The sequence below is a fragment of the Phyllopteryx taeniolatus genome, chromosome 1 (assembly GCF_024500385.1).
Source record: "Phyllopteryx taeniolatus isolate TA_2022b chromosome 1, UOR_Ptae_1.2, whole genome shotgun sequence".
Classification (NCBI taxonomy): domain Eukaryota; kingdom Metazoa; phylum Chordata; class Actinopteri; order Syngnathiformes; family Syngnathidae; genus Phyllopteryx; species Phyllopteryx taeniolatus.
Window position 1 is genome coordinate 32,671,443 of NC_084502.1, and position 140,709 is coordinate 32,812,151.

Below are 140,709 nucleotides of genomic sequence, written 5' to 3' on the forward strand. Positions count from 1 at the left end.
AATAGATAAACATATTTCAAATCATTTTTATTTTTAGTATTTCATTTGTATTAAATTTTTTCAAGCCTTCTTATTCAAGGTAATGTCGTGAGTGGTGAGTGCACTCTCTTTTGGCCAGCCGCCACTGTTAACACCCCTTATTGAAGCTGCTCCTTCTTTCAGAATATCCATCCATCCATTTTCTGAGCCGCTTCTCCTCACTAGGGTCGCGGGCGTGCTGGAGCCTATCCCAGCTGTCATCGGGCAGGAGGCGGGGTACACCCTGAACTGGTTGCCAGCCAATCGCAGGGCACATAGAAACTAACAACCATTCGCACTCACAGTCATGCCAACGGGCAATTTAGAGTCTCCAATTAATGCATGTTTTTGGGATGTGGGAGGAAACCGGAGTGCCCGGAGAAAACCCACGCAGGCACGGGGAGAACATGCAAACTCCACACAGGCGGGGACGGGGATTGAACCCCGCACCTCAGAACTGTGAGGCTGACGCTCTAACCAGTCGGCCACCATGCCGCCTCTTTCAGAATATGTCACAAAAAAAAGAGAGGGAAAAGCATATTTTTTGCAACTTTAGAGATGCATTTTTCCCTAGAAATGTTGTTCAAATTCCAAATTGTATAACCTCAGGGGTGTACCATTTTAGAGGTTCCAATGTATTTGTTTTTGTAAGAACGTTTTCTACAAAACCTTACCCTATACATCTTTATTTCCTCTTCTGTGTAATGCAAGTATTTGCTTCTTAGCTTTAAATCAAGTTGCATAACGAGCCAACATGTTGCCACCATGTGAAAGAAAATTCTTCGTGCCCTTGAGGCTAACTCTTCATGACCAATCAGAGGAAGGTCGTCTGTAGCAACCCTCCTCACAAATCACACTGCCTTGGGAAATTATCTTTCCACCATATAGTAGAGGACAGAGGAACAGCTTGTAAAAAAAAAAAAAACAAGGCAAAAACTTTGGAAACTGATGGACACGCTGAAGATTCTCACGAGGTCTCCCACGGTGAGTCATTGACTGTCTTGTACTTTGATTGACAGATGGTTTGATGAGTGATGTTCGCTACAAGTTAGTCTGTAACTTTAGATCATATGCCATATGAGCCTATTTGAAAACAATATTTTCCAGCTGATTATTACATACGACCAGTAGCACTGTTCACGCATATGTTCATTGTACTTTGTGCAAACTTTGGACTGTATAGCTTTTCTATCTAAATTACTTAGTTGAACTCAATTGTAGGCAAACTTTTTTTTATTCTCATATTGTGTTAAAATGAATAGTTTATAAATTTAAGTGTGTGTAAAAGTTTAGAGTATATTCTGGATGATTTGATGACTTTTACTCATCAAATGTCTCCAATGAGAGAGCTTGACAAATGTTTGTCCGTGTGTTTGTGTGTCACAAGACAGATCCACCAAAGACAGTTGGCAAAGTACACATTGCATGGGCGTAGATCTGTCGCAGGAAATCCCACTCCCTTCCCCAAAGGATACGAATAGAAACACAAGTGGATGTAATGAATAAATAAACATGTACAAAAAAGACAAGACACAAAAATACACCAAATTACATAATGACCTTACATATCTAAATAAATAAATATCTAACCACACAACCCACCCTTGTTTAATGCAATTATAAACATAATTTCAACATGAACATTTGTTATGTTAAGAGCTGGCAAAAGTACACACATATTACACTTAAGTAGATGTATTGATAATTGTGTAAAAAAAAAAAAAAAAAAAAGACTTTAACTCTTGTATTTAAGTAAAAGTAAAAAAGTACAAGCTCGAAAATTTACCGAAGTACATTACAAATGTAAAAGGTCATACATTTTTACTGTCACTTACAGTGGGTACGGAAAGTATTCAGATCCCCTTAAATCTTTCACTCTTTGTTATATTGCAGCCATTTGCTAAAATCATTTAAGTTCATTTTTTTCCTCATTAATGTACACACAGCACCCCATATTGACAGAACAAAAACAGAATTGCTGACATTTTTGTAGATTTATTAAAAAAGAAAAACTGAAATATCACAAAGCCATAAGTATTCAGACATTTTGCTGTGACACTCATATATTTAACTCAGGTGCTGGCCATTTCTTCTGATCATCCTTGAGATGGTTCTACACCTTCATTGGACTCCAGCTGTGTTTGATTATACTGATTGCACTTGATTAGAAAAGCCACATACCTGTCTATATAAGACCTTACAGCTCACAGTGCATGTCAGAGCAAATGACAATCATGAGGTCAAAGGATCTGCCTGAAGAGCTCAGAGACAAAATGGTGGCAAGGCACAGATCTGGCCAAGGTTACAAAAAAAATTCTGCCGCACTTAAGGTTCCAAAGACCACAGTGGCCTCCATAATCCTTAAATGGAAGAGGTTTGGGACGGGCAGAACCTTTCCTAGAGCTGGCCGTCCGGCCAAACTGAGCAATCGGGGGAGAAGAGCCTTGGTGAAAGAAGTAAAGAAGAACCCAAAGATCACTGTGGCTGAGCTCCAGAGATGCAGTCAGGAGATGGGAGAAAGTTCTGCAAAGTCAACCATCACTGCAGCCCTCCACCAGTCGGGGCTTTATGGCAGAGTGGCCTGACGAAAGCCTCCCCTCAGTGCAAGACACATGAAAGCCCGCATGGAGTTTGTTAAAAAAAATAAAATAAAAATACCTGAAGGACTCCAAAATGGTGAGAAATAAGATTCTCTGGTCTGATGAGACCAAGATAGAACATTTTGGCCCTAAGCGGTATATGTGGAGAAAACCAGGCACCACCTATCCAATACAGTCCCAACAGTGAAGCATGGTGGTGGCAGCATCATGATGTGGGGGTGTTTTTTTTCAGCTTCAGGGACAGGACGACTGGTTACAATCGAAGGAAAGATGAATGCGGCCAAGTACAGGAATATCCTGGACGAAAAGCATCTCCAGAGTGCTCAGGACCTCAGACTGGGCCGAAGGTTCACCTTCCAACAAGACAATGACCCTAAGCATACAGCTAAAATAACAAAGGAGTGGCTTCAGAACAACTCTCTGACTGTTCTTGAATAGCCCAGCCAGAGCCCTGACTTAAACCCAATTGAGAATCTCTGGAGAGACCTGAAAATGGTTGTCCACCAACATTCACCATCCAACCTGATAGAAGTGGAAAGGATCTGCAAGGAGGAATGGCAGATCCCCAAATCCAGGTGTGAAAAACTGCATCATTCCCAAAAAGACTCATGGCTGTATTAGCTCAAAAGGGTGTTTTTACTATATATTGAGCAAAGGGTGTGAATACTTATGGCTGTCTGATATTTCAGTTTTTCTTTTTTAATAAATCTGCAAACATTTCAATAATCCGTTTTCTGTCAATATGGGGTGCTGTGTGTACGTACATTAACGAGGGGGAAAAAAACTTTTAGCAAATGGCCACTGTATATACAATACCATTTTTATAACACAACGGGGAAAAAACTCAGCACACAAAGTAGTTTCGCTCTTTTATTAAGTTGCAGTACATAGCACTCGTACTAAGAAGAATCATAAAATCTCATTAGCGTAACTTTTACGCTATCAAAACGTTTTCTTATAGCTTTGCCAACGTTGTGAACTGAGTAACATAAAAATGCTTTTTTTTTTTAAGATTAGACTTGTTTTGGTGTTTTAACACCAAAGTTGGTTGCTTATAAGATGTCATAAACAACACCATACCCACGAATAATTGTTGTAGTTTAAATAAGGATGGATGGGGGATATCTTGCTTTTGTTGCATCATCGTCGTTAATCCTACGTGGTTCATGTTCCTCCATGTTGCTGCTTTTTCTTTCTGTTTCTGCTGAGCTACAACTTCACAGTCGAGGGCACCAATTGTTTACACGTGAAATATTAAGTGTTTGTAAGTGCACAGCAAACTGCAACTTGTGTAGTGAAAACAAGAAGGCAAAACTAAAATATTACGACGTCATGATCTGATCGCTTTACTCTCTTTGACCTCAGGCCTTGGTGTGCTTTTTGAAATGTAAACCCATATAAAGTGGTACCGTGAAGCTTTTAAAAATATGTCATAAATGTTCAAATTTTGGACATCAAACTAAACGTGTGGCATCGATGCACCTCAGTAGACCTCATGTCAAAGGATTTACTTTTTCTTTTGTTTTTTTTACCCTTTTCAGGCCGAAAGATGGAAGAATATGCACCGTGAAAGGGGAACATGTTATTGAAAATTTCAAATGGTAGTGATTAGCCTGCCTGCCGCACAGTTCAGAGTTTGTAAATGTTTTTAATTGATTGATTGACTCAATCAATGTGGCACGGTGGACGACTGCTTAGCACATCTGCCTCACAGTTCTGAGGACCCGGGTTCAAATCTGCCCTTGCCTGTGTGGAGTTTGCATGTTTTCTCCGGGTACAAAACAAATAAATAAAATTAATACAATGTAAATATTATTCCATTCTGACACACCCTGTTTTCGGAAGAAGTGAACTTTAAACCTATGTTTGTCTCGGTTTTCTCCGGGTAATCAACCTTCCTCCCACATAACAAAAGCATGCATATTAAGTTCATTGAAGACTAAAATTACATGTGAATGTGAATCTAAATATATGTACCCTGCGATCAAGTGGCGACCAGTCCAGCTCTCACCCCAAGTCAACTATGATAGTATTCACTTCACCCATGACTCTAATGAGGCCACATGCTATAGAAAATGAATGGATGGATTTATTGTTGTTTGTATGTATTTAGTTGAATCTCTGTAGTGCCTGCCAACCCAAGTAGTTATCTGATTATTTTGAAATATGTGTCCATAAGCGAGCCGTTCTGCACTTCTGCCCCACTGTTCTGTAATATTGCTTTAGAGGGACTAGAGAAACTGATGTACTGTAAATACCTGTATAGGTGTGAAAGTACCCTAAACAACACTTTTCAGCGATTACTCAGAAAACAGTCATGGTGTGGTTTTCTGAAACTTCACGTTTTAGACCAGTTTCCAAATGTTTGTATTTTCACTCTCCAAAACTGAACTAAAACTAAATAAACAGCATTTTTGTGTTTTTGCTTGTGTTGTGTATCAGAGCAGAATTCATGCTAGCAGCCCATTTTGAAGGCTCTGTAGTCGTTCAGTAGCCACACATTGATTCATAAGGAATGGGATCTTCTTGTCATGCAGCTGTTTTGACAAGAGACACATTGACTCCTCAACATTCTTGACCTTGTAGACACCAAATTGGATTAGTACTGAGTACTAGTATTCATTTAGGCCTATACCGAAATATTCCATTGATTTTTTTTTTTTTTTTATTCCTTCTGTGTTTTAAACAGACTTGGCCAATAAAGATAATTCTGATTCTGATATGAATTCTGAATGCAACGTTAAGCTGCAACAACTTAACATAGGTCAAAATTAAAAACGTTTTATTGTCTTACCTTCTGCATGTGCCTCTTCCTCAGAAAAATAATCTGTTAATTTCATTAGAAAGTCCTATTTTTTTTCTTTGAGTTTGAAGCACTGATATTTATGGCTTCAAGTCTTTCCTAACTAGTTAGGTATTTGCGTAGAAGAATGGCACCAACGTGAACCTGTGTGGCTGCCAAAGACATTCTAAAAAAGGCTGTTTCCGCATCGTGGAGGCAAAATACTGTCTGCCTCACTGTGCACTTTTTTTTTTGCAGTTTTATGTTATTAACATACCTAAATACAGTATGTAACACACACATTTTAAACCGTATGTAGCCTAAGTATGGAAAGTCAGCATGCATATTACAAGTTTCTGAAAACATTATATTGGATTCGTGAAGAGAGACAGAAGACTTGCCAATAGACCGCCCTTGTGTTGTACAGTAATTTTACTAATAGATGGTGCTATTGCTCTGTACTATCTCTCCTTTTGTGAGTGATTGTGCATGCTGAGTCACTGATGGTGTAGTGGTACACTCCCTGACTGGTGCAGTCAGCGTGGATTCAGTTCCCACTCAGTGATGGTGTGAATGAGAGTGCGAATGAATGGTTGTCCGTGTCTATATGTGCCCGGTGACTGACTGGCGACCAGTTCAGGATGTAGTCCGCCTTTCGCCTGAAGTCAGCTGGGATAGGCTCCAGCGCCGGCGACCCTAACCAGCATAAGCGGTGTTGAAAATGGATGGATGGATGTACATACTGAGATGAGGCTGGCTGCTGCCTTACTTCACGTCTCGCGAAAAGGAAATATGCTAATTCTTCAATTTTAATGATTAAATCATGGACATTATTGGATTCAAAATGAAAATCAATAGAAAGCATAGACCATAGCACGGAAATAGAAAAGAGTTTTATTCTTCAGGCATTTAATCGATCGCAACTGGTCTTTTCTGGTAACCTTTCATTGCTCAGTGACTCTCTGTACTGCGTTTTTATGTCGCAAATGGATTTTCTGTCAAATGGCTGTCTGTTGATGTACTAAATTCCTTGTGTGTTTTGACATACTTATACTTGGCAAATAAAGATGATTCTGATTGTCTTAGAAGACGTTTTGCCTTTCATCTGAGCAGGCTTCGTCATTTCATGCAACAAGGCTTAGTTAAGACAGAGCTAGCCTGTGTTGGTGTGGAAAAAACCCTCAACTATTTAAACTCCAAGTTAGAGCAACGTCCCAAACCACGAACAGTATCATTCTTTTGGAATGCAAAATGACAGTCGTGAGGCAGCTCCACTACTATTTTAGAACTGAATGGAATATTATTGAGGGAATTTCCACCTAACGATGCTTGTGGACGGACAATGGACTCTCTGCAAGGCATTCTAACGAGTGACGATTTACACATGCAGGTGAGGCTGTGCCTGCTCTGACCGCACGTCCCTGTGAGGATTCCAACAGTAAATGGTTGGCCTGGACTGTAAGAGTACAATAGCTGTGATAGTCGACCACCATGTTCACTATAAACTAATGTAGAACACATGTAATTAATCTTTAATTTTGTTCTGATCGATGCAAAACCTCGCTAGCCTAGCAACAATGTGCCCCGTCACTCGCCTCTGTGCAGAGAATACATTTTAGGTAGCACACTCGGAGTGCTTGTGCTGGCACAACAGGTAGCTTTATGAATTCATAAAGCTGAAGTGTCAGTTTAATGGCGGTGCAAAGTGCAGACAACGGTGAGAGAAATTGAACAAAACTTCTGAGGTGAGACATTCAGGCACTGTCGTTTATCCGTAACGCTGCCACCTCCACCCCCTACAAAACGTTTATCTGACCCAAAGCTGGGACAACCTGATAAGCATGCAGAGTTAGGCTGACATCAGTTACATCAGGCAACATTCAGAATCAACAGGGTACTTCATTTATAAAGGAAGAATTCCCCTAATCTGTCCGGACAAGTGTTAACACATCTGCCTCACAGTTCTGATGCTGGGGGTTGAAATCTAGGCTCTGGCCTTCCTGTGTGAAGTTTGCATGCTACGCCTGTGCTTGTGTCGGTTTTTTTCTGGGTTCTGTGGCTTCCTCCTACATTCCCAAAAACATGCTTAGGTTAATTGCAGACTCTAAATCAGATATACTCAAATGCATCTTCAGGCTAACAAATATTTTTTTCAATGAGTCATAGGTTGATTTATTGACATTGTTCAGGTCATATGTGACAATACTGTAATATTGAAAACAAAAGAAAAAATACCACCTAAAATAAAATGTAATATTAATTTTCGCATCAATGAAAATAAATAGTTGAAAAAAACGAAACCACGGGAAAAAAGGAAAATATAATGTTTGTGCTATTAAGCCATAGAGACCTGACAGAGCATCACCGGGAATGAAATCCAGCATCTGGTGATGTCCATGCGTTCCAGACTTCAGGCTGTAATTGACTGCAAATAATTTTCAACCAAGTATTCAAAAGTGAAAGTTTGATTTATTATTGTTAATTTGTCCAATTACTTTTTGTTCCTTAAAAAGTGGGAGGCATACCTACAAACTTTTAATTTCTACACTGTTAACCTGATTTCTATGTAAATACCCTCAAATTAAAGCTGAAAGTCTGCAGTAAAGAACATCTTGCTTCCACTGACTGAGTCACACCCTCTGCTCCTTTACTGTCCATGCACAAGCCACGTAAAATGGACCACTCTATTAACAAAATACCAATTAACAATAGAGTAAAAAATACTTATGATGCCTAAATTATAGAGGTGAACATATTTTCCCTGAAAATGAATAACTTAGGCACCTTTTCTAAATGCTGTTTGTGACTCATTGGCATGGAGACAAGTCAGTATATAAGTGCTGACCAATACAGAACACAGCGAAGGAATGACAGCTCAGTGGTCACAAATAGGTGGGCGGAGGGGCGGGTGCACCCTGGAGCCTACCTATTGAAGGCCAAGGCTCTAAATTGTCTTTAGCTGTGAAGATAGGTGTGCCTCGGTTGTTTGTCTATATGGACCCTGGGATTGGCTGACGACCAAAGTCAGCTGGGATATGCTTGAGGATAAGCGATATAGAAAAGGGATGCATGGATTCTCTTAGTCTGTTGATTTGCATTATTCAAATGCATATGTATTACAATGCAACTTTTTTGTCATCCCTTTTACGACTTTTTGTAATATTACCATACATTATCCTATTTCTCGTCATGGTAATCTTATTCTCATAGTAGTACGACTTTATTCTCTCATTGTTTCAACCTTTTTCTTGCAATGTTATGACTTTGTCTTTTTTCGTAACATTCCAACCTCCTACATCTTAATCATATTTATAGAATTACAACTTTTCTTGTAATGCTACTTTTTTTTTGCCTTATTCTTGTAACATTGCAAATATATTATTGTAATACTCCACCTTTATTCTTGTAATATTACAAATGTATTTTCATGGCATTCCAACTTAATTTTTTTTTGTGGGAAACAGAAAATACATTCCGAATGCATATAAGACAGGATGAGTTCAGGGATTCCTCGGTTTAAGACTGAGTTCACTTCCTACGGCGGTGATGTATTTGTATGCGAGTCGGGTGCTGATGTCTATTACTAATTAGTAAAGTCATAATTTAATTATAGTAAACATTTGAATGAAAAACACTCCTAGGGCTTAATATCAAGCAATCAAAAGGGGGGGGGGGGAATAACTAGGCGGTAATTGAGTATGCCTTCTTTTACCGTTCGTAACCTCGAAAGGTCGTAAACCGAGGACCGCCCTGTAAATGTGACGTAACACTTTTGGAGCGCTCAGCACTTGACTCTTCCAAACTGATCGGACTTAAAATGACCAGTTACGTTATTACGTCAGTAGTGAGGTAGTACACGGCCAGGGGAGGTCACGTGTGTCCCAAAGCGTGCACTCCGCGTGCGCACGCGCATGCATGCATGCCATTCCTGTGCATGATTGTCTCAAAGTGACGCAGTTTCTAGCCAGATTTACGTGGATGCAGGAGCATATGAGGTCCGGTAGCAGTACCAGGGTTCCGTTTTTGTCCGCATGACGGTCTAACGAGAGTGTGTGCGCCCCGTGCGCAGGTTGTGTGCCTGGGGAACATTCCCGATTTTTTTGTAGTCGACTGTGCGCATGTGAAACAAGATGCATCTGTTCAGGAGTTACAATTATCAAGTGTTCCCGGACCGAGGCTCAGTGGACACGCCGACCATACGCGGCATCAGCTGGGTATGTACACATCTAACTTGCACTCTTGAATGGACTGAATTGACTGGAATCTATAGTGCATGCAAATTAAATAGAACCCCCCGTCTGATGATACTAACACATGACTCACATCTTTCTGTATTTTTATTTATTTTTGTTTTTTAAAGTTATCACAGAACCCGAATGACTCATGTCTAGTCATCTAGATCAGGGGTTTCAAACTCACTGTAGTTATGTGGTCACATAAAGCCTAATTTGATGTCAAAGGGGAAGAACCACTCAAATCTTACCATACCTGATATAATAATAAATAACAATAAGTTTAAATTCAAATAAATCAAACGCATTAAGAAAATATTTATATTTAATGATTAAAAAAATCAATTTACAAAACAACCTCAGGCTTCTTGAGAATATTTTGCTTCTGTTTGTCATATACAATGCGTACATAATAACACAGTGTTTGTATTTTAAGGCACAAAACTTATAGTGACAAGTAGTTGGGACTGAAAAACACAGTATTGCACTTTAAAAATGTAATCCACTTATGAAAACCGAAGAATTATCACCATTCAATTTTTTTACAGAAGCATAATAATTCTCAAAATAGTCTTAGTCTCTACCGCAACAATGTCTTTTGTGTTTTTTCACTTTCAAATTCACCCTGCGGGCCGGATTGTATCCCCTGGTGAGCTGGTTTTGGCCTGCGGCCCGTATGTTTGACACCACTGATTTACATACAAGGATAACAAATAGATAATGTATCATGTTAAATGAAAATTATTATGACTTTAATTGCATCTCAGTTAAATTATGTTAACACTGACTATGTGTCCTTTATGCAGTTATGATAACATAAATGTAACTTGTATTGTATGCAATAATTAGGACCTAGAAAGACTTAATCTTCTTTTTATTGCTAACTATGGTATCCCAAAGACCACGTAGTTTAGATTTTATGACTTTTAAAAACTTAAGCCAAAATTGCACCTAAATGGGATAGTTCTTGTCCGAAAGTATTCCCAGACATATCTGAAAGCAGATTTGTGCGGCCCTTTGTGGTGGAGTCGGGTGGATCCAGGAAAGCAACCAAAGCAAAGTATTTGATTGAATTCCTGTTATAAATAGCGCATTGTTTATTGTTCACCTTCACCACACCCCGCTTTCTCGGAAGAGCCTGTAGAAGGGTGTACAGAAGGAAGATTGTCGTTTCTTGGTGACATGAAGACACAGCATGGGGATCGTAGCCTTCAGATGCGCGACTTGTTCTACTGTTAGACAGTTAATACAAGTGTCCGTATTGGAGTTTACGTCAAGCAATCTGTTTTCAGCAACGACTTTTATGTAACACAATTTGTTGCAAGCAGCGGTGATCTGAAGACACTCATGTTTTGTATCTTCAAGTTATCTTACATAATAAATTACACAAGTACACTTGACAGCATGGAGGATGTTCACTGTCTGCCCACTGTTTGAAACAGGGCAAAAGTCCAGCCTGAGAAAGCAACATGAGATGTGATAGAAATAAAAAGCTGTGAAAAAGAGACATAAAACACAAGTCGCAAAAGTGTCATTTAACAATCCGGGTGCAGAATGAGCTAGTAAAACTGCTCTAAACTGCTTGAAGACGGCTACATTTGCACAGCTGCCATTATATTAGTATCACCACACTAGTCGTTACACTTTCATTGCTCAATGAATCACTCGTGTTTTTTATGTCCTAAATGTATATTTCTTCATAGTGGCTGTTTGTTGTTATCCGAGAGTGTACCGGAGACAAATTTCTTGTGTGTCTTGGCCATAGTTGGCCAATAAAGCTGATTCTGTTTCTGATTCTAAAAGCAGACTATGCATGCATGCTCATGTGAGTGTTTCATGTTGATATCATGAATACTCACAACGAACCTGCAGTGTGTAAAAACCTTGTCTTAGACCCTTATTCCCTCATTCTTCGGACAGTTTCTTTCTCTGGTGGAACCTCAAAGGCCGGTCACAATCTATTTCAGGACACTGGTTGATCTGCTCCATCGTAAGCCTTCATTGACTGTAAGGATAATGTTTTAAAGGAACTGTATGAATTTCTTCACGCTAACAGTTCCCAGGTGCACTTGTGCATTGAACAATCTTGTGCCGTTTCTCAGAAGCTAGCGCTTTTTTAAAGCTAATCTGTGCATTTATCAACACTCAATGCAACTTTGCTCACTTCAGTCTTTGCTGCAACTATGATTGCCTCCCAAATGCGCTGATGCGCCATTCAGCTTGTTTAGCAGTGACTCAACAAGTATAATTTTTGAGCCAAAAATTTGAGCCTTTCCATCACTTTGGTAAATGTTAATTCTTCTCTCATGAGTCCATAATAAAACTTTGTTACAATTACTTTGACTTGTCTCTGTACTTTTTGGCAAATTCCTGTTTAGTTTACTTATTCTTGCTAATGAGTCGTTTGCATCTTCTGCTTCCATTCCCACCCTCTGGTGACTGCAACTGATGTCCAGTGTTGGGTCTTTTTTTTTTTCTTCTCTCGAAATGTTTCTCTCATCAACTGCTGTTCTTTTCCTTGGTCTCCCCGTTCAACATCTGTAACTTAATACCCCGGTGGTTTGTTCTTCAGGACCTTCCAAATGTTAATATTGACATGGTCCACGTTTGTACAATTGCTTTGATTGATTTTCATCTTCACTCAGTTTCACAATTGCTTGTTTTTCACCCATTGACAACTCTCTGGTTTTCATTTTGGCTGCACAACTAACTATTTTAAATTAATTATTCAAAGGCAAAACACAAAAATGAAACTCAACGTAGACATTTCATCCTATTTATTGTTTGAATAATCAGTGTAATAGAACACACATGAGCAACAAAATACGCTTGTATGTCACATGCTCCAATACTTAAGTTCACATGAACAATTGATGCATTCAAAGAAAAGTTGTCATTTTCTAAGTTGTGTATCAGATCCACATGTAAAATACAGTGAAGCCCCATTTATCACGGGGATACAATCCACACCCACCTGATAGGTGAAAATACGCAATATAGAGAGACCATTATGAAAAATAATGGTCTCTATATTGAAAAACATGTTTAAATAGTTTTATCTCGACCACACACTTTAAACACATTTATACTTATTAAAACACACTTAAACCAACTAAAACACAATTTCTAAAGTCTTCCTTAGAAGACGATTCGCCTCTCATCCGAGCAGGCTTCATCAGTTCATGCAACAAGGATTTTGTTATCTTTTAGATGAAGTGATATTCTACAGCAATATCTGAATTTGCACATTTATATTTTATTTAGTTATTTTTATTTTATTTGAAGTTCATGCTCTGATTAAAAAAAAAACCTCACCAGTTACTCAGTACTTGAGTAGTTTTTTTTGGACTGATTACTCTTTTACTCTTACTCAAGTAATTATTTGGAACACTCATTACTTTTCATATTATTATTATATGATATTATTCCAAAGTAACAGTACTCTTACTTGAGTACGTTTGGCTACTCGTCCCACCTCTGATAGTCACTCGCAAATGCTGATATATTTTATGTCAAACCCAAGATTTTTCAATCGACTGCAGAAATAAAGCAATTGACCGTGTTGTTTGAATGCTTTTGGAGTGCACTGTATAAAGTATTTGTTGGATGACATCATTATTCCTACTACCTTAGTTTCCTTCCTGTGGTCACATATATATATACAGGACGAAATACTTAACATTCCCCGGTCTCCTGATCACGACTCTGTGTCCATGGGGTCAAACTGGTTTTTCCACATTACCTGCATATGCCTTATGCATCATTTGACCTAGGTTATAACTAAGAAGACAATGTCCTATATACGGTTCTCGCCCTTAAATGAAAGTGTGCATTACCAGTAACTCTCTTTTCACCACCTTGTCAGACGAAGCAGCTAACAAGCCTACATGTTTTCCAAGTGCAAACAATGTGGACCATTAGTCGGCTGTCTCCACTGCAATGTGACTTTGGCACGACTGATGAGGAAATACAAAACGTGTGTGTATCCAGGAGGTAACATTGAACAGATGCATATCAGACATCACATGAAGGGTGTCTCATCAATCAACTTGGTGTTGATGTGTGCATCACGTGAAAGACGTAGTCAGTGACGTGCACTCTAAGGAAGGGCCTTAAAAATCTCCTGATTTTTTTTTTTTTTTCCTCTTTACAAAAATCTGATTTCTGATTTTAATGGATTTATTTCCCCTTCCCTTATATAAAAAGCTAATGACAATGGCATGATGTAAAGTTTAGCTCAGTTTTTTTTTCCGTATGGCATTTGCTTAATTTCTTCTGATTTCAAAGAAGCTTTGAGATTATTTTTCTTTTCTGCATTTTTCCCCACAAGGATATACTTGCCTCAACTTCCACAGAAATAATAATTTTTAAAAAAATCTAATGAGAAAATATATTTTTCCTCTTGGAAAAAAAATCCCTTTGTTCAAAACATGGATGTCAACACAATCCTTAATAAGTAAACTTTCTAAATGTCAACAATTTAACATCATAAAACGAGCTGCAAAGCTGCATGGCTCAGGTGGTTAATGTCGTTTGTAAAGTAAAGAGTGTAGCGGCACGCCTCCACCACGCTCATGTGTGATTGCAGCGATCCGTGCGTGACTGGAGCATTGTCACTGTTCTTGGCCAGTGTGACAACAGACAATGTAATGTAAGCGGGTACCCTTATTAAATAGAGAATGAGCTGGTAATAACCACTGGTGACTTAAATATGTCCGCGGACCTCAGTATCAGTCTTAACTTTAATAAAGAAGGACAAGATGTTAACCACTGTGAAGAATAAAATGAATACTACAAATACAATAGGGACCTCCTCGCAGGTCACCTGCTCGGGCCCTAATAAAAGTCTAGCTTAACCTTGATAACAAGTGATGGTACATATGGTGATGCAGGAGTCTAATTGCTTCAAATTTAACTTCCGCTGTGTAATCTTTTTCTACAGTTTATACCCCTTCTTTTGGAATAAGTGTCACTAAAAAAAGCCAAGAAAAAGCACACTTACAGAGTTCGGAGTCATTAGATTCTCTACAATCCACACATTTCACAGTTAATATTAAGTGTTACACATCTATAAAATAAACTCAACCACTAATGAAATGTAACTCATTGAAAAATAACACATAACATCGCACCTTTGGCCACAAGTAACAAACATGGCGGCTAGCTTGCGTTCCTCCCCCTACCATTATGATACAGAAGCACTCGTGAATGCTGGACATTAGACTATATTATATATAGTATTATATAACGTATAGTAAGCATCACCAGAGTGTTATCGGTTAGGATGGGAGTCTGCTTACTTCACAGTAACTTCCTGTGGATTGTCTTTTCTCCTTTGTTAATCTTTTTTTAAGATGGCTGAAATGAGGTCCAGTGAAGCTCTTTTTTGGTTGTCCTTTCTGAAGATAAGACTGCCGTTTCAGTTTTGACTGCATCAATAAAAAATCCAAAAGACATGCTTAAGGTGATATACTGCAGGTGTGCTTATCCTGAATTCGCATTGTTTGGTCTTGGTTAAGCTCTGTGATTTTAACATGCAGACATAGCTCATTGATGATGAAATCCTCCTCTTTCTCATTCTCATAGACTCCGCTTCCAGAGGCGCTGGACTCAAAGGACACAATGAAGCAGGTCTGTATATATGGCCCACGATGTAATTATATTTGGCCTGCAAGACCATATCAAATGTGTATTAGAGCTGGCCCGCCAGTATATAGCACATCCACCACATTACAAATCCCAGAATGCTTTGCTAGTGTGTTGGCCCATCAGTCTCGACCGGCCAGCGCCCCTTCCCTTTCTGTTGCAGTCGTTAGCAACTATGCTACCAGTCTCCTCGGGCAAATTTACACTTCCCCTTCCCAAAAATGGCCAAACGAAAGATGGAAAACGGTTAACTTCCAAGACAGGTGGGAGGCAGATTGTCTGTTCACTAAAGTAAAAGACAGACCTGTTTGTCGTGTGCGGAGCAACTTGGCTGTAACAAAGAATATAACATCATTGAATTGTTTTTTTTAATGCCCTTTATCAACTCCTAGGCAGTGACTGTTAATAGTTTGGATTTTTATCGAAGGACTTTCTTATTTTTATGGGTTGTTTTGTTGTTGGCCTTTGATAAAAGATTTACATAAAAAAGAAAGGTAGTTGGAGAGAGATAAATAGAAGATGGAGAGACTTCATGTTATCTGTTTAAGTACAAAACAACAAACAAGTACCACTGATGTCTTTTATCGCAAATTTGATTTCTCGTGTTTATAATATTAAAGTTTGTTTATTCCAGATTCAGTGTTTAAGCAAAATTTAAGTTTGTTGTCATATGATAAACTTTAACGCTACATTTCTGCAGAGAAGGGAAACATGCAGATCGCAGTGATTTTTCATTAAATATTGAGTTTGGCCGCCAACGTTGTCCCAATTTTTAATTTTGGCCCACTGTGAATTTGAGTTCGACACCCCTGTTGTACCTGAACAAGTTCAATGAGCAGAAGTTCATGAACTAGTTCATATTTTGTGCAAACGTGAACTGAACTTATTTCATGTCTCCCTTTTGAACGCAATTGAGAACGCCCTCATTCTGGTGTCAAAGAATGGTTTTCATACAAAAGTTCATTTTCATTCGAGTGTCAGGTGTTGTTAGAGACTTCCAGGACAAACCCGCCTGAACACACTATATATGAGCCTTCATATGTCAGCAGATAAACGCTGTATTTGGCAACTGATACAGTTCGGCCACAGCCGCCATTCATGGCAGGCACGTTGCAGCTGCGTGAGAAAGTGAGGTGCGTTCAGGGACACTGCGTAAATTAATAGGTTCTTCGGTGGTTCTTTTGGAATGCAGTACATAATTGTAAAAAGTGATTACTAGGATCATTATTATTTGTATCAGAATGCTTTAGCTGAAACTCATGTCACTCATGTAACTCATGTACTCAACTCATGTAACACTGTCATGATATGGAATTTATTTTGTATAATCTTCTTATAAGAATAGATAAAATAAAATATTTTGTTGATACAGTATAGTCAGCCAGAGCTGCGAGGAACGCAAAGTTATCAATGTCCTTTCACCATCGTTCCTGACATACTTTGTTGCGTGTTTTTGTTTGCACATTAAATACAATAGTTCTGTTTTTGTTTTAATTCCTCATTTTAAAAAAGACCATTCAAGCAACACATTTTTCATGTTTTTGAGATTGGAGAGTGAAAGCTGCAGCTGGTTACTAGGTGGACTGAATACGCGGCAGCAATGGGGAAATGATTTGCCAGTATTTTGAGGGGAATAGCCAGTCAGCAACATATTGAGAGAAAACCAAAAACTATGAACTAGTTCATTTTTGGAATGGTGAACTTAATGCAAAATTTTACATTATGAACTATGAACTGAACTGGTTCACTTTTGGAACGGTGAGTTGAACTGTGAAGTAGTTCACGTAGAAAATGAACTTTCCCAACAATGGTGCTGAACTTGTTCTTCTGTTGTGTATAATATCCTGTGCCACCGGTCATGCGAGTCTTAAAAAGCACATTCCCGGTGAGGCAGGCAGTCACAAGGAGTCTAAAGGGCACTTGAGCACTCACAGCTAATTGACCCCGCTCCTCAACTTGGCCTGGGCCTCTCACTCCGCTCTTTATCTCAGCTGGCCACCACAAAGTGGTAAGATGAGAAGAAGCAGTGACACAATGCTAAACCCCTGTTTAGCATTGTGTGAGAATACTGTTTGGAGTGAAGACCCTGACCTTGAATGAAAGCAGAATTCAAGTCTAATCTTTGTTAGCTGGGCATTGTACCAAAATGGGCTGCTCAACTTTACATATTTACAATTTACTCACAAATTCATCTATTCGCGGATTTATTTCTTTGGAACGTCCTCTGTTATTCACTGAAAAACTTGCATACTTACTGTTTTGTAAAAATAGGGCTTTGGCGCCATTTTTGGCATCTTGGTGTCAAGGACCTATGTTAAGGTGAGGGGAGGCGCCAACAGGTTAATGTCCTGTGTAAGACCTTATGGAAAAAGAAACTAGTAAATAAAATTTCTCATAGTTGCGGTAACTCAATAATGCGGTAAGAAACCGATTTATCGCAGTTAGTATTCCCCTACTCTGAATCTGAACCAGACCTGTTAGTGTCAATAAAATTGTTCCTCATAGATGAATGTACTCATCTGGATAATGCAATAAGAAACCGATTTATTGCGGCATGTCATCGGCTAATTTGAATCAGAACCAGAGTGGGTATCCCCATCTGCTTTCACTGGGAACTAATTTGTAGTTCAGGGCCGCTCCTCGTCGGCTATGTTGAGGTATGGCTGAAAAGAATATAGTTATTTAGGCAATAGGGATGCCAGCAAGCGTGACAAGGACTGACCTATTTCACCAGGCACTAGCAATGTATCCAGTCCAAAAAAAAAAAAATTGTTAATTGATAATGATTGGGTCGACGATGACTGTTTGTCAAAGAAAAGCAGATGATGACAATGTTTTTCTTTGAGCCAAATTTATCCCCTATTAATGTACTACATTATTATATGACTCTAATAAAATGATTCTAAAAATGTTGACATATGATGGCAGTAGATGAAGACCATATGGTGGGATCACCCTCCTGTAGTTGGAATCTTATTTGATGACCAACAATATGTTGAAACATCTTTTCACCAGTCCAGCACGTCACGTTCGAAGCAGCTACTCGGAAAAGTCTGCCATTCCTGTTTACAAAGGTTACATACAGTGCCTTCAAATCGCCCTGTAAAATCACACAGTGTTGACATGGTGGGCGGAGTCATTCCTCCCTAAAATACTAATGACTCTAGGAATGCACAAAGGAAATATGCTGGTGTAGAAGTGAAGCCAGTTGCAGCCTGGGTCTGAATTGCTTTCAAGGATGTGCGATAATAAACATCTCCTTGCATGATAGTGTTGACATGGCAAACCAATTCATGTTATGTACTTGTAGGATGGTTTAGGAATGTCTTTTCACTTGTTGGCTAATGTCTGTATACCTCTGAAATGTGAAGTGGCAATATGTTCCCCTTATCATTGATCAAAGAAATGTTAAATACCCAACCCGAGTTGGACTTTTTGCTTTTCTCTGGTGTCTTGTAAACATACTGAGGGACTAAATGACTTTGTTACCGTCACTTATGATTCAGTTTGATAGTCAATCTGAGCATGCCCATCTTTTGAAAAAAAAAAAAAAAAGACTTTTGATAGTGTTTTTGTAATAACTTGCTTTGGTAATGGAAAAAAAATAATATATGCCTGAGAATGTCCCAGTGGGGGTCAAAAAGGGAAATGGGCCCCTGGGAAACACGAATGTACCTTGTGCTCATGACTTCGTCATTGCTGTCCGGCAGAAGAGGCCTCAGGGTGGATTTATTTGGGGGAAGGCAGGTCTGGGAACAGGCTGGTTGAAATGCGTGGAACAGATGTACAGTATGTCACGATCCCTGGTCCAATCACAGAGCAAAGGCTTAATGTTATTTTTGTGTCAACCAATGTTGCAGGCTGTTTTCTTTATGCCCCTTGTAAGGCACACACTCTTGGACGAGAATGTTAAATGGACTTTCATTTTGTATCGCATTTTTCAAAGTACCCAAAGCGCTTTTACACTGTCTTCTGATTCACCTACTGATGACCCAGCATCAGTGCCAAAAGACACTTCGACATGGTAATGAGCGAGCACACAGTCTTCTGATTGAGAGACGGAAACTCTACCAATTCAGCCTCGGGTCAAACCAGTTTCTCCTAAAGCTCCACTATTACACCACCGTAATAATAACAGGATGTGTGAATTTAGACTGCACTTTATATTAGATGAGGTTGTCATTCACACAGATAATAGTTAACTTATTGTATGCCCATTTCCATTCTACTGGCATATGAATTTTGGCTTTTGATATGAATAAGCATGTTCAAAAACCTCTATGTTGCGTCTCAAGTTGCAAAATAGTTTTGTTTGTGATTTGTTTTGTTTTACAAACAAAATTGTAAGGTTTTAGCGAAGACTAAATTATCTTCAGTGTTATGAAAACGATAGGGATTACGGCAACAAAAGACTCAAAAGAGTTGTTGGCGTTAACAAAAACCTGTACATCTGGTTTATTGAAGACTTTAAATTTTCTTCTGGGTTATGAAAACAAAACTTCAAGGTGATGGAAGACTCGATAAAGTTGTTGGTGTTAACAAAAACCTGGACATCAGGTCCATTGCAGACTAAATAATGTGTTTACAAAAAAAACTGTACAGTAGTTTCACTAAAATGTATTTGTGATTCAGAAAACACGTACACCTTGATTCATTGACAAGTCTTGGGTGTTTACACACACGCATACTTTATCTCAAGTTCCAGTCTTAAGAAAACACGTAGCCCTGAGTCAGCTTTATAGAGGATTCTTGACAAAAACTAATGTTATGTTCATTGATGAGTCTAATGATGACTAGAAAGTACACTGGTTGAAGTGATACAATTCAGAATGTTTCGCTCTCATTTGGCACAGTTAGGATATGTGTCATGGGAGTGAAATAAAAAAAAAATGAAAACCGAGATCTTCATATTGGAATTAGGCTTCTTCCAAATGTGGACAAAAATGTAAAATTGTCCGTAGGTGTGAGAATGTGAGTGTGACTTGTTGTTTGTCTATATGCCCTGCGATTGGCTGATGGCTAGTCAAGGGTGTACCCGACTATCACCCAGAATCAGCTGGTATAGGCTACGTCTCACCTGCAACCCTCACGAGGATAAGCGTGATAAAAATCGATGAATATACTACAATAGAGGTTTGTTACTAATAAATAAGGAAATAATTGTTAACTTTACCACATGGTTTGGTCAAGAAAACGTTTTTGTCACAATATCCATCAGGTTAGCAATTCTTAAGCATCATCCAAAAATACTGTATGCACTTGCTTTGAGCAAGGATTTTCTTGATACTGTTACCACCTTGGGCAAACAGCAGTGCCTGATGTGAAAATCTGCAACACAAACCCAACCGTCTAAGGCCCTTTTAGAATCACAGGGTTGAGCACAGGGCTGAAGTAAAATTACCATTTCATTTTGTTGGTGTGTAAACAAGTGTAAAGCATAAAAACAGGGCAGCCACGTTGACGCACATTCTTGTTACATAAGACTTGTTTCTGCACCAGTGGCTAACAGGGTTTCAACCATTCAAGGGCTTTTCAGGTCTTGAACTAGTTTGGGCTGCGTGCATGCGAGGGGGAGTGAGGAGGAATTAAATGGCGAGTTGAAGGGGAACTGACTAATGCCTCAATGTGACAGACACAGGGTTATGAGGCAATTTTCAACGCAATCACACCTCCATATTACAAAGATCTTCACACGTGCTCTCATCATGTTGACTGACTGCCTCACACATACGTATGCTCTGACATTGAGTACACAAAAACATGTGTGTCCCAGCTTTTTCCCCACACCATAAAACACAACCAAATGTCATATTTATGTCCCTGATATAAATATAGTAGTGTATTTAATGACTCAATGGTCTCCTCTGTGTGTTTAAGTTCCTCTCAGATCGCGTGGTGAAGGCCGCAAGGTCGGTGTACAGCGTCATGGTCCTGAGAAACCCTGGGTTGATCCGGGATAGAAAATATCACCTCAAAACTCTCAGGTAACATGTAGTAGGTTTCTTCCATTTTATAATGTATGACAACTAGGCATGGGAATTAGACATTTCTAAGATTGACGTGTTTTTTTTAATTATTAATTTTATATGACAGTGCCAACATCTGTCTCGCCATTCACATACACGCATAATGTAAACATACACACATCTATCCATTCACCCATCCAAGTCCTAAACCTCATTCCATTCACCAGGCTGTCTTGTAACGATGTACAAATACTATATTGCAATATGTCTGTGTAGCTTCTCAATCATCCAGGTCACAGTAATCCGCAAAGGTTGAATCAAGGCTACTGGACTGTTCTTGTTTGTTGAAGACGCTTTACCTTTAATTCAAAAAGCTTCTTCAGTTCTAAATTTTAAGTGTGGAGTCCCTCTAGTTATGCCTCGGTGGGTGTGTCCCCTGGGGATGGTCAACAGTAGGGTGTTATTGTTGTTGCCTGCATGGTGAAACGGCCGTCCTGCATACCAGTCAGTCCTTTACTTGTCTTGTGGCAAAACAGCTCGTTAGGGCCATTCTTCCCGTTGAATATGGCGATCTTTGGGTGGAGAGATGTCAGGATATTGTTATAGGCAGACAATTGGTGATGCCTTAAAGCTCCTCCTCTGTTTGGAGATGGCTTCTCTAGTTTGTACACAGATGGCTTCTTTTATACTGTACGTCTTTCAAACCAGCGGTCCTCCCTATCCAGAATTTGGATGTTGTTGTCCTCGAAGGAATGTCCCTTCTTCTTGAGATGCACATGACCTGCTGATTCTGGACAAGAAGAAGCCACCCACCGATGCCGAGCCATGCGCCTGTGCAACGGCTGCATAGTCTCTCCATCACAGAGGTCATTGCACTCCATCTACTTCGTCTTCCTCCTAGATTCGCCCCAAAAATTCTTTATTTAAAGGTCCCGTATTTTGCCAAACCAACCTTTTCTTGGATATGGGATGTAATATTGTCTCAACGGTGCCTCAATAAACATGAAATATGTAGTGTTGTGCTCAAGACCACACTATCCGAGACCAAGACTTGCCCGAGACCAAGACTTTTGGGGGTCGAGACCAAGTCAAGACCAAGACGGAGACGAGCCAAGACCGAGACAAGACCAAAACCATCAAAATCTATTTAAAAAGCTATGACAAGGTTGAAGACTTAAAGTGCGTTCACTTTTTTAATTAAAAATTTCTTTAAAATACATTTGACACCCAAAAACACACCGTCTGCAACTCTTTGAAAGCACAACAAGCAAAAATCCTAAATATTGAAAAAAATAATAATTTCTTGAAAAAAATAAATCTTTGTATTTGAAACATTTTGATTTGAAGAAGAACTTGGTTGCATTTAAGAAACAAAAACTGCAGCATTTTGTGACCTAAACATATGCGGTGGAGACTCATAATAATTATGATGACACCCCACCATAGACTGAAAAGCTACCCAATTTAGTTGATTTGGCAAATGCTGCAGACAACGTATAATACATGTTTAAAGCACGCTACTGAAACACGCTCATACACAAATTTGACACACGTGACGGAGCACATTGTAACCTGGCTCTCATCAAGAGTGCGTGTGCACCAAAAGTACGCTTAAAAGTAAAGTTTGTATATGTGTAAAGTTATGCATTCAAACATATATAAATTGACTGGCCACAAAATTAGCTACAGTGCCGCAGTTGCCATTGTGTGTTGGAGGAAATAATATGCAACATATACATACAAAACTTTGTCTTGCATCTTTGAGTAAACTTAATGAGAAATAGCGATATTGTAACACAGTAATAAACAAGTATATGACACATATATAGATTAAACATAAGTGTATATAATAACACTGCTGTTTGAGTTGGTGGCTGTTGGGCAGCCATGATTTTTTATTTTGAAGAACCGAGGGAAAAAAAGCAGTTCCTCTTCACGTCAGTCACAACGCCGTGAATGGTGCGGTCATTACGGGGATGGTGGGGAGTTATTAACACATGAATTCAATGTATATATTGATTTTACTAAGCACTTCTTATTATCATATTAATGAAGTTAAAGAATAGCAGATCAGTTCTGGTCTCGACCGGTCTCAACGGAAAATCCCGAGTCCGGCCGGTACGAGACCGAGACAAGACCAAGGCTTTTGGGAGTGGAGTCCGAGACAAGACCAAGAACTTCAAAATGTGGTCTCGAGACAAGACCGGTCTCGAGTGTTACACACTCGAAATATGAATTCAAATCGTCCACGCATTCCTAATTTCCAGACCGTTTTTCTGCCGAGAGGCCTGAAATCAGGTCATTTGAACTTCTCTAGCTTATCTATGTCTATGTTATCTAAGATCTCACTCTACCTCTCCTCTCCCGAGCCAGTGCTGGAAACATAACAAACACCTGTCCCCCCACAATTGGGTTTTCTACATGGAGGCAACCAATCAGAGGGAAGGGGGCGTTCTTAGCCGAATATGGACAAAACGGACACAAAACTGGGTCAAACACAAGTAGCTGTCAGAGGGGCCTTTTCTGGACACTCGTATGACAAAAACAAAGGTGTTTTTTTTAAATGAAATTGACTTATACTAGCTCCATGTTAAAGAGTCACTCAATGGAGGTCTAAATAGCCAAAATATTGGACCTTTAAGACTAAATTGTCCACAGGTCTGAATGTAACTGTGAATATTTGCTTAAAGTGTACCGGTAAGTGCCCTGTGATTGTCTGGCGACCAGTCCAGGATATACGCCGCCTCTTGCTCAAAGTCAGCAGGGATAGGCTCCAGCTCACCTCAACCCTTATGAGGACAAGCAATATAGGACATGGATAATCCTTCCCCAAACTTTGCTGTCTTCCTATTTCAATTTCCACTGCAGCCGTCCAGGCAACCAGCCAATTGTGTATAAATTAACTGAGCCCTATTTGCTGCTACCTAACAAGCTCAGTTTGGCCTCCATTACTGCAAGATGTTACCTCACTTAACCTATTGTTACAGTAGACTAATTCCTTAAGATTTAGACAATTCTTAATTAAAAATCAATAAATCAATTTATGAAATAATGCCCATATCAAGTGACAACCTCTGTGACTCACATGCAAATTGCAGACAATGTTGCTCTGGTAAGGAACTCGTCGACTGGCTGATTGGACAAAACGAAGGCCTGCAGTCGAGAAGCCAGGCGGTTGGAATGTGGCAGGTCCTGGTGGATGAAGGGATCCTGGTTCATGGTAGGACATTGAGACATCTGAAATATCTGTTGAAAATGAAGAGAACCATAAGGAAAGAGGAACTTCTCCCAGACTAGCCCAAATGACTTTGACCAAAAAGATACAAAATCTAACGTTCTTGCATCGAGATATAAAAGTGTCAAGAAAATTTGACCAATTGAGAAGTGATTAGGAGCATGCACTGAAAGAGAAAACAAAATCAATAAAACACTCGAGAATTCTCTTGAGAATCATCTTATTTACTAGTATTTATTTTAATATATTCAACTAATAATATCTCCGACAGTACTCAGACATGCTTGAGGAGTTGTGCTGATTGACGGTGCTCACGCACAATTCACCCAGTCAAGTGAGCACTAAATACACAGGAAGGCACATTGTCTGACTGGAAAACAAAGTTCCAATCAAGCGAGAAACGCTCCGTCATCCATTGAAGTGGGTCACTCGGAATAGATTAGCTTTTTTTTTTTTTTTTTCATCTAGGGCCAAGCATTCTACAATGTTTTAAAGGCACTTTGTTTCCAGCGCTCATACTGAAAAAGTTCATGTAAAGCAAAGTAAGGAACAATTGTCATTTGCGTTCCAAAATATTCTGAAATAAACACTGGCTTATAATTTTCATATTTTTGAACGAACACTGCAACATTCTAGACCTCTAAAGTGGACAATTTGACACCGTTATGGGAACAACAGACCTACCATCAGAATGAGTTTTATCCTTTTCTAAAAATATTGGGCTCTACAAGCCCTGACCCAACTCTGAACAAATAACAATTAGCTAAAACAAGTGAAAGTTGCAATGTTATTTTAGACCATTAAAATAATGTCAAGCACATAACGAATATACGATACATTCACTTGTATTGAGGAGACTAATACTGTAAAACCTTGTTAGTTGCCATGGGAACCCATAATCCAACCATTACATATTGAATCTTGAAACGTTTTCCAATGGTCGACAGGTTCATGCTCGTGGTCGTATTTTTTCATCAAGGAAAACCCTTATGAATATTTGAACGTCCTTACAACCAAATTAGCCACATTTATTTTGTTAACTTGTGTTTTCTTTGTTTTTGCTCTGCCAAGTGAAACACGAGTTGAACTTTCACGACAAGGACACTCAGTTCTACCGCTTCCTGGACTCTGAGTTTGGACTCAACCACCTAACAAAGGACTCGGAGGACGAGTTGGAGGAAAGCCTGTCGCTGCTGTCTCAGCTGGGCCCCGACGCCCTGCTCACGATGATCCTACGCAAATGGTCAGTGCCATGGCTTTTGAACAACACACGAGACCAGCCAGCCACAACATTCACATCACAAATCATTGGTGCCAACAGCTGACAATGCCGAAGCGCGGACTACACGTGACTTCTGAACAGGTTTTTAGATGTTAAGTCCAGTTCCCGGGGAGGTTGGGTCCTGGTTTGTTTTTCCAGTAAAACCAACAGAGGCTGAATCGCATTGTGATTCCGTGGAATTTGCAGGCCGTGTCAACTTCTCCAAGTCTTTATCGTGTTCCTCAAAGCAGCCCTGAACAACAGCAGTCAGGCAGGATGTGTAGCTATTGTTTAGCTTGCCGTATTTTAAATTACATGTAATTCATTTTAGCTGTAATTGGAAATCATGGTTTATGTATAAATGGACAATATAACTTATTATTACACTTAATGTAAGGCTGTAGCCAGGGTAAATATTTTAACCAGTGTTCAGTGATTTACTTTAAGCAGTGAGGGTTTTATACACACAGTTAATTTTGTGTATTCTGTTTATCTTGATTTATATCTAAATTTTGAAGTCTAGCCATCCCCATTCACACATGTTGGTACATTCACATACACACATATAAATATTTGTTTTACCATTTACATACACATACAGTGGTTCCTTCAGATATGAGTTTAATTTGCTACGTGGACACACTCCAGACTCAAAACACTCTGAGTATCTGTATCTGAAATAGAAATAGAATAGAAATACCATTATTCCCTTCCAGCCCCCCACATATTTTGCTTCAGTTCAATGGACATTGTGCTGCTCCTTCTAGTGTGTGCACCTTGGCCACTTGGAGGCAATATACTACACAGACATAGAGACACACACAAAGAAGAGTTTCACAACTGACTGAGTAAGCCGCAGTAATATTAGTCAGTTTTTGCAAAGGATAAAAAAAATATGCCTGTGAGTCTTATTATACTGTCTGTTTATGTTGTGCCACCTTTTTTGTTCAAATATCAGTTGGTTACAGGGTAATAAAACCATGGTACTGATGCTATTGTCTCTATGAATCCATTTGAAGAACGCCCTCTGCTTTCTTCTGTGTGTCTGAATAGTCCAAATCAGAGGAGTGCTGAGGACCTGGAGGTCATCTATGAGGAGCTTCTCCATGTCAAGGCAGCCGCTCATCTTTCCACCTCGGTCAGTCACTGTTATTGCTCCTTGATCCATGACTGCAGTAATACTCAATCTGATAGAATTCAAATTCCGCATAGACATCAGACTACCAGAGAATCCCATTAATAATTTTAAACCAAGACTGTAGAATACAGTACCTTTCTTTTCTTACTGTGACATTTTCCAAATATTTGCAATAATAATACCAAATACAAAATGGTCAATAATCCTATACAAAAAGAATGCTTTTCACTTTTGTTGTAAGGTGGTACCATCTAGTCAGTACCTTTGACATAACACTCGCCCCTTTCTGTTGTGGATTTATTTGATGTTCTATTAGAAGGAAACAGACTCACGTTTCATGGTTGAAGCTTTCATTTCTTGAAAAAACCTGACTAGAATTCTGACCTCTGTTGTGCCTGTAGGTGCGGAAGGAGCTTGCAACTGTGTTGGTGTTTGAATCACATGCTAAGGCCGGAACTGTCTGTAAGTTGGCCAACTTTTGTACACGTACACACATCTCATTGTAAAGACCCCCCTTTTGAGTACAACACCATGTTTTGATAAAGCATGTGTACAATCAGGGACATTCATGAGCCCTTGTTCTATGATAATGAAAGATTAGGTCAGGGTTAGGTCATCATGTATAGACATACAGCAGGCGTCGGCAACCTTTTCTACTCAAATAGCCATTTGGGAACGCCTCCCAATGAAAAGAAAGCACTCGGAGCCACAGCCCATTTTGAATGTATGCTATGTACAAAAAACTATGTTGCATTTATGAAATCAACAAACTGCTGCAGAGAACACAGAATTGTATTTCTGCATGTAACATACATAATTTTACACTTGGTTGATTTCAAATAAAATACTGAGTGTCTATTTGAGTCCTCGTATTTAAAAAATAAGAATCCTAACTTACCCAAACCGCACTAAACGAAAAATGCAACGCCGCAAATGCCATCTGCTTCCGTGTTTGATCATTTTATTGCGTGTAGTACTGGATTGTGCAGTCAACTGTCCTCCTCGTATTTAGGAGACAGAAATCCAAACTTATCCAAATATTATCCACCGGCACTGAACCAACAATGCAAAGCAAAATGCGCCATCTGCTTCTGTGTTCCATCGCGTGTACTGGAGTCTCCAGTCAACTGTTCATCAGCGGTGAAAGCAAAAGAATCTGCCCACATAGCATTAAATGTTCTGTTATCTTCAGAAATCTTCCTTTTCTTGGATTTATCCATCATTTACCTTCCGGGCCGGGGTCAAAAAGCTCAATAAATTGCAATGGTGGTGTGCTGGATTCATCTGGGCTGCTAGATGTGAGTTATGCCAGGTATACAAGATATTTGAGTGTTGCACATCGGCAGATGTGACGCATATTTTGGGCAATAAAAATATTAAAAATGTTTTATTTGAATGTTACTCGTTTACAATCATCTTCAAATTTATAATTATATTTAAAAATGAACAAACTAAAATAAAATTAATTTTAATAAAATACTCATTATTTAGGAGCCACGGGTTGCCGACCCCTGACATACAATAATGGATCAAGGTTTTCTGTACATGTGATCTGAATGCACACATGAAATATATTCACTCAGACGGTGTGTTGTTTCTCAAGTGTTCAGCCAGGGGGACAAAGGCACTTCCTGGTACATCATCTGGAAAGGCTCTGTCAATGTGATTACCCACGGGAAGGTAAGTCCCTCAGCTAAGTGATAAAAATGACCAAAAATGTTTTCTTTCCTGTGGAACAATGTGTGTACTCTCTGGTATGCAAGCACATGCAGATGCTGCACATTTGCCATTACTCTCAATTCATCATGCTAATCAACTACGTGTTGGCATGACTAAGAAATGTTTAACATATCTGCCATTAGATGTTTAAATCAGCCTAAAACAACCCATTCATAATTTTCTTCAGGGCTTGTATTCGTTAGGGTCACAGCTGAGCTGGAGCTTATCCCAGCTGACCGAGCGAGAGGCGGGCTACACTTTACACACCTGTAGGCCACTTATAGACAAACAACTACACGCTCACATTCACACTTATGGACAATTTCAAGTTTTTAATAAGAATTTATCCTAACATGTAGCATGTTTTTAGAATGTCGGAGGAAGCCAGAATACAGGAAGGAAAAAACACGCAAGTACGGGGAGAACATACTAACGACGCACAGAAAAGCCAAAGCTGAGATTAGAACCACAAACCTCAGAACAGTGAAGTATATATACTAACAAGTAGGTCACCGTGCTCTCGAGTCTCAAATCAATAGAGTAGGAAATAATCCATTAAGGGAGGCTGCTCAACTCCACAGAAACCACTTGCAGCTCACATTTCACGCTACATTCTGTATGTATGGATTTTTTGCATTATTGTTGTTGACCTAACCATATTGACCTGTGCTGCTTGGACACATATGTATGTACTGTATACAACAACCAAGTGTGTTCCGTTAGCCCATCTATGGCGTTTCCCATATGTTCGCTTTAATCAAACAGACTTATACTGCGCTAAGGATAATGACATCTTCCGATACAGCTGCGTGATTGCCTTTTCAATGGCAAGGTGGATTGCTTTCGACTTGTTAGTATGATTTAAATACTGTTCCATTACGATACCTATCCAAATGCTTCAATGGATGAAAAAACAAGTTTAAAAAAAACAATTGCAAAAAAAGTAAACAAGTCATTGAGAAATAAAATTCATGAACAGTACACAAACTTGAAGCACCTAGAATCAGGATAAACCCATAAATAAATTCAGGCCACAGGGGTTAAAGCTGAGGCTTATAATCCAAATTTGCCAGTTCATTAACATTGTAAGTGGTTAATGCGGCACTATTTAAATCCTTAGAAAAACAAGATTGACAATGTGAGGTGTGTGCATTCAGGGTCTGGTGACCACATTGCACGAGGGCGAGGATTTCGGGCAGCTGGCCTTGGTGAATGATGCGCCGCGCGCCGCCACAATAATCCTGCGAGAGGATAACTGTCACTTCTTGCGTGTGGACAAACAGGACTTCATCCGAATTCTCAAGGTTAGAAGATTGCTTGCTCCACTGCAATCATGTATTTTTGTTTGCGCGATTGTATCCAAGCATTTCTTTAATTTTAGGATGTAGAGGCTAACACGGTGCGACTGGAGGAGCACGGGAAAACGGTGCTGGTGCTGGAGAAATGTGCTGACCCATCTGAGCAGGGAGGAGGCGGAAACAAGTAAGGGACCCCTTAAATATTGTTGTATTGGCATCTTTACAAAAATAGTAGTAATATTAAAATCATCAACATATGTATATGTACATCCATAAAGATAGTACTTAAAGTTGCTATCAAAATTGTAAATTATATTTATTTGCAAAGGATAGAACCTTAGAGTAGTTTCCAGCGGATCAACAAAAAAAGAACAGTTGAAACAGAAATAATATTGCAAACTCTAGAACTTGATGCATCTGCCATTCCAGGGTTGATGTAATAAATACAGTACATTAAAATAACAAATATTGAAGCCATAATTTATTAACGATTATAGAGTAATAATTAGGTTCTGAAATTGAACAGTATACAAATGTATTTATTTTTTGTATTATCCTATTACAAAATGTACTGCAATAACTGGTAATGTTCTTTACATACAGTAGTATTAAAAATATGGAAATTCATACAAATTGTTCTGAAAGTACATTTTCTATAAGTTGGCACCTCTACAGTCATAGCCATAAATGCAATTTTACTAATAATTGACATAATTTTACAATGAATCATTGGCGGATTTGATTTATTTTTGTTTGAATTAGTGCAAAGCGCTTTGAGTTGCATTTTTGGGGGGGATGAAAAACGCTTACAAATGAAGTTTGATGGGTTGATTGATAATGTCTTCGGTGTTTCGGTGGCCTTGGGTTCCTCAGTTTCAGTTTTCAGTTTCAGTCAAGAATTTTCATTTTGGTGCACCACTACTTACATACATACTATTGTGGAAATGTCAACATGTTTTTTTCTTGTTCTGTGCAGGTACACTGTGATGTCAGGAACACCAGAGAAGATCCTGGAACACCTCCTGGAAACAGTAAAGTTGGACTCCAATGGGAGTGACGCAATCGGTGAGAGGTTGTCTCGTCTTTATATTTTTTTGTTTGAGAAATTGTTCATCACCTGAGTGTTTTAATACAATGTTGTTGTTTTTCCCTCCTCGCTAGACTCTTATGTGAGTGACTTTCTGCTAACACATAGAGTCTTCATGCCCTCCAGTCAGCTCTGTCCTGCACTGCAGCATCAATATCCTTTAGACAATGGTGTTCAAACAGCATCGATCTAAATCTTTAATTTCTAATTATAGAATACAACTCCCGTCCCTACTGCTTTAACCCCTGCGGCTTAAACAATGTGACTTGGGGATTTTCCTGTTCCAAAGAGCATCACGTTCTCATCTATTCTTAGCTTCTCTTTAACTCCCTGTTTACCCTTCATTGTTTTTTCAAAGAGGTCCATGTTGAAGTGTTAAAAGTTCAGGTATTTTGAAATTAAATCCGCACAGATTTGGATTAGTATTTAGATCTGCTCTGCTCAAGCGTACACACACCCTCGTCATGCCGAAAACACGATATAGTATGTTTGTCGTAGCATTAGAGTAATTTCGCTTTTGTGTTGCTTCTTGCTGTTTCCACTTTTTATTTCCTACATGCAGGGTGGCAGTTTTTGTTTTCACATATTTATAGGTTATGTATTCTGGCCTCCCTGAATGTGCATGTTTAGTTCTCCAAATGAAAAGCAGTGTTCTTGCCTCAACCTGTATACTTGTCACCATAGATGTTCACACAAAGTACTTTCAACACAGCATCAATTGTATTATCGTGAGCCTAACATCCATCCATTTTCTGTACTGCTTATCCTCACTAGGGTCACGGGCGTGCTGGAGCCTATCGCAGCTATCTTCAGGCGGGAGGCGGGGTACACTCTGAACTGGTCGCCAGCCAATCACAGGCCTAACATAAGTCACCTCGCTTATTGCTAACATACAATGGGAAATGCCATAGATGGGATAACTGGAAGGAGCATTGCTATTGCGCTCATTTTAAACAATTAAACAACAATTACTTTAGCATAAACACATCAGTAACACATACAAATATAACATCTAACAATACTCTCAGGCATTTACCCGTATTCTTTCTGTTCTGAGGATACTGACCTGCTGGAGTTTAGCTTTAGCTTTAATCTACCTCTTTTTGACACCGTCGATCAAATCTACATGTGTCACACTACAGGCTAAGGCATGCACAGGTGGCGGCTTATAAACCAGTGTAGACTATGTGTAAAAAAAAATAATAATAATAAGAATTTCTTTAAAATGTTGTGGGTGTATGGATAATATACCAGTCCGTTCAATAGACCGAATTTTTACGATACTGGCTTTGTCAACCATGTTTAACCTGGAAGTTGAAGTTCCTTAACTGGCGATGCACCTACCAGTCAGAGCTCTCTGACGGTTCCGAGCAGGAGAAGGCTGCCTACATTCTCAACACCAAGCAGAAGGTGGTGAAGCTGATTGGCCAGTGGGTAGCACTCTATGGCCTTGTGCTAAGGGAAGACCCCATTGTCTCAAGCTTTCTAGAGGTGAGGCGTGGGACAGGGACATGCTTGTGTTTCCAGTGGAGAGTGTCTAGGTGGGAAGATGACACGCTTCAGTTTTGGTTTTTGTCTCTTCCCATTCTGGAAGTCACCCTTCTTTGTTTACCAGTCAACGCTATCCATTGTGTCTAGCTCCTTCCCTCCGAATGAGCTGGGTACTCCAACTGCAAAAGATCAGTTGTATAGATCTAAAAGTATGTGGGTGTACTATATATTTCTGTCTCCTCAAACAGAAGCTGAAGGAGGACATTGCAGCTAATATTCATTTGTCTGGCGTGCTGAAAGATCAATTCCGGGACAGAAAAAGAACAAAAGTGTAATGAGGTTACCCTAAAACATCTGATAACTCCTCAAAACTTGAAACGCAGCTAATGTAGTGTTTTGTCATTTTAACCAGGTTGGAGAATGGATACCACTACTTGGGCAGGGTAAGTGCCATCATTCAAGGTCTGTCTGTCTGTCCGTCTGTCTGTCTGTCTTTCTAACTAGCTGACTATATCAGTGGTGTCTGGTGGCGTTTTCTCTTAAATCCAAAATAGTCATAGAGTATACCAAAAAGCAAGCAAACATCTACTAAGGTATAACACCAGTGTGTTTACATAAATGAAAACAACAAAAGCAAAATTACACTCAATATAATTTCAAATCAGCGGTTGTCCAGAATCCTGAAACAGATGTGTTTGACTTTAGAGGTTCCACTGTAATGTGCATTCAAGTATAAATCATATTTTATTTTTTATATATTTTGGAATAAAAACTCAAGCAAAAATGCAAAGAAATGTGTTGATTCCCTGTTTTTGTTATGTTTCTCTGATGTCCTCAACAGAAGTCCTCTTTTGACTGGTTCCCTCATTGTGAGGAGCCTGTGGGACGGATACAGCCAATCAGAGCACAGGATAAAGGTGAGCTGCCAAAACATTCTGATCTAATCAGACAGATTACGTATTCGCAAAGCTGAACTGGGCTTGTTTTGGCCTCCAGCGTGGAAAAGTTGCCTCGGCCACTTGTAGTACCAGTAAAGTAATGGGGTGGGTGATGTTCTGCTATGCGGTGCAGTGTTGTACGAGATTTACACGCCAGACCACCAAGCTCTCACGCTGATGCTGCCGGTCAACACGTCCGTCCAGGAAATTATGCTGTCACTGGTCAAACCTGGAGGAGATCATGTGCTGGTCAAGATGAACTCAGCAGGAGGTGCCAGTCACAAATCATCACTGTGATACATTTTCTGCTTTTCTTTCCATGCTATTGAAAACCTCGATCCACATTTGAAACCCTAACAGAAAGAGCCGAGTTGAAATTGGATGCCACCGCCGTGTTCACCGCACTAGGACTCAATGAGAGACTCTTCATCTGCACCAGTGGCCAAGTAGAAAAACTGGTGAGGATACTTTGGATGTGGTTCTGCTGCTCAGTTAATTGGACTTAAGTGAGACGCAATGACAAGCTGCTGGTGAAATGTCAACAATGTCTGATCTCATATTAATATCGTTGACAAAATGTATGCATGAAGCCATATTTGGGCCAGCACGTTCTGCCTCATAGTTGAGAGGTTCGGGGTTCAAATCCCGTAGCGTTTGAATGTTCTCCTCGTGCTTGTGTGGCCTTTCCCCAGCTACATTAATTAGCACAATCATCAGAATCATTTATGTGTGATCATAGCTAGATGAGGCTATACTCTTAAATATACAACATACAGACCTTTGCTGTGAAGAAAAGTGACTCTGCACTGTCTGATCTATTTGTTGGAACCGATTTTTGTGGTTCGTGATAGATGAAATATAATGTGAAAGATGAACGTACGGTACTACCACTTTTATCTGCATCTACACCAAAATTAATGGCTTCTTTATTGCTCCATGGTGATTTTTTATTTTTTTGGTGTACTCCCCGAAAACTAACTAACCAAAAAGAAAACACATTCAGCGTTCACTACAAATTCTTCTGCTCGTGCTTTGAAATTGATTTTTTTTTTTTCACCATCTGCACACGAACTGATGTATCACCGTGTAAGGACGTGAGGTTTGGAACCGCAGGGTGGTTCAAGGTTCAAGTCCCGGTTCAAGTCCCGCTGTGGACAAGAAATACGAAATGCCAACTAGATGTTGGAGAGATGCTAGTCTGCTTCCTGAATACTGTCGAGGTGCCCTTAAGCAAAGGCACAAAACCTCCACCCCAGTTGAAGAGATCCAGCAGTGTTTGCACACCCCTTTCATTCTGACATTTGTCCTTGCATGACTGCATGTGTGAACTAGTTCACTGTGTGGTGGGCAACACAAAATATATAAAATGTTGCCTTAAGGGATTATAACCACTATCATAAATGAAAATATTTTATTTATTTATAAACAAAATCATTGTGTGGGAAGAAAACGTTTTCTGACACTTTGTGTGTTTCTACCACATTATTCACCTTTGCTCCCTCCCTCTTCACTCAGACGCCACTGAAAGAGCAACAGGGTCCAGGGCGAGGAAGTGCCAACACACTTGAGCACATGTGCTCCAAGGACATCGCCAGTGAACTCACCAACTACGACTGGGAACTGTTCACCGCCATGCATGAAGTCAGTTATCAGTTTGCATTAAGTGCAAAACAAATATATGTGTCATATCCAGTTGAAGCCTGTAAAAGTGACATTGAGGTAATTATTGAGATTATTGATCCAAGGCTCTTTGGGTGTGAAGTGTAATTTATCTATTGAGCCACAGCGGGAAAGAATGTACAGTGCTATGAAAACGCATCCCTTCTCAAATTCTAATATTGTTGCATAGTTTCCCCACTATAATGTTTAAGATCATCAAACAAATGTTAATATCAGACAAATATAACCCAAGTAAACTGAAAAATGTTTTTTTTTTATGGTGATTTCATTTATTAAGGAAAAAAAAAAGTTACCTGGCCCTGTGTGAAAAAGGAACACCTAATAACTGGTTGGGCCATCTTCAGCAGCAACAACTGAATTCAAGCATTTTCTATAAATGGCAATGAGTCTTTCACATCTCCGTGGAGATATTTTGGCCCACTCTTTCTTGCAGAATTGTTTGAATACAGCAAAAATGGAGGGTTTTTGAGCATGAATGGCCATTTTATGGTCATGCCACTGCATTTCACTCGGATTCAAGTCTGGACTTTGACTAGGCCACTCCAAAATCTTCATTTTATTTTTTTAAGCCATTCAGAAGTTGACTTGGTGGTGTGTTTTCGATCATTATTCTGCTGCAGAACCCAAGCGCGCTTCAGCTTGAGGCCACAGACTGATGGCTGAACATTCTCCTGTTAAAGGAATTTCTGTTAAAGAGCAGAATTCCTGGTTCCATCAATCACAGCAAGTTGTCCATGTCATGAAGGAGCAAAGCAGCCCAAGACCATCAAACTACCACCACCATGTTTGACCGTTGGTATAACGTTCATTTTCTGAAATGCTGAGCTACATTTACGCTAGATGTAAAGAGACACACACCTTCGAAAAAGCTCAACTTTCATCTCGTCAGTCCATATAATATTCTCTTTTTTTTTTTTTTTTTGCAAAAGTAAGACGAGCCTTTATGTTCTATTTTGTCAGCAGTGGTTTTGGCCTTGGAACTCTGCCATTTTTGCCCAGTCTCTTCCTTATTGTTGTGTAACTGAGGCAAGGGAGGCCTGCAGTTCTTTAGAAGTTGCTCATTACTGTTCTCTTGGGGTAATCTTTGTAGGCCGGCCACTCCTGGAAAGGTTCCCCACTGTTCCATGTTTTCTCCATGTGAGGATAATGGCTCTCTCTATGGTTTGCTGGAATCTGAAAGCTTTATAAATGGCTTTTGTAACCGTTTCCAGACTGACAGATGTCAATTGCTTTATTTTTCGACTGTTCTGGAATTTCTTTGGATCGTGTCATATTGTTGCAGCTTTTTTAGATCTTTTGTCAGGACAGATTCTGTTTAAGTGATTTCTTGATTGAACAGGTCTGGAGGGAATCAGGCTTTGGTGTGACCAGTGAAAATGAACTAAAAAAATGTGATTAGCCACAAATACTTCATGATTTAACAAGGGGGGCAATTACTTTTTCACACAGGGCCAGATAACTTTGAAAAGGTTTTTTTCCTTAATAAATGAAGTCACCATATACAAACAGCATTTTAAGTTCACTTGGGTTATGTCTGTCTGATATTTACATTACATTTCTTTTTGATGATCTTAAACATTAAGGTGGGGAAGCTATGCATAAATTTAAGTATTTGAGAAGGGGGCCAATACTTTTTCACGCCACTGTAAATACTGAAATGTTGCCTTATTTATCACTTCTTGCTCGTTACATGAATCTGAACTTACACATGTTGTCACCTGATGCCTGTTTTATTTTCATCACCACACTGTGGATGATAATATTAATAATGTCCTACTGTTCCTCGTCCTCCAGGCCGAGCTTGTCTATTACATATTCGGACGTCAAAAGTTCCCGGGCGCCCTGACGGCCAACCTAGAGCGGTTTGTGCATCACTTCAATGAGATTCAGTACTGGGTGGTGAGCGAGCTTTGCCTCTGTGAAGACCTGGTCAAACGAGCCATCCTGCTAAAAAAGTTCATCAAGATCGCTGCAGTGTAAGAATCTTATATAATAATATTCACATATTGTCCAGTTGGTAAATTTTAATTCTGTAAAACTTTTAATCTAGCGTCTGTCCAGGCTCCGTTCTGTATTTGTATTGTAGTTCTCTAAAATAGTGATGGTGCGACAATGACAAATGTTTGCTACTTTTTGTTGTGTTTGCGCTAGCGTATGTGCTAATTGTTATTGTTTAATGTTGACTTTGGGCAGCTGCTACCCTGGGTTGGTTGCCAGTCAATTGCATGTGCCAATCACATCCATACATTCACACTCACATTCACACCTATGGGAATTAAGAGTCTTCAATTAACCTGACATGCATTTTGCGATAGTGGGTGGAAGCCAGAGTAGCCGGAGAAAACCCAGGACAGCGTGGGTAGAACATACACATAGGTCAAGATTCAAACCCAGAACCTCTCCACAGTGATGCAGACAAGCCAACCACTCTTTCATCAAGCTTTTACCGATCTTTACCTTCTTAAACTAGAATAGAGCATAATGGTAGTAAAGATGGTTACACCTTTTCATTACTGTTGCTTCCGTAATTTCTGATTGGGTATATTATTTTAATTCAATATTTTGTTCATGGGAAAAAGAAAAAAAAAGTGTCTTCCACATAATTTAATCTTTACACCAAGAAAAGATTATTCTGCACCTTATAAATGAGAACCAATCAGTGAAGTGAAATGGAAAGGCATGACAATCTCAGATCTAAACAAGTTCACCTTCAAATACACGTCAAGTGTACCAAAATTACATAAGATACTAGAGCAGAAGAAAATCCAATCGATATTCCTTTGGATGCTCTGTATGGTAGTTATACTGCCCATTTAGGTAGCAATGTTAGTTTGGTCTGAAATAATTGCTCCTCCTGTTGCGTGCTGCTAAGTAGTGAAATTCTTTGTGCCTCAGTTGCTTCAAGCTGTAAAACCTCTACAACAAAAAACGAGATTTCACAGGATCAAAAGTTGATCCCTCAATGTTTGCATTTAGTGCCAACTGACTTTGTGTCCTTTCAGATTAAAGGAGCAGAAGAATCTTAATTCCTTCTTTGCCGTGATGTTCGGTTTGAGCAACAGCGCGGTGCATAGGCTTTACAAGACCTGGGAGGTGACTCATTACTTCATGTGTGTCATTGAGTCTGCATTATTCCTCATTATTAGCCTTTCTTTCGTTGTTTATTTTGCAGAGAATATCCAGTAAGACGAAAAGAATTTATTGCGCCTACGAGAGGCTGATGGTAAGTCTGACTGAAAATATGTTGTGCCTGTGCAATAGCATTTTTATATGGAACATCCATCCATCCATTTCCTTTACCGCTTATCCTCACTAGGGTGCCTATCCCAGCTATCTTCGGGCGGGAGGCGGGGTACACCCTGAACTGGTTGCCAGCCAATCGCAGGGCACATAGTAACAAACAACCATTCACACTCACATTCACACCTACGGGGAATTTAGAGTCTTTAATCAACCTACCACGCATGTTTTTGGGATGTGGGAGGAAACCGGAGTACCCGGAGAAAACCCAGGCAGGCACGGGGAGAACATGCAAACTCCACACAGGCGGGTCCGGCGATTGAACCCCGGTCCTCCGAACTGTGAGGCAGACGCTCTAACCAGTCGCCCACCGTGCCGGCTATATGGAACATAATGCACTTTTTAAATTTCTTTTACACGATTTACACTTCCTAGGTATCTTAATAATACGTATGTGACGTTTTTTTTTTTCACAAGTTGAATTATATTGTGAAATTGTATTTTGACAAAAGCATGTCACAGGCATGTTATGAAAACAGCTGGGACTCGTTTTTAAATGGTGAAAATTTGCACATTGTCACGTCTCCTTTGAATATAAAACTCAGATAAGAAGGAAAAACTGTGCCATATGGTGTCCGCTGCCTTGTGTGTCTTCTTGTGCCAGGATCCATCTCGAAACCATCGCGCCTACAGGCTGGCTGTGGCCAAGCTCAGCCCCCCTTACATCCCCTTCATGCCTCTCATACTCAAAGGTAACCGAAGGTCACCAGCAGTTTGCATCATACAGTGCAGTGACATTACTAGCGAAAATGACTGGACGTTGTCTTTCGTCAGACATGACGTTCATTCACGAGGGAAATCCCAACTTGGTGGACCGCCTGGTCAATTTTGAGAAGATGGTAAGACAGACTTATGCTTAACGGAGTTTCTGAACAAATGGTGTACGTTGAGCTCTGTGCCACTTGTTTCTAATCTAAATGTCCTCCGCCCGCAAGCGGATGATTGCCAAGACTGTGAAAACGCTGCGAGTTTGCCGGAGCCAGCCTTACGGTGAGTGGCCATACTGTTGTACGGCAACTTTTCTCATATGGGCAAAAGTATTGGGACATACCACTTAACAGGAACAGTACTGGTCCGAACGCTGTGCTAAATGGCATCGAATAACATGTTTCCACTCCGTCTTCAGTGCCTTCGTCGCCACAGAGAGGGCTGGCTGATCGAATGTTTCTGGAAGGCCCTGCTACTCGCATATCTACATGTAAGTTTGTCTGGAGACGGAAAACCATTTTCTTTAAGCTTGGAACCATGATTCCCTAGTGATAAGCCCTTTTGCCTCACAGTTGACAGGTTCCAAGTTCAAATCTCGGCCCTCTTGTGTGGGGTTTGTATGTTTTTCCCCACGCTTGCATGGGTTTCTCCGGGTACTCCAAAAACATGAATGTTTGCTTCACTGAATACTCTGTATTGCACATAGATGTGAATGTAATTGTGAACTCCTGTCTTTTTGTGCCCTGCGATTGGCTGGCAACCAGTCCAGGGTGTACCCCGCCTCTCGCTCCAAGCTATGGAAATTGGTTGGCTGGATGTTTAACGTCATAATGTGTCATCTATTTTTTTTTTTAACCTGTCCTGTTCAGCTGCATGGCCTTGCAGATTTGTGGATCTGTATGCCTTTTGTGCTGGAACAGTTTTGCTGTGCAACAGTGGGGGGGGCGAAATACTCCCTCTGCTTATTTTTGAAATGTTTTAATTATTCTGAAAATAAAGCCGGACAGAAAAGGGTTTTAGGGGACAGGCAGAGGGACAGAACGGACAAGGGGAATAGGGGTGCAAACTACAGCAGAACAATAGTTAGACAGTCTAAAAATTTGACTACAAGAAACGTGACAAAGTCAAATCGTGTTCTTATTTGTGGACGGGGGGACACCCGGTGAGGACCTGCAACAACTAACCAAGAGGACAAGATGAGATAGGAAAGAAAGGGGCAGGACAGGACGGGATGTGGGAAATGAGCAAGGCACTTCTATTGATGAGTGGCGCGGTGGGATGCTTTTCGAGTGTCTAAACACCTGTAAGAACCTGTGAGTTGAAATCTTAATATAACCTGTTATTATCAGTGGTCCCAGCACAAGCAATTAAAGCCTCTCGCGTGTCTTTGGAGCTTATAAGTGAATGAACACCATATCACATGCATGTTAGTCAACTGGTGTACAAAGTTGCTGAGCTGGCTCATTGAGGAAGGGTGCGCCCCACCTGCAAGAGGGGGCCAAACCAGCAAGGCCATCCTGCGGGGGACACAGCCAGGGGGACGCCACCCACTCACCAGGACCCTGGGCGGTCCCCAGCACAACCGAAGCCCCCCAACCAGTCCCAAAGGGAGGAGCAAGGGCACCGGACCACCTCCCCCTACACCCAATCTTTGTAACTACTGATCAGAAGCGCTGTACAGGCGTACAATGCCAAAGAGCATGAAAATAAGCTACTATAAAGCTACATGTTTTTGGGATGTGGGAGGAAACCGGAGTTCCCGGAGAAAACCCACGCAGGCACGGGGAGAACATGCAAACTCCACACAGGTGGGGCCGGGAATTGAACCCCCGTCCTCAGAACTGTGTGGCAGACGCCCTAACCAGTCATCACCGTGCCGCCCTCTCTGATTATCTCTATCCATAGTGAAACGTCAACAACCAGTGCTCACAAACCTGGCTTACATTGGTTTCTTCACATCATTAGCTACAAGTGTGATCAATTTTGAGTTGCTGTGTTGAGACACCTGTGCTTTAATTGAGTTTTTTTGTGGGGGGCTATCTGTGCTTATCATTATGCAACACATGTGCATTAGGGTGCAAAATGTGGGTGAAAATATGTTCAAAAGTTGTGTAAAAACTAGGTGAAAAGTGCTTCAGGTTGTACTAAAAGAGTGACCAATTCAATAAGTGGGTTCAGGGCATGGAGGATTTGGTTCTGACGAGGGTTTTGTGTTTTAACAATTGAGAAATACTGTATTAACCACTTTTTTATGCCACAGCTTTGCTCCATGCGCTGCACGTAGATCAGCACAACAGAGACACTTAAAGGAAAGTTAACTGTTTATTACATTCGCTAGCATGCGAGCCAGCAAGTTAACGAGCTAAGGACCTTGCTTGACTGCGGCGAGCGTCAAATATGTCAGTGCCTCGCTCAGTGTTGTGGTGTTCCCTCCCCAGTCCTCACATAACGGAGACACGAGAAAGTTACATGTTATTCAGCAAGGCACAACAGCTGACAACAGACACTTGAGCACATAGTGAACGTATTTGATTAAAAGGTGAAGGGCTCATCTCCAGCAATTTCAGCGGACACGCCTACATAGTCCTGCAGCTCCAGGCGGGCCTTATTTTACACAATTTTAGAGCCTTATTTTACATACCTGATTTTTTTTTTATTCATTCACATTTGGTAGGCTTTTTAAAAACACTCTTCTCTGTGGTGTGTAAAAATCCTTTTACAGGCACTTTAAATACAACTGAACTGTACTTAGGGAGTGATTCTTTCACATACCACTAGAGGGAGCCCACGTTCAAGTCGCTCACGTTCTACGCTGTGAATCACTGCCCGAGACAGATGGATGAGTGTAAATTGTAAGAATAGGGAGATAAAACCACGACAAAGGGGGGGCGTTCATCGAAGCTCAGAGTTTTTATTAGATTTATAAACTAGTAAGAACAATCCAATAGTTGACTGACAAAGATGTTCTCGTTTCATCGTTGTCCATCTTTACAGACTCGGACCACGCCCTCCCTCTGCGGAGTCCCAGCAACATCCGACACTACATTCAGAACCTGAATGTGATCGACAGCCAACGCAAGCTAACGCAGATATCGAGGATAATAGAATGCTAGCACCCATTACTACACAAAAACTGGTGAACTGGTGGGCTGGTTGTCATGGAGACTGATTCAAGGAAGAGAAGACTACTAAATGCTGAACTACAATCAAACAGACAGGGCCTTCCAACACACTATTGCATGTTTGTGTTCTTTAGTCTTTATAGCTTCATGTACACTGCAGTCACGCAATTTCATAAAATGCCGAAGGAACACATTCAGCCTTTTAGTCGGTCAGTTGCTTATGCACAAATGTTTATAAATCAGTACGTGCACTGTATATGCATATTATTTCATACATTTGTTTTTAATAAATTATTTTCCCAGCAATGTGTAATCAATGAAACCACAGGGAGAATTGTTAAAAAGGGAAATAGTTTATTTAAAATACAAATCATACAAGGTAGAAATGTAAAAATTTTAAATCATAGCAGGAACAAATTGACCTTCAAAGATGCCCCCAAGCCCCTTCAGCAAAAATAAAATCCCCAATATGGGGTGAAAAAACTCACAAGTTACCAATTGGATTCAGAAATACTCTCTTAGTCATAAATATGTACAACGTCTTTTTGGAAGAGACAAAAACAAGGTTGGAACATGCCAAAAATTAAAAACATAATAATAATCATAGGAGGTGAGAGGGGCAGTGCCTTCACATGATGTAACCACAGGGGACTATCGAGGTCCTTATAAATAATGGCTTGACATTAGTTTTGTAGACCAATTGACATACATTAAATCAATATACGTGTGTGTGTGTGTGTGTGTGTTGGGGGGGGGTTGTTTAATGAGGCAAACAGATGCAACCATACAGCGCATTATTTATTCCATCATGTCAGCTCTCTGAGGTTTTTGTTCTGCATCCGTGCAACAAAGTGGTGACTAATCCATTAAAAGCATTAAATCGGCAAAGACCAACCCGAACAATGAAATATGTGCTTATCGCAAACAACACTACTTACTTTTAGATCACACAACAAAGCTCTGGCTTGTCACAATTAGAACTCATTAAAACAATGACTTGGGGGGGGGGGGGGGAAGCAAAAAAACAAGAGTGAATATAAATATTGCACATCTAAACATCTAGCTCCCAGTGCCTGGTTGGCCGCCTTTGATGATAATTTGACCATAATGACAATTGTATCACAATACTTCTACATCGATGACAGTAGTATTGCGATACCGCTAAATCGACAACCACATGGTGTGACATTTGAACCATAATGACAATAGTAGAACAGTATCGCAATACTTCTACATCAGTAATAATTGTATCAGGATACCACTACATCAATGACAATCTTCTCTAACAATGGTATTGCGATGCCTCTACACCGCTGACGATATAATGATACTTGGATGATGTCAACAGTATAGCAATACTTTCACATCAATGACAATAATATTGTGATACCTTTCCACCAGCGGCGATATTATCGCTATATTTCTACATCAATGACACAAGTATTGCTCTAGTTCGAGGATTTCATGGCAATACTATCACGTTACCACTACAGTATGCTGGTATGCTGATACTTGGACCACAATGGCAATAGTATCACAATCTAGCCCTCCATCCATTTTCCCTACCGCTTATCCTTATCCACTAGGGTGGCGGGCGTGTTGGAGCCTATCCCAGCTGACATTGGGCGAGACCCTGGACTGGTCGCCAGCTAATCACAGTATCACAATTGAGATCAATGAAAATATTTGCAATACTTCTCTATCAATAATAATAGCATCATTATACTGCTTACATCAGTGACTGTCTTGATACTGCTACTATCGATAATGATAGTATCACAATACCGCCACAGTGCCCGCAATATAATGAACGGACCATTATGACAATAGGATGATGATCCCGCCATATCACTAACGCCAGTATCTCAATATTTCTACATCAATGATGAAAGTATCACTAGACGTAGACTCTGATAATAATATGACATTTGGATCATTATGACAATAGTCTTGCAATACTTCTTCATTAATGACAATAGTATCACGATACCTGTACATTGATGGCAATATGATATAAATGGCGATGGTATTGTGATATTTCTACATCAATGACAATAGTGTACTTATAATTCCGCATTGATGATGACATAATGATACATGGAACATTTTGACATTGTCACGATACCACATCATCTCTGGTGATATGATAATACTTAGACCCTCATTTGTTATTTCTGGTATCCACCTTTGCTGCTGAAATGTTGGAAATGTCCCGATTGTGGAACTAATAAAGGTTATCGTAATCACAATATTATCAGTATATGATATGACGGCATTTGGACCGTAATGGCAATAGTATCAGGATACCTTTTACCTCGATAGCGATATTATGTCAATGATGATAGTATTGGGATATTTCTACCTCCGTGACAATAGTATCACGATACTTCTACATTAATGACAGCAGTTGCACGATTCTGTAAAAATGACAGTAATATCATGATACCAAATAGTATCCCAATACTTTTACCACGATGACAACAGTATTGCGATACTTGATCCACAATGACATTGACAGTATTGCAACAATACCTTTACTAACCATGACGATCACTATAGTTGATGCGCACTTACAATTATGCAATGTGAAATTGTTAGGAATTAGTGCCAATACCAATCGATAGTATCGGCATTCTCCAATAAACCGATATGAAAACAAATAGGCGTGGATTGCGATTGTGTCCGCACATGGCTAACAACTGTGACAATCAAATCTGGATGGTGGCGACAGCTTTGCCGTCAGGGTGGAAAGCTGATGTCAACACTCTCCAGGTGCCTAGACGGGGGGGGCTAACAAGGACTTACTGCTAGGAACGGTGGAGGAATTCATACAATAAAACTAACATTCATAAATATACCATTCACACAAATGCATATCCGCTAGCACACCCAAAGGTCAGATAGTATTTGCATGTAAAAGTCCAAGAACAAAACTAAAATAGAACAAAAAATCTCAACACTTGTCTTGATCAAGTTCAGTCCTGCAGTCTTTTGGTAGTGGGATGATTTTTTTTCTCTCTTAGTCAAAAGGGTCATAAATAAAGTATGTCACAGTAACACCAGGCTGAAAAGGGGCTCCTTCACACTCGCTTAACAGCGACGCCTGGTCCCGACGCGAACCCTCTGTCTAAGCTACAACACTGCTGATTGTCAGGTTTAAGGCTTTGGTTCGAGGCATCATGACTTTTCAGAGTACAAAAATGTTCTCTGGTGGAACTTTTAAAGCAAGGCTTCAAGGTCCTCCAGTTCCAGTCCCATCTCGAGCTATTCAGAGGTTCTGGTCAACAAGCAAATCAATCAGTAGCAGGCAACTTGAGAACTTGCAAGGAGCGCAAGTCAGTCTTTGGCATCAATGGAAGTGAATCAGTAGATTTTCTTTGAGTGCAAAAACAACTCAACGCAGCACCGTCCTCCGACCTGAGGCAGAGAGATCATCGCCATGGACCGACTCGACGCGTCCATCCTGGCGGTTGTCTATACCCGCTTAACCTGTTCTGGATGCTGGAGACTTTTCCCAGCATGCATTTGGGGACAATCCTGGGAGCATCCTGGACAGGTCAGCCCCATAAACTACAGAAGGAGTGATCTTAATGATCTATTTTGCTAACCAACCTGTCTGCAAACATAAATAAAAAAAAAAAACATTCATTTGGTTGGGAGTACATTAGGAATTTTCTTCTGCCCAGTCTAGTAGTTCCAGTGGTCTCGTTTCTTTGCTGCTTGGCAGTCCTCCGTCGTGTGTCTCCTTTGCAATCATGTGGCCTGATTCTGTGGTTCTGCTAGCGGGTGCTCTCGCGTGGGCCGCTCAGGCCTCCGAGGCAGCCTGTGGTTTGAGTTGGGCTTTCTCCATGGCAGTGCCGTATGGGAGGGATCTCTTGAAGAAGCCGAACTGCAGAACAACATGGTGCAACAGCTCAGTCATGACAGAGCTTGAATAAACTCTTTGAGACTTTTTCGTACTCGACAGGCTCACTGACCTTGTAGAGGACGAAGATGAGCAAGGCCAGAAGCAGCAAACCAGCCAGAATAGCCAAGATGATGATCCATAGCGGGACAGAGTTTTCAATGTCAGGCTTGTTCCACACCACTGGGGTCACCACCTGGAGACCACATGAGTACCCTTAGTGTAGTTTTTCACTGGGAATCATCCAAATGAACCGAGGCTGAACAATAACTGATCTTGGCTTCATCTAAGAAAGTTGCATTCTTGAGTTGATATCGAACTGCAATCATAGAGTTGTGCTAGATTGGTTGTTGTTGACTTAAGGTCCAACAAAAGGTTCCCAACACATTTCGAGGGTCCGAACGGCGCACAATGAACGAGTTTCCACGGGAGTGTAAGATTACGTCATCTCGCGGCACAAGAAGGCATGCTCAGTTAATGCCGCACTTAGTGTTTTTTATTTGATTGTTTTATTTTCATTGTATTGTTTTTATGACGTTACTACTGCGTATGCATATGTTTAGTGGTAAACTTTGGCGTGTTCCGATTTGCGTCCAAATTAAGGTTATGGCACCGTTGTAGGAAGGGAACTCTGTTGCAATCAGAGGACCCCCTTTAATTATTTTACTTTCTTTAGAACCAGTAGAATGCGTATAAACAAAAAATAGTGCTAATTTTAAGTCCTTTCTTGAGTCCGCGTTTGTTTCTGTTCCAGTCGACTCTCCTTGTCCATTCTCAGCTGTGCGGTCAAAACCCAAGTTGCAGAGGAAACCGTTTGTTCGTTTCGTTTGCTTCATATGGACATCACAAGAACATTGGACAAACCAGATGCACTGCTTTAAGTTGTCCACCGGAGACTTTAAAAAAACCACAAAAAAAAACATATAATACAAAGTAGATAAAACACAGGATTATACATGCAGACAAGTCGTATTGGTATAGTCAACTTGGTCTATATTTAAAATCAGTCATAGCACGTAATTTCAATGTTAAACATCTAAATGTTCATGTGAGCAGCTCTGCCCAGATTTAAGCCATTTTTTTTAGGTCCCTGACAAAAAATGTAGGATCACTCTTCTGCCTCAACTCACTGGTAAGTGAATTCCAGAGACTGACTCCTATAAAGGACACACTAGACTGTCCAAATGAGGTCTCAAGCATTGGGAGGATACAATCCCCCCCTGACAGAGCATCGAGTGGCTGGTCTGTCAGAATTTTTACATCTGTTGATGAGCGCTAATGCTGGTACAGAATTATTCAGACATGTAAAAACAAGTTTCACTATACTAAAATTTTTGAAAAAAGTTTTCAAAGGAAAGAAGTTCATGTTTTTTAATGACTTTGCAGTGATCCCTGTGCCACTTAACCCCATTCATTTACCTTCACACACTGTTGTCTTCCTTCCAGGTATGATTTGAACCGCAACAGAGCTGCAGATGACATTTTAAAATTCTGCATTTTCCCAATTAAAATACAGTGGGCAACTGTATCAAATGCTTTTTTTTTTTAGGTCTAGGAACACAGCACTGACTATATAGCCTTTGTCCAGTGGTGCTTTTATTTGTGTTCCTATCCCCAGATTTGTATACGAGTGTGACTACCGCAATTTTCCAGATTTGTGGGAATTCTTTTAATTGAATTGAAAGGTTAATCAGATGTGTTATTGGTTCTACTAGACAGTTCTGGTGTTTTTTTTGTTTGTTTTTTAATGTTACGACATAAAGGTTATGGACATCCTTTCACATTCATCTGTTTACGTTTGCAATGACTCTTTTCACTTTTTCTGGAGAGACCTCCTTAATTTCGAACAAATCAGTTTGATCGTGGCAGTCAACATCACGAAAAAAATGGTTTCCTGTGAACTTATTTGCTAGTTCATGTACTGACTCAATAAAGAAATGATTAAATCTATTTGCAATTGATTGGTGATCGCAAGTTTAATCGTTTGATGCTTTTTCTTACTAGAATTAGTTAGCTTGTTTCTACATTTCCACAATTTCGAGCTATTACCATTTGCATCTTCTATCATCTTTATGAAATAACTGGTTTTGGCTTTTCGCATTTCACATATCACTGGATTCCTAACAGTAGTGTAAAGAAGGTAGTCAGTGTAATTATTTTTAGAATAAAGATTTCTTTTATGAATCAAATCAAATAAAAGTTTGATCACACATCATTGTTGAACCACGGAAGGGATGACTTTTTAGGTTTACCTTTCCAAGCTTCATGATATCAATATTAACAAATTCCATCAGACATGACCAGGAAAAAAAGAATCAAAGCATTTCTGTTGATCTGTGCCACTGCTTCTGCTGACAGGCTAAAACAATATTTTAGTTGTGATTTATTATTATTTTTTAAATATATATACAGTGTCTATAGTATTTGATTGCTATATTGTCATGAATAGGCTAGTGGACTTACACTGGTAAATAAACATGCTAAATACCTTTTTGTGTCCACTGGGAGCGTGTTTGGGCAGGATGGCGTAGGGCATGGTCTTCACACTGTATTTGGCCAGGCACTCCAGCACATATTGCTTATACGGTCGCTGAAGGAGAAACGTCATATACATGTAATGTAGCTGACTCCCGCTAGGTGGCGACAGAGACAAGGTAAAACCCCCGACTCCCTTTGCCCAATCACATGATGGATCATGTTTGAGTGTTCAATGAAAAACATTGTTGTGGGTCAGACATGTATGAGGGGCCGTCAGGGACATAATTCAGGATGACCTCTCACACACACACACACACACACACACACACTACTAAAAATGCTCCCATACACACTAATGAAACATTCTCACACACACACTTTGAAATGCATTTCATTAGTGTGTGTGCAGGAGCATTTCAGTAATGTGTGAAAGCGTTTCAGTTATGTGTGGGCAAAAACATTTCAGTTGTGTGGAAGACTTTCAGACACAGGAGTGCAAAACAAAACAAAAACAAAAAATGGTGGCGTGTGGGAGTTTTTCAGTCATGTACATGAGTGAAAAACAATCAGTACTGGGTGTGAGAATTTCAGTGGTGTGTGAAAGCATTTCAGTTACACGTGTGCGGGGGAAAAAAAAAAAAAAAGTAAAATACAGTAGTGTGTATAAGAGAATTTCAGTTGTGTGGATTGTAGGTAATCCTAAAAATATGTCAGTGACTGCCCTGCTTAGACTTGACTGGTTGAAAAGTGGTGCCAAGATTTATTGAGCTATATTCAATAAATGCAAGAAAAGAAAAGTTTCTGAAGAAAACAGAACTATGTGCTACACAGTGTTGGGAAGATTACTTTGGAAATGTCATTGGTTACAATTACAAGTTACCCTGATGAAAATGAGAAAGTAATTGTAGTTGCACTACTACTACAAATTAATATAGCTAATTACATCTGAATACACTTATGAACGAATGCATCAGCAAGACCTTTGAATGTTTCCTCTAAAAAAGTGGCTTCAATCCATAGATAATTATTTTGGAATTAACCACATACAATATTTGTTCTTTATACAAATAACTGATAACAAAATGTGATGAAAAAGAAATACATAAAAATGTGTTTGTTGCTTGACACACCCATATATATATATATATATATATATATATATATATATATATATATATATATATATATATATATATATATATATACGCCTCAACTGTGTGGAGTTTGCATCTTCTTCCCGTACCTGCGTGGGTTTTCTCCGGGCACTCCGGTTTCCTCCCACATCCCAAAAACATGCATGGTAGGTTAATTAACAACTCTAAATTGCCCGTAAGTGTGAATGTGAGTGCGAATGGTTGTTTTTTTTCTATGTGCCCTGCGATTGGCTGGCGACCAGTTCAGGGTGTACCACGCCGCTCGCCCGAAGATAGCTGGGATAGGCTCCAGCACGCCCGTGACCCTAGTGCGGATAAAGCAGAAAATGGATGTGGAAAACTAGATACCATGTTGACGTAATAAAAAATATGAACAATTTAGACAATATCGCTTCATGTGAGGAAGTCCAAATTTATAAGGATGAAACTGTTTAAAAATCAATGTTCTTTTATGTGTTCAAGGTGTAACTATGAGGCTAACCTTTACAAAATCTGAGACAAACTAATAGATTGCACCACAAGGTGGTGCTTCGAGGTCATATTTGGAAAATATGTGTCATGTTTGGGACTACAGCCGAATGCACATGACCTGAGAGAGCCAATCACAAGCGTTGCCTTTAGAAGGAGGAAGTGCAAGCTTTTGTGGCTATTTTTCAAATGCAACTAAAATTGCAATCAACAAAATTTCTAGCAGCAGCTGTCATTTAATTACATATTTTCTCCTTTTTTTCTCACATTTTAATGTAAAGGATTACAATTACATACATTTTGGAATTAAATTAACTATAATTTCGTTAATTTCATACAATAAGTTACTCCCCAACACTGAAAACTGCTAACCAAAATTGTCAGCCCACAGCTGATCTCCTGTGTTAGTTTTGTTCTGCTTAGAAAAACTGATCCAGAACTAATACTGAACCTTGTCAAGATCTCATTTCTTTGAGAATGCTTTGAATGAATAACTGCATTCAATTTGCTGCAGGAGGATTCATCTGTGAGATAAGAAAAAAGTTTCACCAACCTCCATGAAGGTCTCCGCCCAGACACGGGAGCGCACTTTGAGGATGGCCGTGGTCCCCTTCTCCAGGAGACCCACTTGGCACCGCAGGGCCCAGCAGTCCACATTGGAACAAGACTATACAAAATGCAGGAGACGCATGATGATTACAAGCGTTTCATTATACTTCAAATTTGAATTTTTGAAAAGCTTTACATAACGATGGCAGCATTTACACAGACCTGCAAGAATGAATACACTATAATATGCATGTCACGCCAATTGTAGAATTTCTAAAGTCAAATGCCCCGGTACTGTCCTGATTTTGCACAATTTGACGTTCTGGAAAACTGTGCATCTAAACTCAGGGACAACCTCAACAAGGGGTGTTAAAAGAAGAGAAAAAGAAAAATACACAGGTGAAGTCAGCAGACATCTGTTTACAGTTTTGTGGCAGTTAAATGTTTTCAAACTGTGACGTGTGAGCTGTGACTGATCACCACCTTTGTCATTAAAGTTTAAGACCAAGTTTGAATGTTTTAACTATGCGTAACTTGGAACTTGTTTTACACTCGTTTGCCATCTAAAAATATTATTTACATACGAAAACATTGCATGTACTACATAGTTAATAAAGGTTCAACAATGGCAAACCTTTTAGCCTGGAACAGATTTCTATATCCATTATTTCCTAAGGGAAAATCATCACATCAATCAGCTGTCAACTAGCATCCTGGAATTAATTTTGCTGGACCAAAGATGTTGCCCTGTAAATTCAAGGCCACCTACAAAATCGTTCTGTCTGCCAGTCGTAGTTGACAGGTGAAGGACACACAAAGGGGAAAGTAGTCAAAGTCAAAAATAAATCACACAAGTAAAACAAATGGGAGCCACATTAATGCTGCAGGTCAAATAAATACAATAGAGTCTCATGTTAGGAACCCTTATCCACACCTGCTTCAAATTAGATTGGAAGGAATGTCATCTGATTATAACAAAAAAAGAAAAGAAAGAAACAGCATATTACTGTCTAACTGCTGAAACCAGTCTATTTTCCGTCACGATTGTCTAACGGCACTCCCACAAAGCGGCTTAGTGTGCCCAACATCGGGGCCCCATGCAATGGAGGCAGACCAATGGCGGGTATCCTGCGGGAGCTTTTTGGTTCACATAGGAAGCAGACAAAGGTAAACACAGCAGGAGGAGACCCAAAGTGAGACAGACTTATTAAGGCCAATCAAACAGACAGGCTTCCTCGGTGCCCATGGCAAGAAAGCCCCAAAAAACGAGATCTGTGGGAAGGGCATGAGAGTTGCCCGGTGCCAAGTCCGACACGTCCTCACCCGTGGGCTTCTGTGGTCAGGATATGAAGGTCGGGAACATTAAGGTTGTTCATGTTATTCAAAGGAACAGCGGGAGATGACGCAGTTGGCCAATGAATGTGAGCCCCCCTTTGGTCTAGCATTACATTCATGAATGTAACAAATCCAAAATTGTGTTGCTATGCCATCATCCATACGTGTTTTTTGTTAGAATTCTACATTGATGTCTAAGCAAGATTTCGCATTGATTTTCAATAATAAACTGAGGTTATACAAGTAATATCAAATAAAGTATGACATAATTTCTGGCACTGTTGTCATGTGTCAAAGCAAGAATCCTTTTCAATTTAATTTGACATTGATCCTAAGTTGGTGCAGTTGCTGATGTCAAAGATGATATCAAAGAAAATGTAACACAATTCTAGAACAATCAATTGAGCACAGATCTGTGCCAAAGCAACATTTGCATTTATTTTGTTTTGTGCTAAATGCTTTCCAATTCAATATCTGCCAGCCGGAACACGACATCCGTTCGGCTGTTACCCATTCATTTCCGGCGAGATGGCGAGAGGCTGCCTGCCAATTGTTTCAAAGCTCAGGCTCGCCATTGGCCCAGCCGTATATGGAGCAGAATTAGGGCTTAACTTGTTTTTATACTTTGACAAATTAAAAAATTGCATGTACACTAAAAACTGGTTAATTTAACCAAGACCAAAAATATATATCACAGGGTAAATATAATTCTTCATGTCACAGACATGTTATTAAGACACCTGGGAAGTGATTTACATTCAGATTATATATTTAAATAGCTAAGGTAGCAGAAGTTTGAAGGTGAAATGGATCTACTGTAGATGCAAGAATTGTATTGATTTGGAACTTTGGCCTTGTTTCCTACTATCAACTTTGTTTTATACAGACAGGTCAACTAAAAATGTCTTTAATTGTTTGACCATTTCTGGAATTCAGGTGTGAAACTCTCAAAGAGGACACATCATTTCAAAACTCTCTCCAAATAACATTCTTATTTAGCGAAACAAAGACATTGCGTGGCGTACATGCCAGACAAGCAAAGTATAGGACGTCAGTCTACACACACACGCACGGGCGCACACACACACACACACACACACAATGATGTATTTACTTGAGGCCGCTTTCCACACACGGAGACATGCAGCTGGGACCATCAATGGTGCCTGTATGCACCCAGAACTATATGTGAAGGGGGCCCCATATTCAGCCAGTTATTATGAGTTATGACAACAGGACAAATGCAACAATGCTTCCCTTTTAACACCATTGGCCCAGCAGTATATGGAGCCAGGAACACGGTCACTAACTTGGATGAGAAATAGGATGTGTAAAGTACATTATTCAAATCTAGCCCAGTGATTCCCAACCAGTGTGCCGGGGCACGTTAGTGTGCTGTGAGAGCGCTTCAGGTGTGCCGTGGGAAATTATCAAATTTTACTTAATCGCTCAAAAACAAAAATAAACTAAATAAATAAAAAATGTACTCATCTTTATTCATCTATTTATCCCAGTGAGGCACAGTGACAGACAGAGCAAATACATGCTTTTCTATTAGATGGCAGGAAGTACATACAGTAATTAATGTATCCACTTTTTGTGACATTTTGTTTGTTTGTGTGCCGTGAGATTTTTCAGTTGTAAACTATGTGCCTTGGCTCCATAGAGGTTGGAAATCACTGGTCTAGCCCTTAATCACAAAAGAGTCTCAAAGGGCTTCACAGGCCCACAGCTGGCAGTGATTGACGACATCCCCTAATCTCCTACAATTCTGAATTCTTGGGGCATTGTGATGAAACCATCACTCAGACACTTAACGGTTTTCAAATATGAAAAAAAATGCATGATGTCTCCTTAAGTACGACTAACCCATAAATGTGAACGCTTCTGACCGCCGCATCACACGCATGCAATTTAGAGAGAAGACGGCTATTTTACCAGGTTCGCCAAGTGTGCGAGCGGGCTCCTGTGCACGTCCCGCCGTTCCACACGGTGCTTGTGGGCCTTCAGCGCCAGATGAGGCGCTTCCGTTGACGTGTGTTGGAGCTGCAAGGGAGAGAAAAGCATTACGCATTCGCCACGGTGAGCTGAGGCCACCCTTGTCTCCTGTTCTGAGGCCCCGATTTCAGCGTGCCATTAATCAGTTGCACGGGAGCGTAGCCGGCTCTGCCATGCCCAAAAGAGGACACAGATGAGCTTTGCCCAACATCTGTAAGCACAAACAACTCCCTCAAAGCATGCTAAAGAAGGGAGGGGGCACGCCGCCGGTTGCCAGAGATGAGTGAGTTTACTGCCACTGAGGTGGTTCATCAAAGCGCTGGTGGGGTGACCGTCCTGGGTGGGGCTGGGGCTGGTGGACAGTTAATCATACATTCTGCCGGCAATCAGTGGGAGATCTCAAAAAGTTGCACAAGCCCCTGAGAGGTCAGAATCTGAGCAAATGTGCATTTGTGTAGTTTGCACTCACTCGGAGTTGGAGGTGGTTCATGTTGCTGCCGGCGGTGCAGTTGACGGGGCCCTCGGTGGAGAACTCCAGGGGGTAAAGCAGAGCGTGGCCCTGGGCGGAGAGGGGGCAGCGCAGCTCCAGCAGGGTGTGGCTGATCCGACTGGGTCCATTGTTCACCAGCTGGAAAACAACATCCGAATGCAGTGTCAACAACAAGATCAACAGGCTTTTAGTTGCTACTACAGGACTGTCTTTAAATTCTTAGGCTACCACTAGCTTAGACGATGACGTGGTGGATAATTCTGGTAGGAATCGAACAGCAAAAGACAGAGAAATAATTCTATGCTGTCGTCATAGCATTGATGAAACAATAAATCTAAAGGTAGTAAGACTTTTGCACAATACATTATCATAGCCTAACCCCAGATGTTTTTGTTTTTTTAATCCATTCCATAAATCCCTCTATAACAAACAAAGTGCAGACCGAAACTGTTTGTCGGAGGACAGGCCAATCAGGTCAACAGCCACTGAAATGTGGTGGTCACACAGGCGCTGTTTAGCTTACCTTCAAATCTGTATTTCATATTTAAAACAAAGCAGATAATCAATAGCTAAAACAATTTGTCTGTCCTGCAGTTATAAAATTCTATGGGGGGTGTCCGCCTGCAATTGGCTGGTGAACAGTCCAGGGTGGGTTGGGGTCCAGCTCACAAATGACTCTAATGAGGACAAGCGCTATACAAAACAGAAGTATGGAAACATTCCTTGAGAATTAATTGGGAATATATAGGAATTTACAGGGATCAACTGAAAATTAAGCAAACTGCAGGTTAATCTTTAAATATTTCAGTGACGCTGTTAAAGCATATTTAATGAGCAATATGTTAACTGTTGTGATTGTAGTGTGCAACTGACAGCTGTTGCTATTTTTTTGCTGAGGTAACCAAAATATTCGGAGCAGCACTGATTAGGATGCACTACAGTTGTACACCACTGCATACTACAACCACAATAATGAACGTAGTGTTACCAACAAATTAGACAAGATACAGTCAAATAGTTTCTAAACCTGTCTCCTCAAAGGATGCAGACTTTTGTTGAATATAGTCATGCTGTGACTTAGCAATACGAATGTGTAAGCTATATAAAGTGTGTCAGAAAACTTTCAGGATTGGTGTCACGAAAGACACTTTTCACCAAAACTATGAGTTTTCCCCTTCAGCTTGAACCAGACGTTCAACCAGCACGTATACAAACAGGATGCAGTGGCGTTTGCTGTGCATGGGAAGAGGTGAGAGTTGTGAAAGGATAACTATGCCCTGAACAGTCATCGTCATGCCGGTGCAACCGCCCTACGCCGTGTGATTTTTCCCTTTTTCTCGCGCTCAAGAGGGAGATCAAGTGGATCCGTTTTGAAGATGGCCGTGACGTCAGCGGAGCAGAGGATCCCAGAGGAAGTGCATGAAGGTGTTGCAGAGAGGGCTGGGAAAATGTGTTACACTGCATGGGGATTACTCTGAAGATGAAAACTTGCAGTTGTAGTTTGAAAAATATCTTTTGTCACACCAATCCTGGAGCTTTTCTGACACGCCTTGTAAAATCTAATACAACTTCCTCACAAAACTAGCATTAGCCACCTAGCATTTCACCATTCTTGCAAAACGTACATATATTGCAACTTTGGGAAAGATTTGTGGCGAACCTGACTTGTATGCAATCAGTGTTTTGTCTCTAAGCTCTTATAATCGGGACAAGCTTTAAAGGTAAAGGAAAGTATGACGCAGAGAGCACAGTCTTGTTTGGATGTGTCACAAGGAGGTGGGGGGAGGAGAAGAGGCACTCACCTCGTAGATGTGTTCCACTCCCGGCCCAACTTCCTGCTCCACTTCGTAGTTCTTGGTCACCTTCCAGTTGGCCGGTGGGAAGAAGACCTTATCTGGGCGAGACACCCTTAAAAAAAAACAAAAAAAACATGGAAACAGAGCGAGAGAAGGTGGGAGTGAGAACATATTTGGCGAGACACCAGAAACTTTGTTGAGGCCCAGGGACTCCTCACCCTTGCAGGATGACCTCAGCCTGGACAACCACCTCCAACTTGTAAGGCACCACCTCGCTGTGGGAGTTGTTCTCATTCTTACTACAGACGCCAAGAAAGAGATTGAGGTAAACTGACGTCAGGACCAGAGGGACAGACTTTGGACTTTAACTGTTGGCGGAATACCTGCGAATCTGCAGCTCAAACTGGACAGTTTTGTGTGTGTCTTTCAGCCGAGGCACCGTGAAGCGAAGACCTGCCCAAAGCTGCAGAGAACATTCATCATCAGCACCATGAAACCACAGCTCCAAAAAAATAACTTCACAACAACTTAACAGAATAAAGCATCTGAATCTGAATAAAGCAGCTCAGAATCAACATCATTGGTGAATTTACGATGGTGAAAGTTCGGATCATGGAACACTGTGGACTAGTGATTATCAACTCTTCCTTACAGTTGTGAGGTCCTTAGCTCCGGCCTCCCTGAGTGAACTTTTCCTTTTCCCGACATGTTTGCATAGGTTTTTGCCGGCCACTCTGGTTTCTCCCACATTTGAAAAACATCCCTTTGGATTAAGTGAAAACTCTAAATTGTCCATAGGTGTGAACATGAGTATGAATGCTTGTATATATGTGTTCTGCAATTGGCTGATGACCAGTCCAAAGTGTACCCCACCTTTCACCCAAAGTCTATTTCCATTATTTCTTATGTGGAAAATAAATCCAAAACCAAACAAAAGCTCCAGTATGACTGTCGTAAAAAGGGTTAAAAAAAAAGCATTTCCTAAAACCTGCTGACTGTTCCTGTGTAGCTCACCTCTGGATGACACAATCTTTTCCCCCAAAAAAGGAAGCATTTTATCATTATAAAACAAGCTTGCGTCCTTACACTGGTGCCAGACTTCATGGGGTTTCCCAGATCACAGCTGAGGTATCGGGTCTGGTTCTCGGTGTCGTAGCTGCAGGTCAGCTGGGTTAAGCTCTGCTGGCAGAACGTGGAGGAAAAAGTGTGAGCGTGTGCACAGAAATTCCTGGTAGTGCTTTTCCTTTATATTGAGAATCACAGCTGTGCTCACCTCGTTATTGCGGGCGATGCCGCTGTAGTCGGCCTCGGGTGGCAGCACCACATACAGCTCTGCCTCGTATGCGCCCCCCTCGCCCTCATTCCTGGCGTTGAAAGTCAGAGTCAGGGCGTTCTCATCACCCAGGTACACTTCCTTCCTGTCCCTGAGGAGCCAGCAAAGTGAATAAATGTTTATTAATTGGGGTCAAAAAGTGTCACCAGGCCAATAAATATGTGCGGAAGAGAGGCCAGTTCATCATAACTAAACAAAGGTCAGTTTTGGGTCGGGGGAATACCAGAAAAATATAAAAGTAAAGCATATAAACGTAACATAAAAAAAGGCATCATAATCAATAGTGGAGTACTACAAGGCTGTGTACGAAGTACCTTGCCCCAAGAGCGGTGACACTTTCTATTCAGTGATTACCTGCAGTGTAACTGACGCTACGACAGGATACTAGAATGGGAACATGCTTTCTGTAGGTGGCAGTTTCATGCTGCCATCAAACAGCGAAACAATTACATCAGCCTGAAAACTACACTCTGACTTGTTCTTATACCAAGTGCTGTTAAATGATGCCTTTATGTGCCATCACACTGTGGCAACACATAACCTTGAAAGGACAGTAAAGAAGCTCTCTATCTACGTTGTCACACCCACTGCACACAACGTTGGGACCATATAAAGACGCTGTTCCCATTCTGCTCCTTCCCATTCCTAGGAACAATGAGGAATTCCATACCAAAAGCCACACACATGCTTCTAATTAGCATCTGCTCTCATAAAGGGAGAGCTGGCTAGCAGTTCTCCTGTAAGTCAGCTGTAGTCGGCTTCTAACTGGCGCTGCATTTTTTATTTATTTTTTTTTTAAACCAAACAACGGCTCCAAATTAGTAAAAGGCCACAACACTGTGAAGCCTCCCTGAGGGACCCCTTCCTCCAACAGGTTGTGTGCTTTGGCAGCCCAATGCATGAAATAACAGGAATTAGGAATTACTGCCTCATTTTTTATTTTTATTTTTTTTCATTTGGCTGAAATTCCACATAAGCATGGCCATCACATTAACCCTTGGCCCAAACACAGCAGGCCCAAATATTCAGACACGGTCCTAATTGCGCAAATCACACTTTCCTGGAGTTGTACTTTCAATGCACCCGCAGCAGGTTGTTCCCTATGCAGGGGGTTGCCCATACATGCAGATGGCAAATAAATATAGGAATGTGAAATCAAAATGACAGAGCGGAGAAGGGAGTATCAGGGAGGAGAAAAATGCTAACAGATTTTTCAGGGCAGCATGCGGCAACCTCGGCATCAGGCGGGACCTTTGGACTTTAGGCACGCGCCTCCCACGTTTCCCAACATTCTGGCTGTCTCCTGTTTGCCGTAGCACCTGAAGGGTGCACGCACTTCCTGTTTTTAAAGGATGTCGGGCACCCACATCCTGAAACGCTGACGCTTGAACTTTCTTTGGTGATTGAAAGTCAGCAGGGATTTAACACAGACAAATGTAATCATGTTTTAGTGCAGAGGGTGCATTTGTATCTAACCTTCTACTCACTACAAATCCTTTTCAAACCGCCATATCCTGGACATTTAGTGTTTACACTAATACACAAACATACAGTATACATGTCAAAGCCCTTCACTTCAGCAATTTCTCAGAATGTGGAGAAAGTCCGTTCATCTTTGAGAATGTGCTTTTTTATATAAAATATGGGGAAAGAGAAAGTGTTTGGAATAGTGCATGCACTTCCAAATAAACACTTGGAGGGGGATTGGACCAAGATTGTGTGTGTTAAATCCATCAGGGGCCAAGCAATATCAACAGAGTAAGTTTACACAATGACCTAGAAACCTGGGTCTTCTCCAAAACCGTCCTTTGATTGGCCTTTGTTAGCTTATACAAGAGTGAAAAATACGGTCATTTGATATGCAAGTATTGCAACTCAGTAGTGGTGTAGTAAATGTACCCTTTGATATAATTGGCATTGATTTACAGTAATACATTTTGATGGGGATGTACATAAACACAACAATAGCACTGTGGTCCACCATTGTTGTTTTGTGACATACTTGTTCATGCTGAAAAAAACAGTCCCTTTGAATTTATTTGAATCAAACATGTGCATCAGTTGCACATGATTAAAATGTGTTATACTAACATTAGTGGTGTAACGTTTCATTCATTATATTGCTGTCTCGATTTATATTCCTACGATCCAATTGGATGGATCTGTGCTTGGATGAAAATAAATCCATTAAAATCGTTGTGAAAGCTAATCAGTCGATTGTATCGATACTGACAAAAACACAGTGATTACACACGGCAGACTTTGCATAAAGGTGTGTACGTGCATATCACTGCACTGTCCTCAATTGAGATTTGAAATAACATCCCAACTTGGTGATTTTTGGGAATCTAATGTATTTCCCCATCAATAATATATGGATTCCAAGAAATGTGAGAGGGAACAAAAGACTCACCCATGGACTGCCAGCTTCAAATCAGGGACACAGATGTTGTCTTCTCCACAATCCAGCAGAATCTGAGCCTGAAACACACATTTATTTAAACAAAAAGATTTAACATATGTAAGTAGCCACAATTCTTTTTTGAATTACTTAGATAATAAATCACGTGTTGACGGCAGACATGAGGATAAGTGTAGCATGATGCAATATGTGCAATGACTGATGACATTCCGACACACACCTGGATCACAGCCCCTCTCTTTGATTTATAGGATTACAGAGGGATGATCCAAAACACTCTAGTGGCTCAATGGAACGACCTAGTGAGCTAATGATAGGAGCAGACGCGTACACACACGCTTCGCAGCCAGCTGTGCCGGCACGCATATGTTCTGTTTTTGCAAAGTCACAGGAGGAAACGATGAGTGCGGCCCCAAGGGAAAGACACACTCTTGCGGCACAAAGCATGTGGCTGCAAGCTCACCGATCTCACCACTGTCCCACATCACAGCCCTCTGTGGCGGGCCACACTTTCCCCACACGCCACCCCATTGAAACCAGCGTACTTAAGATCTACAAGGACACAAGACAGGCATACTGTATGCCACATTATTCTACACCGAAAAAAGGTTTTTGGAATTTACTTAATTTGAACATGTGCATCGTTGCACATGATTAAAATCGGTTTAAGTAAAATATATTATTTTGGTTATTTTTGAGAAAAAGAGTAGAAAATTACATCAGTTTGCCACATTTTAATCATTTGCAACCGAAAATGAAGTTGTAAATGTTATTGTTCAACTGAAATCCTGTAGGTGGCAGTAATACTGTCGTCAAACTGTTGCCAGAGTACAAAATCAGAAATGTTAAGTCAAAACTCCTGATGAGTGTGGTCAACACAGAGGACGGCTGCGCCACCGACTCATGATTGCCAATCAGGAAGCAGAGAATGAGTCCTACAAGTCTTAAAAGAAATGATTTAACTAAATAAATTTGCAACACCACCATAATTAGTTATTACCAGGTAAGCGACCAGCTAGCCCATCTTATTCTTCTTTGCTTTTTCCAGCAGTCTCGATACCCTGTGGCACATTGCTGCCCCCCCCCCCCCCCCCCCCCCAAAAAAAAAGGTCAGTTTAGGTACTACATCAGGTCACAATTTGATTGTGGGATAAGTCGTACTGCTAAGTGTGCACCACACAGTCTCCGGACAATAAAAATACTCAAGATCATATTTAGGGTCCCATGTGGACTCTGTCTTATTTCAAAGATCTCTATGTGTGTAGCCTGCTTAATGCTGCATTCAAGAGTGCTGGGAAGTCGCAAATATCCCACCTGGAGCTTAACAGTTCTGAAACTTCCAAACGTTAACGGAAAACAACAGTGGCGATCATGATACAGGAGTAGTTTCTTCATTTGTGAGGGGATCCTTTGATGGCTGTTGGCAAGAACAAATTAATGTTTCAATTATTTTATTAAGTAGTATTTATTAAATTATTTCTCTATAATTTACCTCACAGAAAATATACAGTAATTATGTAATCTACCCATATTTCCATGCCAAATTGTTTGTTTTGAATGTTCATATCTAGTATAATCCAATAGGTACGAATGAACATTTATATTTAATTAGTTATATGTAGTCTTCTGCAGGAGTTGCCATTGTTGTTTGTGTCTCAATTCAATTGGAGAAAATCAGTTTGCCGAGCTAGTGGGAACTTTGACTTCAAGTGATGTTCCGATGCAATTTCCCTAGTCGTAGGTCGGAAATGTCAGATTTCTGGAATAGAGCATATGGCCTTCGAAAAACCCTAAACTAAACAGATTGGCGCTTCTAAGGCAAGAAGGAAACAGAGAGTGCTGCTGCTAGATCAGCGTTGTTCGTGCGGCGAGCTAAATTGCATCAGGCTGCGAGGGTCAGTTTCATGATGCTGGTGATGACGAGGATAATAAATAGAAGGAGGAGATTAAAGAGAGCAATGTGCCCGCCTCCACCCCCCTCTGTTATTACACGAACGCCAAGCTCTAATTATGGACACCGAGGCAAGCCGCCATGTTAACTGCGCACATGTATCTTTGGACCTGTGTGGGTCACACATGTGATGCGAGGAGTTTCACAACAACTCTGACAAACATTTATAATGATGGCGAACATAGTCAGTTGGCCACTATCAGGCAAACCACGGTACGCTACACGAGAAGTAATGCAAATGTTTCTATGAGACTGTATAACCACATGATTTCTCCCAGCTAATCACAAATTGGAGAGAAATACAGTGGAACATCTAAAGTATAAAATGTTGGGGGTAAAATTAAATTGAAGAAAAATAAATCTCGGGTACACGATTTAATAATGACAGTTACATATTTTTACACTTGGGTGGCTGTTAACGTTAAAATTTTACTTAAAACATTGTCTGTAGAGTAAAATAAAGTTGTTTTGTCCTTAAGGACACATTATATTGTTTTTATATATTATTTCCATGATTTCTTATTCCTTATTTCTATTCTATTTCATAATCCATTCTAAATTACAACAAATCAGCGTTAGATCTAAGTCCCAGAACAGATTATGTTCAACTTGCAAAGACACAAACTAGAAGTGGTAAACAACACATTGTAGGTTTCAATAACAGTTTCATCAACCCTTTTGTCTAACGATGTCAAAACGTCTTCATAATTGTGTTGCACGAAGACTGTTAGGAACCAAAAAAATGATCAAATGTTCCCAATAAAACAAAGACTAGCGGCGGACAACTAACGATACGGTGCGGTTCCATGTGGGATTTACAATAGTCATCAGGTGGAACAAGTTGGAATTTGACCAAATGTCTTTGTCTGTAGCTCATCTTCTGTCACAGATTATTTCAATTTCTATTATGATATGATATAGGCAATCTTAATTCTTAATCCGAACCAATGAGAGGTCGTCCAGCTTTGCTCAACAGATTCTGTTCGACTGTATATAAAAGCGAGTGTCCTCTGAAGAGTGCGATCAAGCGAGACTGCTCCATTAATCAAACTCACGAAGGACAATGAGGGCCTTTTTGCATACTTTCAAGCTCCGAAGAACAACAACAGCTGAGATTCATGCAAATGCTGCCAGAATGACGCCCATTAATAGATCCAGCATGAGACCATAAATCCTGCCAGAAGCATACGGAATATGTTCAGGATGTGAGTGGGTTTTGAGACACATCCAGACTTGGTGAAAAGTTGATGCCACACAGTCTCACAGTCTCCGTTATCCCAATAAGCTCTGGTTGTGTGTATGAAATGAAATATGTTGAACGCTACTCTGCTCCCAATTGACACATGAGTACAGGGCATTTCAGGTTTATTCAAAAGGGGAGCGTTGCCAGATTTAAGTTTGATATTTTAGCTCAAGGTCTTGGTTCCTGGCAGCCAACCACATCCGCGAGAGGCCCACACGCTTAGATATATTGAAAGCAGTAGTGCAGATCCAGCCAAGGAGACAACAGTATCCTGCTGCCATCGAACTCATAGTACATTCAACCCAGTTTTGAAACCAGATCTGCTGGGCTACAGAACATGTACAGTATAGTGTCTATGACTAGCCATCATTGGTAGTATAGTGGAACACATGGCTGAGTAGCCATGTGTTCCACTATACTACCAATGATGGCTAGATATATTGAAAGCAGTAGTGCAGATCCAGCCAAGGAGAAGCTACAGAATTGTAGCTGTGTGTCTATGACTAGCCATCATTGGTAGTATAGTGGAACACATGGCTGAGTAGCCATGTGTTCCACTATACTACCAATGATGGCTTAGATATATTGAAAGCAGTAGTGCAGATCCAGCCAAGGAGAAGCTACAGAATTGTGAGAAGAACACATACCACCATTAACCAAACTGGTGGCGCTCGCTGAGGTCACATATATACAGTATCCTGCTGCCATCGAACTCATAGTACATTCAACCCAGTTTTGAAACCAGATCTGCTGGGCTACAGAACATGTACAGTATAGTGTCTATGACTAGCCATCATTGGTAGTATAGTGGAACACATGGCTGAGTAGCCATGTGTTCCACTATACTACCAATGATGGCTAGATATATTGAAAGCAGTAGTGCAGATCCAGCCAAGGAGAAGCTACAGAATTGTAGCTGTGTGTCTATGACTAGCCATCATTGGTAGTATAGTGGAACACATGGCTGAGTAGCCATGTGTTCCACTATACTACCAATGATGGCTTAGATATATTGAAAGCAGTAGTGCAGATCCAGCCAAGGAGAAGCTACAGAATTGTGAGAAGAACACATACCACCATTAACCAAACTGGTGGCGCTCGCTGAGGTCACATATATACAGTATCCTGCTGCCATCGAACTCATAGTACGTTCAACCCAGTTTTGAAACCAGATCTGCTGGGCTACAGAACATGTACAGTATAGTGTCTATGACTAGCCATCATTGGTAGTATAGTGGAACACATGGCTGAGTTTCCTGCAGACAATCGATTCCACCTTTTGCCCACGGTCAGATGGGCTCCCCCACGATCCTAAACAGGATAAACGGAATAGAAAAAGAATGGGTGGATGGATGGATGGATGGATGGATAACTACAACTACAAACCTCGACAAATTATGTCAGTAAGCGCAATGATTTGCTGTTGGAAGGTCTAGTGGGACAGGTGACTTGTATGTGACTCTGCCAAGGGATGGGTGAGGCACAGATGGGGCGCTGATGTGGCAAATGGGCCCACCTACAGAAGGACTTGGTTGTGGCACACAGTTAGCACAGTTGTCTGGCTACCGTCCCAAAGAACCTGGCTCTATGATGTTGTGATCAGGTACAGGTGCTTATTGGCCAACTACTATGAATTCATAATACACAGTTCTCTGACCACAGTTTTTACTTTCACAAAAGTTTGGTTTTGGGACCTGTAGAACACTGATAAGAGTGCTATGGGGAAGGCCCTTTTTTTTGCTTGTTTTTTTGCCCGAATGCACAGAGAAAAGTCCATCTAGGCTTGTGTCAATGAGTTTGGTGTAAAACAAGCCCATCCAACATTTTTGGGAAGCTCTTGAATAGAGCCGATGAGCCAGCAGGGTCCAACATCAGACAATTGACAGATAGAAAAAAAAATACTCACTAACACATTCTAGTTTTCCCAAAGGAGTTCAACAAACAGTTGCTCCATTTTCACTTCCTGTAAGTGGAATTCTGTCTAATTTTAGTCTGCCTGGAACAGGAAATTACTAATTACTTCTCATTTTTATGCAAAAATCCCCTTGTAAATCGCCTGAAACTCCTTCTTGCAGTGTAGTTCCCTCATCATTGATAATTGATGAGGCTATACACTGCAAAAACTCCAAATGTTACCAAGAATACTTATTTCTATTCAAAGCATGGAGCCAGGGAAGTAAGAAAAAAGAACTTACTCCACTGGCAATTTTGCTTTCTACTAATTTCAAGTAAAAATGTGCTTGAAACAAGAGAAAATTGTCTAAAAACAATTTACTTTTTTTCAATGATGAGTCTTATTTTAAGTGGAATTAGATCGCATGCCCTACACTGTATATACTGTATCCTGTACAGTATATGCCATTTCATTTCTGCTTATGGACCTCTGGTTCGATGCAGTCTGCATTTTGTTGCCTTGTACTTGTGGCATACGGAATGACAATCAAGCAATATATAATTGAAAGTACCTTCTGCTCAATTATGTTGGGGGATTGATAGTTGAGGATGGGTCGCAGACCGTGCGAGTCCGCAGCAGCATTGCTATCCAGGCTGAAGTTCAATGTCACCAAGATGGAGGAGAGTTTATCCCTGAAGTCCTTCTCATCCTAGAGTCAAAAATAATTACTTTGAATATGCAGTTGAATAAAACTGACTGGAACCGTAGCCTTATACGTATATTGCTGTGAAACAGGACGCACTCTGAGGTAGATCTTGGTGTGGTTGCAGACACGCTCGCCATGGTGCACCCTTATCCTCCCCTGCAGCAAAGGCTGCTGGGAGTCCAGGAAGAGCGCTCTCTTCACTGCTCCTTTTTGCTTGAACTTCTGACTGTCGAGCTGCACCTCCACTTGGAAATCTGCAACGCGCAAATGTGCATTCAGGGCACGATAGAGATGACGTACTAAATGTCAATACGACTGATGATTTGACAAAGGCTGGATTTATACAACATGGTCCCATTGACACAATTCAAGATTAACTTGCCTGCTAAACGGCCCAATTTGGATATCCGTTGTGGAAGAAACAACGCATAGAAGCAAACATCTTTAGATTCTAATCAGCCCAGAACATTTTGGTGCATATACCATTTCAATATGACGAGAATGTGGTACATTTGAGGTTAACAGACTATTAAATATAATGTAAACATAAAACAGAGGTACATTGCATGGTGACGCTATGCAATGTTTAATATAACTTTGTTTACTTGTTGCTGTCATTGCCGTTTCTGTTCATGCAGGTTGTTTCAGCTAAAAATAGTCATAAATCGAAAAAAGGTATTGCATCGGGACTGGGCGTTAAGATAATGCAATGTTATCCATCCTTAGAGGGGAGAAGGAACTCATTAGATTGTGCCAGAACTTTCACTAACACTCACAGATTTGGAAACATTCACTATGGTGACTTTTTGACAGCGTGGATGTAGACTGTTGTCTTACCGAGGACGTCTGGTAGGTGCTTCCCGTCAGCAAATATGCAGAAACTCAAGTTGACACTGTGTTGGACAGAAGTTTAATTGTAAACAAAAGCATACATAATTCACACCCTTTTCAAAGTCCATTCCTTACATGTTTCCCATTACAATGAAACATGCTGGGAATGTTTGGAAGCCAGCTTTCACCAGACAAGCTGATGAATTGATGCCTTTTTGCACAAACCCTAAAGGATGCAAAAAGGGGTAGCAAAGTTAAGAGGGGTGAAATTGGGCAAGTACTCGAGTTTCAGCACTGACTGGCCAAAGGTTTCCCACGGAAGTCAACTCCCATGACATCAGCTGCATAACACGCTGCTGATGTCCTAACAGCTCACCCCCACCTAGTTGTTTCAGTGGATGCAAAAACCAAGGAGAGGATAAGGGCAATGTATCGTACACCTGGATCTGTCTTGCGCTCTAAAGAATTGCCCTGTTTACTTACAGTATATGATAGCTCGCAGGTAATATGATTTGATTAGCAAACGTTTGTAACCAATTGGCAAAGAAAGGAATTGTAGGAGTCATTCAATCATGTATTTAACTGAGGTTTTGCATTTTTATCAATTATAAGTCCCCTTTAAAAAAACATTTTTTTACAATAAAACGTAAAGGTCATTTGTATTTTTAAAATTGCACTAAAAAGAACAATTGAAATCTTACTGTATCTTTGTGATTATTTTATTTAACGTGATTATTTAGCAAGTATCTAAATTAAATGTAAACTAAGTGCACAAAAAAGAACAATTTCAATGTTACTGCATCTGTGTGATTACTTTATGTGATGATTTGACATGTTTAAATTAAATTAGAACAACATTTGCTTAATATACACATGGACCTATTTCTAATAAGAGCTGTTTCAAACTTTTTCCTTTTTTATTAAAATAAATATGACATACAGTATGCTGTATCAATTATTATAAAAATCATCTGCTCCGTTGGCGAAATATACTCTACTTAGCTCATATGCGAGACAATTGCTTTCTAATTCTCTACTTTATGTCTTTACCCCCATCCAAAAAGAGCAGAAAGAGACAAAGTATAAGGGCGTCTATTGAGGGGCACTAATATTTTCATACAAGCTTCTGTGTGTGAGTTCTCCTGCACAACTGTGAGTCTACATGTCCTGATGTGTCCCAGCTGTGTTCCACTACCGAACAATATCACATTCAAAGCAACTGCAAAGGGGAGAAAAAAATACATTTGAAGCTCCTCCCCTCTCACTCTCCTTGCCATTATCCCCTCTGAAACTCCTCATCACCACAGCAACGCGGCAGTGTAATCAAGACACATGTGTATACAAGAGTTTCCTTCATAGAGTGGGGGTAGAGGGGTGCACACACGAGCACAGTGTCAACCATGCTGAAAATCGAGTGACCGCCGTCTGTTTCCTTTCTGGAAGGGAATAGTGTGCACATTTAGAGGAAGCCAAAACGGCTAACAATGCTGCTTTTGAACATGTTTCTTAAATGCACAATACAAAGACACCGGTCACATGACAGCAGCACTCGGCTAACGCTGATGGCACGCATATTCCTGATCAGACCGAAAATAAGTGTTTACAGCAGAAGCCAAAAGGAGTTTTGCTCACCAGGAAACGGAAATGCTGGTATTCCCGTTAGGGATCATGCAGTTTTTCTCTTCAGGGTTGATCATGGTGGGATAAACGGTCAGGGCGGCGGTGGTGTTGACGATGGGACGGGATCTGTGGGAGACAACCACGAAGATGGGTCAGCATGCGGAGGTGGCTGGTGCATTTGGTATCTGGGCTTTCAATGGGGACTTAACAGAATGAATCCCCCTCTTAATATCACATTGTAGTCTCAGAAAACAACAAGAACACAATAAAATAGCACGTAACTGTGCCACATACATCATCTGGAGCAGTTCAGATAATCAATCAATATTTATCTAATAACATAACAAAACCAAAATATTGAAATGAAACACTCATAATTCCAAAGATGCTGATTATTAAATATACTCTATTAATGTGTTCAGATCGCATCCAATGTGTTTGCGAGTCTAGTTTGGCTTGCTCTGACCAACCAACCAAAGAAACTGAAAAATGCCGACGCTATAGTGGGACGGCTAGTTGGACCTGTGAGGCTAATTCAAAATCTGATTGGTTAAAAAAAAAAATAAAAAAAAACAGCCCAATGGCTAATTAATATACAATATCTCACAGAAGTGAGTACACCCTCTCACATGTTTGAGTGTTTCATTATAGCTTTTCATGGGACAACACTGAAGAAATGACACTTTGCTGCAATGTAAACACACAGCTATTAATGTCTAAACCCCTGGCAACACAAGTGAGCACACCCTGAAGTGAAAATGTCTGGATAAAGGAGGCTAATGTGAACGCAAAAAAAAGAATGGAGACACTTTTTGCATCGCTTTAACAGGACTGAGTTTAGTATGATGTGAAAGCACCATAAAGTCAGCTCAGGAAGTGGTGCGGAAAGGTTTGAACACCAGTGATGTCCAAATTCAGTTTGGTTTGTTTTGCCATTGTATTGACTGAAACAGACCTGAATTGAATCAGGAAAATAAGTCTTTTTCTTTCAAATTAACTGAAAATGTGAATGCCAAAACAGTCGATTTTCTATTGGTCCACAGCTTGGGCACTATCTGGCCTCAGACTGACTTCAGTTTCAAAAGGACTAGTAAGCTAGTCATACATATATAAAACATCCTAAAATCAGTTTAGGAAGTGGTCTCAGTGAGCTCACTTCAAGTCTGTGGAGTGAGTGGTTTGCTTAAACTGTAAACTAAAATACGAAAAAGAACCTGCTTTTTCCGTGATTGACGTTTTTGGTCCACTTTAAGTCCAATTCTGAGTTTGGGTCTTTTGAAAAAGAACTCTGTATGAACATGAAAAACACAGTTCATACACAATTCCCAAGATCAGGGTTAGGGTCACTCAAGTTTGTCCACTGGGGTTATTAAATCTGACTTATATATTCAACCGATGACAGCACATAAATGCAAGCACTTTTCCGAACTTGAAAAGACAACAAGAAAATTCAATCATTTTGAGGAACACACCTGTAGAGAACTGCCTTATCAACGCCAAAGGCACCAACAATAAGATCTGGGAAGATGAAGAGGAAATGATTAGAAAACATGTAAACGCTTAATAAGCACACACAAAAAAAGTAAATTTTTAACTTCACTGACCCGGGTAACCATTACCATCCAGGTCCTTGGCCCCTCTGAGTGCGAAGCCAAAACTGGCAGGGATGGAACCTGCAGCCCACTGGCCTGCGATCACCTGGGACGGCTTTTCTTGGAGCCCTTGAGGGAAGCCGTTGTAGATGTAAACCAAGCCCTGCTGCTCCTCCCCACCAAATGGACAGCTGACAGCCACGTCTGCCGAGGGCGAGGTTAAGGTTTTTTGTATGTTTTACAAAATATATTTCACTTCGATACTCTGCATGGAAGTTCAGTGAAACCAAGCACACGGTTTTTTTTTTGTTTTGTTTTTTTAAACAGTGACATAACCTCAACACTGTGAAAACGAGAAATGGCAATAAAAACGCCACCAAAAGAAATCGCTAAAGGACAACCAAGTTTATGAATACATAACAATACAGCATATCACAGCAATTGCAGGATACCATGCTAGTACGGTGCCTAGGGGCTGTTAGCAAAATAGGGATGATATCAGACCATCCTTGTTACTTCGTAAGCACTTTGAGATCACATGACACTGCAGCCTTTCTGTTGCTCACCTTAAATTTTGTGATCTTTTAATGGGGGGGGGGGGACAGTATTTAATTGTAATCTAATTGAAAGTTATGCTATTACACAGTTAAAAATGTCTGGCAGAATCTTAAAATGTTTATATTTGTATAGTTTTACTGTACTTATTTGAATATACAGTACTGTGCACGAGCTTTATTTTTATAATTACCCCTTTTCACGGCATTCAATATGAATTTACACGCGGACACACAGGACACAGCAGGTTTACACAAATGAATGCAAAACCATGTTCACAATATTCTGTGGCGAAACGTTGCAGGAAAGCACAACCAGTTACATTTCAACAGCCAATTAGATTTGAGTCCATTTTGGTGATGATCTGGATAAGGGTGAATTATTATTTTTACCATGTGAATCAATATGGCACAATTGGAACTATTCAAGCCACACAATCAAATTGCCACCATCAGTTTGTTCTTCTTCCTTCATTAACTAGAAAGTAGCCTGCTAACGAACAAACAATTGGACAAAGAAAACCAAATACAAAGCTCTAGAAATTGTTTTCACTTGAATTCATAGTTCAGCCTTGGTCTGTACCCTACTTTGTGGCCTTCTAGTTGTATATGATAATTGCGATATTGCACAGCACTGTTCATTTATATAAATATTTTCCATATTTGTATGTAATTTTTGGGGCATGTTAATTAATACGAATGCTTGCTGGCTGACTGTGTCAAAGGGTAGTGACACCACGAAAATAGTAAGTTTGAATATTGTTACAGGATTTCAACCAGCACTGCAGTAACAGCAAGCATCTTAATTCCCAAATGGGGTCCTTATGCTTTGGTGGCAGGGTGACAGCTAGGGGTTTAGAATTCTTAAAAAAAATAAAATCCATGCAGCCATTAGCGCCATACAATCGTTGCCAGTTCTCACCATTGAATCCATCCTGATTCAGATCTCCCAGCGGTGCAATGGTGCTGCCAAATCTCCCAAACACCTGAGTGCCCGTCAGATGAAGTAGGCTGAGCTCCAGGCTCAAGGGGCCACGCTGCAGGTATACGTAGACCCGGCCCATTTCCTCCAGACGGCCATCGGAGCCTCGCGTCATGAACATGGGGGCACCCACCAGCAGGTCGACCATCCTGCAGACACATGAAGGACATCAATCGAGTCATGTAGTTTCAGAAACTTAAGACGCCAGCGGTGTAATGACTCGCTGGTGGCCTCCAATTCTGTCCCGATGGTCATTTTTGTTTGGGAGAAAACTCACCCATCATTGTTGACATCAGCGGTGGCCACTGCATAGCCAAAATATGATCCCATCTGGAGACAAAGAGTGGAACTGTTTGATTAAAATTCATGAAATTCAACCTCAAAATTCTGAAGAGGAGCAGTTTAGTTAACTTTTGATTTTATTTATTCAAACAAGCGGCATCACTATTCAAACCATGAAACACACTATTTTCTATTTTTCTGAATTGCCACTACAATTTTCAGACAACAACTGAGCTTCACTTAAGACTGTGGACAAGCCTATTTTTATCTCTTTTAATTTCAGGAATTACATTCCAATTCCATCTTTATTATATGTTACAGATTGCAATGTTAATAATAATCTATTATTGCATTATTATTGTTATTCTTAGCATATCTCTTAACAGTTAAACATTCACAGCCTTCCCTTATCAAAAAGCCATACAGCGGAATGGAACAACGCAAGTCAATGCGGCAACGTCTGAGGCTCAGAGGTAAATATCTTCATATTCAAACAACACTTGTAGCCAATTGTAACATCATGATGTAGAGAAATACAAGCATGTCAACAAGTAAATCTGTTGTTCACACACTGACGTCATCAGCTTCGGGAACCTCACTCCATTGTCTCTGTTGTAGCTACATAATATAATTGAAATAGTTCTAACAAATGTAATCTAATCTATCAAATGTAATGTAACTAATTAACAGCTGGGGAACCACACACCATTCACTTCACACCAGGCGTTGCAGCTGTACACTCTACTGTACTGCAATCGTTATAACAAACAATTCAAAAAGGTCCGACTCCAAACATTGCTTTTACTTTAATAAGCATTAGCTTTATTTACATACATATGTACATAGTGTACATATGGTACATACAAACGGGTTGGACCCGAACTAATTCCCTCCGCTTCTCAATCCCCCAGAATTTATTTATCATGCACATCCTGACTAGAAACCACAATCAGATAACAGTTGAGGAAATGCTTTTGCCATCACTGATCCATAAATCAGGAGGTTGCAGCACAAGCCATTGAATGAAGGAGGTTTCGCCGGTCCAACTCACCTGCTCGCCTGTGTAGTTAATCATGATCTTTAAGTCTGTTCCATTCAAGATGGATACCTGTAACACAGCAGTAAAAGATGCTCTTTACATGACCTTAAATAAGCATTATCTCCACATGTTCCGCCTTATATTTTACAGCCTCCGAGCACCAAATTAGAGAGCCAAAATGGACTTTTCTTACCAAACCGTAAAGCATCACTCCTTTCGGAACACCGGCCACAAAATCTGAGGGAAAAAAAGCAGAGATTTACAGAAGGAAGCCATCTAGCAGAACACCAGTTCTATTGAGAACACATCCAGGTCCAAAATCATATAAGGAATATGAATGGATATGCGAATTGCTTGGGTATCCCCTCACTCACACTCTCGTCCTATAGACTTTTATCATTTACATAGTCAATCCCACCACACTTAAGGTGTACAGCCGGTTCACGACCCTTGTCCTGCATGCTTCTTCTCCTGTCCTTGTCCTGTTCTATCTTGTCCTGTCCTTCCCTCACAGGGTGTAGCACTCCAGCCTCATACAACGCTCATATCTAATGTTTATATGTATGTACAGATATGTAATAATTTACTTTTCTCACCCTGTTTACAGTTAGTGCTTTGTCTTTTGTCTTTGTTTCTCTCTCCCCTCGAGAAACTTTGTTCTGTTCGACTCTGATTCTAAATAAACATCAATTATAATACTAAGAAACCACAGCGGCAGCTTAAAAATGCCACTGTGACACAGTAAAACTGTTCCGGCATAAAAGGGATACAGATCCTCCATTGTGCTTGACCTAATAGCCGAACAGGACCAAAAAAATCATATACGGCTACTTGGCTTCATGTTATCCATATTCGACTGCAATTGTATGTGTCACCAACTACTGGCATTGCAGTAAACATTTAATCGACTTTACCTTCTACTTGATCTCCACTGAACTCCCCCACAGCCACAGAGTAACCTTGTAGGGCATAAAAGTGAGACTTAACTTTCATGGAAAAGTACTAAACGAGGGTGGGAGGGCAAAAACAGTTTACCTTGGTAGCTGTCATCGTGTTTAGTCTGGATCTCTTTTGTCTGGATCTGACCATCCACAGACTGGATAAAGTAGCCTGGGTAATAGGCCTTAATAATGTCCTCTTTATCTGCGGCAATCACCTGACCTAAGGTATGGCCAAAGATGAAAACCAATTAGCTACTTTTTACTAAGATAGCAGCATTGTGTTGGATTATGCGTCAGACGTACCCTGCCAGAAGTAGCTGCCCGGCCCACCCAACACCACTCGACCGTCCTGAAAGATAAATAATAAATTATTACTGTGACAGAGGAAGTGGACAAGCCCTGGTCCTAAATGGGGTGGTTACCGTGGTGAAGTCGGCACTGAATCCTCCTTGGCAGTAGCCTTGTCCTCGCTCATCGCTGATTTCTACACATGAAAGATCAGTCATAATACGAGAAATCAAGAAAACAATCAACAAATATACAGCACTTGTGAATCTGCTCCCAGTTACCGTAATGTGAACTGTAAGATATCGACATACATATCAGGTTTGGGTTACTTTATTCATACCCATAGGTAAATTTATTTTGAGGATTGAGTTTGGGGCCCTTGTATAAAACAGCCACAATAAGAAAAGGCAATAAATAAACCTATGTAGCTAAAAGCAGAAACGATAATAATAAAAATAAAATAAAGCTTAAAATGAATACTAATACTGTACTGCTTGTGCTGTTATTTTTTTGTTAAATATTATCGCATTAGCTGACTTTAGGTGAGCAGCGGTGTACTTGTATGATACTCTTGTTAAATTCAGATGAAGGTGACAGTCACCTGTTCTACAGGGAGCGTACTCCACAAATTTGGTGAAATTCTGAACAGAGAGGTAGCAAGTCCCAGTGACGTCAGACCGCGGAACATCCTTTTCAGTCCGCCACGAGTACAGAGGTGCGCAGGCCTGAAAGACAGGAAGGAAGAGCCATTTGGTGGGGTCAGTATGGAAGAGATGGCGCGGTGAACGGGAGGAGTATTTTTTAGGTGGGAGATGTTTTTGTAGTTGTTACAACAGTGACCTAAGAGGGGGGACGCCAGCCGAGGGCGTCGGTACATCTGGAGCAGGGTTACCACGAAACCCAACCCAGGTCGTGACACTTGCTGGACCAAATAACGGATGGCTCAACTCTGATGTCACTGGGTGTGTGTGCGTGTGCCTGCATGCGTGTGTGTGTGTTGGGGGGACACACACACACACAAAAATTGCGATCTATTGGGTATGGACGTGACAACTGGAGCTCAACAACAAATTCACCGTAAGACACAGGGCTTGAATCACATGATCAAAACTACATAACCTGTTGCGGTTGAATGGAATGTTCCACTCATATATTTGATGGGGAAGCATATGGATTTTTATGTGTTCAAAACCCACCCATGACCCATGTAAATCACAGGCTAAAAGAACTACATGACAAATGGCAGTAAAATGTTCCACAGTTACGTTATGTAATATATGGTATTGCAGATACATTGGCGTCACCAGCCTGGGGAGCCTTACTCCATTCACTTTTCACCAGTGTGGTTGTAGCTACTGTATATGGTGGGCTCATTTGTGCCGAATTATTTGGCCTGGGTAAACTTACTAGAATCGTGTCACTGTGGGAACGCAAAGTGGCGCCAAACCACTGGTGCGACTTGAACTCGATCTGATGCACCGTGTTGTTGATCAGGACGACGCGAGCCCCTGTGACAGACACAAACATTTCATTGACACCAACACCACTAAGTGTATTTTTAAGAAAAAATGTGAAAATGTAAAAATATGAAGATGAATTGATGCAACAACTCGTTTTTTTTTTCTAAGGTTGTAATGAGAGTTAGCGAGATAATACTATTTTTTACATTGCAATTAGCAGACAGTTCAAAGGCTGACTTTCGTGCGTCAAAAAAAATAGGTCTTTCTCATTACTTGACAGATTACAGTACACAATGTCTTTTTTTTTTTAAACAGACAGCCAGCAGCAAGAAACAATTATGAAGAGGGTGACAATCCAACAGGCTGATGTGCGTCATCCAGCGTAGCTGACCGAGTTTGGACAGGACCGTCCGAGCTTAACCTCAATGACCCTTGGCCCTGTTTGACCACCTGGCCACTGATCTGCCACTTTGACACTCCACTAGCAAGCAAGTGACAGATGACAGATGGTCACCGGAGTCAGGTTTAAACTTTGCAACGTCATGGGTAGACAGATGTTGCATCTGCGCTGCAGCCCCAAAGCAATGCAAACAAAATCAATTCGACAGGGAAGAACACATTTTTGAGAAGTGACTCTCAGGCTGGTGATCCAAGAACCACTTGCTCTCAAAACCTTTAAAAGACATCGCAACCAAAGATGACTTGGTAGTCCTAAGAAGGACTGATAATCGTCGCAACCCATGTGGGTGTGAGCAAAGTATGATGTTGGCCAACTCGGCAACCCCAAACTGCAGTTTTGATCCATCCTCGTTATGGAACAGCACTTCTGTCCAAGCAAAACAATCACTCTGCGGAACCAAAGCCCTCGTAGCAACACGGTCATCATTCTTTGTTTCGACACACGTTTGCCTCAAGATCACCGTTTCCACATAAAAATTCTACAACTAAATGCGCAACTCAGTTTCCTGGGTAGCATTTTCACAGGAGGATCACTAAAATAAGCAAAACCACAATATTCATTTAATATCCCATCAGCAGCTTTTTTCTCATCCCTGCCGAAGTGTTCAGGTGTCCTGGGGTGAAACACAGCATTTAAGTCATACAAGGAAGGCAATTATAGAATACGAGCAAGGCTTCAAAAGGCTCCTTGCAAGCATGTTGCTTTAGCTAATCTCTATTTGCCGTGTAGCCGTTAATAACACACCACCGTGTTTTCATAACTCACAGGTGTCGGCATGGATGACTCAAAGCCAACATACAAAGCCAGAAGCTGAGGTGAGGTTGTGTAAATTCAGGTCCTATTACTGAAACAAGCAGCAAAGTCGTAGTGCACTGGAGGAGGCACTCTCGTGTTGTTTTCCCTGAAAAGTTCTGCCCAGTTTTGAAAACAAAGGCAACCTCAAGTTAACTTGTAATATGCATTGGAGTAGACTACTAGCGACAATCCCTTCACATAAGTTCAGGTCACCTCATAGAGCCAATATTGCATTGACTTGAAGCTGTTATCATGATATGTTATCAATGTTCTCTGACTGGGAGTTTTGGACCTCTCGTCTACCTGGTGGCAGGAAGCACATCAACAGGTCTGGTGTTAGTGCGTTTCCTCAAAAACGCCAATAGTATCATACAGTATAGGCACAGTTAATTTTAAGTCTGTCTGGTTTAGCAATTTCCTCCAAATACAGTATTATATAAGAAATCAGTATTGTACCTCCAGTCTATTCCCATCTGGGTACTGAAGCTACAATTGGCTTTGTTAAAAAAAAAAAAAACTATATTAGCATATCACATGCATGCATACAGTTTATTGTCAATCACATGAACCTTCAAGTTTTGTTTGGTAATCTTAGCCTAAACACACATTTGTTGTTGTTTTTCTATTATCGCTAGTCCACTTAGTGGCAGTACCGGATTTATCAGTTGATTTTTTGAAACCAAAGAAGAATCATTATTAGCGTATCAGCATAGTTTGTTTTCTCTGACATGAAACTCAATTAATTGTGTCATTTACCTATAATAATAATAATAATTTATGAGGAAAATATCTTATATATTGTAAATGTGACCCTCGACTTGGCATCCAGGGGAGAAATAAAGATAGAGGACCAGCAATATTACTTGTGATAAATCATCATTGAAATGGGAACAAAATGTGATTCATATCCTACTTAGAATGGATATAGTAGCCAAAGATGTAAATGCTCTTGCTTGCCTAATGGATTTGAGCTCATTACTGACATTACTCACAGAGGGGACACATTAATGCATCACCATTACCGAACATGAAGGGAGGAAGGGGGATGTGAGAGACGCCAATGTTTTGTTTTGGGGGGCTGAAAGATGTTTATGGAACCCTTGGATTTCATCGGGCTAATTCAAAAATGAGCTAGTGTCACCATAACTAGCAATGAAAAGTTCTGCTTGTCTTGAGGCGGCAAGCTGGAGTCACGTGGAGCGCTATCAGAAGAAAAGAACAGCGATTCCAAAGGGAGATAGCGGGGAAACTGGCCATTCACATTTCATGTGACCACAGCCCTTCTGGGGGGGGGGGGGCTGGTTAGTTCCTGACCAAACCTCTCCTGGGACAGGCCCTGCAGTGTGGGGGTGTGAAGAGCATGCACAGACCAGCTCGCAACCATTAGAGGGGTGTGCAGACATTGACTGTGTTTGTTCGTCTGAGGGTCAGAAGACAAATGGTCAAATTCTCTCATCACATGCCCTGTGTTTGGCAAGGGCTTCTCCCCCTTTCCTTCTTCCCTTCCTCCCATCCTGAATGGGCCTTCTCGCAGGCTCCTTGGTGTCCTCGCCCTCCATACCTCCTCTCCTATCCGTAGTCCGGCTCTTATCTCAATGGGAGAGGAAGTGATTGGAAGGGGGCCACTTTGACCCAATTCGTTCGGCTAATTAAGAGGGTCAGTGGCTCGTGGGTCAGAGCTCACACTCACCAAGCATTTAGATACCAACACTGAAGTCGATATACAAAATACTAGAGCTTTTTTTGGGGGGAGTCAGTGTACTTTTACATGATGGATGGACATAATATATCGATCATTTAGAAGTCTGTTGATGGTGTGGAACCGATCGATTCCTGGTTAATCATGTCATGAAGAAACTGAAGTAAAATGGCATGCACTACTCAGATGAAACCAGTAGAGGAGCTGTTGATTTAGTCTCAACTAGTTTGCTGTCTAAAGAAGAAAGAACAACAACAGGACATCAAATATGGAACATTGGGCTTCATCCACAGAGACCTCCACTATAAAAACTCCTCAATATGACACAAATGCCAAAATGGGACTACAGAACATTCAGAGAGAAATTGTACCATACCATCCAAAATTATATACAATAAAATAATACATTGTTTGTTCATTTTCACCATAGTCAATCAAAGAAATGTATTAAAAGGCCTGTCCCTAGATGCAGGTAATGTATAACTCTGCCTTGAATTCAACAAAGACAATTGTTACACTGTACATTGCTATGTGCTGATTATTAGTAAACAAATAGACAAGAATTGTGTAATTCCACTCTTCCTTAATCTAAGGCTGAAAAATGTGCACATACCAAACTGAACCACACCATAATACTCGGTGGATATGAGGCCCATACCAAAATGTATTGAGGCTCCAAGACATTGCCAAAATGACATCGCTGTCAACCTTTTTCTGTTGAAAAAGTCAAGCATCCTCAGTGAGGACTGGCAGCAGCCACCGCCGGACTTTTGGATCACCTTATGGGTTGTTGGAACTTGCACATAAAGCACGCTCACAGCTACAGTAAAAGAATTGCAACACTAAATGTCATCCATGCAACAGCTGCTTGGCACATAGTTGCGTGCAGATGTTTTCAGAATTCCTCCACTGCAGCGCAGCTCGCTCTGCAGATTTCAGAACAGGCTCGGGCAAATGCAACAAGCTCCTTCACCCTCAGATTGCCCTTGTGGGGAGGGCTCCTTCTCCATTAGACCTTGCAATGACATCACTCACGGCGGCCTCCAGTTATATGCCACGGATGTCCAACACATTTTCCGCTGGAGGAAAAACGGTGCAAAAAGTCTCGAAAGCCAATAAAGGAGTGTCGTTAAAGGGTCTTGTGAAACACTTACTGGAATATTACGCCGGTTGTTCACATAGGACAATAAAGTTTAGAGCTGAACCGCGGTGCTCATTTTGACTGTTCCTGTCTTCACTTTGCTGTGCTGTCTTTGAGCAAAAAACGTCTGCCGGGTCTTCTATCAACCACCCCAAAATAGAAGTCCATTCATTTGATCACCTTATGTCATCCCTTTAGCTCAGCTACAGCCCTTTTGTCAAGATTCCCGGTATCATGTTCACCTGTCCTGCGAACAGGGCTTTGTCTCGTCTATTTGTTGATTCATTTCTTATCTCTCTCTACCGCCCCCAAACATGACTTGGAGGAAGGAAGGAAGGAAAACGCATCCTTCAAAAGCCGTTCCTCAACAACCAATATGTCTTTTCCAGACATAAACAGGTTAAAAATGGCTTTTTAATTGTTCAGGAACTGACACACAACCTCTGAACTGTGAGGCAGATTTTAGACACACATCTAAACTGTTAAAACAGTTCCCATTTAAAAACCAAGAACACCAATAAATTAAATATCTATTAAACAGGCGCAAACATGTCTGGCCTACAATTACATTTACAAATTATATTTTGATGCCTGCAAGTCTAAAATAAATTGCTAGAAAACTATTTGAAGTAAAGCATCTCACACCTAAATTTCAAGTAACATTGAACAGGCAAATGAAGGCTGACTGTCAAGTAAATCAGAACAGATAGATGCAGATTTCAAGTGAGAAATGATTTTGTTTACCTTCAGTTAATGCCCCTCGGCAGCTGCATTGACATTCCGTTACGACCAAAATGTCAAACATCGCTATATGCGACGACGAGCGAACATTCATTTGCTCTTTGTTGATTTGTAAGTCATGTAGGCTCTGCTGTTCTGGGCTCTCAGTTTGGTTATCTTGCGAGTTATTGCCACCGGGTTCAGTGGAAGATCGAAGGATTTGTGTTTATTTTTCGCTTTCTATTCAAGCCACACTCTCACAACATATGAGACACAACAATTTTGAGCTGGCTTCTGGAAAAATTTAAAAGCATGTTCCGTCCATTTATTCATAAAAACTCTTTTATTCTGAGTCAACTTTGCAAACTTTGAAACAGGCCATGCCGCCCCAGTCTTCTCCCGCAGATCTCTTCAGGAAAACAAATAGTTTGATTGGCTCATTTTGGTCACATGATCACAACAAGGGCTACTGTAATGGTGCATGTAGTTCGTACACAGTCTGTGACAGCATAATACGCACCCCCAAAGTTGACCGCACAGTATAATACGCACCCCCAAAGTTGACCTCAAAATTCTGGAAAACCTTTCTACCTATGTATAATGCATTTTTACAATGCATGATTTTGCTTCTACCCATATGATCAAAACATGAAGTATTATCTGTATTTTGTTAGTTTTAAGCACTTTAAGCACTTCCATCCATCCATCCATCGTTTTTCTGAGCCGCTTCTTCTCACTAGGGTCGCGGGCGTGCTGGAGCCTATCCCAGCTGTCATCGGGCAGGAGGCGGGGTACACCCTGAACTGTGTTGCCAGCCAATCGCAGGGCACATACAAACAAACAACCATTCGCACTCACATTCACACCTATGGGCAATTTAGAGTGTTCAATTAACGTGCATGTTTTTGGGATGTGGGAGGAAACCGGAGTGCCTGGAGAAAACCCACGCAGGCACGGGGAGAACATGCAAACTCCACACAGGCGGGGCCGGGGATTGAACCCTGGTTCTCAGAACTGTGAGGCCGCCACTTTAAGCACTTTGAACACGTAATAATTTTTATTTACTTGCTATTATTTTGAAATTCATACTTCAAAATTTATTTTATTTAGTAAATCAGAAAACACACAGTTGTGCTCATATGTTTGATTACTCAGGCAGACTTTGTAAGATGGGTACAATTCTTTAAAGAAAACATGAAGGGCCAGGCAAAACACATTTAGTTTTATTTTAATGGGATTCAAATTAAACTGTCAAGCATTTCAGAAAAGCATTATCATCAAACAAAACATAACCATAAAGAAATTAATGATGTTATATATGTATATATGCGGCACGGTGGCCGACTGGTCAGAGCGTCAGCCTCACAGTTCTGAGGTGCGGAGTTCAATCCCCGTCCCCGCCTGTGTGGACTTTGCATGTTCTCCCCGTGCCTGCGTGGGTTTTCTCCGGGCACTCCGGTTTCCTCCCACATCCCAAAAACATGCATTAATTGGAGACTCTAAATTGCCCGTAGGCATGACTGTGAGTGCGAATGGTTGTTTGTTTCTATGTGCCCTGCGATTGGCTGGCAACCAGTTCAGGGTGTACCCCGCCTCCTGCCCGATGACAGCTGGGATAGGCTCCAGCACGCCCGCGACCCTAGTGAGGAGAAGCGGCTCAGATAATGGATGGATGGATATATGTTCAGTCATTAGTCGTATTTAAAAAAACAATATTTCACAAATTCTGCCAGAGTATGTAAACTTATGAGCACAACTGTACATATTATGCAGTCATACATACCTCGGTCATATTGGAATGAAAGTGTAGGCTACTCCTTTTTCATAACCTCTAGGTGGCGGTGGGATATTAGAATGAAAGTGGACACCTTTCTCATAATCTCTATGTGGTGATGGCATATTGAAATGAACGTGTACCGCTTTTTCAAAACCTCTAGATGGTGGCATACATTTATAAAATGGGAACGTTTTTTTCATTTTCCTCTATACCTATGTCTAATGGGCACCATTGATTTTTGACATTTTTGGGGGTGGTAAATGAGCATTATACACAAGAAATTACGGTAATACAATTTGGATTTCAGTTGGACTACAGTGTTTACATGCTTTACAATTCCAGTTTGAGTTGGACTAACTCAATAATCAGATTTGAAAAATGTTATGTCAATGTGACCTATTGTTTTATTCTGTTATATATAGCTATATCTTGAGATGTAAGATAGTAGTAGAAGGAAATGTGCATGTCAGTCACAACACTTACCTTCCGTGTCAAACTCGATGGTGTGACAATCGGATTGACCAAGGCGCCATGGACAGTAGGACACGGCGCCTCCTTCAATAATGTCGATTTGCTTCGTGTGAGCCTTGGGAGCACCCACCACCACGCTGGCGCTAAAGAGGACACAATACATTGAAATCAATCACATGTTAAATGTTTACAGTCACACATTATCTTTATGAACCTGACCTAAACGCTCTATGCTTCATAGAACTAATTTGTTTTATTTGGAACTTTAGATATAAAAGACAGACAGGCAAGCAGCCAGGCAGACAGACAGACAGACAGACAGACATTACAAGTTTGGAAATGTACAGGCTTCAGGTGGTAATAAATGTTGTACAATAACAATCTGGGAAGTAGGATAAATACAACATATGGTACAACTAATAACATGCGTAATAGTGATTGTATTGTATATAATAAAACATAATTCAACCCCACTTTACAGCTATAATAAATATATCTCCATTCCATCCATTCATTTCTGTACCGCTTATCCTCACAAGGGTCGCGGGGATGCTAGAAACTATCCCCGCTATCTTCGGTCGAGAGGCGGGGTACACCCTAGACTGGTCGCCAGCCATCCATCCATCCATCCATTCATTATCTGAGCCGCTTATCCTCACAAGGGTCGCGGGTGCGCTGGAGCCTATTCCAGCTATCATCGGGCAGGAGGCGGGGTACACCCTGAACTGGCTGCCAGCCAATCGTAGGGCACATATAAACAAACAACCATTCACACCTACGGGCAATTTAGAGTCTTCAATTAACCTACCATGCATGTTTTTGGGATATGGGAGGAAACCGGAGTGCCCGGAGAAAACCCACGCAGGCACGGGGAGAACATGCAAACTCCACACAGGCGGGGCTGGGGATTGAACCCCGGTCCTCAGAACTGTGAGGCAGATGCTCTAACCAGACGTCCACCGTACAGCCAGTCGGCAGCCAATCGCTAGTTAATTGGTAGCAACTGGTAATAGCATTCATGCAGTTGCTATATAGTGCAGTGTGACACCCACGTTTGTCACAGAACATGGCTCCTACACAACAGAATAGAATTAAACTTTGTCTTTGTTGCAGAAGAGTTGCAGCTCCTGGTTTAGCACCTATGTCAAGCTGGCGCAACAAAACACCAAAACTTGCATACAAGTTGCAGAATGTTAGCGGCAATAGTTTTGGAGACCACAAGAAGGATGTGGTTGGTTTGAGGGATGCAACATGGTTGCTGTGGTTTGTAAAATAAATGTTCTACTACTGATGGAATATAAAACACCTGAGTTAACTATACTATTTTGTAAATGAAAAAATAAAACACATTTTAGAACTCCCAGTGGCTGCTGTGGCTCCTAAACGCAATGCTCTCTGACTCGCACTGTTTCGTGTGAAATCAGACTCATAAGAAGAAACCATTGCACCATGTGGGGAATAGAGGACAAAAAAAAAAAGACGGACGGGCTAAGTGGAGTCATGCTCTTGTTTCCACAGCTGTGACATAAGCACATTTGCATGAATGAAGGGCAAGAAGGCAAGCAAACACTTAAGAGACTATCACCAGGCTTTTTGGGTGTTCGGCAACGTAATTAGTAGCATGTGCTCTGACAAGAACGAGGCAGTAGATGTCAATGGATGGCCTTTATTGTGAAGCCACACACAACAGTTAACTCCTGATGTGCCATCAAATCTGGTCATAAAAACACATGAGTGAGCAAAGAATACTGTAAGCCAAACTAATTAACATTTAACGTGTGCTAAAGGCAGGACAATTGGACAATCACATTTCTGACTCATGGGTGGGTGGAACCGCTCCATTGCAGCTCAAAGAATAAAAGGAACAAATGCATTTCTCTAACGAAAGTGAAAAAATTGATGAGTTCCGTATTTATATTTTTTTGTCTGTTCATATAGAGATGGACATTTGCTCAACTATGGGGAAAATTAACGACTGAGTTTACGATTAACGATTAAGTTCATTTTTAAATATTATTTTCAGTGTGAGCAAAAACTGAAGGCTGCCAGAAGGTGCGAGTGAGTGAACGGATGTCTGCAAGGAAGTAGTTCTACTTCCCATAGCTGCATGACAATGTTTTCCTTCTTTCGACAGCAGACTACTGTAATTGAGACTGAATCCACAGTGCCCCTTCTGGTTGCATCCAAGTATTGCACTCCAATTTTTTCTTAATTGCTTCAAAATGCAATTTTGTTGTTAAATTAGCAGCTGGCTCCTTTTGGGTTAATGGAGCATGCCAGAAAATGTAAGGATTAGGGCAGGACTAGTGCACCATATGTAGTCTGTCTAATCTACAGTGTCTAAATTCAGGACACACCCCACTGCAACATGATTGGCTTCTGCATCGTGGGAAGGGCAGACTACGCAGATGTAACGAGATGACCATTCCGAATATGTATTATATTTGTACAGAATTAGGACAAACTAGTTTGGTATGGTTAGGTTTAGAGCTAGGTTTGGGGTTACATTTAGCTACGTTGGGTTAGGATTAAGATTAGGGTGGGTTAAGGTTAGTGGGATTCATATAAACGCCACAACACTGAATTCACATACATTTTTTCCCGTCTGGAAGCAGGAGGGTGTGTCCTACCAGGATACCGCAGCCAATCATATTGCAGCAGTGCGTGTCCTGCAGCCAATCATATTGGAGCAGGGCACATCCTGCCTAAAACACGAGTGGGATTCCTAATAACGCAAACCTGAACAGGATAAAATGTAGAAATTGAATGGATGGACTATACCATTTGCTTTCTGTTGCAGGGTTGACTGTTTTAAACTAACTCTAACGACAAAAAGATAAAATAATATTCCTCGAAATGTATTCTTATATATTTTTGCACCAACATTTATTTCATTTTAATGAAATAGTATCTGTAGTTGGAAGGTAATCCTGCCAACAATGAAAGCAAAAAATAAAAATCAAAACAATACTTCCCACCCCTTACGTAATTATTGTCTACAGGTCGCTAGACGAGTCTTGTGAAGAATTAGCGTGTTAATGTTAGAAGCAAATCCCTAGATAATGTTCACTTTCCATGGCCATTACCTCAATGTGGACCCACTTGACCCGACAAGCATCACCAAGACTTAAGTAGTTCAAGCAGGCATGAGGGCGCTGAGGGCGGACTGTCTAGGGAGCTCCGCAACAGGAAAGCGCACCCTTTCCTGCTCCAGATCTTCCAAACGTGAACCAGCATTTACATTTTTTGACCAAACGTAGCATCCTGGGCCCCCTGGAGCCCATGCAAGAGTGACCTTGTAATATCGGCTGATCAGTCCCAGTGGGGAACCTCCGTCTTTGTCATAATATGGAGTTTAAAGTTACACTTTTTAAAAAGAGAAGGAAATCCACCAGTCAAACAAATACAGTCCTATTATTTATGATTACCCCAGCACCTGTGCGATAATCTAATTCCCAGACATTGCCTGGAGAGCCTGACTTTTTTGTCTTCCAAACTCACATGCCAATATGCAAGCAGTCAGTATAAATTCAAATTACACATACCTTTTCAAGGTTTGTTGGACACTACAACTGCAAAAGAAGACCACCACCAAGGCCGAAAAAGCCAACATTGGATGAGCACTAATTTCTAAAGCTTTCTTAGATAGCCACCCCCTGCATACTTCTGCATCTTTAATTTTAAGATAAATGCATGCATTACCAGCAAATATCCATTTAGAAAAATACTGTATACATAAATCCCTTGTGTTCGTTATGTCCTCAAGCCATTTAACTGAAAGTTGTAAAGCCACAAAAGGAAAGTGAAAGACCATCATGGGGTGACGTGCAGCTTAGCACTGTTGATCATGTGACCCAAGCAAAATGATGTAGATCACATGACACCAGCATAGCACTTCTTTTTGTCCATAGATGTGTGTACATTTTAGGTCCACTCCACTGTTTTCTTTTTTCCGTCTTCAGGAGTTGACTGAGGCATAGTAGAAAGCAGCATACCTGCTTTGCCTGCCAGTTTGGTAAAGTGTTATAACCAGAAATTAACTATAAACTCCTGTCTGTAAAAGCCTGCACACAATGTTAACAGAGGGAAAAAAAATTGTGAATGTGCACCTATATCGCATTCAAAATACAGTACAATGGGCTCTTTATTGGGTCAATGATGCTATTGTGTCTTCCTTGCAGGCAGTGTGGGTTCCCAATCAGTAAAAGTATGTATGTATGTGAGTGTGAATGCGTGTCTGTTGCTATAGCTATGTTCACACTGCAGGGCATGATGCCCAATTCGTCTTTTTTGTTAAATCTGATCTTTTTATGTAGTCATTACTAAAAACAAATGCCGCTTCTACAATGGATGGAACGCGTCTGTGACGTCACACGCATCCGCAGAAGCCAGGACGTCACATTGCGCACGCGCACAAACACGAATCGCCGTGTTGACAGAAGTAAATATGGCCCCTTGAATAGGTCTCATCATGACACACCTGTGGCGGTTTCAAGGATTTTGTGCAGCCGGAGCAAACATTTTCTTATATCAGTTCGAAAGCATCTTCTGTTTTCTGCTTCTTCATCTGAATTTTTTTTTAAACCCTGTTCTGTTCAGCTGCATCCCCATGCAAAATGATGGATCTGTATGATTTTTGTGCTGGAACAGTTTTGCTGTGTAACAGGAGATTTTTAAATACTCCCTCTGTTTAATTTATTCATTATTTGTGTTAATAAGGCTGATGTTTGTTGAAAATGCAGCCAGACAGAAAAGGGCTTTAGGGGATAGACAGAGGGACAGAACGAACAAGGGGAATAGGGGTGTGAACCAGAGCAAAACGATAATTAGACAGTCTAGATATTTGACTTCAAGTAACATTACTAAGTCAAATCGCATTCTTATATGTGAGGGGACACTCGGTGAGGACATGCCACAGCTAACCAACAGGGCAAGATGGGAGAGGACAGGAGATGAGCAAGGCAGTGCTACTGATACGTGGCGCAATGGGATGCTTTTATAGTGTCTAAACACCTGTACGAACCTGTGAGTTGATATCTTAATACAACCAGTGTTATTGTTAGTTGTCCCAGCATAAGCAATTCAAGCCTATAGTGTGTCTATGGAACTTATTAGTGAATAAACACCATATAACATGCATGTAAGTCAACTGTTGTACGGAGTTGGTTACTGAGGAAGGCCGGGCCCGGCAGCCTTCACCTGTAAGGGGGGGCCGAGCCAGAGCTCCCGTCCCATGGGGGAATCAGCCAGTACCAAAGGACCCAGGGCAGTCCCCCAGCCAGTCCGCCATTGCCGTGTATGTTTTGTCGAACAATTGTGACGTTTGTCGCCATTTAATGACTGTATAGGTCGCATACATAGCCGATTTATATCCACGTTTGAAAGAGGCCTGGGTCAGGTATGAAAAAAATCGGAACTGTACTCTTCACATTAACATGAAAAAAATCTGATACGTGTCACATTGGGGAAAAAAATCAAGGATGGGTGGGTGGATGGGTGGATGATTAAATGGATTCTTTATTGGCCTTTACATACCCCAATCCTCCAAACACAATACCTAGCAATACCTGCCGTTGTTAGGCAGCATTTACTTACTAATAAAAAAAAAGTGAAAAGAAATCCTGGATTCAGATGAACACCAAAAATGTGTATAATACTTTCCTCAATGTAAAGTTTTGTAGAAATCTGTAAAGTACATTTCCTGCTCATCCAGCTAACAAACAAAAACGTAGTTAACTAAAATGAAGACACATTACTAGTTAGCATCTGTTTTGAGCAGCAAGGCAGCTAAAGTTTATACTAACCACTTTGTTAAAATAAGTTGTAAGAAGCACCATCTTTTGTCAATCTCAGCACAGCTGGCTGAGCAGCTTTATCAAATAGGAAGAACACTGGAAAGAGCTAGCAGCTTTAGCCAGCAAGCCGGACACTGAGGGGGAATTTCACACAGTGGTCCAGTCAGCTATTTAGCACAACGTGATAGTCATCTAAAAGGAGTTTACAGTAAATGAGGATTTATTTATTTATTTTTGGCTCGTTATCTTCTGGGGATCAGTACAGCTTTTAGGGTGTTCCCACTCCCTTCCTTCAATTATCTGTTGTTGTCAACAAGTAGAGCTTTGGTATGATTAGCATTTAATGCAGCTCTGTCTGCATCACAAATTCCTTTTGTGCAAGTGTGAGGTGTCACCCGAGTTCCTGAGCTATGCAAATATGCAGCACCCACTGGGGGCCAACGACCTGACCCACGGCCATTCGGATGCTCAGCAATGGACGAGTCAGGTCTAGACCAAGAGAGACAGGATCCCTCTTTTATCTCAGCATCTCAGCATTGTTTCATGGCTGTGTCTCCATGACAACCATCAAGCTAAAAATAAAAAAAAACCTTTTGCACAGGTTTGTAAAGACAATTCTTGTGGACACTGAGCCAAAAAGCTTAGACAATGCTTTAGTAAGCTTGTAAAGACAGTAGTTGGTGCTAGTTGTAACACCATTTTTGGACAGTAAGGAAACTGCTTGCAAGAAAGAGTCACAAACATTTTTGTGTGCTACTTGACATCACTTTGGTCAGGCAATTTCAACAAAAAAATTATTTTAAAGCCTTGAAAAAAAAAATTTCACTGGACTGAAAACTGAAGCAGAGCATGAATTAGCAGCTAATGGCGCTTCTGGCTTTTACAGCACCCATGTGACACTCAATCAATTTAAGTCCTATCTAATTGTTTGTGTTTAATGCCAAAATAACTGACTGTTCCATTTTCTGGCACGCTTCTATCGGTGTACCATGAGAAATGCTAAGGCGCCGCTAGACACAGTGCAGTTATTTGATGGACCGAGATTGCTTATGTCCAAAATGGACAGAAGAAAAAAAAACAAATGTTGTCCATTGTCCTCCTCTTGTAATAAAGAGACACATCAAGAAGGGAGATGTCCTCCATTGTTTACTGCGTCCTCTCTCTTTGGTAAATTAATTAGAGACTGTTGCTAACATGTCAGGTTTTTACTTAGCCTACCTACACACATCCAGGCAATCTTTGTCGTTAACAGCATAGCCCCCCACACCCCGCCCCTCACCGTCACACACACAAACACATACATACAAGTAACTTCTAAAGCAGTAAGAATCCAGCACCAACATAGAGTATGTCACTGAGAGGTTTCCGTCACAAAGTCGAGGTAGACCATTTTGGTGTTAGCAAACTTGTATGACAGTCTAGATGATAATGTTAAAATGAGATTTATGAGGCACATCTAAAACCAAAAAACACATTACACTCTCCTTTATCAAGTTAAGAACATTAAAATACTACTTATACTACTACTAAAGCATTGCTTGTAGAGTTAATGAAGGTTTTATGATGGGATCTATTTGACTCTAAGGGCCTGATTTACTAAAGATTTGCATGTGCAAAAACATGCGCAAACATGTGGAAAATGATCTTATCAGGCACAACCAGGTTTGCGTCAGGCAGACGCGAAATTGCCATGCAGATCATTTTGCGCATTGTGGGAGGAGTATATGCAAATAGATTGTTTTATCAAACCTGAGACGAATTGCGGCCGCTGATTTTGCAACTTTGAATACATTGTCTGAAAGGCAGGTGCAAACTAATATACAGCTGTGCCAGCGTAGTATGGGCAACATGAGAGGCAATTCCCCTCCTGTAAACATTTGTGAAATGATGGAAACAAAATTTTGCGCGACATATCGTCTATTCAGCAAAGCAATTTTGGCGCTTCTGAATGATCTTAGGGGTGATTTGGTCACAAGAAGGAGTCATGCCATTTCATCTATTTAAAGACTCCTTTTAACTGTTCATTACCATGCATCTGGGTCATTTAAGCACACTATGACAACAGGTGCTGGCCTCTCCCAGAGCAGTTTTCTGGATGTGTGCATTTTAAAGACTGGATGAGCACATACCTGTCCATGCTATTGACAGACACACAGGCGAGTTGAATCTAACAAAGCATGGCTTTTATGCGGTTGCTGGCTGGCCCAAAATTCGCGGAGCCATTGATTTATTTTCTGTAACTCAGCGCAAAACACTTTTTTTTTTTTTTTTTAAATAAAATGGTCAACACCACTTTTACACTTGTTGCCCAGAGCATGAGCAATCTGTTATAGTGAGTGAACACAGAATTGAGCACCTGCTATTTGGTATCTTAGTAAAAAGCTCGCAATCTTAGTACATGAGGAAACACGGCCACCAAATCCACGATCAATCTGTTCGAGCAAACACAGAAATTAGTACCCGCTATTTGGGATCTTCGTCAATCAGGCCCAAAATCGGCAGTCAACTAGCAGCCTGCAGCAGATTGTGTTCCACCTGAGAGGTCCCACTGTAGTTGTTCCATCGCTGAAAGGAGTGAAAAAGTGGAGACGGACGGTTGACAACAAATGAGGTTGATTTAACTTTGTTCGACACATGCACAAGTTATTTTTGTAGCCAAGTGGCAGACACGCGAACTTCAGCGCGTGCAGCTTGTGCAGTTACACAAATGTCTTGAGTCCTGTCATGGTAGAGGCCAGACAGAAGCTGGTCAAGTCCTCACACTGCCATATGGGGACAGACAGACTGACACGCACACACACACATTGTGGCTGAAGAGAGTAGCAGTGGTTGCTGGGATGTCGTGTGCAGACTACAGAGAGTCCACTGTACTGCGCGCAAGCCACATTTCACTTCTGCCAGATTGACCTGCAACCCACTGATAAATGACAAGCTGCAAATCTTCTTTTACAATTTTGGACAACACGACAGATCTGAGGCATACGCCTGACATCTTGATTAGATAAACAGCCCAGTGCGTCACAGATAGAGCTGACCCTACTATCCATGCAAAACCATTTCCTCTGTGTTCTGTGGTCTGGAAAGAGCCAAAGTGGAACCCCGCATATTTGCATTTCGGCATTCACAAATTCACCTATTCGCTGCTTGTAACATGGCATAACAACAATATGTGTGTATGTATACGTGTGTGTGTGTGTGTGTGTGTGAGTGTTTATATATATATATATATATATATATATATATCCCAAAAACATGCATAAATTGGAGACTCTAAATTGCCCGTAGGTGTGACTGTGAGTGCGAATGGTTGTTTGTTTGTATGTGCCCTGCGATTGGCTGGCAACCAGTTCAGGGTGTACCCCGCCTCCTGCCCGATGATTGCTGGGATAGGCTCCAGCACGCCCGCGACCCTAGTGAGGAGAAGCGGCTCAGAAAATGGATGGATGGATGGATATATATATTGTATTTAGCGTCTCAATTGAGACAACGAACGGTTCCTTTCACCATAACCACGCCAAAACAATTGTCTGCTCAGACAAACTTCCGTTCAACCCCCTTGCCCCCTGTCCCACCATAACTTCATAAATGACATCACGTCAACCTTATTTGAACAGGAACACTGCATTCAGACACTCGATCTTATGCGAAGACGGAGTGAAGTGAAAATGAAATGTGAATTTTTTTTATTTTTATGAGGCATTTGTGTACAAGATCCAGTATTAAGTTTCAAGGGGCATGAACTTTCAAGATTTTCTTTCACGGTAATTTTTCCAAAGTTAATTTGTTGTTCATTCGGTAGCTGTTTTGATACAGTAAGTGAGGCTAATACAATAGCAATTTATCGATTTTATGTTAAAATTGACTCAATGCTCTGTGTATTTCCTTGTCTGACTTCCTGTCTGGGTTGTCATATTGTGTCCAGCTTAACATGAACTTGCAGTGTACTCTTTTGAAAATAGACTTGTAATGACGGACCTTTTATGCGTTGCATAACTTTTTTTATTTTGCAATTAAATACAGTATTTAAACAAACACAAGGTACTGTTATTTTATGGTTACATTCATGGTCCAAGTAGACAGTTACAGTATCCTAAAAGTTTGTCGCTCTGCATTTAGAAGCTGCTGGTGTTCCTGTCCAATCAACCACTTTATCACTCCAGGGACATTGAATGCATCCTTATCCTCAGCTCTTCCATGTGGGGAAATTCAAAATTATATATAAGATGATAAAAAAAAATGTGGCCAATGGCCTTATAGTATACAATACCAACGAGTCAGTATGGTAGCTAACCTTAGCAATATAGCTAACGGTTATTAGCTGCTAAATTGTTGATAAACTGTGGCTATGTACTTCTAACATGTTACTAGCATAATGTTACAACATCACTTCATCCTAGTACAGTATTGACAACATATATGATAGATACTTACACTTCCTTAAGGTGATAAAAAAAAATAATCTTGCATTCTTGTCGCTAGGTCTCCTCAGTGTGACGTGAAAAAAATAAGAAAAAGAAAAATCACATCCGGGGGCATTAGCTGTCACTCAAAACAAATTAGCCAATGAGGACGTGTGTCCGCCCACCCGAGAGGTTTGTGCCAAAAAGAAAATGCAAAAAGTGCAGAGATTGGAACGTGAGCAAAGAGTCAGGGCGCGCACACGAATATCGTCATCGCAAGCAAAAAATATTTTCATTCAATAATTATTTTTTGGTTGCGTTAGATTATGTCTCAATGTCTTATTTTTCGCTTGCAATTCAAGACGTTTTGTTTCATAGTCTTGTTTTTTGTTTGCGACTTAAAAGGTTCTGTGTGATTCTTTTTGGGACAAATCTGATTCCATAGCAGAACTGACACATTCAGTACGGCGGAAGCACTGACGTATCCCTGCCAATGGCCAACACGCTTGTTCGTAAATTAATAGAAAATGGAGCCCACTCTGCCTCTCTGAACACTGACATTCTCAGGGTGCAGTGACAGCATCAGATTGAATTTCTGAATGTACCCAATGAGTGAAATGAAAACAACAGACAAATTAAGCAGGCGATCTTTGCAGTTAGCGGGATAGTTCATGGATGAGGGAGTTTGATGTGGATGAACTTGAGTGACATCAACCCTATAGAACGCTTTTGGATGAATTAGAGCGGAGAGTGAGAGCCAGGCCTTCTCGTCCAACAGCAGCGTGTAATCCCACAAATGCACTTCTTAAAAATTTTCATAAATTCCTACAAAGACGATCCTACACTTTTTAGAAAACCTTCCCAGAAGAGTTTAAGATGTTATAACTGCAGAGGGTGGACCAATGTCATATTAAACCCTATGGTTTAAGAATCAGATGTCAAATTCATATCCGAGTCAGCTGAGCGAATGCTTTTGGCAATATAACGTAGGTACGTGGTGGCCACTGGCGAGCCACAACAATACTAGCCTGTCTGTGACATGCATATGTGGTGTGAATGTTTGCGACGGTGCTGTGATAATAGCGTGTCCTATCTGGAAGAAGCAGTCAATTATGTTGCGGCAGGTCGCTTTTACCTTAAATGGAATTCGTAACAACGATTGACACTGTCCCTCTCTCTCTCACTCTCTCTCACTCTCTCTCTCTCTCTCTCTCTCTCTCTCATGCAGGAGGTTGAGATTGCAGTGGATAAAAAGGCAACCATTAAAACTTACAGTCGCAAATGCGACTAGATAAAATTTTTAAATGCACAAGGTGAAAAAAAACTTGGTCACAGTCTCGAGACCTGTTTAGGGAAGCGTCTACTATTTGCTGGAATTCACTATTCTCCCTATCCCCCTGCAAATAGCACTCCACCGTACTACACTTTTGGGATACATAAAGAAACATACATATATAGTCTGACTGAACTCATAGCACGCAAAATATTTAATTGTTTAGCTAACATACACAATAATGGTTTGAAACGCACTTATTGCAGCTGATGGAAACAGACCAGACTATGTGCTCCACAGTTCCTCACCACAAGTTTAGACTGGGAAGTAGACTACAAGATGCTAGGACAAGAAGAAGATCTGTTCTTATCACTTACCATAACAGATAATACTGTATACATGTCATTGGAAATAGAAGTGTTCAGCATGTACCAAATACAAACCAACAGAGCTGCAAGACTGCTAGCAGTACGCCGTTAGTGTTGCTTTAATATTTTGTGACAAAGCAGCTCAACTGCAGAAAGGCTAGTACCAAGAAATTGAAATGGGGCAGAGCGCCACCTAAGGTAGTGGAGGCGGACGTACTGTACTTCTGGGAAGAAATCGATTTCCCTCGCGTGCATCTATACTGGATCAATGCATGTAGTTCGATTAAATGTCTTTGGCGACCATGAAAGAATTCTGAAAACTGTTCATATTTGTGTTGTTTGGGCTATTTGTTTACATGACAATCTCCTGGGGTTTCAGAGTTTTAAAATGTTTCAGAATTTCAAAAGGCAAACATTTGAAATCTCAAAGTCTTTTCAAAACGGCAGCGGGATCATTTTGAAAAAAAGACAAACCTCTACGCCTTGTCAAGCCACAGCTCACACAACTTTTTGTAGCGTGGGCACACTCAAACCTATTGTGAGCTTGCAGTGGCCGTGCATGAAGCCTGGCATCTGTTTTGTGAAAATCAGCGATGTTTTGTGTTAATAAGCGACAAGTGGAAAAACATTGCAATGATTTGTGAAGTTGCCTATGCATGTATAGCAAACTGCTGCCGCCGCCTACCCCCACCCCTATAAAATACTCCCCACCACCAATTCTTTCACGGGCCCCTAAAATCCTCCCGCAGTGCTAGTGGTTCACACCTTAACACAATGGCCACGTCAGGGGGTCCGAGAGCCCTCTTACCTCAGCATAGAGAGGCTGTTGTATTAAACGAGGTGGGGGCGGGGGAAGCAGCTGTTGAAATACCCCCAACACACACAAACATTCACAGTAATGGCCACAGGCTCATCTCCATGTCAAATATGGCCAAACTATGACCATGTCACAGGTTTTAATGCTATATAAAGGACAGCCCATATCAAATTACCTTCAATGATGAGTGACTCATTGAAGGGGTGTGTGGGGGTCAGGCTCCTAGCAGGAGCAGATCAAATGGACCGTACGAGTCGAGTCGGCTCTCTGGACGAGAAGCCAACTCCCAAAGCAGACATGACCTGGGGGCATTCCCGAACTCAAACGTGATGGCAGGATGGGGGCCCTTTAAAAAAAAAAAATTCTTTTTTTAAACACACAGTGTCACCATGTACACTCAATGTCAAACACAGGCTCATTCTATCAACAAAACCACTTTCCCCATTTCATACCATACCTAACGACACAGGCGCTTTGTGTGCAAAACAAATGCAGCAGTGTAGCGGCAGTCACGTCTTTGGCGGTATCGAACAGCGGTGTAGCAAAGTTTGACATTTAAAGCAGATTTTCAGCAGTGACTCAATGAAGAAAGTCATGCTGAAAGGTTTCCTTCAAGAGAAGGCAGTAAAGACAAAGCGCCCATTGTGTGCGTGTGTGTGTGTGCATGTGTGTGTTTGTGTGTGTGGCATGAAGCTCAAATACATAAGTAGGTTTAATTTGGAAACACACATAGACAAAGTACAGCAGTGATAGCGATCAAGTTTGCAAGAGCGCTCACCCTTGTAGAAAAGACAACATTGCCATTTTAGCGGGCTAAATGGACCTTGGTCTAATGTCAATATTAGCTTAACTAAACCTGTTTGCAAAGGTCAGTTTTGGCAAAGGGGGACTGTGTGGAACTGATGACCTCAATATATTGGTCAGACATTCGTGAACTATTTACAAGAGGACGACCTAATGAAATAAAAATGTTGACAAGCTTGTCAAAACATCTACGTATATGGACCTTCAAAAATGTTTGAAAACACGTTAGGGCTGCAATGGGTACTCGAATATTGTGAGCACTTCGAGTACAAAAAATGATCGAGGAATTTTCTCTGCCTCGAGGCTCCGCTTATCTAACTCATCCAATGCCATCCCTCCCAGTTTGATACAATTGGGTACAGTAGTTGCCATGACCATGGCAGCAAATAGTTAATTGTTGTGAAGCTCAATGAAGCAGACTTCATCAACGAGAGGGAAAGAGGCGGAAGCGAGCCGAGTTCAAGCAGCGCGAAAACGGCGACGGTGCGATAGTTTGCAAACCACCGTAAAACACAACAAAGAAGATGAAGATGGCAATGACGTCCGAAGACAAACGCGAGAAAAAAAAACAACAAAATGGCAAAAGTGTGAGAGCATTTCAGACTGAGCAGAAAGGCGAACACCGGTGACGCGACCCGTCTCACAAGCAAGACACACAGAATACGGTGGAAGAGCTTAGATTAATGTCGCACCAATCAGTGACTTTAACGTGAATAGAACTTTCTAGAAAAACGCTAAGGTTGTGCGTGACTAGAATGTGAATGTGAAGCGTGCTTGTCATATCATCAAGGGACATTTTTGCTCAATGTAGGCCAATAGTTAAGCACTGTGAGGCATAGTCAGTGATCTGTAAGTGGCCACATTTTGAGTGAAGTACTGTAGGTGGGGGGGGGGGGGGGGGGGGGGGAATGACCACCAGCATCAGTTTTCATACACTGCCAGCCAAGTCTGGTATTTATTTATTTTTTGCAGCCCCTAACCCGTTGTACGCACTACCACCACCACCTCAGTATGATGCAACTCCCTAATCCTCTGCTTGTCATCACAGAGTCAGTCATAGATGTAGTATGACGACAATTATAGTCAGCACACACTATATGGAAAAATACACACATCTTTTGGTTGGACTAGAGTCCTTGGATCTCAGTTCATTTTGGACAATTCTGCCTGTCACTTTTTTTTTGAGAAGGCATTTTCAGTTTCAATGCGCAAAGCAAGGTCCATAAAGGGATGCTTGGATGAGTTTGGTGTGGAGGAAACAGGTCCATGAAACACCAAAGCAGATCTTGGAGCAGAGCCAGCACCTCTTTCAGTTCCATCATCAGTGGCTTCTGACCTCGCAAATGGACAGACGTACTCCATCATTCGGTGGAAAGTCTTCCCAGAGGAGTGGAAGCTGTTATACTGTAGATGCAAAGGAGGAAGAACTTGGCGCTTTCGTAACTTTTCCCTTCCTATGAGTGGAATATGTCCCAATACCTTTGTCTGCTTAGTGTATGTGGGACACACATTTGCCCAGTAGTCACCAATTCTCCGGACACTATCCCAAGGCCTTCTTCCTTGGTGGGCCGCCTGCCAGCCTCCCAGTTTAATTTTATTACGTGAAGCCAGAGGGCATGACAAGCACTTCATACATAAACTCATTGTGAATGTCAGAGTGGGAAAAAGTACGCCTTTGTGTTTGCAGGCCTGGCGTCCCATATATGGATATGGTGCAGACTCCAACCACAACAACACGCACTTTTGGACACACACATCTGGCAATTTGTCAAACGCAGACATATTTTTATTGCCAAGGTTGGTGCAAGAGCTGTCCAACTCATCCCGACAGGGAAAGACTCCTCCACATGTAACCCTCGCATGACCCCAGCCCATGATTCTCGCGACTCCCCCACTTGCTGTGTCTCCACAGCACTGTGGAGAGAGACAGAAAAAAAAGTGGATTTCACAAGTCGGATGACATATTTGAATGTGTCAGCTTGTAAGAAAATGTTTAGGAAGAGCGGCACATGAAGACATTGACAGTCTTTCAATTTGTTTTCAATTGAAAAGTGGAAAAAGCAAAGGATGAATCAAGGCAACTTGTTTGTTGAAGACGTTTCACCTTTCATCCAAAACGCTTTTTCAGGTCTATATTTTAAGTCTCCCTATTTATGTCTCTGGTGGGTGTGTCCCCTGGAGGTGGTCACAACAGGTCAATTTCCATGCATTTTGAAGACATCCATCCATCCATCTTCTATATCACTTTTCCTGTTCAGTGTCACGGGTGAGCTGTAGCCTATCCCAGCTGATTTTGGGCGAAAGGCAGACTACACCCTGGTCTGGTGACCAGTCAATCAATCTCAGGGAACACAGAGACAGACAATCATTCCCACTTCCATTCATACTGTCACTGGGTGGGAACTGAACACACGCTGCCTGCGCCTAGGTCAGTTGATTGTATCACTACACCATCAGTGTCCACAAATTGAAGCCTAAGAACGCAAAACATTTACTGTGACACGCGTCTGAAAGTGAATGCATCAAAAAGTTATCGTGAAAACAGTTGTCTGTAACAAGTGTTAATTGTAGACACATCATGGGCAAAACAAAGGTCCACCATGCTTTTGTTGTGTTTGTGCTGCTCAAGATACTTTTTATTACTTCCCTCCATAAAAGTATAAATTTACAGTACTATGCATGTACTTTGACCAGCACAATACGTAGATTCACAATCCGAATGAAAAACAAAACTGCAGAATCGCATTCAGAGAAGTGAGATTTTGTCTTCGCTTTTTATCAAAGTTAAGCTGCGTCTATTTTGTTTTGTTTTTTTATTTTAGATTGACAGTGCTTAAACTTCTTTTTACTCATTTATTTGTCAGAGTTAAGTATAGGAAGGTAAATGTTTTACGAAGGTCCTGGAGTAGATTATTTCAAAATCCCAACAAAACATTCTGAAATGGATCGTATTCGACTTTAGAAAATCCATTATGTACGCCAACAAAGTGTATTGAAAAGACAGTTTTGCAGTTTGTGTCCACGTGGAGTGTTTCTTTACAATGTCATCATGCCAACTACTGGCCTGGCATGCATATTAAAGAGTTTTTTTTTTTTTTTTTTTTAACGGTCCATTTGGATGTTTTGACACCTTTGCTGTCCAAATATGAAACCTTTCCGAAAAACCCACAGGAGAAACTTTCCATTTTTTTTACTAGCTCATTGTCGTATAAACATGCCCTAATCTGCTCACTCAGTCTGGAGTAAACTCTCTAGTAAGGGTCTTTGTTTCCTCTTGCCCCTCAGGCACAGCGCCGCGTTGCATTAAAAGTTCAGTCATCAATAAGATGACGTCTCCTCATCCTTAATGAGGTGAAGAGAGATGATGGGGAGTCCAGACAGCGTGTGTGTGTGTGGAGGGGGGTCTGAAGGGTGAATTAAAAAGCCCTGCCGGATGACATCAGCCTTTGAGGTCGTAAGGAGGTGGAGGGAGTGGGGAGATGTTGCAATGAAGCAAGTTTCACGTTCTAAATCATCAAATCTTCCCAGGCAGACTGATAGCGGCGCTTTTAAAGAAAGAGCCAGGGCCAGGAGATGACTAGTGGGATGATGGTGGGAGACTGGGGCGGTGGTCTCCTCTTGTCTGGGTAATCAGGGAAGGACGAGGGAGGAGAAATATAGCTGTCGGACACTTTCAGGCAGGAAGTCAGATTATCCCTGAGTGAAATATTTTGGAGGATAATGATGATTACAATTGCAGGAGTTTACTGTACATCCAAGGCTCATTTAACTTTACTGCCATAGCAGCACACCCAAAAAAAAAAGAAGCATCAGTCAGCGAATCTGTGAAGCCATTCCTTCCTATTTGCCTTCGCTACACCTAATAAAAAATAGAGAGAGAGAGAGAGAGAGAAATCTAAAATGATCACACAATGGAGTCTCTCTACTACACTATGCTGAAAGAATTCCGATAGAGGGATCAGCTGCGCCGGCCGGGAAGCATCACAACCACGAGCACTGTACGCAGTTAACAGGCTTCTCTGGGGATGAAAGTGGCAGTTTGAGGGAACAATGGGATTTCTAAACGGATTAAATTGAGGTTATTTTATTGGGGTTTTGTGTTTGTGGGGAGGGACACAATTTGGGGGTCATAATAACTATTAAGAGCGGATTAGATAGATAGATAGATAGATAGATAGATAGATAGATAGATAGATAGATAGATAGATAGATAGATAGATAGATAGATAGATAGATAGATAGATAGATAGGTAGGCAGTGCGTCCACGTACGACTGGTTGGGCACTAATAAATGCTGATGTAAAATGTGTTGCGGTCTTTTTATAAACTTCAACTCACCTGGCGGAGTCAGCCAAATAAAAGTCGACCGCGTATCCAAAGTAGCTGCCCTTGTCCCCACTGTAAACAGATGGGTCGTCCGCGTCCAGGTTGAAGGCACATCCCAAGGGCGAAGCGAGCAGGAGACCGGCGAGGCAAAGCAGCGAGCGGGCCACGAGAGCGCCAGTCCGCGGCGTCTTTGAGCGAACTCGCCCCGAGCACATTTTGACGAAAGGAGTCCTCTTAAATTGGTTTCCAGTGACAAAACTTGCAGGTTTTGCCCTCTTTCGGTGATTTGCGTTCTTTGGGGTGAAAAAAAAACCAACTAAATTTGCATCCCCGCGACTTGGATCTAATCAAACCACTCGAGTCGTGATCTTGTGCGTGCTCCAGACCCACGCCTCTTCTGTACTGAGCTCCAACACCCACGCCTCCTTGTCCTCATCCTCTAATAACCAAAATGAAAAAGCAGGGAGTTCCCACAGCAAAGTTTGGAAGAGGAGGAGGAGGAGCCTGTGATTCCCTGCGACAAGAAGAACAAATTTTTCACAGTACATCAACTAATCTTTGTTTGCCTCTGTGTTCAAAATGTGATGCCTTTCGCACTTTTGACTTCAGATGTGTGTCTATCTATTCGACGATGATTAACCCGCTGAACAATGCCGCCCCAAAAAAAAAACCCAAAAAAAACCTTTGCGACCCAAGGTTACTTTTACAACCCCAATTCCCATGAAGTTGGGACGTTGTGTTAAACATAAAAACAGAATACAATGATTTGCAAATCATGTTCAACCTATATTTAATTGAATAAACTACAAAGACAAGATATTTAATGTTCAAACTCATCAACTTGATTGTTTTGAGCAAATAATCTTTAACTTAGAATATTATGGCTGCAACACGTTCCAAAAAAGCTGGGACAGGGTCATGTTTACCACTGTGTTGCATCACCTTTTCTTTTAACAACATTCAATAAATGTTTGGGAACTGGGGACACTAATTGTTGAAACTTTGAATGTGGAATTATTTCCCATTCTTGCTTGATGTACAGTTTCAGCTGTTCAACAGTCCAAGGTCTCTGTTGTCGTATTTTACACTTCATAATGCGCCACACATTTTCAATGGGAGACAGGTCTGGACTGCAGGCAGGCCAGTCTAGTACCCGCACTCTTTTACTACGAAGCCACGCTGTTGTAATACGTGCAGAATGTGGTTTGGCATTGTCTTGCTGAAATAAGCAGGGACGTCAATGAAAAAGACGTTGCTTGGATGGCAGCATATGTTTCTCCAAAGCCTGTATGTACCTTTCAGCATTAATGGTGCCTTCACAGTTGTGTAAGTTACCCATGCCATGCCATGCACTAACACAGCCCCATACCATCACAGATGCTGGCTTTTGAACCATAACAGTCCGGATGGTTCTTTTCCTCTTTGGCCCGGAGGACACGACGTCCACAATTTCCCAAAACAATTTGAAATGTGGACTCGTAAGACCCCAAAACACTTTTCCACTTTGCATCAGTCCATCTTAGATGAGTTTGGGTCCAGAGAAGCCGGCGGCGTTTCTGGGTGTTGTTGATAAATGGCTTTTGCTTTGCATAGTAGAGTTTCAAATTGCTCTTACAGATGTAGCGCCGAACTGTATTTACTGTCATTGGTTTTCTGAAGTGTTCCTGAGCCCATATGGTGATATCCTTTACACATTGATGTCGGTTTTTGATGCAGTGCCGCCTGAGGGATCGAAGGTCACGGGCATTCAATGTTGGTTTTCGGCCTTGCCGCTTACATGCAGTGATTTCTCCAGATTCTCTGAACCTTTTGATGATTAAATACCCAAATTCCTTCCAATTGTACATTGAGGAACATTATCCTTATACTGTTGGACAATTTTCTCACGCACTTGTTCACAAAGAGGTGAACCTCGCCCCATCTTTGCTTGTGAATGACTGAGCAATTCAAGGAAGCTCCTTTTATACTCAATCATGGCACCCACCTGTTCCCAATAAGCCTGTTCACCTGTGGGATGTTCCAAACAGGTGTTTGATGAGCATTCCTCAACTTTCTCAGTCTTTTTTGCCACCTGTCCCAGCTTTTTTGGAATGTGTTGCAGCCATAAAATTCTAAGTTAATGATGATTTGCTAAAAACAATAAAGTTTACCAGTTTGAACATTAAATATCTCATATTTGTAGTATATTCAATTAAATATAGGTTGAACATGATTTGCAAATCATTGTATTCTGTTTTTAATTCTGTTTAACACAACGTCCCAACTTCATTGGAATTGGGGTTGTAGGAAAATATGAAATGTCCAATAGTAATAATCCTTAATGTGTATGTTAAGTCGTTTTCATGTTTTGTTTTGTTTTTCTCAATACATGAAATTTGTTTGAAGGTAATTGCTGAAAACATGCAAAAACAAAGAGCAATTTACTGCCACTCAATTGCTGAGATCTAGCAAACAGGTTTTCAGTATCTCAGTTGTCCTGATTTCTTGGCCCGATGACGCAGGTGGGCTTTCTGGCGATATACAGTAAGTACTGAGCGCCCCCGTTAGCTATCAAGCTATGCCTACAACATGTAAAATGCATCTTACCTTGAAGTGTTACTGTTTGTGTTAAGTATTTGGGCTACACTGTCTTTGTTGTTGTGAGCCACGCGCGGCTCACGTAGCAAACCCTATATATATATATATATATATATAAGTACATATAGTTAAATAATGATGCATACACAGATTAATTGTACCTTCTGCCATCTTGCAGAAGAGCATGTAATTGTTCTGCCTGTCACTATACATCACTGACACAGATAGATGAACAAATATACATTATTTGTCCATCCATCCATCCATTTTCAACACCGCTTATCCTGGTTAGGATCGCGGGGCGCTGGAGCCTATCCCAGCTGACTTCGGGCGAAAGGCGGACTACATCCTGAACTGGTCGCCAGTCCGTCGCAGGGCACCGACACGGACAACCACTCGCACTCACATTCACACCGTCACTGAGTGGGAACTGACCCCACACTGCCTGCACCAAAGTCAGGTGAGTGTACCACTACACCATCAGTGACCTACATTATCTGTATTTAATAAATTTTTTCCCCATTTCTCAAACGTTTCCTACTACAGTATATGTTAGGATTAAACTGGCAGACTTACAAGCTAGGCTATGGGGTTGCTTGTCTCTTTGTTTTATGTTTAGTTTGACAGTAAACTTCAACTAGGATTGGTAATAAACTAGGATTGGTAATAAACAGCCGCTTTTTTGGAAAGACTTTTCACTAATTCTCTCTGCCAAACTGCTGCTTTTTGTAACGTGAGTTCAGTTTACTGTCCCTATACAGTCTAGTGTTCGTATCTTTAATTTTTGTACGCAAATCAAAGCAAAAAAATCGTCCGAACAACGACTTGTACCTAAAAAAAAGGTAATTCGTAAATCAGCTCATTCTTAGAAACGTATCTCAAGTCACCACTGTATCAGTAGTGTACGTGTTTATAGTTTGTTATTTGCCATTGGGAAACATTAAGCCAATTCTATTAAAATGAAGAAGAATCACATAGATTGTATAATGTCGTTCCCGATGTTTCTTTCCCAAATCAGAAACCAAATGTACAGTATATGATCTGTGTGGAAGATTTGAAGTCAGTCCGTATTTGTATGATGACCTCATTGAAAAGAATTGGGACTGATGTGGTCTAAATGGGGATTTGTGGAGGAGGGGGGCGTTATTGGACTGACTCACACGTGAGACTGGAAGAACACTGTCGTGACGCTGGTAGAAACAAATCACTGAAAAGAGACCCTGAACAAGGCGTCTGGAATGAGTGATTGTTGCTTTTGTTGATTCACTGGAAGCCTTCAGGAATAGAACAGCGGGTCCAAATTTGGCCATGTGTTAGCAGCAATATGTACTCGTCCATCCATTCTCGTATTTATAGCCACACCAGAGCATCCCATCATGGGTCGCGATTTTATAATCCGCCGTGTCTGGAGATTCGAAGGGTCTTTTTGCAGCTGTTGGGGGGGGGGCTGAAGGTTCCCTGCTCTAATCCTGCTCGTCAAATGTTTTTCCCAACGCAAAATCAAACAGACGGACAGATCAAACTGAGCAACTGCTATCGTTTAGGACATTTGATGACGCAATAAGAGCGTTTCCCGGGCCTTAACCATTTTTTTTTTTAGCTCATCTGCCTCACAGTTGAGATGTTCTGGCTTTGAATTTCGGCTCAGGCCCTCCTGTGTGCAGTTTGCATGTTCTGCTTGCATGGGGTTTCTCCGTGTACTCCTGATTCTCTCACATTCCAACAGCAGTCCAGGGTGTACCCTCCCTTTTGCCCAAAGTCAGCTGTATTATCGAATGTTTGTTTTCCAGGCTCTAAAATATTGTTTTGACGTCACTTTCGTGTTAACGTACCTTTAATCCTGATGTTCGTTCATCTTAAAAGTGTAATGAATTACAAACATAGGAGAGCAAAACATCCATGTGTCCATTTTCTGCCTGCGACTTTACACCTCTTATCTTTACAAAACATTTGATCTTTTTGACCTTTGGAAGGATTAGGACAAATACAGTGGTCGACCACAATCTGCTCCGGGACATTTGCCTACCTCCAATATGTATCATTAAAAATGATGGAAATCAACTCTGCAAGCATTTTATGCATTATTTTCACAATTAATAACAATTCCCAGGTGTCTTAATAAGGTTTTTCTCAAAATACCCCAAGGAACAAGAATTGTAGACTTATTTATACAGCATATTTGTTGCCATAGTGAAATTGACTCATTGTAGGGGCGGAGTGCCAGCTCTCAGCCCGCCCCACACAGTGCTGGGCCAATGGCGAGTAAGGCTTTTGTTGAATGACGACCAGTGGGCTGGTTCTCGTCAGGTAAGTGCGGACATATTCTAACCGGCATTTGGCCGTCTCCTCTTCCACGTTGATCAGCGGCAGTGTAAGCTGCATCTTGCTGTTTGCCTCTACAAGCAAAAGCTCACACTATGGAAAACAAGTGCGTGCCAGAGACAATAAAAGCACTTTTTGTGTCGCATGGACACATTGACAAATACAAACCCACCTTGCCATCAACTTTGTGCCGTTAATCTAACACTAATCAGTAAGCCCCAGAAAACTAAATGCAGATCTGCTTTCCTTGCATGAAGACAGCACTGGGCTAATTTAACCATATCCCCCCAGAGACACACCTACAGCGAGCACCCATAGAGATTCAGTTGCATTATCACTTGGGGATGCAAATACACTTGTTGCATAGTGGAGTGGTGTGACACATAATATCTCCAGACACAAATACCCTTCACTCCACGTAGAGAACTTGTTTACAACAGGACAAGCTGAACATTATTTTAACATTATCATCAGAAGCTAATCCCAGTAACACTTTTAGCTAATGCTAATCTGTGGTTACAGGGCAGCTTTGCTTACCTTTTTGCTTTTACATATCTTCAAAGTGGTTCTTTTGCTCTGGAACTTCATCCAGTCTAGCTGATGAGTCATTGATGCTTCATGACACATTTTCAGAGCTACGCAGATCACAAAAGATACACTTGGTTGTTTAATGTCACCCTTGACGGTTCGGCAGGCACTTCAGAGACAAATAATTGTGTACAAGCAATTTAAAAGTCAAAGTCAGCAACATTTTGACATTCTTGACTGTCAAATATAAGGCATTAAAACTACTTTAGAAGTTAACCATTGTTAATAATAACATTCAATTTGTGAGTGACGACCAGGTTACATAATGTATTACCATTTAACAACAAACATTAATAAAATACTGTAGTTTACAATATTTTACTCACAGGGCACATAGAATACAACCATTCACACTCACATTCTCACATATGGACAGTTTTGAGTCTTCAGTTGACCTGTCATGCATGCTTTTGGAATGTGGTAGGATTCTAGAGTACACAGAGAAAACCCACGCAAGCACGGGGACCACATGCAACCTCCACACAGGAAGGCTGGAGACAAGGTTAACATCCTATACCTCACAACTGTGAGGCAGACACGCTTACCACTAGCTCACCGTGCTGCCTGTGCAGCAGTCAGTTATAATAATAATTGGCCTTGACTAAGTGAACAGTATTTTCCATCTCGCTCCAAGTATGATGTAAAAACTGGGGGTGTGGTTTTATTCCAGCGCCTCAGCTTTGGCATCATCATTCGGCCGCCATGGCGACACAGCTGAAACACACACACTTGCAGAGCAATTCACACGACTCGACACAGCTGACACAATGCTTTAAAAATAGCCCTGGCACATATATGTATATAAAGTCATGTCAAGTACACATTGGCTGACTCTTGAAGTGTGATCGAATGTTAGTGATAGAGCGGGATAGGTCAACATATTAATAGTTCAACAAGTGGGTCGTATCTTCACAAGTGTGATATAAATGCCTTTTGCTTTGCATAGTGTGACTTGATGATAACATTGAACACGTCCAAACTAAACGTTCAAGGTGGTTACAGTCTATCGTTTTTAAACTTCCGTGGGTTCTTTTCCTCTTTGCAAGAGTTAATATAATAGAGGGGCAACAATTAATCAATGAATTGACATCTAATTGAATAATCAAACTAAATAAATGACAGCTATTTTGATAATCGATTAAATTAGAGACATCACTTAAAATTGTCCAAATCCTTGGAATTTTAACCTCTCAACAGTAAATATTCTCAAATTTCTGTAGTCCTCCATGAAACCTGTTTAAACCAAAATGTATCTTTGTTTTTAATCAAAACTACATTTGCAAACATCTGCTTTTACTTCTGCTACTACTGGAAAAGAATCAACATTTTTGCCTATTTTCTGACATGTTACAAATAAAACCACTAACTGAATCAATAATCAAAATATAATTATCAAATTCATCAAATAATAAAAAAAAAGACATTTTTTAATCGATTATTAGAATAATCATTAGTTGCAGCCCTAAAATACGCTGTTGTTTTTTGAATGATATCTGATGAAAAATGTCCAAGTTATGCAAAGATACTTTCGGGGGGATTGTTCTTTAGAGCAGTGATTCTCAACTGGTGGGTTGGGACCCAAAAGTTATAAAGGTTATCACTCATTTCGGGTGGGTTGCGGACAGCTGGTAAAAAATTACATGTATTCGTATTAAAAAAAAAAAAATTCGGTACAGTACAGAGGCGTACCGAGTTCCCACATGGAACATAACAGGTAAGCGACAGGAAATCTTCCTCACATGTGCTATAGTCACTATTTTACTCCGTAAACAAATACAGCGCAGCTCAGCTTCTGGCTAGTGAGCTTTATGGCTAGCAATACGCTTTTGTCGGCATGTAAAACTAATTTGAAACATAGCATAACGTAACATTGTGTACAAGTGTTTTTAGTATTTATTTTTTAAACAAAAAAGAAATGCTTTATTGTGCTTAACTTCTATAAAAGGGACTCGCAACTTTGCAACAATAGGAAAATCCAGGTGCCAAAGGGTGACAACAGTTAACCACTGCTGAGTTTCAAAGCAATGGATCTATTTGTTATGGAGGAGCAAATATTTGAGGTAATGGATGCCCCGCCTGTGTGGAGTTTGCATGTTCTCCCCGTGCCTGCGTGGGTTTTCTCCGGGCACTCCGGTTTCCTCCCACATCCCAAAAACATGCATGGTAGGTTAATTGACAACTCTAAATTGCCTGTAGGTGTGAATGTGAGTGTGAATGGTTTTTTGTTTGTATGTGCCCTGCGATTGACTGGCAACCAGTTCGGGGTGTACCCTGCCTCCTGCCCGATGACAGCTGGGATAGGCTCCAGCACGCCCGCGACCCTAGTGAGGAGAAGCGGCTCAGAAAATGGATGGATGGATGGATGCATTGTGTGTGCGCATGGCTCTATAGATGGGCGTGTATGTACAGTAGTGTATGGGGTTGTTTGTTGTTTGTGTCAGTGACTCTGGATTTTTGGATGGTATGTCAAAAAGTTCCATGCTGCCTTGAGTGCAAAAATGGAAAATGGCATTTTTTAACATATTTTATTCTGCAAATGTTTAAAGAAATAAATGTACTAAAGTCCTAGCCCAACAATAAAGTAAGTTTTACTTGCCTTGAGTTTAATTCCTTCTGTGAACACACTCATAACTCAAAACACTCATATACCAATTCATCTTTATTCATTGAAAAAACATGGAAATACAAAAACCATTTTCGTAATATGTTTTTTAAAGGGGGACTATGCACACTATACACTGACTTGTAGATAAATCAGAACAAGCAGAGGATTTAATGTCTGTATGTTCCTCAGGGCCACTTCCCTTTTCCTTTTGAATCCGATGCTGTCAAGTGAGGGGATTGGTTTTAATGATGGAAAATGTGGTTGTCCACACCATTGAGAGAAAGTGAGCTTCTGGCTCAAATGGACTCTTTGGCTCAGGAACAAGTCCACTCGTGACCCAAACCCTAGGCTTGTCTTCCTTGAAAACATATTCATTTTCCTTCCTCCTCCTGTTTCCTCATGTCTCTCCTCAGCTGGAGCAGCACACATGGAGCAGACAGGAAATTCCTCCGGTGTAAAAGCCCGCTCTGGTTTCCTGTTCGTTAAGTTCTTGTTCTTGGTCACTCTGGTCCAAGCGATCGCTTGATTTCTTTCTTTGCCCCCCCCCCCCCCCTTCAAAGTGATGGTGATTGTTCCAAACTGGGAAATATGGCACACTCGATGACAGATGAGTCATGAAGCGGCGGAAGTCATGAGCCGGCCCCGGTTGCAAAGCGGCCCGCCCTTTGTTTTGAATACATGCGCTTAGCAACATGACGCAATGAGATATTCAAAAATGAAGAAATCATCCCAAGGGCACTTTGGGGGGGTTAAGGTTTCTCTCATTGTAGTGTCTGCAGTCATCTCTTTAAAACACCCACAACACCCTTTAAAATGAACACTTGTGATTTTATGTACAAGCATTAAGCAGAGTGGCGAGAGCCAGGGTATCTTCCATGCTGTGGGATGGTCATTAGCCTTATCGCCATAACATCCACAAGTAATGCTTACTAGCAGAGCCTGGGGGAGTGTTAGGCCTTTCCGCTCTCCTTAAAAATGTCTGTCATCATTTCAGAGAGGTCAGGCGGAAAAACTAGCACAGAGTACATTAGCTACGCTACATAAAATACAGAATGTACAGCAGAATGTGAACAAAAAATTATAATTATGAGTATATACTGTACTGTGGAACTTCGAAAGTGCAACATGATTCATTCTGGGATTCTGGTAGAAGATTTGTTTGGATTTCCTAAACAGTTGTTTCATAGTAAACAATGTGTAAGTAAGTGAAATTATCAGGGGGGTCAATTTATTAACATCATTAAAAAAATGTTTTATTAAAAGCAATGTCAGTTTTCTCAGATTCAGGAGGAGCAGTGTGGTTTTCGTCCTGGCCGTGGAACAGTGAACCAACTCTACACCCTTGGCAGGGTCCTCGAGGGTGCATGGGAGTTCGCCCAACCAGTCTACATGTGTTGTGTACATGTGTCACCTATGGTCACGAGCTGTGGGTCATGACTGAAAGAACAGGATCCCGGATACAAGCGGCCGAAATGAGTTTCCTCCGCAGGGTGTCCGGGCTCTCCCTTAGAGATAGGGTGAGAAGCTCGGTCATCCGGGAGGATCTCAAAGTAGAGTCACTGCTCCTCTACATCGAGAGGAGCCAGATGAGGTGGCTGGGGCGTCTGATTCGGATGCCTCCCGGACACCTCCCTGGTATATTGTGTTCCCCCCATTAACATGTAAATTCTGAGTTTTATTATTGACATTGACTTATCATCACTTAAGCCATACCGGACTGAGCAACCAGGACAAAGTGTATTCAGAATCAGAATCAGAATCATCTTTATTTGCCAAGTATGTCCAAAACACACAAGGAATTTGTCTCCGGTAGTTGGAGCCGCTCTAGTACAACAGACAGTCAATTTACAGAACACTTTGGAGACATAAAGACATTGACAAAAAACAACAACAAACAACAATTGTGCAAAAAGATGCAGAGTCCTCAGTTCGAATGGCTAATATCGCAATAGTCCGGTGCAATGACCATTGTGTAAAGGGCACTGAGACTTCAAGGAGTGTATGCGGTTTAAAGTGACGAGTACTGCGATAATCTGGGACAATGGTTGTGCAAATGTTACAGATACTCCTCAATCAGTGTGCAAATGGAGCAGATGCTACTCTGGCATGAGTGGCCACTATATGCAAATAGTGCAGCACGGCGAGACAACTACAGTGAGTGCACGAGTAATACATAATACAGAAATGTGACAACGAACTCAAGTCAAAAAATTGCCAGCTTGTTGTAATGGAATTGTAAGTTAGCTGTTCAAGAAGTTGATTGCAAGAGGGAAGAAGCTGTTGGAATGTCTACTAGTTCTTTTGTCGATACACTAAAGTATAGCGCAATGAATCCGTTTCTGCATGGTTTTATAGTTGTCATTACTTTTGTTGACAAATGTAACCCATCTTCATTTCTCTGCGGTTTGTTCTGAGTTGTAACTTGGTATGAAGAGGAAGTTGAATTTGGTCACTAAATGTCTTTGTTTGTGTCCTCCACGTCATACTGTGTCAAGGAAACAATAGCGAGCGGCTATTTGCTTGTGGTTGTCCTTGGCCACATCTGAAATGTGTATGGCTGGGCTCATCGGCATCACCCGCTGCAGTGCGCACACCAACTCACACAGTAAACACAGTGCACACGTCTTATACAGTACTGTCTACAGTATCTACTGAGTTAATACAGAGCCATGCCCACTTCTCAAATTTTCTTTCTTTCCCTAATTTAATGTTTAAGATCATCAAACAAATGTAAATAGCAGACAAATATAACCCAAGTGAACTTAAAATGCTGTGTTTAAATGAGGATTTCATGTATTAAGGGGGGGAAAAAATATATTCTAAGTTATCTGGCCTTGTGTGAAAAGGTAATGGCCCCCTAAACCTAATAACTGGTTGGACCACCCTCAGCAGCAACAACTGAAATCAAGCGTTTTCTATAACTGGCAATTAATCTTTCATATCTCTGTGAAGATATTTTGGCCCACTCTTTCTTGCAGAATTGTTTGAATTCAGCAAAAATGCAGGGTTTTCGAGCATTAACGACCTTTTTAATGTAATGCCACTGAATTTCATTCGGATTCAAGTTTGGACTTTGATCATTTTGTTTTTTTAAGCCATTCAGAAGTTGACTTGCTGGTGTGTTTTGCACTGTTGTCCCGCTGCAGAACCCAAGTGCAATTCAGCTGGAGGTCACAAACTGATAGCCGAACATTCTCCTTCAGGATTTTTCAAGTAAAGAGCAGAATTCATGGGTCATGGTTCCATTAATCACGGCAAGTCGTCCATGTCCTGAAGGAGCAAGGAAGCCCCAAACCGTCACACTACTAGCGCCATGTTTGACTGTTGGTATGATGCTCTTTTTCTGAAGTGATGTGTTACATTTACACCAGATGTAACCAGACACACACCTTCCAAAAAGTTCAACTTTCGTCTCATTTGTCAATAAAATATTCTCCCAAAAGTCGAGGGAATGATTCATGTTTTTTTGGGTGCAAAAGCAAGACGAGCCTTTAAGTTCTTTTTAGTCAGCAGTGGTTTTCGCCTTGGAACTCTGACATGGATGCCATTTTTGCCAGTCTTTTCCTTATTGTTGAGTCATGAACACGCAACATAAATGAGGGAAAAGAGGCCTGCAATTCTTTAAATGTTGTCGTGGGTTCCTTTGTGACCCCCTGGATGAGTCTTCGCTGTGCTCTTGGGGTAATTTTTGTAGGCTGGCCACTCCTGGGAAGGTTCACCACAGTTCCATGTTGTCTCCATTTGTGGATAAAGGCTCTCAGTGTGGTTTCCTGGAGTCCTAAGGGTTTAGAAATGGCTTTGTAACCCTTTCCAGATTGGTAAAAATCAGTTATTTTATTTCCCATCTGTTCTTGAATTTCTTTGGATCGTGGCATTGTGTATATGTATGTATATGTATATGTATATATATATATATATATATATATATATATATATATATATATATATATATATATATATATATATATATATGTATATATATATATATATATATGTGTATATATACACACATATATATATATATATATATATATATATATAAACATTGCAGCACGGTGGCCGACTGGTTAGAGCGTCTGCCTCACAGTTCTGAGGACCGGGGTTCAATCCCCCGCCTCCGCCTGTGTGGAGTTTGCATGTTCTCCCCGTGCCTGTGTGGGTTTTCTCCGGGCACTCCGGTTTCCTCCCACATCCCAAAATCATGCACGTTAGGTTGATTGAGGACTCTAAATTGCCCGCAGGTGTGAATGTGTGCACAAATGGTTGTTTGTTTATATGTGCCCTGCGATTGGCTGGCAACCAGTTCAGGGTGTACCCCACCTCCTGCCGCGACCCTAGTGAGGAGAAGCGGCTCAGAAAATGGATGGATGGATATATACACACACACATATATATATATATATATATATATATATATATATATATACATATATATATACACAGATATATATATACATATATGTCTGTATATATTCTATATATATATATTTTTTCTATATTCTCACCATTTTGTTGTCCTTCAGGTGTTTTTTAGCAAACTCCATGCGGGCTTTCAAGTGTCTTGCACTGAGGAGAGGCTTCCGTCGGGCCACTCTGCCATAAAGCCCCGACTGGTGGAGGGCTGCAGTGTTGGTTGACTTTCTAGAACTTTCTCCCATCTCCCGACTGCATCTCTGGAGCTCATCCACAGTGATCTTTGGGTTCTTCTTTACCTCTCTCACCAAGGCTCTTCTCCCCCGATTGCTCAGTTTGGCTGGAAGGCCAGCTCGAGGAAGGGCTCTGGTTGCCCCAAACGTCTTCCATTTAAGGATTATGGAGGCCACTGTGGTCTTTGGAACCTTAAGTGCAGCGGAGGTTTTTTTCAATTCTGTCTGTGAGCTCATCAGGCAGTTCCTTTGACCTGCCTTTGTCATTTGCTCTGACATGCAGTGTGAGCTGTAAGATCTTATATAGACAGGTGTGTGGCTTTCCTCATCAAGTACATAAAGTAACCTTAAAAATAAGAACGAACTACATTTGAATAAAATAAATAAAAATTGGGAAATCCTGAAAAATAACTTTAATAAAAACCAATAACAAAAATGTATATTTAAATTCCCACACAACCACTGCTTAACTTAAACATAAGCATATTCTACATTTCAATAGATTAACTTAAAAATAAATTAGAAAGACATGAAAAATCATCTCAAGATAATAAACACAAATTATACTTTTAAAGTGCAAAATAATGCTAAAGGTATTATTGGAATGTGCTGCTCCCCATTGGTCTGGGGTGTAAAATTACCCGTTTGCCAGTGCTTTCACACACCAACTTGAAAACTAGCATGGATACATGAAAAACTGAGAAAATGTGTGTCAATGCCAGCAGGCATATTTGGCAATGAAACAACAACTAATAAACATCACCAAGATTCTAAAAGCCGGTCAAGACCTCGCCAAGGGTCTTACCCTAACCCATTCACCAACTGAACATATTAACATTTTTCATTGTCACACATGTAAAAAGAAGTTAACAAAAAGAAGGTACTCCGTGTTTATCTATTTCTGCCCTGCGATTGGCTGGTGACCAGTTCAGGGTGTACCCCGCCTCTCAGCTCCAGCACACCCGCGACCCTAATGAGGATAAGCGGTTCAGAAAATGGTTATATGGATGCAGGTTTGTTGAACTGAGCTCTTATTAGGTATGATGCAGTTCAATTAACATGTGTTGTCCTATTTTTTTTTCCATCTTATGAGCTGGTAGAAATAACATGGTTCTACTGCGTCATGTCAAGTCACGTGATCTCCAATTTGAACTTTCATTCCCAGGTTACCAAATATGGTTCCTCACCCAATAAAGGGCCTTTAAGCTTGCGTCATGGTGACCATTTGCGAGGTCCAATGAAAACAGCACCGCTAATGTCATGACTCCGTCGCAATTAATTGGCTGCATGGCGACATGTTTTTCTTCCACCTCTGGAAGTTCCTCGGCCGCGATGCTTGTTTACACAAAAATTAACAATGTCGGGGAAATGCCACCCCTGCCTGGGATGTTAGATAGCGTAAGACAACAGAGGCCCACCCCCCCCGCTCACAGCACTTTTGTCTGTGGCAAATACACACCAATGATACGGAGCCAGACTCCAAATTAGGACGAGGCCAGAAGCAAGGACAAAATTCTGCCCAAACACCACGTTGAGCATTCAGCATTGTCACAATTTATGTACAACATAGTGAAGTAGTAGTCTGGATGTGTACCTTTCCTCCATTCCCTAAAAATTAATGTTAGATTCATTTAAGAATTTCAAATACCCACAGCCGGCCCAATCCCCACATTCTGCCAGATCTTGTCTGCTCTCGGAAGCTACGCACGTTCAGTCCTGGCTAGTACTGGGATGGGAGGCCCCCATGCAATACTATGTGCTGGGATTGGGCAATAGGCCAATCACCTGCTCCCCCAAAAAACTAAAGCTTACAGAAACTGCAATTGTGGCCTCTTGGCATTGAGAGCGCTAACTAACTAAGTGTTCATAGGTGTGAGTGTTCAGTGAATATAAACATTGTGATATAGGATATGTGTCATTTTCATACATGTTAACAGAGTACAAATTGAATATAGACACTAAATCTAAAAAGGGAAGAACATTTTTAATCTTGCGACATATTTTCTTTCATAAAGATGACAAATCCATTTAGCAAGAAATGTGACGTAGGCACTCTTTGTTTGCTTTAGTGGGCCACAAAAAAATGATGTGGCGGGCCAGCTCTCACCCCCAAGCCTTGAGTTTGACACCCCTGCACATTACTGACCCCCAACCCCTTCAGTTGTATAAAACAATCAAATATGCTGTACGTCGATGCCACAGTACTCTAAAATCTCACTCGAAGACCTTCTGATGTATGTCCTGTCTAGACGGCTTTGAGCTGAAAAAGACGCGCCACTGTTGAACTCAGCGGCGGTCTCAGAAGAATGCTGCACTTTAGCAAGCATCGTCACATTCAAATAAACGGTGTCATGTGCAGGGTGAGTACACATCGGCTTTTACAGTGTGACACCTCCATGCCTCCTTATACGCCAATTGTTGATGTTCACAGCTGTTCAAGGCACATTTGCCTTATTTAGAGGCGTACGATCAGACCTACAGTATATTTCCTAGTGTGCGAGGTTAAATCCAGTGCAAGCGGGAGGTCTTACACAACATGGGACAGAGGACCCCAGATGACTGACAGGGCAACGTCAGCAGATTCATTAAGGAACCTCGGTGAATGTCACGTCCTCAGTCAGGATTGGGTTTCTAGCCAAACAGAGTGAAGCATGAGAACAAGCGAGAGGAAGCAGACGGGAAGTGAGGCGTCTTCTAATGAAAGGCTGCGAGGTCAGCGGCGTTATTATGGTTCAGACGCAGCTTTTCTGAAATGTGACACATCCTCATGTAGAATCCACACCTGTTTTCTGGTCCCGTTTACCGCGCTGAACCGTGCAGTTATTTGTTCAACAGTCTGGTTAATATAAGAGCCTCCTTGGCCCATTTTATAGCAAACCAGTGTGTATGTTTTCAATGTGCAGTGGTTGTGTATGCTTATTATGTCTGGTTATTCTCTGGTAGTACCAGCTGTGGGGTGGTCTATCCTACTATTAGCCCAACTGGATGAGAAAGATGGCTGCCAAAAATGTTCAAATGGCTACACTTTATTTACAGTGGGTACGGAAAGTTTTAAGACCCCCTTAAATGTTTTACTCTTTGTCATATTGCAGCCATTTGCTAAAATCATTTAATTTCATCCATCCATCCATTCTCTACCGCTTATCCGGGTCGGGTCGCGGGGGCAGTAGCTTCAGCAGGGACGCCCAGACTACCCTCTCCCCAGCCACTTCATCCAGCTCTTCCGGGGGGATCCCGAGGCGTTCCCAGGCCAGCCGAAGGATGTAGTCTCTCCAGCGCGTCCTGGGTCGTCCCCGGGGTCTCCTCCCGGTGGGACATGCCCGGAACACCTCACCAGGGAGGCGTCCGGGAGGCATCCGAATCAGATGCCCCAGCCACCTCATCTGGCTCCTCTCAATGCGGAGGAGTAGCGGCTCTACTCTGAGATCCTCCCGGATGACCGAGCTTCTCACCCTATCTCTAAGGGAGAGCCCGGACACCCTGCGGAGGAAACTCATTTCGGCCATTTAAGTTCATTTCCCCCTAAATAATGAACACACAGCACCCCATATTGACAGAAAAAAAAACAGAATTGTTGAATTTTTTGCAGATTTATTAATAAAGAAAAACTGAAATGTCACACAGCCATAAGTATTCAGACCCTTTGCTCAGTATTTAGTAGAGGCACCCTTTTGAACTAATACAGCCATGAGTCTTTTTGGGAATGATGATTTTAACACCTGGATTTGGGGATCCTCTGCCATTCCTCCTTGCAGATCCTCTCCAGTTCTGTCAGGTTGGATGGTGAATGTTGGTGGACAGCCATTTTCAGGTCGCTCCAGAGATGCTCAATTTAGGTTAAGTCAGGGCTCTGGCTGGGCCATTCAAGAATAGTCACGGAGTTGTTCTGAAGCCACTCCATTATTTTAGCTGTGTGCTTAGGGTCATTATCTTGTTGGAAGGTGAACCTTCGGCCCAGTCTGAGGTTCTGAGCACTCTGGAGGAGGTTTTCGTCCAGGGTATCCCTGTATTTGGCTGCATTCATCTTTCCTTCGATTGCAACGAGTCGTCCTGTCCCCGCAGCTGAAAAACACCCACATAGCATGATGCTGCCACCACCACGCTTCACTGTTGGGACTATATTGGACAGGTGATGAGCAGTGCCTGGTTTTTCTCCACACATACCGCTTAGAATTAAGGCCAACAATTTCTATCTTGGTCTCATCAGACCAGAGAATCTTATTTGTGTTCTTCTTTAACTCTCTCACCAAGGCTCTTCTCCTCCGATTGCTCAGTTTGGCCGGACGGCCAGCTCTAGTAAGGGTTCTGGTCGTCCCAAAAGGGGGGTGGGGGGGGGATGGTGGTGGATGGAGGTTTTGTGTGTTGGGGGGGGGTGGTTTGTTGGTTTGGGTGTGTTTTGGGGGGGGGGGGGTTGTTATAGAGAGTTTAAGGTTGATATGTTTGGGGGGGTTAAGGGAATTGAGTAGAATATTGAGGGAGATGTAAAGGATATGGAAGAGTAAGATGTGGAGAGATTGGGAGTGGAGATTTGTGGAGATGGATGGAGGAGGGGGTAGTTAATGAGAATTAGTATTTTTTGGAAGGGGGGGGGGGGTATGTAGGGGATTTGTTTGTGGTGGAGTGGAGTGGGTTGTTTTTGGGGTTAGGTTTTGGGTTATTGTGGTGGGGGGATAATGTGTTATTTTTTTTTTTTGTTGAGTTGTAGGAAGGAATAGTTTGTTGGTTGGTTGTATTTTGGAAGGATTATTTGGAATAATTTTTGGGTTGGATTTAGGATTTTAAGGTTGTTAATGGTATTATATGTTTGGTGTTTTTATGGATTTATTGGAGTTTGAGTTGTTATGGTTGGTTATGTAATTATATAGTGTAATAAATTTGGGATTGGGGATTTGGTTTTATTGTAGTTTTGTGTATTAATTTGTCAAATTGTTTTTTGTTGTAAATTTATAAAAAGTTCAATTTTAGTTTTTAGAAAGGAATGATAGAAAAAGAAACAATTTTAAAGGAAAAAAATTACTAAGAAAAAGTAGTTTTTGTTGCGCTCAGACAAGAGTTGCACAGTCCAGGAAAATAGAGCCTGAAATGTTGTCCCTCCATTTGATCCATCCCAGTTGTACACAGCAAACACACACTGTGAGACGGGAACAGGCAGCTGCCTTTCTGCGCCCAGGGAGCAGTTCAGGGTATTGGTGTCTTGCTTAAGGACACCACAGCCGTGGCTCCGGGAGATGTCTGGGCTGGATGAACCTTTTCAGCATCCTAGATAGTGCAGGTACCTGATAAAATGTCTGGTGACCATATCTTTTTATATATGAATGCAAATGTTGCACTGGCTGTTACTGTACATATCCATAACATGAACATGCAGCTTGCTTTTGCTGTCATTACAGGAACGAAAAACAATAGTCTGCAGAGAGAGAAAATAAAACGATCCAGGCAGGAATTTTTATTGCAGCTGAATGGAGCTCAGGGGTCGTCTTGGAAAATCTTTCCAGCGAGGCGCTTTGCTTTCAGGACTGTCCTTAATAGTCAATCTGCTGCAATTTATACGACTCCTCTCCAGGCCGCAAGGAATCTATTCTTCCAAGAGCCAGTTTTGGAGTATAAATAGCTTCACTATGATACAGTTTGTCCTCGCTTGTAAGGTGGGCTGAGCAGGCACAGTGTTCTTAGGAGGGTCAAACAATCCAAATTTCCTGTGTTTGTGTTTAGGAATGTTGTGTTATATGCTGTTGACGAAAAGTCCTCTTGTCACAAGACAAAAAAGGTATTTTACACAATTTAAACAATGACTATATTTTGTTGAAAGTGTTGAAATGTGTGTGACAATAACGCCTAATTACAGTCATGGCATGAATTGCATTAAACCCGTTGTGTCATATAAATGCGATGATTAATGGTTTAGCGAGAGATCTCCTTCGCTCTGTGGCTAGAGTAAGCTCTTTTGGGGTTGGAAGTGTGATAAATTGTACATTAAACAACAAACCTTCACATTTTCACAAGTGGACAGAGGTGTGGACTCAAGTCACATGACTTGGACTCGAGTCAGACTCAACTTGACAACGTGTTAAAAGACTTGCAAGTCAATGTGGACTTGAACAGCAATGACTCGTGACTTCACTTGGACTCGAACCCATTGACTTGAAAAGAATTGCTATTTTGACATAAGCACTGAGGAGCCAAGACTTTGTAGCTTTCTCTTGCTATAGCTATATGTGCAACTTAATGTTTTATTACAGGAAAATATTTTAAGTGACCACACAACGCTGAAGGTCTTAATGACTGTTTATTAGGTCGAAGTGCCCCACACCATCATTGCTAATGTGAAGTTAGCTCTTACTATCTTGTAACGGTGAACATCCTCCTGGACACAATCTGATAGAGGAATTAACCAAGAGGTCATTCTTTCACACACTACCTAAAGTAATGGTTCCATTTAAAAAAAAGAAAAGAAAAAGAAAAAATGTAAAACAGTAAAACATAAATCAACAATAAATGTGACAGTTATATAAGGTATACACTCTAAGAAACAATGTTAACATACACAAAAAGGACCATGACATATAACATAACACTTAGGATGTTAATTATTGCAACAACAGCAAAAATCCACATTGCATTGTGGGAATCTCGTGGTTGACGTCATGTATGCGTGTTTTCATTAGCATTAGCAGCTAGCTTTGTGAGCGATCACGCAAATACAGGGGGTTACACGGCGGGCTGGCCGTGCGCTGTCTGATCTTCCAGTTCATTAGTCTAGTTTAGTGAGAGTAGTGTTCTCAAGGGTCAGTCTTGTACTCTATTTCTTTTTTTATTCACTTTATTCACCTTTTTCGATCAGCACACAGCTAACATCTATTTAACATGAAACTACATTCGTCTTCGTGTCCTTGTCTTCACCTCTTTTTGACGTAATATTTTTATTTCGTGCCCCCTCAGGTTCCGCCTGAGATACCACAGTTAGATAAAATCGTACCTTTATAAGAAGATGACAAACTTGTGTTCCTCTTTTTTTTCAATTAATGCCTTATGTTTTTGATACTCACAAGAAATGCCAAGTTTAAACTGTAATCTATTTCTATTTGTCTTTGAAATTCCCTCACTAGAAATGTTTGCAGACAAGAAAATGCAGTTTCCTGCTTTATGCACATTGTGAAGAAAACTACTGATTGATTATCTAAAAGAAGAATCCGTGAAATGTCTAATTTTCTCTTGTGTATTCATAATTGCTCTTTCACCAAGCAAAAAATATATTTTATTGTTATACTTAATTATTCCAGTAGAATTGTCAGTAGAATACTCGATTACTAATTGCAGCACTACTGGATGAATGTGACAGGTCTCTTTAATGTTACTTCAGAAATAAAGTGAGAAAAAGTAAGTCATAGCTTAGCCTTTTCATAGAAGTAACTGAAAGCAAAGCAGAGCAAATTTATTTATATAGCGCATTTCATACACAAGGTAACTCAATGTGCTTTACATGATTAAAAGCATTTAAAAACAAAGAAAAAACAGCTTATAAAGATTTAAAACAAAGAGAAAAAAATAAAAATACAATCAAAACAGCGTACAGAGCAAGAAATATCATTTAAAAGTGGAAATGCTCTGAAAAGCATGAGAAAAAAGAAGAGTTTTTAACCCGGCCTTAACAGCTTGCACACTTGGGGCTGGCGTCACTTCTGTTGGAAACTTATTCCATTTGTATGCAGCACAATAGCAAAATGCTGCTTCACCATGTTTGCTTTGGACTCTGTGCTCCACTATTTGACCTGAATCTGTCGATCTCAGAGCCTTAATATCGATCGGTTTTGAAGGGCAGTAAACTAAGCCCCTCCCCTTGATGATTGGCTTTGAAGGTGCAAATATTTTGATCAGCCTTCTAGTTTTTTCATAAAGGTTCAATGTACTTGTTTATCAAATTTGTTTGGATAAATAAATATGGATTTTAAAATATATAAATGCAGTATATAATATCCATCCATCCATCCATTTTCTGAGCCGCTTCTCCTCACTAGGGTCGCGGGCGTGCTGGAGCCTATCCCAGCTGTCATCGGGCAGGAGGCGGGGTACACCCTGAACTGGTTGCCAGCCAATCGCAGGGCACATACAAACAAACAACCATTCGCATTCACATTCACACCTACGGGCAATTTAGAGTCTTCAATTAATGCATGTTTTTGGGATGTGGGAGGAAACCGGAGTGCCCGGAGAAAACCCACGCAGGCACGGGGAGAACATGCAAACTCCACACAGGCGGGGCTGGGGAATGAACCCCGGTCCGCAGAACTGTGATGCAGAAGCTCTAACCAGTCGTGCACCGTGCTGCCAAGTGGAATTTTGTATTACATTATCCTGTTGGGGTCGAATTGGATGTGCTACAATAAGCCAAATGTCCTGTGACCCCAGGCGTGACCATGCCTGACCCGCTAAAAAACGAACAAGCTGCAGTTAGCTAAAAAGGTTTGTAATTGACTACATATGGGTTGGCAGCAAAGCAATATTTTATATTCGACTGGCTTTGAGCACAAAAAGAGCAAAAAAGTAAGCTCTTCAGCAAATATCAAAAGGTTACATTCCCTCCAAAAATCCACAAATCGTCAAATTTGCAAATGCCGAACCATAAATATGTGAAGGTTCACTGTCTGTCCAACTGTGGGTTTATGTTGCACTTAGGTGCATTGCTAGCTATCCGATGTATATCAGATTTGTATCCACATTTGGAAGAAGCTTGATTGTGACATGAAGATATCTGATGCTATGTGTTTCTTTTCTATTTAAACTACCATGATCACACATATGCGGCCTCACAGTTCTGAGGACCGGGGGTTCAAATCCCGGCCCCACTTGTGTGAAGTTTGCATGTTCTCCCCGGGTATTCTCTGGGTACTCCGGTTTCCTCCAACATCCCAAAAAACATGCTTGGTAAATTCAGTGCAGATTACAGTTGATACAGAAAATGGACGGATGGATGATCACACATTGCAAATTTTGACACTTGAGAGCCAAATATCGGAATTGCGTCACATGAACGATGGAGTTTAAATCCAGGCTAAGGCTGCTGATCTGGGGCCACTGTGGCAATGGTGTTCTGCTATTCTCCTGAATAGGAAGTTAAGATAGTATTATTTTATGGTACACTTGTGACATGCTGTTGCTTTTTTTAGTCGTATAAGTGTCACTGGTTTTCTACTCAACAAACAATGTAAACCCACCTATGTCTCTTTGTCTTATTATACTCCATTTCAGAAAATTGAGATAGTGTAAATATAACAAAAAGTGTATTGAATTGCCTGAAAAGTGAGACTTTCTACTCTCAAACTCAGAGTAAATCCATTATGCTGGCTATGATATACTGTATGAGAGCATCTCCCACCATTGGAATGTAATTTCTGTCATTTCACAATAATTTCCAGCTATTCCAGCTAAAAATTGGAATTGGGCTGATTGTGCAATCAGGGACATTGGCTCATGAAATCAGATGATTCACAGTGCACATTTTTTATGAAAAAGATGTTGTTTGGAGATCCAGCCAGTCATGTGCGAGACCCTCGATGAGTGGGAAAAGAACCTTGGCTTGAGTCTCCTGCTCAAAAAGCGCAAACACTGCAGACGATGCGAACAAGGGAACAGGCGCACTGCCTTATTTAGAGGCACGTTGGGAGGCACATTTGAGTCACAAGGCACAGGGGGGACGGGGGCGTTCATTAAAGGAAATGAATCAGCATGACAGAGCAAACATCGAGTGTTGCTGTCCTTGCTCGACAGGTATTACCATGAATGGTCAGCTCCTCTCACGAGTGAGACATTTCGTCTCCAGGTGGCAGAGATGAATCACAATACAAGCTAATGCTCCCACTTCCAGAATGAGGATGCTGGAAAAAAGCCACTTATAAAGTAATATGTTGTTTTTGTGTCATAAAGGAACAGTGTCCAAATGCTATTCCCTGCATGCCAATATCTGTTTTAAGATATACAGTTTTACGGTTTACATATATTCATCACAGGTACTTTGATTTGAAAGATAGGTATGTTGGTAAGTAGTACAATACGTAGAAGCATACGTAGGTCGTTACCCAAGAAAAAACACTTGCACTACCCAGTACCATAGGTCATATGGGCGGCCATGGTGTGCGTCTGAATCGACCAATAGCCATCGGCTGGACAAAGTGTCGGTGACAAACAATAGCTTGCAGTCTTGGCCATCGTTCATTAGCTACTATCCACCCTAGTGTTTCCCTGGAACACGAAACTGCATGGCTTATGACATTGCTTGGAATGTCTTGAGTATGGCCTAACCGATTAATCAGCCAGTCGATTTAATCGGCCAATATTGTCTCTTTTCAAATCGGAAATAAACATCTGCAATTCTGACAATTTTGGACAATTTTCCTCTTTATATTCACTAATGTATAAACTTGCCACCCTATTTATTTTTGTGTTCACTCCGGGAACGAAGCAGCAAGATAACAAGATATCATATTAGCATGTACTGTACATACCAGTTTGAAAGTGTGTCACAAGCTGGTACGCGACAGGCGCACTTCAGCATTAGTAGCTAGCTTCGCCGCGTGATGGGTCACTGTGAAGAGTTTCTGGGCTACCTGTTCCGGACAGTCGGGTTGTGTCAGTGCTGTATTGTCAAGAATCAGTCTTGCATTTATTTTTATTCACTTTATTTAATGCTCAGTAGTAGTACACGGAGCAACAGTATCCATTCGAACAAAATGCCATATTTCTTCTTCGTGTCTCATTTCTTTAGTTATAGACAAACTCTGTTTACTTGGTGTCACCGAGTGTTCTGACTGAGACATCACAGTTGGATAAAACAGAGCCTATAGAACAAGATGACAAACAACTGTTCCTAAAACTCTGGTTAAATGGTAAGCATTTCGCAAAGTTACTTGAGGCACTGTTGCATCTATTTGAATTCTTTGCACTTTACTGTATTCCTTGAAAATGAGTTGTACAAGTACAACCACATATTTTGATTGGGATTTTTTGGGAGCCACTGGATATTTGGGTTTTATTTATTTACTTATTTATTTTATCATTCATGTTACAGTATTTTGTGTTCTATACATCTATATATTTTATGAACAAATGGACAAAAGATAACAGAGATTTGCCATTAATTTCATGTAATTCTAAGGAAAAATGCTATATCGGGATATATAGGGGACCAAAAAATAAGTTATTTTATTTGTTATATTTTTTTGATTAATCTGTTATTGTTTTTTTTCTGCCGAATATCGGCATCAAAAATCCATATTGGTCGGGCCCTAGTCTTGAGTGCATCACATTTGGCGGTATCCAGAGGAGCCCCCACCTACACTATCGCTCTGGCGGCCAGAGTCTGGTTGTCATTGAGGCGTCCAGCCCGGCCACAATGTGGAAATACTTAATCAAGTCCTGTGTATTTCCTCTCAGTTGGAACTGGGCTTTAATGTGTCGTGGGTTGTGCTGCAGCAAGTTGTGCATCTTGACTGTGGAGGCATAGATCGCACCGACATTCGCCGTTTTGTTAATGTTGAGCGACAGTTTGATGTTACCGTTGTCATAGTCGAAGAAGAAGAAATAGAAGAAGAAATAGAAGAAGCTAGGCTAACAGATAGCCAGTCAGAACAGTAGGAGGCACTGGGTAAAAGGTCTTGGGAGATTTTCTCAAGTCGAGTCTAAAGTCATCAAATTCATGACTCGAGTCTGACTCGAGTCCAAGTCATGTGACTCGAGTCCACACCTCTGTTGGTTGTTTTTAGGCACATCTGAGAATTGAGCCTTTGCCAATCAAAAGAGAGGGAAAATATTCTAATTCAGCCCGATAATCAGCATCTGTGTACCCCTCTTAAGGTTAGTGCTTGCTTCTGCATTCATATATTTAAACCATCACTACTATTAATACTAAAAGGGCATCCGTGAGAGTATCCATATGGTCAGTTCCTTTAGCTTTTGACATGTCAACTACTTTTTCTCTGTCAGCTTTAGAGAACAATCTCATCTCTTATCACTCATGTGCTCCTCTTGGTGCATGGGCAAGGCTCACATTCCCAAAGGGGAGTTAACGCTCACTCATCTGCATGTCGGCTTCAGCCTCACTCCTTACACACGTCTGCTTTCTGTTAGCCAGTTGGCGTAAGCTCCGGCCTGTGTTCTGCTGTAAATAAAAGTTTCCATTTTTACAACACAGTCACCATCCCCCTGCCCGTCCCATGTGCTTTCGGGACACATGACATATGAAGCCACAGCTTGCATTCAGGTTGTGTGTGTTAAAGGAGACATGTTAGGAGTGATTGACTTTTGAAGTGCTTGTATACAAATAGTTGGGTCTCTGGGGTGCCTGCCCAGCCATCATGTGTGAAACCAAATAAATCTTTTGTTAGCTGCCAATTTCTGAAAATGTCTATGCGTATTCCAGCAAACCGCTCTGCACTTCTTGATTTACATAATAACCCCCCTCCCCCTAAAGACACACACACCGACTTTCTCCTCCCATGATCACTATCATGCAAAGACACCCACATTCCCCACAGGTGCAACACCTCTGCTATCATGTCAAAGCCAAAAAGTAAGCAGAGCTGCATTTAATTTTGTTGGATGAATAGATTAGCATTATCCAGCACCGTTGGCCTCTGATAAGCAGCACATACTTGATTGAAGTTGTCAACGCTTGGGGGGTATTTGTGTTTGGGGATGTATCCATATGCCACATACACACAGTATAGTGGATGGAGTGCTTTCTTCACCAATAAAAAGTATTGTATTGTCTTTACGACTGTTTGCTAATTTTCCCTCCTTCAGATGTATTATAAAATTATCGCTTTAATGTCAAACAGTAATCCTTCAGATGAGTTGAAAACAGATCAGTATTGTCAGAGTGCACGTCACTTATTGCACTAGCTGCCAATCACCACAATGCAGTCACAAAAACCACAAACAATGTTCTATTGATTTGTGTTTTGTTTTGTTTTGTTTTGTTTTGTTGCTGTGTCAATTTCATACACTGATATCATCCAAAATGGTAAAAACGATGGTAGCATTATTGTCCAACTGATGATTGAATAGTGGTAGTGAAATGAATAGAAATTTGTGCTATGCATTAGATGTAATAAAATAGTGAGAGTGTTTTCAAATTTACCAGTACAGAGTTCTCTAGAATTGTTCATATGAATGCAGAAATGAACAAATTCATTTTATCCATCCATCCTTTTCCGTACCACTTATCCTCACTAGGGTCAAGGGCGTGCTGGTGCCTATCCCAGCTATCTTCGGGCGAGAAGTGGAGTACACCCTGAACTGGTCGCCAAACAATCACTGTTATCGCATATGCATATTTTAAGCCCAACTTTAAAAACTAGATTTGGCCTTTTTTTGTAGATGAGTTAATATACAAATACCGGGATGTCCACTTGTAATTTGCGTCTTTCGTCACACTTACTGGTCTCATCCTGGCTCCTTATTTCTCCACTCCCGACATTCCACAAAAAAATGTACTCTCCGAGGCCAAGTTGAGATAAGTCAATCAGGAATATATGATGCCAAACCCTTGAAAGCTTCCAGAAAAGCTCTGGAAGTTATCACTTTAGAAGTAACGGTCCTCCCAATGCTGAGACTGGTCCATGTGACGAGCCAAGCAACATCTCTTTACCGAGATAGAGAGCCAAATGTGTCATAAAGTTACTTTCCCTGATGTTCCACCACCATGGTGCGGCATGTTGTCATGTCTGTAATTGCTTCCATGACTCTCAGTTGTGGTGCGGGCCATACTGATGATGTTAGCCACAGGTGGAGGACAGGCTCAGCTGGGTGGGGTGCTTTACTGGCTCAGTGGAGTCTATTGAAGGAGGCGTGGATGCCGATGACATAGCAATGAAGTGCTGTGTGCTGCATGACCTAGGCTTTCCTTTGTTCGTCACTTCACTTTTTCCTTCCTTTCATCAGTTGTGGTTTCTATCTATCTATCTATCTATCTATCTATCTATCTATCTATCTATCTATCTATCTATCTATCTATCTATCTATCTATCTATCTATCTATCTATCTATCTATCTATCTATCTATCTATCTATCTACTGTATCTTTCTACAACCCCAATTCCAATGAAGTTTGGACGTTGTGTTAAACAGAATACAATGATTTCCAAATCATGTTCAACCTATATTTAATTGAATACACTCCAAGGACAAGATATGTAATGTTCAAACTGATAAACTTTATTGTTTTTAGCAAATAATCATTAACTTGGAATTTTATGGCTGCAACACATTCCAAAAAAGCTGGGACAGGGTCATGTTTACCACTGTGTTACATCACCTTTTCTTTTAACAACATTCAATAAACGTTTGGGAACTGAGGACACTAATTGTTAAAGCTTTGTAGGTGGAATTCTTTCCCATTCTTGCTTCATGTACAGGTTCAGCTGTTCAACAGTCCGGGGTCTCCGTTGTCGTAATTTGCGCTTCATAATGCGCCACACATTTTCAATGGGAGACAGGTCTGGACTGCAGGCAGGCCAGTCTAGTACCTGCACTCTTTTACTACGAAGCCACGCTGTTGTAACACGTGCAGAATGTGGTTTGGCATTGTCTTGCTGTAATAAGCAGCGGCGTCCATGAAAAAGACGTTGCTTGGATGGCAACATATGTTTCACCAAAACCGGTACGTACCGTTCAGCATTAATGGTCCCTTAACAAATGTGTAACTTACCCATGCCATTGGCACTAACACAGCCCCATACCATCACAGATGCTGGCTTTTGAACTTTGCGTCCATAACAGTCCGGATGGTTCTTTTCCTCTTTGGCCTGTATTTACTGACATTGGTTTTCTGAAGTATTCCTGAGCCCATGTGTGACCGACACATTGATGTCGGTTTTTGATGCAGTGCCGCCTGAGGGATCGACGGTCACGGGCATTCAATGTTGGTTTTCGGCCTTGCCGCTTACATGTATTGATTTCTCCAGATTCTCGGAACCTTATAATGATATTATGGACCGCAGATGATGAAATCCCTTAATTCTTTGCAATTGTACATTGAGGAACATTGTCCTTAAACTGTTCGTCTATTTTCTCACGCACTTGTTCACAAAGAGGTGCACCTCGCGCCATCTTTGCTTGTGAATGACTGAGCAATTCATGGAAGCTCTAGCTATCTATCTATCTATCTATCTATCTATCTATCTATCTATCTATCTATCTATCTATCTATCTATCTATCTATCTATCTATCTATCTATCTATCTATCTATCTATCTATCTATCTATCTATCTATCTATCTATCTATCTATCTATCTATCTATCTATCTATCTATCTATATCTATCTATCTATCTATCTATCTATCACCTAAATGGCACAGTTTACCTGGGCTCATCCACGTTTAAGAAACTTGATGTAAAGATTCATTTGGTTGCATCTGTAAACAATATCATTGTGGTTTTACCTAACGCTGTGAAAAGCAACACTAGATACAACTCGAGTTAGTGGTTACAAGCACAGGAGCCTCTTTTCTTAGTATTGTAATTCTTAGGCATAAACAACTCATGTATTTCATGTTGTATGTATTTTTTGTAAGGTCTTTTATGGACCCATTGTGTCTTTAAAAAGTTATTATTATTATAATTATTATCAGTAGTATTAGGTTTGTCAGGTTTGGGTTTTCGAGGTGTTAGACCCAGGGAGACAAGGCAGGAGCGCAGGAATCTCAAAAAAAGGAACTTAAATTTAACAAGCAAAGAGGCACACAAGGATCATGGAGCAAACACTAAATTACCAAAGTCCAAAAATTTTAATTCAAAGTAACAGAGACACATCGAAAACAAACACTGACCACGAAGAAACTTGACGGTGTACGGAAATGTAGGCTATGATAACAGATGACAGAAAACAGATGACATATGACAACGCGCTAACAAGGACTGAAAGAAATCGGAACGAAATACAAGCTAAGGTCTGGAGTGGGCTGATTGGTTGACACAAGGTTGACGAGAGCAGGTGGAAAGAAAAATCTAACGAGCATGACAAGCCATTAAAATGGATTACACGAAAAGAAGACATAACATGAAACAAAACTAAATAATATAAACCACAAAAACACAGATCATGACATTATTATTACATAAGCACAGCTGCATAAAACATTGTGAAGTGATTACGTCAGAGTTTGCTGGATCGTTAAAGACACTCAATTCACAACATCAGAATCAGAATCGTCATATTTGCTCAGTATGTCACAAGGAGTTTGTGTACGGTAGTTGGAACCACTCAAGTACGACAACAGACATCCATTTTGACAAAAAATATTTTTGAGACATCAAAACATACTACGGAGAGTCACTGAGCAATGAACGGTTACCGGTAGTGTGGTAATACTGATACAATGACAAATGATGCAGTCTTCTAGCAATTTAGAGCAGTTTGAAATTACTAATAGAGCGATAATCTGGTACAGTGACCATTGTGCAAATGGTACGGAGTCCTTCAGAAATGTATCCATCCATCCATTTTCTGAGCCGCTTCTCCTCACTAGGGTCGCGGGCGTGCTGGAGCCTATCCCAGCTGTCATCGGGCAGGAGGCGGGGTACACCCTGAACTTGTTGCCAGCCAATCGCAGGGCACATAGAAACAAACAACCATCCGCACTCACATTCACACCTACAGGCAATTTAGAGTCTCCAATTCATGCATGTTTTTGGGATGTGGGAGGAAACTGGAGTCCCCGGAGAAAACCCACGCAGGCACGGGGAGAACATGCAAACTCCACACAGGCGGGGCCGGGGATTGAACCCGGGTCCTCAGAACTGTGAGGCTGACGCTCTAACCAGTCGCCCACCGTGCCACCCCTTAAGAAATGTAAGAAGTTAAAAGTGACTAGTAGTGCAATAATCTCTAACAGTGACAATTGTGCAAATGGTGCAGATAGTTCTCAAGCATGAGTGATCAGTATTGGTGAACAACAGATATGCAAATAGTGCAGAGTGACGAGACCACTACAGTGAGTGCATGAATAATGTAGAAATGTCCCGACAGAGATGTGACAACAATCTCAAGACACAATTTCCAGCATGTTACAATGAAATTGTAAATTAACTGTTTAAGAAGTTAATGGGTAGAGGGGAAAAGCTGTTGGAATGTCTGCTTGTTTTAGTTTGCATTGATCGATAGCGCCTACATGAGGGAAGGAGCTGGAAGAGGTGGTGACCGGGATGTAGAGGGTCCAAGAGGATTTTGCATGCTCATGCCTTAGTTCTGGCAGTGTGCAATTCCTCAAGGGTGGGTGGGAGTTTACCAATGATTTTTTGACATTAAGATCATCTGTATACTGTATACAGGCAATTCATACTGTAAAGGCTCTTTCACGCCGCACTTGGCAAAGCGTCTGACACCCTCGACTTTCCCATTCATTGTGTGTGTGCTGAGGGGGCGTTTTGATGTGACGCCGAGTGTCGCGTCAATGGAGAGGATGTCAGATAGAAACATTTTTTATTCTGGAGCGCTGATGTGGTGACGTCAAAAAAGATCCTCCAATGAGAACTGAGCAAGTGCAGTGTGAAAAGGCCTAAAGTCTTCACACATACTGTCATACTGTTTACATTTATTTGTTTTATGTCGATAACACACCCAAACACTCATTGAGGCACATTTATTTTTGCATCAAAACAACAAGCAGGAATTAGTTTCTTCAAATGAAAAGCTTAAAAAAATGCCCACTGTTTGTCCTGTACATACAGTAGTTGTACAAGCCCACCCCCTCATCTAAAGAAAGCATGTTCAGTATGAGTCTATTATTGGATTTTCCACTTGGAGCCATAAAAGTGATTTGGACCAATGTGCTGCACTCAGGTAAGGGTTGAATAAAATTGGATTTAGGATAGGGAAAAAAGATATAAAGATTATCTGAAGAATGCTTTTATATGTTTTCTTTATTTTACTGATGACCGACCGACCAACCGACTGGCCAACAGACACAGACACAGACAGACAGACAGACAAATAGATAGATAGATAGATAGATAGATAGATAGATAGATAGATAGATAGATAGATAGATAGATAGATAGATAGATAGATAGATAGATAGATAGATAGATAGATACTCCAAAACATTCCTCTTGATCCCGCTCAGAATTTTCCACATTGCCTGGGAAGGCACACTCATATAAATGTGCAAATACCTTGGCAAGAAGTTGGAAATTGCATTGATGTTTGCTTCAGGGATTGCATGTGAAGGATGAGGGCTACTGCTGTTCCTTTAATAGGGCGAACTGATGAAAACTGAGTATATATCACATCATCCATCCATTGTCTGTACTGCTTATCCTCACAAGGGTTGTGGGTGTGCTGGAGCCTATCCCAGCTATCTTCGGGCAAGGGGCGGGGTACACCCCGAACTGGTTGCCAGCCAATCGCAGGGCACATATAAACAAACAACCATTCGGGCACACATTCACACCTACAGGCAATTTAGAGTCTTCAATCAACCTACCAGGCATGTTTTTGGGATGTGGGAGGAAACCGGAATGCCCAGAGAAAACCCACGCAGGGCGGGCCCGGGATTTGAACCCCAGTCCTCAGAACTGTGAGGCAGATGTGCTCACCAGTTGGTCACCGTGCCGCCATATCACATCATATCATAGCGAACCCAAATACCACACAAATTACCCATCCATTTTTATAGCCTCATTAGGGTCGTAGGTGATCTGGATTCTATCCTAGCTGACTGGTCACAAGTGATTTGTGTTTGGTTGGGGTTAGGATCTGCTACACTCATAGTCAAGTGTAGTTCTTTGACTTGGTGATGAAGTGCTGACTCTGTAAATGAAAATGCAATCCATGCTGGCCTCATAGGGGGACGATTGCGCTTTGCAGTTCTCATTTTTTTTTTTTTTTAGACTCAACAAGAGCCACCTCATAGCGTTGCGTCAAGTTGTCATGGTAACAAAAGTTGCAGTACGTCATAGAAAATATTGATTGATAGGAAACTCAAGGGATTCTGACAAACCTGTCGGAGTGTTCTCATTTATGTTGTGGACTGATAAACACACAGCCACAACAGCACACTTTGCAGTTACAAATGGTGTGATGTGCACGTTTGTCTCTCGGAAGTCACGTAACCAACCGAAGCAGCTGCGGCCCCTAACTCAACATAAAAGGTTCGTGTGTAGCTATAAAGCCATAATCAGCAAACAAACAAGAAAGGACACCCTCAGGTGATTCCTCAAAGAGCACGTTGATCCACCTGCTGGCCGCCGGCGAGGAGGTGGAGCTCAGCGGTTTGGTCTGTGATTAGTAGGGTTTAGTGGTAGAGGGGTGACCTCTCCTCCCAGGGTGAGTGGTCACACTCTGCAGGGGCCTGATGAAGGGGCCCGAGAGCAGGGTCACATGGTGACACACTACAGCGCTCTCTAATCTACTGAGACCGAACACGAGCCGGAGGTTGGTTAGATTGGGGGGACACGGGCAGCCAATTACTCGGTAGTATCTCGAGCTGTAAGTGCGACCTGACAATTTAATCACAATTTAAAAAGGTCTAAGAATTACCGTTAAGTTCGGACAATAAGCCGCAACTTTTTCCGCTGTGCCTTAAACAACGACGTCGTTAGAATGTTTCCGGATTTCATGAGCTTCACGTTTGTGTTTACTGTTCATGAATGTTATTTTGCGCTAAACTTTTAAAATCAAATCCACACACGTTGAAGTATTCGGATCGCGCACACCATCATCATGCCAAAACGCAACTTTATGTCTGTACAACCCTTCAAGTTGAAAACAATCGACTTTGTCAAGACGTCAAATCCGAACATTCCTTACCTTGTTTTTGAAATGAAATCCAGTTTACCATTTCTACCACTTTAATACTTACTGTAAATCTTGATGAAAAGCGTTACATTTGTTCCTCTCCACTTCATCCTCCTTGGCTGACACTGACAGCAGTGCCACTGCAATTGGCAAGAGCTTGCTGTTGTCGGTTACACAAATTCGGTGTCACAGTGAAAAAGGTTGAAGCTTTTGGTACCTTTGATTAAAAACAATAACAACAACTGTTTGTTTTCCTCATCCCTTCTCCTCTTCTCTCAAAGTCTGCTAGCTTAATGCTAGCATACAATGGGAAAACAGAGATGGGCTAATGGAAATTAGCCTTGTTATTGCTGTTTTTCAAAACCATCAAATGACTATAACTCTAACACAAACACTGCATTAAGACATACAAATAAAACCTCCAAGAGTACTCATATACTACGTATGCATATACTGTATTACTTCAACTTTGTGAAAACAATTAGAACTTCAGGTGTTTAGCTCAGCTTGAGTTTCGTTTACTGACCGTCTAATTGTCAGCCTTGATCAACTGTAATAGCTGCAGTTTATAATCCAGTTTAAGTGTGAACAAAGTTTTTTAATTTAGTCTGGTGTGCGATATAAACCTTATTTTACACGACAAATTACTGACAGTAAGAAAACCTGTGAGCTAATCATTAACTATAGTGCTGTGCTCCAGAGCATGCTATATATATATATATATATATATATATATATATATTTTTTTTTTTTTTCTTCTTACAGCCCTCTCAATCACTACAATCTCTTGTTTTTGGTTTCCACTGCAAAGTCTGATCCAAGTGACCCCAGTGGAAGACTGGTGGGAAAAGCAGCATATGTCACGGAAGTGCTCAACTAAAATGTTTTCCCTTGCAACAGCTGGAGAATGGGATGTATCCAGTGTTGACATCCTGGCTCCTAATGCATAATCTCCATGTCTACCCGCTTGTAGTGCTCGGGTAAAAAAAAAAAAAAAATTATCACATGACCTGTAAACATCTTGTGGCTCTTTTTTGGGGGGCAAGGAACCAAATTACGTGGGTCAGTAAGTGAGTGTTCAGAATGGACCCGTCACACCTCACCACATTGCAGATTTGAATGCCCAATTCACCATGCACTTAGACGCGACTCCTTGATGTGTGCTCTACCCACTGCTGACCTCAACAAATAAACTTGTAACCAGGAGCAAGACGCGAACTTCATTAGATTAGTTGGCACCATAGATAGTAACTATGCCTCTCACAAGTTGTATAACATTTTTGGTTAACAATCGTACAACAGCATACCATTATTTTATAATAAGTAAAACAAATATATTGCTTACATTGGAGCATAAAAATGTGTACCTGTTAATTTTGTAGGGATTTCCTTTATCTAGAGTCTGCATTTATCGTGGGTTTGGGTTGCATTTTGTAAACCAGATAAACACCCAAAATATTCCTTTCAACCTTTCTGGATAATGCTTGTCAATGCTTGTTAATTGTTAAACAGTGTGGTTGGGGTACTGTTTAACAATAATTACTTCTTAAAGGAGCAAAAATACCTCAAAAACTACACATACAAAATACCAATCTATATATGTATATATTCGGTGAAGCACTTCCGAGAAAGTGTCGGACCCGTGTTCTGCGCTACACTTTGATTTGTCCTTCTGCTCTTCAGGGATGTCGCCTGGAGAAAGATGATTTTTTTTTTATTCCATCCGATTTGGACAATCTGTCATTGTGATGTGAAAAACAGCTAATTAGGAACCTCGCCCTGTTGCCGAACACAAACAGATGAGCAACCAGTTGTGTTATGCCGTGTCTCGCAAGTCATTCCACACAATAAAATTGACAGGAAGAAGAGTTTGCCGCCGCACTGCAAGATAAGCTAACAGTTAGCCTAGCTTTTTCGACTTTGTTCTTCAACTACTATTCTTGCAGGCTGGATGCCCTGTGGCACTATGCTGCCTCTCACAGGTCAGTCTTAGTACTACGCCAGACGTCTGGTTTGGGGGAGGAAACTCGTAATAGTTTGTCGAGATATGGTTACGAGTGTCGTGTGCAATGTTGGTCATCTCGAGTGCAGTAAGAACACAACCATTCATCCATTTTCTGAACCGCTTATCCTCACCATAGGGTCACAGGTCAGTCAGAACACACATGCCTTTTTTCTCCCTCATCTTATGTGGGGTATCTGACATTTTGTAAACTGGTTAAGATGTTCAAAATCAGTATGTATTTACCAGGATTAACTTAAGCACATTGTGTGAAGAACAAATGGAACTGTAATATGTTTTGTCGTCACTGTTTTCTGTTCTGGAAGTACCAGTAAAAGTTCAAAGATGATGCAGCTGGACGGTGGGAAAAAAAAGAGTAAATAGAAAGCAGTTTAACATTCCAGAGCCTTAAAGAGGCTCTTGCTTGATCTGTTATCTATTAGTGCGTCCAAATACTTACAGTACCAACGTTGACATCAGCTCACAGATGCAGAGCTGCGATGCGCCAAAACGCTCAATGAGGCCAACAAGTCCGACGTGTTCTACATTGATATTTCCGGTCCCTCAATAGCGATTGCGGGGGTCCCTCTTTCTGCAAAACCCCACGAGATGGACCATGAATAACTCTCTCAAGTCATCTGGGATGTGTAAATAATTTCCTGAAGTGGTTTTCCTACGATAGCAGTGCTTTGACCAGGCCTTTCCAAGGCCATCACCTGTTGGTCCCACGCTGCGCCATAGTGCAATTCGAGATTCCCAGCCCGAACTGATAGCGAGATTGTAAATATGAGCTTTTGACGGAGGTGCAAATGTCCCTTTGTTTGCAACATAAAGCTCCCATTTTGTTCATACTATTTTTCATCGCGAAACACAACATACTACCTTCTACCAGTAATATAAACAGTGGTGATCGAGATACAAGTTTAACTTGTTCCGTGACAAACACTCGTAACTCAAAACGATTTTATCTCTAATCATCTTTCCCTATTTAAATGAATGGAAAGACCATTAATCCGTTCTAGCCTCCCAAAAATAGTGCTTTAAATAATAGCAGTTTATCATATTGTACTTTACAAAAGCATAAATTAATGACATAATTTAAAAGAATGGAAAGAAATGAAAGATTTTTGCTTCAGTTTAATGGATATTGTGCTGCTCTTTCTGGTGTAGGCAACTTGGCCACCTGAGGGCAGTATAATACAGACATATAGATCTACACAGCGGTCATAGCTCCTCAGTAAGGCGCAGTAATATTAGTTGTTCTTCGCAGAGTATAAAGACTATATGCCTGTGAGGATTGTTATATTGTCTGTCTACGTGTGTTGCGTCACCAGTTGTGTTCAAATGTCCATTGCTCAAAGAGTACTAACGCCACAACATTGATGGTATTCGTTAGCCCATATATGGCATTTTGAATTGCTTGTTAGCATTAAACTGAATAGATTTTATTAAGGCAAAGCTATGTGGCTGTTTTTCGTGTTTTTCTCTTTGTTTATGTGTAGTTTGACATTAAACTTGAACTGAGAGTGGCATTAAACAGCTTGAAGCCTCTTTTTGGGAGAATTGTTTAGCATGTCCCAAACCACTCCACTCACTTCACAACAAGCCGCTGTGAAGGAAGTTAAATTTTTGTTTCCAAGTCAATGGAAGAAAATGGCTTAACAATGGCTCGTATCGTGGAAAAACTTGAAAATTGGGTCACGTCAATCGCAAGGCACCACTGTATGAGGAACAGGCAATGTCACGTGTAAAAATAAGTCAACCAGTGTTAATATTAAATCTTTTGTTATCTTCCTATTTCTGAAAATGTGTCTGCAAGTGAGCTGTTCTGCACTTCAGCCCCATTGTTACGAAACAGTAGCGCTAATTTACATAATAACTGTCCCCAAACTAAGATATCCAAGCGAAAAGGTAAGCAGAGCTGCATTGCTGCTCGTGAGTTTTGTTGGATTGCACACATTGGCATTAGCTAACATTGCTAGCTTCACATATTCGATTTCTCTGTGAAGTTGTCTGTATTTGTTTTTTTTATGTGTTTTATATGTTTATGTGTCCATGTGCCACATAAACACACTGTAGTGTTTGAAGTGCAGCTTCCTTGAGTGAAAATGTTTTTATTGTCTTTATGGGTCCCCTTTTTTCCCCCACATTCTGGGCTCTGATCATGCAAGTAGCTTGCTTGTCTGTTCGACCTCCTTGCTCCACTCCAGGGCCTTATTAATCAAACATGCATACGCCCACATGTGTGCGTAAAGGGTGCGTTTGAACATTCCCACGCAATGTGTAGGAATTAGCAAGTTTGACGTGTATAGGGACATGCGTAAATGTACGTAAGCTCTGACCATGCGTACTCACAAAAGCTTGTGGTAGAACAGTGTAACTACAAACAGAACACAAAGTACTAAGAGGGTCACCAAAGTCATCCGAGTGCACATCCAGCTTCTGTCGTCCCTGTGGGACTTTTGGCCACCGGGACATTTTAGCGGGAGATTGGAGACATATGCGGCATTTCGCAATCGACACTAAGCCGAATCATGCCGATGTGCAGTTATTTCCCTGGCCACAGCTTACATCCAGTTGGCATATACAGACATCACCAACAAGGCAAAATTAAACAAGGGTCTCCCAAACATATACAGTTGGAGCCATAAATTGCACCCATGCACATTTCAATTGACGCACCATCACACAATGAATTCAGCTACGTGAACAGGAAAGGATTTCATTCAATCAATGCACAAATATTGGAGTAACGCACGATTCATTCATTCATTTTACAGAATAGCTACCGGCTGCATGTATAATGACGTGTCCCTAATAATGCTTACAATATGGGTATCCATAATTGCTAGTCCTCCTGAAGTTAATTAAAGAGAATTCTCGCCTGTGGGCCATGACACATTTTTGGGCATTGAGTTTGATGTCCAACCAATTATTTTTATTTCCGAGACGACATTGCTCTTTTCTCTGGTCGACAGAATTACCAGCTGCGGTTCAATTCGCCCATCGTCCCACGTGATTTTTTTCTTATTGTTCTAACACCTTAATTGTTTCAAACAGTATTTTTTCCTGTAACCCATTAAGTAAAATACAGCTGGGTTACATTTACACTCCTTCTGTCTGTCTCGCCGAGATATTCATTTCCTCTGTCCTCTTTTTCGGAGAGGAAAGTCAATCCCTGCATCTTTAAAGGGATTGTTGCTACTATATAATTGGAGGTGTTTCTCAATACAAATGAGGCTAGGCATGCTCGAGTGTGGCAGTTTAGAACAGGTGGGCTTTAACAACACTCAGATACAGGTGCCCACACGTTTAATAAACACAATTTTTTTGTACGTACACACATTCTAAATTTCAGCCGTACGAACGAATTTAGAAGCTCAATGATAAATGAGGGCCCAGGTCATCATGGTAACGGAATCCGTACTTGTCATTGGCCCAGCACTACATGGGCCAGATTGTTTAGTCACTCACTTGCGTGACACAACCCGCCCTCTCAAACAGGCTAATTTCAGCAAGATGAGAAATATGGTGAGCATTCTATAATCCTTGATCCTTGTGGTATTTTGACGAAGGCCCATCACAGACATGTTATTAAGACAATGTGGGGGACCTGTTTTAAATAGTGACAAAAAATGTTCACCCAAAAAGTCCACAACAAGAGCTTGAATCTATTTCTTTTTGGCATAAAACAAACTCTGCTGCATTAATGTTTCCATGACAACATGGAAACACTTGCTCCACACCCACCAGTTTTTACAGTTACAACAGTGGCTCCATGTGGGGAACAGGAAATGAGGTCACTTGGGTTGGAATATTTTTTTTGTTTGCACAGCATGCTGGGAACATGGCCCGTTTTACCAGCAAGGGGTAAACAACATGGATGTTAGGGATATGGTATTCACGAAGAGTGACGAGATGGTGGTTAGGGACTTTCTACATGATTCAGCCAAAGTGTGCTTTAGGGAATAAGACACATGGACAGGAAGTCATTCCACTTCCTTTCCCAGATTCCCGAAATCGGGTTTTGTACTACCTACTTCTCATCACTCGGGGTCATTAGGGTAATAATAACAGTAAGGTTTAATCACTTCCATTTTCTATAGCACTTTTCCTCATTGGGGTCACAGATGAGCTGGGGCCTACCCCAGCTGACTTCGGGCGAGAGGCGGGGTTCAACTTCGTCGTCAGTCAATCGCAGGACACATATAGCCAAACGACCATTCACAATCACACCTATGGACAATTTAGAGCCTTAAATGAACATGGCATGCATGTTTTTGAATGTTTTTGGAAGCCGAAATACCCAGAGAAAACCCATGCAAGCACGTGGAGAGCATGAAAACGCCACACATTTGAACCCAGAAATCTCTGTACTGTGAGGTAGACGTGCTAACCACTACTCTGCTGTGCTGACCATTAAAATAACTTAAAAACCAATATAAAATAAGAATTAAAAACTTTAAATATATATATATTACACAACAGCAAAACTACTGTGCTTAGTACTGTATTTCCTCATCCTCATGTCTAATAGACACCTTTGTCCCTTTCAAAAAATACATGTCAAACCTCAAATAGACACCACCTGAAAAACAGGTGAGTGTAATTGCGGTAAACGTCATGACCATGCAGAGCAAATATGGCACCTGTAAAGCTGAAGTTGATGGTGGATTTTAAAGAGGTTTAGAGAGAAAGTACAGCCTTTGAACAAATGATGACCTCCCACCCAATGAATGCCGAACCTCTGTTAAGACGCCTGCTACTCTGTAGTTGACAAAATAAACAGCCCCAGCCACTATGTGAAGAAATACAGTACGTATATCTAAAACAAAAACTACATCTGATCGAAGACCAAGTGGTAGCATGATTGCCTCACAGTTGAGAAGTAATAGGTTCGAATCTCAGCTCAGGTCTTCCTGTGTGCATGTTCTCCCTGTGCTCCCTCTCCCAGTGAAGACTCAGATGTGAATGGTTGTTTGTCTATACTATATGTGCCCTGTGATTGGCGGCCGACCAGTCCAGGGTGTATCCTGCCTCTTGCCCAAAGTCAGCTAGGACAGGCTCCAGTTCACCCGTGACCCTAATGAGAAGAGGATTTTATTGACACCCCACAAGGAATATGATATCCCACTTCAACCGTTGACCCTTTGAGCCATTTTGAAAGCCATCTGGGAAGCTGGCAAAAAAATACACATCAAAGTTTTTCATATTAGAGCGTCCTCAGAGGTTGATCAGTAGGAATGTGCTGCTTCCTCCTTTGGACACCAAAGAGGTGAAGTCACCTCTTTTCTCCAAAATCAAGAACGTTTGCATTATGTTGCCCACCCGCTGCTGTTAATATAAAGGGGCCCCGCTGTGAGCACATTCGCATTCTGTGAAACTTGCACCACGAACAAAGCTGGGCACAGGGCCAGACACTGAGCTAATGGGATGGCTTTTATTATAGAGCTGGAAGCCATTCTTTCATTTATTTCCCTTTTTAGAATCGGTGGGGGCCCTCAACGTATTCCCCCCAAAACTATATAGATATAATTGTGACTACTTGACCTCAATCTGTAGAGGTTTCTTGTCAAGCATTCTACAGGTCCACAGTGGTGCCGAAGTTTTAACATCGCTTGAAGCGCGTGCAGCCATGCTTTGAGTCAGTACTGCCTTCCACTGGCCTTTAGGTGTACTGCACCCGATGAAGTCCAATGGGGGTCATTGATTTTGTCAAAATAGATAAGATTATCGCTATTTTTACTTTCCTGTGCAGTGTATGCAGTGCATTTCAGTATTTATATTTTTTATAAATATCC

The 140,709-nt window shown here is 41.1% G+C and overlaps 2 protein-coding genes across 7 annotated transcripts; one reads left to right on the forward strand and one right to left on the reverse strand.

Moving 5' to 3' along the window:
- Positions 1–894: 894 nt before the first annotated feature.
- Positions 895–42,523, forward strand: rapgef3 (Rap guanine nucleotide exchange factor (GEF) 3). 5 transcript variants are annotated; one of them, XM_061789776.1, is made up of 28 exons: positions 9,261–9,614; positions 14,987–15,096; positions 15,219–15,263; positions 21,156–21,262; positions 24,343–24,464; positions 25,551–25,722; positions 26,794–26,878; positions 27,280–27,340; positions 28,482–28,558; positions 29,755–29,901; positions 29,979–30,079; positions 30,872–30,960; positions 31,057–31,135; positions 32,323–32,473; positions 32,722–32,804; positions 32,886–32,916; positions 33,315–33,390; positions 33,545–33,682; positions 33,772–33,869; positions 34,927–35,052; positions 36,886–37,067; positions 38,094–38,184; positions 38,264–38,314; positions 38,996–39,083; positions 39,166–39,230; positions 39,327–39,381; positions 39,518–39,589; positions 42,094–42,523. In XM_061789776.1, exons 2-28 carry the CDS (start codon positions 15,088–15,090, stop codon positions 42,210–42,212), a joined length of 2,520 nt encoding a protein of 839 aa, XP_061645760.1. In that variant the 5' UTR covers positions 9,261–9,614; positions 14,987–15,087; the 3' UTR covers positions 42,213–42,523. The 5 variants fall into 5 exon arrangements, 4 of the variants coding, with proteins under 4 accessions (XP_061645749.1, XP_061645760.1, XP_061645739.1 ...); XM_061789765.1 differs by lacking the exons at positions 9,261–9,614; positions 14,987–15,096 and adding an exon at positions 895–1,002; XM_061789755.1 differs by lacking the exon at positions 14,987–15,096 and having other exon boundaries at positions 9,262–9,614.
- Positions 42,524–42,553: 30 nt separating this feature from the next.
- On the reverse strand, positions 42,554–100,823 carry itga5 (integrin, alpha 5 (fibronectin receptor, alpha polypeptide)). Of its 2 annotated transcripts, none has more exons than XM_061789741.1 (30): positions 100,390–100,823; positions 82,607–82,737; positions 75,479–75,579; positions 74,673–74,796; positions 74,206–74,267; positions 74,087–74,132; positions 73,878–74,003; positions 73,757–73,801; positions 73,036–73,079; positions 72,855–72,911; positions 71,799–71,851; positions 71,462–71,670; positions 69,998–70,189; positions 69,866–69,911; positions 68,406–68,519; positions 66,780–66,835; positions 66,039–66,196; positions 65,808–65,945; positions 60,140–60,207; positions 57,667–57,817; positions 57,480–57,572; positions 56,777–56,856; positions 56,612–56,692; positions 56,400–56,505; positions 54,577–54,735; positions 54,048–54,155; positions 50,779–50,892; positions 48,614–48,715; positions 46,199–46,321; positions 42,554–46,110 (listed from the first exon to the last, which is right to left on the reverse strand). In XM_061789741.1, exons 1-30 carry the CDS (start codon positions 100,590–100,592, stop codon positions 46,027–46,029), a joined length of 3,174 nt encoding a protein of 1,057 aa, XP_061645725.1. In that variant the 5' UTR covers positions 100,593–100,823; the 3' UTR covers positions 42,554–46,026. The 2 variants fall into 2 exon arrangements, with proteins under 2 accessions (XP_061645725.1, XP_061645715.1); XM_061789731.1 differs by having other exon boundaries at positions 57,480–57,575.
- Positions 100,824–140,709: the final 39,886 nt, after the last annotated feature.

Excerpts from the sequence above, each read along its gene's own strand:
- itga5 (XM_061789731.1), bottom strand. The coding sequence starts at position 100,592 with ATGTGCTCGGGGCGAGTTCGCTCAAAGACGCCGCGGACTGGCGCTCTC. Across the intron at positions 56,857-57,479 it reads CCATGAAGTCTGGCACCAGT|CTTTGGGCAGGTCTTCGCTT; the intron begins GTAAGGACGCAA and ends TGTTCTCTGCAG. Across the intron at positions 56,693-56,776 it reads TTTGAGCTGCAGATTCGCAG|TAAGAATGAGAACAACTCCC; the intron begins GTATTCCGCCAA and ends TGGCGTCTGTAG.
- rapgef3 (XM_061789755.1), top strand. The coding sequence starts at position 9,531 with ATGCATCTGTTCAGGAGTTACAATTATCAAGTGTTCCCGGACCGAGGC. Across the intron at positions 31,136-32,322 it reads TGTCCTGCACTGCAGCATCA|CTACCAGTCAGAGCTCTCTG; the intron begins ATATCCTTTAGA and ends CTGGCGATGCAC. Across the intron at positions 39,231-39,326 it reads TGGTCAATTTTGAGAAGATG|CGGATGATTGCCAAGACTGT; the intron begins GTAAGACAGACT and ends TCCGCCCGCAAG.